This window comes from Patella vulgata, chromosome 5 (genome assembly GCF_932274485.2).
Source record: "Patella vulgata chromosome 5, xgPatVulg1.2, whole genome shotgun sequence".
Classification (NCBI taxonomy): Eukaryota; Metazoa; Mollusca; class Gastropoda; family Patellidae; genus Patella; species Patella vulgata.
Window position 1 is genome coordinate 24,516,733 of NC_065883.2, and position 121,874 is coordinate 24,638,606.

At 36.0% G+C, this 121,874-nt stretch overlaps 4 protein-coding genes across 10 annotated transcripts; 3 read left to right on the plus strand and 1 right to left on the minus strand.

The window, feature by feature from the left end:
* Nucleotides 1–549: 549 nt before the first annotated feature.
* Nucleotides 550–30,006, plus strand: LOC126821054 (2'-5'-oligoadenylate synthase 1A). Of its 7 annotated transcripts, none has more exons than XM_050549361.2 (6): nt 550–634; nt 20,074–20,240; nt 24,207–24,498; nt 24,912–25,084; nt 28,276–28,463; nt 28,868–30,006. In XM_050549361.2, exons 2-6 carry the CDS (start codon nt 20,082–20,084, stop codon nt 29,001–29,003), a joined length of 948 nt encoding a protein of 315 aa, XP_050405318.1. In that variant the 5' UTR covers nt 550–634; nt 20,074–20,081; the 3' UTR covers nt 29,004–30,006. The 7 variants fall into 7 exon arrangements, 6 of the variants coding, with proteins under 6 accessions (XP_050405318.1, XP_050405316.1, XP_050405317.1 ...); XM_050549359.1 differs by lacking the exon at nt 550–634 and adding an exon at nt 6,403–6,530; XM_050549360.2 differs by lacking the exon at nt 550–634 and adding an exon at nt 6,527–6,547.
* A 27,306-nt stretch (nt 30,007–57,312) lies between these two features.
* Nucleotides 57,313–65,948, minus strand: LOC126821537 (nose resistant to fluoxetine protein 6). The gene is made up of 13 exons (XM_050549984.2): nt 65,735–65,948; nt 65,251–65,438; nt 64,851–64,941; nt 64,242–64,332; nt 63,395–63,660; nt 63,034–63,207; nt 62,741–62,834; nt 62,487–62,585; nt 62,010–62,175; nt 60,648–60,730; nt 59,906–60,007; nt 59,531–59,654; nt 57,313–57,321 (listed from the first exon to the last, which is right to left on the minus strand). The coding sequence occupies exons 1-13, from the start codon at nt 65,919–65,921 to the stop codon at nt 57,313–57,315; spliced, it is 1,674 nt and encodes a 557-aa protein (XP_050405941.2). The 5' UTR covers nt 65,922–65,948.
* A 23,582-nt stretch (nt 65,949–89,530) lies between these two features.
* On the plus strand, nt 89,531–111,968 carry LOC126821744 (zinc transporter ZIP12). The gene is made up of 16 exons (XM_050550232.2): nt 89,531–89,807; nt 97,053–97,391; nt 100,044–100,152; nt 100,565–100,669; nt 101,627–101,817; nt 102,716–102,884; nt 103,466–103,635; nt 104,113–104,212; nt 104,550–104,608; nt 105,126–105,170; nt 105,735–105,773; nt 106,390–106,417; nt 106,996–107,148; nt 108,558–108,745; nt 109,496–109,616; nt 110,225–111,968. Exons 1-16 carry the CDS (start codon nt 89,565–89,567, stop codon nt 110,227–110,229), a joined length of 2,064 nt encoding a protein of 687 aa, XP_050406189.1. The 5' UTR covers nt 89,531–89,564; the 3' UTR covers nt 110,230–111,968.
* A 353-nt stretch (nt 111,969–112,321) lies between these two features.
* On the plus strand, nt 112,322–117,315 carry LOC126820908 (mannan endo-1,4-beta-mannosidase). The gene is made up of 7 exons (XM_050549083.2): nt 112,322–112,358; nt 112,994–113,055; nt 113,955–114,179; nt 115,045–115,462; nt 115,622–115,775; nt 116,734–116,802; nt 117,043–117,315. Exons 2-7 carry the CDS (start codon nt 113,010–113,012, stop codon nt 117,277–117,279), a joined length of 1,149 nt encoding a protein of 382 aa, XP_050405040.1. The 5' UTR covers nt 112,322–112,358; nt 112,994–113,009; the 3' UTR covers nt 117,280–117,315.
* Nucleotides 117,316–121,874: the final 4,559 nt, after the last annotated feature.

The following is a 121,874-nucleotide window of genomic DNA, read 5'->3' on the forward strand; positions in this document are numbered from 1 at the left end:
TTTGTTCAGTGCCTGCGCTCAGTTGACTTTCTTGATTAAAGTAATTTTAAATACAATTTTTTTATAGGCTCTTTTTAACACTTTATCTAAATAATGATTTATTAAATCAGCTTATATGTAAACTTTTTATGTTTATTTCCCCTTCAACCGTCCATTTGATCGAAAAACCCAATAATATTTCTTGGAAAAAATCATAATTTTGCCCTCTCTATTTGCTGCTATATGAACTGGTTCAGGGGTTTAGGGATGTGAAGGCCGGTGATTTGCTATCTCAGCCTCCATGGAGGCTAGTCCTTAAATATTCAAGTGTTGCCCCCGGGCATAACCCCCCCCCCCCCCGAGCCTTCCACTATGTGAGGGCTCTGAAGTCTTTAAACATTTTAATGTTTAAATGTATGACGAAAATAAAATCCATTGCTGAATAGAAATATGAGCCAAAGCTCGGGTCGACAACAAAGTGAAAGTAAAAGTACTTCTGGGAATTATATGGACTGACGTATGGTTTTTACACCTATAATAAGTTACACAATAGAAAGGTAAAAGATTCGTGGAACAATAAGACGTGGAGTAGACGTAGCCTCAGTATCAGTTCTTCGTTTGATTGATCTATAAAGAAGTTGATAAACTGTACAAGGTAGGGTGTATTTTAGGGTGTATTTTAGGGTGCGTTTGGTGTTTGTTTTTTCTAACCATTTTTAGGATAAAGGACCAACCGCATAGTCGACTAAGTTAAGTGTAATTTGTTAGACGTTACATTACAGTTACAGGGTATATATAATATCGTACTAATTTATAATTATGCAACATTATTTTGGAAATTCTGGGAGTTTAAGTTTCGTTGTTTAAAAGACTTTCAAATAACACCCATTTTTACCAAGCCATTATAGTTTCGTTAATAAATGTAAACAGACATTGTAGCCAACTAATACTAGTCCAGGAGCTAATGACAAAATAATATGTTCATCAGTTACAAAAAATTTGTAGCAGGTGTCGGTACGAGTAAAAATCAATTGGTCAGATCGGGCACTGGTGGGGCGTATAGCCGCAGCAGCACCTTAAAGAAACTCCCAGGGGGCCTAAAATTAAGTCATAAGTTACATGGCTGAAACTTTCTAGGGACAATGGTATCCATACTTTTTAGAAGCAGGTATCCTTAGCTGGAGTAAATATTTCACAAATCGAACCAAAATTTTCGGGGCTATCCCCAAGTCAGACCACACCCAATATCGCCCCACAGGGCTTTTTATATGGCCATAAGTTACATGGCTGAAACTTACGAGAAACAAAGATCCACACTTGTTAAAAACAATTTTCAAAAATCTAACCAAAAATTTGGGGTCTTTTCCCAAGTCAGATCGCTCTAAAGTATGTCCGACCACACCCTAAAAATATGGCTTTTTATATGGCCATAAGTTACATGGCTGAAACTTACGAGAAACAAACATCCACACTTGTTAAATACAATTTTCAAAAATCTAACCAAAAATTTGGGAACTTTCCCCACGTCAGATCGCTCTAAAGTATGTCCGACCGCACCCTAAAAATGGGGCTTTTTATATGGTCATAAGTTACATGGCTGAAACTTACCAGAAACAAAGATACACACTTGGTAAATACAATTTTCAGAAATCTAACCAAAAGTTTGGGGGCTTTTCCCAAGTCAGATCGCTCTAAAGTATGTCCGACCACACCCTAAAAACGGGGCTTTTTATATGGTCATCAGTTTCATGGCTGACACTTACTGGAAACAGAGATCCATACTTGGAAAACTTATTTTCAAAAATCTAACCAAAAATGTTGAGACTTTCCTCTAGTCAGATCGTCCTAATGCCCACCTGGCCACACCCTAAAAGTGGGACTTTTAATATGGTCATCAGTTACATGGCTGCAGAGAGAGAGAGAGAGAGAGAGAGAGAGAGAGAGAGAGAAATGGGATTTAACGTCCATTCGACACAAACTAGGTCATTTCGGGACTAACATACGGTTCAATGTTTTATTTCAATAATTCGCTTGCACGTAGGGGTCTTTTAGCAGTGGAAGAAAACCGGAGGACACGAGGTTGGACAGTCGACCCCACTCCTTGTCACGTACAACCGGGGATTCGAAACCACGCCAGTTGACTTAATGACAGGCCTTATGATACAGCGCGCACGTGCTAACCATTCGGCCATCCAATCCCACTACATGTCTACAACTTACCAGAAATATTGTTCCGTGCATGAAAAATGTATTTTTCGAAGATCTAAGCATAAATTTGGGGCTTTCCCCAAGTCAAAAGGGCCTTAAAATTGCAGCCCCACCCCCTCTATATAAATCATCTAAACATATTTACATTTTAAAAAGTTTGAAATTAAATAACAGTGTTGTAGTATGTTTTATAACTTGGGTCTGGCAGTTTCCATGGTGATCATTAGAACAGTTTATCTCAGCGCCACCAACAATGAACGTTTTTATCTCATAATATAAATATTTTAAAATTTGTACAATATAATATTCTATAGGTGTACATGTATTGTATATAATTGTTCAGTTACAGTGTCTTATAGAGTACAATTATTTTGTTTTCTTCCACACAACAAGAATGTAATTTTTACAGTCGGAACAAATTTCATTCATTTTGCCAGTTGAAGCTTAAGAACTCATTAAAAAATGGAAATTGAATAAGACGATTGTAAAATCAATCCAATTGGTAATATAACTGAAATTTCAAAATATTCTGAATTAAGGCATGAAGTCAAGCAGTAATATATATATAAGCATGTATATAGATTAGAGAAGATCCAGTACAAATAAAAAAAAAATTATGTCCATGTTTACGGTAGATAAATACATCCGTCCGTCCGTCGCCCATAATTTCTTGTGAACACTCTACAGACTACATTTATTATTTAATCAGTTTGAAGTTATATATCTATAAACATTTTATGTTTATTTCCTCTTTAACCGTCCATTTGATCGAAAAACCCAATAATATATCTTGAAAAAATCATAATTCTGCCCTCTCTATTTGCTGAATTATGAACTGGTTCACAGATTTAGGGACGCGAAGGCCTGTGATTTGCTATCTCAGCCTCTAAGGAGGCTAGTCCATAAACATTCAAGTGTCTCCCCCGGGCATAACCCCCCCCCCCCGAGCCTTAATCCACTATGTGAGGGCTTTGAAGCCTTCAAATATTTTAATGTTTAAATGTATGCCCCCGGGCATATGCCCCACTTAGCCTTCCCCTATGTGTGGGCTTTGAAGCCTTCAAATATTTTAATGTTTAAATGTATGACGAAAATAAAATCCAATGCAAAATAGAAATATGAGCCTAAGCTCAGATCGACAACAAAGTGAAAGTGAAAGTAAAAGTACTTTTGGGAATTATATGGACTGACGGATGGTTTTTATACGCCCACATGGAAATGTGGTCGTATATTGTCGTTGCCCCCGTCCGTCCATCGTCCAAAATTTCTTGTGAACACTCTACAGACTACATTTATCATCTGATTGTTTTGAAATTGATATATGTTGTTTTCATTAGTGAGATGAAGAAGCCTATTTAATTTCAGCAATTTCCGTTAATTTCATTTAGAGTTATGGCCCTTGTTTCACTTTGTTGAATGTTGTGAATGCTCTAAATGACAACGGCTATCACCCCATCTGTTTGAAATTGATATGCATCATTTAAATTAGTGAAACGAAGAAGCCTATTAATTACGCCGTGAGTTATGGCCCTTGTTTCACTTTGTTGTCCCTTGTGAATGACAAAAGTTATTATCCGATCTGTATGAAATTTATATGCATCATTTAAATTAGTAAAACGAAGACGCCTATTGAATTTCAGCAATTTCTGTTAATTACATCTAGAGGTATGACCATTGTTTCACTTTGTTGAATCTTGTGAACGCTTGAACGCTTAATCTGTATGAAATTCATATGCATCATTTAAATTAGTGAAATGAAGAAGTCTATTGAATGTCAGCAATTTCCGTCAATTAATTCTAGAGTTATGGCCCTTGTTTTACTTTTTTGAACCTTGTGAACGTTCGAAGGACAAAAGTTATCATCCGATCTGTATGAAATTTATATGCATTATTTGAATTAGTAAAATGAAAAAGCCTGTCGAATTTCAACAATTTCTGTGGATTACTTCCAGAGTTACGGCCCTTGTTTTAGTTTTTAGAACCTTGTGAACCCTCAAACCTAGCTTTAAACCTATTATAATTATGTTACACAATAGAAACTGTAACTGATTTGTTCAGTGCCTGCGCTCAGTTGACTTTCTTGATTAAAGTAATTTTAAATACAATTTTTTTATAGGCTCTTTTTAACACTTTATCTAAATAATGATTTATTAAATCAGCTTATATGTAAACTTTTTATGTTTATTTCCCCTTCAACCGTCCATTTGATCGAAAAACCCAATAATATTTCTTGGAAAAAATCATAATTTTGCCCTCTCTATTTGCTGCTATATGAACTGGGATGCGTTTGGTGTTTTTTCTAACCATTTTTAGGGGAAAGGGCCCACTTCATGGTCGACTAAAAGTGCAATTTGTTACATGTTACATTACAGTTGCAATAAACATACCAGCCTTTAATCATACTAATTTATAACAACTCAAATTTGTATCATCTTACATTGAAGTTGAAATAAGCTATACTCATTTCTAGATATGCATATTAATTGAGAAAGTTTGTATGGTAAATTCCTACCCACAGGCGAATTATTGAAATAATATTAGTCCTGAATGACATAGCTTTTAAAATATTTTATATATTTTAATGTTTTAAAATATGACGAAAATAAAATCCAATGCAGCTTCAGAATTATAAATAAAAATACAAGCGTCAGCTTAGGTCGACATCAAAGTGAAAGTAAAACTAATTCTCGGAATATCATGGACTGACGTACACAGAAAATAATTCGTTGCGCAATAAGACGCAGGGTAGACGTATATCATCAATACCATTACATCAGCTGACAAAGCTTTATCAGGTAGGGTTGTTTTTTTGGGGGGAGGGGGGGTGAGGGGGGTGGGGATGGGGGTGGGCAAAGTCAAATTTTGTGTAGGAAGATGTGTGTTTAACATCTTAGATTAAAACTTAAGTTGCGATAAAGTCATACCCATTTAAATGTGAATATTAATTTGGAAAGTCTGACAGTTTAAGCTTCGTATAAAAGACTTTCAAATAACATCCATTTTTTACCCACCCATATTGTCGTTAAATGTAAACAGACGTTATGTTGGTAGCCAACTAAAGTCAGAAGTTTTGATACGCCCACATTATTATGTTGAACTCAGACCGTGGATATTTTAATAATCCCTAAAGTACTATCTTAGATATCGTAGTCTCCTGTATTTATCCCTTGTAGTTTGCTGTATTCGATATATAAACAGAGTAACAACATAAACGATGTGCCCGAGTCAGTTAATTGATGATCGAAATAATTGATTCCACAACGAAGAAAGCCCTAGACGAAAGCGTCACGTCCATAATGTCACAGCTAATTGATGATCGAAATAATTGATTCCACAACGAAGAAAGACCTAGACGAAAGTGTCACGTCCATAATGTCACAGCTAATTCCTTTTTGTTGCCGAGACACAGGATAGTGTCACATCCATACTCGTGCGTTTCCACTTGTCTTCCGATTTCATCCCGCTGGGCACAAGCAAATTATTGAAATAAAAAAAGTACCATGTAAGTCCAAAAATTTCCTAGTTTGCGACGAGTGGACATCTTCCACACACAACCAACATATTAGCCACACGAACGAAGAATACAATTGACAAATTAAAACAATTTAGATAAAAATCCAGAGCATTCCAGGGCCCTCACAAACCTAAGTGGCGCCCAGGGCAAGCATTTCAGTGCCTCCCCCCCACCCCCGTCTGGAACTGTAACTGATTTGTTCAGTGCCTGCGCTCAGTTGACTTTCTTGATTAAAGTAATTTTAAATACATTTTTTTTATAGGCTCTTTTTAACACTTTATCTAAATAATGATTTATTAAATCAGCTTATATGTAAACTTTTTATGTTTATTTCCCCTTCAACCGTCCATTTGATCGAAAAACCCAATAATATTTCTTGGAAAAAATCATAATTTTGCCCTCTCTATTTGCTGCTATATGAACTGGTTCAGGGGTTTAGGTGTGTGAATCCCGGTGATTTGCTATCTCAGCCTCCATGGAGGCTAGTCCATAAATATTCAAGTGTTGCCCCCGGGCATAAGCCCCCCCCCCCCCGAGCCTTCCACTATGTGAGGGCTCTGAAGTCTTTAAACATTTTAATGTTTAAATGTATGACGAAAATAAAATCCATTGCTGAATAGAAATATGAGCCAAAGCTCGGGTCGACAACAAAGTGAAAGTAAAAGTACTTCTGGGAATTATATGGACTGACGTATGGTTTTTACAATTATAATAAGTTACACAATAGAAAGGTAAAAGATTCGTGGAACAATAAGACGTGGAGTAGACGTAGCCTCTGTATCAGTTCTTCGTTTGATTGATCTATAAAGAAGTTGATAAATTGTACAAGGTAGAGTGTATTTTAGGGTGCGTTTGGTGTTTGTTTTTTCTAACCATTTTTAGGATAAAGGACCAACCGCATAGTCGACTAAGTTAAGTGTAATTTATTAGACGTTACATTACAGTTACAGGGTATATAAAATCGTACTAATTTATAATTATGCAACATTATTTTGGAAATTCTGGGAGGTTAAATTTCGTTGTTTAAAAGACTTTCAAATAACACCCATTTTTACCAAGCCATTATAGTTTCGTTAATAAATGTAAACAAACATTGTAGCCAACTAATACTAGTCCAGGAGCTAATGACAAAATAATATGTTCATCAGTTACAAAAAATTTGTAGCAGGTGTCGGTACGAGTAAAAATCAATTGGTCAGATCGGGCACTGGTGGGGCGTATAGCCGCAGCAGCACCTTAAAGAAACTCCCAGGGGGCCTAAAATTAAGTCATAAGTTACATGGCTGAAACTTTCTAGGGACAATGGTATCCATACTTTCTAGAAGCAGGTATCCTTAGCTGGAGTAAATATTTCACAAATCGAACCAAAATTTTCGGGGCTTTCCCCAAGTCAGACCACACCCAATATCGCCCCACAGGGCTAATAATATGGTCATCAGTTACATGGCTGAAACTTACCAGAAACAAAGATCCACACTTGGTAAATAGAATTTTCAAAAATCTAACCAAAAATTTGAGGTCTTTTTCCAAGTCAGATCGCTCTAAAGTATGTCCGACCACACCCTAAAAATATGGTTTTTTATATGGCCATAAGTTACATGGCTGAAAGTTACGAGAAACAAAGATCCACACTTGTTAAAAACAATTTTCAAAAATCTAACCAAAAATTTGGGAACTTTCCCCACGTCAGATCGCTCTAAAGTATGTCCGACTACACCCTAAACATGGGGCTTTTTATATGGCCAGAAGTTACATGGCTGAAACTTACCAGAAACAAAGATACACACTTGTTAAATACAATTTTCAGAAATCTAACCAAAAGTTTGGGGGCTTTTCCTAAGTCAGATCGCTCTAAAGTATGTCCGACCACACCCTAAAAACGGGGCTTTTTATATGGTCATCAGTTTCATGGCTGACACTTACTGGAAACAGAGATCCATACTTGGAAAACTTATTTTTCAAAAATCTAACCAAAAATGTTGGGACTTTCCTCTAGCCAGATCGTCCTAATGCCCACCTGGCCACACCCTAAAAGTGGGACTTTTAATATGGTCATCAGTTACATGGCTGCAGAGAGAGAGAGAGAGAGAGAAAGAGAGAGAGAGAGAGAAATGGGATTTAACGTCCATTCGACACAAACTAGGTCATTTCGGGACTAACATACGGTTCAATGTTTTATTTCAATAATTCGCTTGCACGTAGGGGTCTTTTAGCAGTGGAAGAAAACCGGAGGACACGAGGTTGGACAGTCCACCCCACTCCTTGTGAACTTTGTTGCACCTTGTGAACGCTCTAACGACAAAAGTTATCAACCGATCTGCGTGAAATTTATATGCATCATTTAAATGAGTAAAACAAAGAAGCTTGTTGAATTTCAGCAATTTCCGTTAATTTCATTTAGAGTTATGGCCTTTGTTTCACTTTGTTGAATGTTGTGAATGCTCTAATGACAACGGCTATCACCCCATCTGTTTGAAATTGATATGCATCATTTAAATTAGTGAAACGAAGAAGCCTATTGAATTTCAGCAATTTCCATTAATTACGCCGTGAGTTATGGCCCTTGTTTCACTTTGTTGTACCTTGTGAATGTCCTAACGACAAAAGTTATTATCCGATCTGTATGAAATTTATATGCATCATTTAAATTAGTAAAACGAAGAAGCCTATTGAATTTCAGCAATTTCTGTTAATTACATCACTTTGTTGAATCTTGTGAACGCTTGAACGACAAAAGTTATCACTTAATCTGTATGAAATTCATATGCATCATTTAAATTAGTGAAATGAAGAAGCCTATTGAATGTCAGCAATTTTCGTCAATTAATTCTAGAGTTATGGCCCTTGTTTTACTTTTTTGAACCTTGTGAACGTTCGAAGGACAAAAGTTATCATCCGATCTGTATGAAATTTATATGCATTATTTGAATTAGTAAAATGAAAAAGCCTGTCGAATTTCAACAATTTCTGTAGATTACTTCCAGAGTTACGGCCCTTGTTTTAGTTTTTAGAACCTTGTGAACCCTCAAACCTAGCTTTAAACCTATTATATGTTACACAATAGAAAGGTAAAGATTCGTGGAACAATAAGACGTGGAGTAGACGTAGCCTCAGTATCAGTTCTTCGTTTGATTGATCTATATAGAACTTGATAAATTGTACAAGGTAGAGTGTATTTTAGGGTGTGTCAGGGGCTAAGTGAGAGGGACGCAATGACGAGGTTTGCATCATGGTTTTGAGTTTTTGCGCCCCCTTGGGTTTTTGTGCCCCTCGCAAATGGCAAACAGTTACAATGCGGTTTTCAACATTATAATCATAATGATAATGGAGTTGGGCAGATATGCTTCAAATCGACTCTAATATGTTCCACACAGCTTAATATTACCCGGCGGCACTGGGATCTCCGGCCTCCTCCCCCCGGTCACCCCCCCCACTCACATATATTGTTGGGGGTGGGGCGGTGGCGGACGGGATCTTGTTCCTCATGCAAAATCATGGGTCACCACGCCCCTGGGATGCGTTTGGTGTTTTTTCTAACCATTTTTAGGAGAAAGGGCCCACTTCATGGTCGACTAAAAGTGCAATTTGTTACATGTTACATTACAGTCGCAATAAACATACCAGCCTTTAATCATACTAATTTATAACAACTCAAATTTGTATCATCTTACATTGAAGTTGAAATAAGCTTATACTCATTTCTAGATATGCATATTAATTTAGAAAGTTTGTATGGTAAATTCCTACCCACAGGCGAATTATTGAAATAATATTAGTCCTGAATGACATCGCTTTTAAAATATTTTATATATTTTAATGTTTAAAAATATGACGAAAATAAAATCCAATGCAGCTTCAGAATTATAAATAAAAATACAAGCGTCAGCTTAGGTCGACATCAAAGTGAAAGTAAAACTAATTCTCGGAATATCATGGACTGACGTACACAGAAAATAATTCGTTGCGCAATAAGACGCAGGGTAGACGTATATCATCAATACCATTACATCAGCTGACAAAGCTTTATCAGGTAGGGTTTTTTTTTTTTGGGTGGGGGGGCAAAGTCAAATTTTGTGTAGGAAGATGTGTGTTTAACATCTTAGATTAACATCTCTCTCTCTCTCTCTTACGATAAAGCTATGTGCAGTGAGTCACGTACGCCATACGCTGCAGGAAGCTATGTCTTTTTACAAGTCGATACGGATCGGCAAGCTTTCATTCTATCATATTACGAAAACACGTAATTTTATAGAAATATCACTGACATAAATTTGAATACCACAATTAAATATGAAATTTAGGTGTTCCCATTTTTATTACACATAGATTTGAATATTTTGGTGACATTTTTTAAAGAAGAAATCGCTTCTTATTCAGATTCACAGCCATCAATTGTTATATTGGCTAATTATGATGTAATTATGATGTGATTGGTCACTCATGCCAAATATGAAATGGTAACATTCCGATCACGTGTATTTAGACACAGAATCTATCCTTGGCTTTGGACCCCTTTTCCTGTTATTCTCACAATATTTCCTAAACAATTTAATACCATTAAACTCATACCATAGCTAATGTACTGGCAATGGAGAATACAAATAAAACATTATGTATTTATCAACGATAGCTCATGTCTTCTGGTGCACTTATGTTCGTCTAATACAATTTCACATAAATTATCAAGTAGTACTAAATTGTCTTTTAATCTAACTGATTGATTGATTGCCTGCAAATTAGCACTAATCATTGATTACAATATACATCTTTTCAGAAATCCACTTTTTAGGTGACATGTCTAAAAAAAAGGGTCGTAAAAAAAAAAGTAATAATAATGCCTTCTTAGTTTTATTATAATTTGTTAAAACTGATTTAAATCTTTATTTTATAAATTATAATGAATTGGATTTGTGTCAGATACACTTAATTTACTTCTTTAGTGCTATTAAATTTGAGGCTTTTTATATTGGAAATATTTATATGTGCTATAAAATGTAATTGAAAAGTAATTAACCATTACATGATTTTTGGAATGAAATTAATTACATTTTCATTACTCATTACTTTTGAAATCTTCCATTTAATAAAAAATCAAAGAAAATACTTTGAAAGTTTTTTTTTCTTATTTTTAATAGTCATCAGGATACTTAAATCCTGTGTAAGTTTCAGAACTGGAAGGAAAAGTTTCACGAATTTTATTTACAACACAGGATGGAATGACCTTTCTGTTCTTTTTACCAAGGATATGCCATATCCATCTTGTAAACCTTCTGTAGGCTATATATCTATAGACCCTGAAATAAATAAATTGGGTACCATTAACTAAAAGCATTGTATGTGAGCAGTTCAATAATCAATTGTGTATGTTGTTAAATTATTGAAATGTTTAAAGGAGCTAAATCGCTAACATTTGGGACCTAGAAATTGACACAAGTGGGTCGCAACTCGTATAATACTGTAATATGAATGTATATAAACTGATATACATTCAATGGTTTCCGTTTTTATTCCGCGGAATAAGCCAGCAGTCTCAATCGAATGCAAATTTCTAGCGCCTGGTTATTCCAGTTTACATACGCCGTTTGGTTTGGTGCAATATGTCTAGCCTCGTTCCTCGAGTCTCTTGCTATTTAAATTAGTGAAACGAAGAAGCCTATTGAATTTCAGCAATTTCCATTAATTACGCCGTGAGTTATGGCCCTTGTTTCACTTTGTTGTACCTTGTGAATGTCCTAACGACAAAAGTTATTATCCGATCTGTATGAAATTTATATGCATCATTTAAATTAGTAAAACGAAGAAGCCTATTGAATTTCAGCAATTTCTGTTAATTACATCTAGAGGTATGGCCATTGTTTCACTTTGTTGAATCTTGTGAACGCTTGAACGACAAAAGTTATCACTTAATCTGTATGAAATTCATATGCATCATTTAAATTAGTGAAATGAAGAAGCCTATTGAATGTCAGCAATTTTCGTCAATTAATTCTAGAGTTATGGCCCTTGTTTTACTTTTTTGAACCTTGTGAACGTTCGAAGGACAAAAGTTATCATCCGATCTGTATGAAATTTATATGCATTATTTGAATTAGTAAAATGAAAAAGCCTGTCGAATTTCAACAATTTCTGTAGATTACTTCCAGAGTTACGGCCCTTGTTTTAGTTTTTAGAACCTTGTGAACCCTCAAACCTAGCTTTAAACCTATTATATGTTACACAATAGAAAGGTAAAGATTCGTGGAACAATAAGACGTGGAGTAGACGTAGCCTCAGTATCAGTTCTTCGTTTGATTGATCTATATAGAACTTGATAAATTGTACAAGGTAGAGTGTATTTTAGGGTGTGTCAGGGGCTAAGTGAGAGGGACGCAATGACGAGGTTTGCATCATGGTTTTGAGTTTTTGCGCCCCCTTGGGTTTTTGTGCCCCTCGCAAATGGCAAACAGTTACAATGCGGTTTTCAACATTATAATCATAATGATAATGGAGTTGGGCAGATATGCTTCAAATCGACTCTAATATGTTCCACACAGCTTAATATTACCCGGCGGCACTGGGATCTCCGGCCTCCTCCCCCCGGTCACCCCCCCCACTCACATATATTGTTGGGGGCGGGGCGGTGGCGGACGGGATCTTGTTCCTCATGCAAAATCATGGGTCACCACGCCCCTGGGATGCGTTTGGTGTTTTTTCTAACCATTTTTAGGAGAAAGGGCCCACTTCATGGTCGACTAAAAGTGCAATTTGTTACATGTTACATTACAGTCGCAATAAACATACCAGCCTTTAATCATACTAATTTATAACAACTCAAATTTGTATCATCTTACATTGAAGTTGAAATAAGCTTATACTCATTTCTAGATATGCATATTAATTTAGAAAGTTTGTATGGTAAATTCCTACCCACAGGCGAATTATTGAAATAATATTAGTCCTGAATGACATAGCTTTTAAAATATTTTATATATTTTAATGTTTAAAAATATGACGAAAATAAAATCCAATGCAGCTTCAGAATTATAAATAAAAATACAAGCGTCAGCTTAGGTCGACATCAAAGTGAAAGTAAAACTAATTCTCGGAATATCATGGACTGACGTACACAGAAAATAATTCGTTGCGCAATAAGACGCAGGGTAGACGTATATCATCAATACCATTACATCAGCTGACAAAGCTTTATCAGGTAGGGTTTGTTTTTTTTTGGGTGGGGGGGGGCAAAGTCAAATTTTGTGTAGGAAGATGTGTGTTTAACATCTTAGATTAACATCTCTCTCTCTTACGATAAAGCTATGTGCAGTGAGTCACGTACGCCATACGCTGCAGGAAGCTATGTCTTTTTACAAGTCGATACGGATCGGCAAGCTTTCATTCTATCATATTACGAAAACACGTAATTTTATAGAAATATCACTGACATAAATTTGAATACCACAATTAAATATGAAATATAGGTGTTCCCATTTTTATTACACATAGATTTGAATATTTTGGTGACATTTTTTAAAGAAGAAATCGCTTCTTATTCAGATTCACAGCCATCAATTGTTATATTGGCTAATTATGATGTAATTATGATGTGATTGGTCACTCATGCCAAATATGAAATGGTAACATTCCGATCACGTGTATTTAGACACAGAATCTATCCTTGGCTTTGGACCCCTTTTCCTGTTATTCTCACAATATTTCCTAAACAATTTAATACCATTAAACTCATACCATAGCTAATGTACTGGCAATGGAGAATACAAATAAAACATTATGTATTTATCAACGATAGCTCATGTCTTCTGGTGCACTTATGTTCGTCTAATACAATTTCACATAAATTATCAAGTAGTACTAAATTGTCTTTTAATCTAACTGATTGATTGATTGCCTGCAAATTAGCACTAATCATTGATTACAATATACATCTTTTCAGAAATCCACTTTTTAGGTGACATGTCTAAAAAAAAGGGTCGTAAAAAAAAAGTAATAATAATGCCTTCTTAGTTTTATTATAATTTGTTAAAACTGATTTAAATCTTTATTTTATAAATTATAATGAATTGGATTTGTGTCAGATACACTTAATTTACTTCTTTAGTGCTATTAAATTTGAGGCTTTTTATATTGGAAATATTTATATGTGCTATAAAATGTAATTGAAAAGTAATTAACCATTACATGATTTTTGGAATGAAATTAATTACATTTTCATTACTCATTACTTTTGAAATCTTCCATTTAATAAAAAATCAAAGAAAATACTTTGAAAGTTTTTTTTTCTTATTTTTAATAGTCATCAGGATACTTAAATCCTGTGTAAGTTTCAGAACTGGAAGGAAAAGTTTCACGAATTTTATTTACAACACAGGATGGAATGACCTTTCTGTTCTTTTTACCAAGGATATGCCATATCCATCTTGTAAACCTTCTGTAGGCTATATATCTATAGACCCTGAAATAAATAAATTGGGTACCATTAACTAAAAGCATTGTATGTGAGCAGTTCAATAATCAATTGTGTATGTTGTTAAATTATTGAAATGTTTAAAGGAGCTAAATCGCTAACATTTGGGACCTAGAAATTGACACAAGTGGGTCGCAACTCGTATAATACTGTAATATGAATGTATATAAACTGATATACATTCAATGGTTTCCGTTTTTACTCTAATTTCAAATCAGTTATGTTCCGCGGAATAAGCCAGCAGTCTCAATCGAATGCAAATTTCTAGCGCCTGGTTATTCCAGTTTACATACGCCGTTTGGTTTGGTGCAATATGTCTAGCCTCGTTCCTCGAGTCTCTTGCTAGAACTGGGGCTGAAACGCATTTGTCTTAAATATTGGATATCAGAAGCCTATCTTTTTCTGGTAAGATCACAGCATCAATGTTGATTTAAATTGACAAATAATTTGTGTTTTCAATTTTGAAGATTTTGGATGATATTGAGTTAGAGACATAGCTACTTTAAGCAAGATATTTTTATGCTAGTAATAAAGTACTCCCATGTGTGTGGCAGTGTATTTACTGAATATTTGTGTATTGCAATCCTACTGGGATAATAAGATGTAGCAATAGTTAAATTGACTCATTTAGAGTCTAAATGGAGAAATTGACCCCAAATGGCCAAAACCTGAAATGACTGAATATGAATATGTTTAAAAAAAACAACCAAAACATACTCATGTATAGGTTCATCATCACCAACTGGCCCTTGCTGTTCAATGTACTCATAAAAAGAGACCTCTAGTACATGGGGATTTAAACAGTTTGCAAGAAAACCTTCATGTTGACAGAGGCAACTACGTTGCCCCATTTTCTCGACACACTGCAGACAATCTTTACAACACTTCCTGTCACGTGGAACTTGCATTTTTAGGCAATGTCCACAACTGCACCTGGACAAAAGTTTAAAAAAAATATTTTTAGTAATTAGTACTGTAGTAGGCCCTGGGCTTTTCTATATTATATAGATCATTAGATGTTGTAATCTACGTGATCAGCACTATTAACATTGTTCCTTGATTACAATGTACATGTAATCAATAGATCATTTTGTAAAGCTAAATTATATTCTGACAACGGTACTAATTTGAATCATACAGATCCTACATTAAATAGGCCCTTGGCCTTGGGCATAACACCTTTAAAAAAAACGACCGATAGGCACTACTGGTATTGGCGGTAGCTCTCCTATATATATATAGCCTAGGCCTTCAAATTGTTTGCCAATCGTTCGACTATCGTCTGGACGATACATCGACGAAGCATGTTTATTTGGGTGTATGTATTTCAAATGAATATGATAAATTATTAATATAGATTCTAAGAGCCTAATATAATAGTGATAGTGATAATAAAAAAGTAGAATGGTACTAGTACTAACCAATACGTTACATCGTGCAGTTGACCTTCCGCTTCAGAGGCATCGCTACTGCTGGACGAATCGTTCTCGCTTGAATCATTGTTGTTAAATTGATCACGTCTCGCGGGTCTTGTTAATCTTTTCTGGTTTCACACCCATTGAGTTTTAATCTCACCGATAATTGGATGCTTCACACACCCACCGTTTGAAGTACGGATTATACTGTGTCGATTCAATGGAAATTATGTGACGGGACGGCTGATTGATTTCGGAATCCAAAACATACAGAATTCGGATTTACCAGCGATTTTTTGGCTGAAGTAATAAGGCAATAAATCGGGACATGAAAATCATACCGGATGTCACAGCAATCCGGAGTGATCGGAGATCGGATGTGACAGAGTCCACTGTATTAATTTAGAAAATCTGACAGTTTAAGCTACGTATTAAAGACTTTCAACTAACATCCATTTTGTACGGGGGGGGGGGGGGGGGCTGAATGGTTAGCACGTGCGCGCTGTATCATCAAGTTTTTCTCCCCCCAGAATATTTTGAAAGTTTTAAGTCAATTGCCTTACATCTTCCAGACAAAATGGCTGTTTCTCGTACGCCAGGTTGTGGACACTCTAGAGGTCGTATATTGTCGTCGCCCCCGTCCGTCCGTCCGTCCATCGGTCCGTCCGTCAATCCGACGTCCACAATTGCTTGTGGACGCTCTCGAGGCTAGTGTTAATATCCGGTTGACTTTTAATTTATATACAGTGTTTAAGGCCATGCGACGAAGAAGCCTATTGATTTCCAGCGAATCTCGATAATTACTGCCAGAGTTATGACCCTTAATCACTTAAAAAAATCTTGTTGACGCTCTAGAGGCTAAAGTTAATATCCGATTGACTTTAAATTTATATACAGTGTTAAAGGTCGTGTGATGCAGACGCCTGTTGATTTTCAGTGATTTCCGATAATTACTGCCAAAGTTATGACCCTTGATCACTTTGAAAAATCTTGTGGACGCCCTAGAGGCTAAAGTTAATATCTGATTGACTTCAAATTTATACACAGTGTTTTTAAGGTCATGAGACGAAGAAGTCTTTTCATTTTCAGCGATTTTCGATAATTACTGCCAGAGTTATGGACCTTGATCACTTCAAAAAATCTTGTGAATGCTCTAGAGGCTAAAGTGAATATCCCACAGTGTTTGAGGTCATGAGACGTAGAATCCTGTTGATTTTCAGAGATTTTCAATAATTACTGCCAAAGTTATGACCCTTGATCACTTTGAAAAATCTTTTGACAGTCTAGAGGCTAAAGTTAACATCCGATTGACTTCAAATTGATACACAGAGTTTAAGATCTTGAGACAAACAAGTATATTGAATTTCAATTAATTTTTATGACTTGAACAGCTAAATCCATGATATTAAAAGTTTCGTATACTAAACGTTAGCATGGGGCAGAACTTAATAAAAACCAAACACATTCTAATGATTTTCTGATAATTACTTCATGAGTTGTTACTCTTAATCAGATTTAAGTGTATTATAAATGTTTCATTGCCGAAAAAAGTAAAAGTAAAAATGCGACAACTCTTGTTGACTGGCCGGACAATTTAGCTGCTGTGGGCGTATGTTTCGTTGCCTGGCAACCTAGCTTTGATAAAACTTAAACATATGTTTATAGCCACAAGATGTTGGTTCCATTCGAAATTCGCTCATTTCGTAAATTCCTGGGTTATGGCCCCAGATCCCATCTTGATGAAACTTAATATATATGTTATATCCCAAAGATCTGGATTACTCTATAATTGCCATAATATATCATGTTTAACAGAGAGATAGGAAAAAAATGGGTTTAACGTCCACTTGACACACAGTTATTTCGGGACTAACATATAGGTTCAATTTTATTTTTTTAATGAAGATGTTTAACTCAATATCATCCAAAATTTTCAACATTGAAAACACGATTTATTTGTCAAATTAAATCAACATTCATGTTGTGATCTTACCGGGAAAATATGGGCTTTTGATATCCAATATTTAAGACAAAATAAACATTTTACCATTGGTACACGAATCGTGTACCATAATGCGCTTCAGCCCCAGTTGCATCAAGAGACTCAAGGGACAAGGCTAGACACATTGCACCAAATCAAAAGGCGTATGTAGACTGGAATAACCAGACGCTAGAAATTTGCGCTCGCTTGAGACTGCTGGCTTATTTCGCCGAAGATAACTGATTTGAAATTCTAGTAAAAACGGAAACGATTGAATGTAAATCAGTTTATATACATTCATATTACAGTATTATATGCGTTGCGACCCACTTTTGTCAATTTCTAGGTCCCAAATGTTAGTGATTTAGCTCCTTTAAGTAGTATAGTGTTTGGTATCAATATAATATATGTTTTCGGGGTCGAAAATTCAATTTCTGACATTTACAACATTGTAAATTGAACACATGTTCACATAATTAGCATATTTCCAACATGACAGCCTTAGTAGTGTTTTGTGTCAATAAACATGTTTTCGGGGCCGTAGATTCCAATTCTGACATGTACAACCTTGTAAATTGATCACATCTTCAAATACTTAGCATATTTCAAAGATGGCCAATTTAGCACGGCGGAACGTTTTCTAAACACATTATGGTCATATATTTACTTGTCGTTGTTATTTACAGGTTTCTGAGCCCAATTCTGCTACGTAGGCTATTTAGCTTGTAGCACAATCCCGAAAGCCGGTACTATGTCGTATCCATCGATGAGACTTACTGATCGTTCTCTGAAAGAAAAGTCTATTCACTCGGTCTTCTGCCATGCAGGCAGAGATAGCGTAACGGTATCGTGTGGCTTTCAACAATAAGCGTGGCAAGAAATTGACTCGCGCCCATCACGCTCCTGCCAAGACCGCACCAAGCACTTACTACGTCCAGAACTCGCTGTTAACAATCAGACCAGGATTTGTTCTCACCACACTCCGGTGACGAACTTATCCGGTGGAAGCCGCTTTTTCGCCAAGCCTATAGAGAATGTGCCAGACTCACCTCGTCATTATTCACTTTCAAAGCACAGAACAACCAAACGTCATGCAATCAAGATCAATTTTTAGTTTCTTGATGTTTCCTCTTTGGATGCTAACTAGAGATGGTGGACGAGGCCCAGTCCCTTTCCTATATATAAAAAAAGGTAGCAAGCATGTGGTTAGGTGTTTCGTTCCAGCCTGGCGGCAACGTGGTGTGCATGTGGCTGATCAAGTAAATGCCCTATTTTCTTGGTCAACTCAGTGGTCAACTCGAATGAGGACTTTTCATCATTGGATAATATACCTAATGGGTAAAACACGGTACTGGCTTCCAGGAACACGCTACAAGCTTATACATAGGAGAATTGGATTCAGAAACCGTTGCAGTAATGAGTTTACAAAACGCCCTGTCACAAACGGCGGCTATCTTAGAAATATGCTGAATGAGCGAACAAACCATCATTTCAAAACACGACTACTTATTCAAAATCAGCACATCGTCCCATTTTCCCGCCACAAATGGCAGCCATATCAGAAATATGCTAAATATGTGATCTTATAAACGACAGAAATGGAATCTGCGCCCCAAAAACAAATATATTGACACAAAACTCTACCACTTAATCAAAGTATGCACATCGTCCAATTTAAACAGTTGTAACTGGCAGAAATGGAATCTGTGCACCTGAAATGATATATATTGACACCAAACACAAGTACTTAATCAAAATCAGCACATCGTCCAATTTTCCCGACAAAAAGGTCACCATCTTAGAAATATCTTCATTAGGTGATGGAAAAAAGTATGAAATGTAGTCACGACCCCTGTCAATATTAATGCGTTGCCAAATCACAGTTGATATGACGATAACATTGTAAATAAGTTGAAGACTCCATTTATTATTTGATCAGTTTGAAATTATCATTAGAGAGACGAAGAAGCTATAATCCTATTGAATTTCAACAATTTCCGTTAATTACGTCTCGAGTTGGTACTTGTTTCACTTTATTTAACCTTGTGAACACTTTAACGACTAAAGATATCATCCTATTTGTGTTAAATTTATATGTGTTATTTAAACTAGTAAAACGAAGAAGCCTTTTGAATTTCAGCAATTTCCTTCTCTGGCACTTTCCGAGTATGGACCTTGTTTCTCTTTGTGAACGCTCTAAGGATTTAATTTATCAGACGATCTGTATTAAATTTACATGCATTATTTAAATTAGTGAAACAAGCAAAATAATGATTTGTTTACAACTCGAAGATATTTTAAAGATATTTACCGTTTGAACAGATATCGGCAACTCCATTATCGACAAAATGGCCGAGTATCGACCGATACCGATCGATTTTTACTGATGATGAATTACCGATGATGAAAGCGATTGTAAAGTAGGCATCAGGGTCAGATGTATAAAAGACATCATGATTGCCGTAAGGTGATTATGTTAGCTATTTTATTTCTTGATGTATTTTGCTTTTGTTAGATTTAAAAATGAGTTTACCCGGATATAATGGAGGAAGTTTGGAGAAGTTTATTGATGATGTTGTTAGACCCCCTAGTGGGTTTTTAGCTGATTTGCACGGGGCTGTTGATATAATTGTCAGAACACTACACCAACTACTAGGGTATGATGTACAAGAGATAGTGCAGGTAAATAATAAATTATTTAGACATGAGTAGAGTAAGCTTACTCTTCCGGACACCTGGTTTTTTGATGGGGCATTTACGGATCATCGAGCCCGTACGCCTATGCTTATCACTATTAGTTTTGACAAGATATGTGCATTGATTGTTTATTATCTTAATCGAGGTGCTTGTTAGTGGTTATTGGACGCTTAGCCTCGCTTCTCCACATTTATACGTCCACATTCATAATATCAACGTATATTGCGTCGCCCCTCTGTGGGTGTGTGGGTGATCGTCTTGAAACTTAACATACTTATATCGTATACCCTAAGGATGATCCCTATAATTTTTGATGAATGCCCGACCCCTAGGGGCCGAATCCCACCCATATCTTGTATTTGTTTGTCGTCTACAGGCCGCATTTCTTAACGTACCATCTTGAAACTTTGAATACTTATTCTTTGTACCCTAAGGAACATCCCTATCTTTTAAGGTGCATGGCCCAACCCCTAGCGGCAGAGCCACATCTATTTTCTTTTTGACTGACTGTGTGTCACCTACAGGCCACAATTCTTAATCGATCGTCTAGAATTTTTTTTATATGAATAGGATGATCTCTATTGTTTTTTTCTATCATAAGGAACATCCCTATTGTTTGTGGTGACTGCCCAACCCCCAGGGGTAGAGCCACGTCCATTTTTATTTTTGTGTGTCTGTGTGTCACTTACAGCCCGGAATTCTTAATTAATCGTCTTGAAAACATTTTTATATTTATTCCTTATACCCCAAGGCTGACCTCCATTATTTTTGGTGCATGACGGACCCCCTGGGACAGAGTCACGCCCAATGTTTGTGTGTCTTGTGTTTCGCCTATAGGCCGCAATTCTTAACAGATCCTTTTGAAACTTTGCATACCTATTCCTTATAACCCAAGGATGATCACATAAGCGTTTTAAATAGACGGCATTCAGGGCAGTGATGTATTCTCGAGGTACGAAGTAGATGCATCGCGGCGTGCAGTATGGCACCCCTATAACTGATACTGTAACACTATTAGTGATAACAGTAGATCAGTTTCGTACATATAAGGTTTATTTACATCGGAACAGAAGATAACGCATCTACATAAATACAACAACAATACAGGAACTTAAACTATACAGGAAGTAGACTACGACAGGAACACATCAGGACGGTACATAACTATATTAAATCCACCATTCCGCCCCTCTGCCAAGGCAGCGGCTGAACTCGGGTGAGTCCATGCATTCGTCCAAGCCTCTCTTCTCATCCCGCTCGTCTGTGGTCGTCTGTCTAACTGTCAGCAAACTCTTGGTTATATACCCCAATTGCACTGCCTATTTCCATTGAAGTCATTATCAGGTCATAATATGATGCACTGACCACTGCATTCCCGTTGAAGTAATGCCGAGTGTTGTACACAGATCATGTGTAGCTTGTAAAGGACATATTGAATTAATTACATGTTTAATTACAACACAGACAGTCGTGACTTCAGAGAAGTACATACAGGGTTGAAAGGTCAATATATTATGAAAAACCATGGCCTGGTTCCTGGAAAATTCTTAAAGTAAGCGCAAAGTCATGCTTCACTTTTTTTCTTACGTAAGAAACTTTATAAAATATCGTCTCTAGAAAATAATCAAGACAATTCTTACATAAGCACAAGTCAAGCATGCGTCTAAGCACATTGTGACTGGTAAACTGAGACTACGAAGCTCTGTAACGTCATAAAATCAATTTTGGTATGCGAATTACGTCATAAATCGGTCGACTCATAGAAATGTCTATATTTCTATGGGTCGACTGCTTCCCGGCAAATGGTCGATTTAGATGCATTTGACATGTCCCCTATACCCATATAAAATGTGCCACAAGCTAAAAAAAAAAACCCCAAAACGAAAGCCCATGAATAATTGTTAGAGCGCCTGATCTTAAAGTAGCCCGTGTGTTTGTGTTGTTTACTAATGTCTCTTTGATATCAAAAGATGTAGGAAATGCCGTCGAATAACTCTACGGTCAGCCATCTTGTTTGAAGCAGAAACAAACTTAAGGTTGCTAAGCAAGCCGTATACCTGGCTTGGGGCTTGTGCTTAGATTGACAATGTTTAAGAACAAAGGTGTGCTTAAACATACATTATGCAAGAGCTAAATCTGATTATTGCAAGTCTTTATTTAGGCTTCAGATGTCATAGAAATTATAAATTATATCTTTATTTACACAACAAGCACAAAATCAACTCTGTAGACCCACGGATGGCTTGGATTCGGCTTGGATTTAAACAGGATTTCGTTGATTGATTAAATTTTGAAATCGCGTCGTAAGCGGAGATTAACCGTTACGTTGACGTCATACTCCCGGAAATAATTTTAGATCGAGGCTAAATGATAGATTGTACGAAGCGAGGCCCCTGTTGAGCGAGGCCGCATGTCAGTCAATTTGATTGAAAGTTCGATATACATGTATACGGCCTTGATATTATGTTTAGTTGTGGTTAAAATGAGAGTTTGGATGTCGATATTATAGGCTACGCTCTTTTGTCACTTGCGTTTATAGAAACATTATAGAAATTGATAAACATTGCAGCTCCATTGGATCACTGTTCGGGAGTTACGCAGGCCTACCAGTTACAGTACAAGACTACACGCAGGCTAACAAGAAGTAGGCTATAATTATGCCTCATTGATTTGGTCCATTCCTTTTCAACTTTCGCTTCTTATCTATATATTAAAAGTCTTATTCTTAATTTGTAGTAAAAATAAATGTGATACGAATTGAATTGCAACCCCGTCTCAAACCACAGCCATTGAAAACGTTACTTGATAATCGAGATTATGTAGGTGGAGTTAACGCCTGTCAATCAAACGTTCGTCTATTCTCGGAGACGGTCAAGAGAGAGTTGACTCCCATTTCTAGTCAAAAATTACAATAGTGTTAACTTTGTTCAGAATAAAGTAATTTGACTGAAATTGTCAATATATTCTTCTTTCACCATCTATTTTTGAACTGTTATAGCAAGAATGGCCAACTCTCTATTAAAATCTCCCATAATGTATTTTTAAGTTTTTTCTTGGAACACATAATAACGTGTTTGTGCTTAACCTGAAGTCTACTTAAAATATAAGCACAAGAACATTCTTAAGAATTATCTGGGAACACAAAATAAGAATCAGATAAGTTTACTTAAATGCAAAGTCTACTTAAAATCTAAGCACAAGAATTTCCTAGGGTGGGGCGGATGAGGGGTGGGGTATTTTATGTTGTGCATTTCTGTTAAAAATGCTCATATATTGAAGTGAAATGAAATACAATATTGTAAATTGACTGTAATTTCGAATAAACTGTGTTTTAATACGATTTCTAATATTGCTTTAAATGGTTATTGTTATTATTAGCCCACTGTATCATAGGATAAAAATTGAAAATCAAGGTCATGGTCATCCGATCCTAAATTTTACGCCGGGATATTTTTTTACCTTCAATAATCAAAACTATCATAATTTTCCAAAGAGCGGTTCATGGTGTGGGCATACAGAGTTCACATACATACATCGACAATTTAAATAAAATCAAAGAGTATTATGTGTGTATGTTTGCCCATCATGCTTTTTATTTTCTACTTTCTACTGCAGATCGCATTTTGAACCTGATACCCCGCCATACATATGTGGCATCAAATTAACCCTGTGAATGTTTTAGGCCATTGCATTTGGGCCCCGGACAAATCGGGTCCGAGACCCGGGCGAATCACGCTTCGTCTCCACATTAATGTGGTATCAAATTAATCACCATGACCCCGTAAATGGTTTAGGCCATCGAATTTAGGTCCCTGACAATTTGGGGCTCCTGGCGAATTAGACCCCGGGCGAATTTAGAACCTCTGGCGAATTGGGCCTCGGGCAAAGCCGGGTATTCTGCTAGTGTACTATATATGCATATCATTTATTTGGCTTTATACGTTTTATTAGACTGGTTCTCTTGGTAAAGGCACCGCCATTCAACAAAGTTGCGATGCAGATCTGGTACTGTTTTTGAATGGTTACGACAGCATGGAGGCGTTCATTGAGAAAAGACAAAGAATATTGGCTGATATCGAGAAATGGTTAGACCGACGAATGGATAATATTAGGATGACAATTAAGAAGAGAAGCATGTATGGTCTAACTTACAACTGTGAGGTAACTTACAGTGGAAAGACTGTAAAACTGGAGATGGATTTACTTCCTGCTATTGACGTCTTCGGGATTAAAACTGTTGGGGGTGTGTATTTTAAGCACTCTTTTTACCGTAATCAGAATACACATAATTCTTTTTAACAGGATAAGGATGAATAAACTGATTGCGTCAAATAGCACCATCTCAACGCCACCTAGGCCCTTATTATGATTGGCTCCTGTAACACCTTTAAAATATAGGACGGAGGGGCTGTCTAGTCGTTCGGATGGGACGAAAAACCGAGGTCCCGTGTACACATTGGCGTGCACGTAAAAGATCCCTTGGCAGTTGGAATTCGATATAAGAGTAGGCCGTAGTGCCGCTGTCCGGGCAAAATTTCCCTCATAGCACACTGTATGGCGTATGCCCGTCTTCATTAGCCGAGGTTAGGAGCAGAACAGTAGGACGTTAAACTCCATTTCATTTCATTTCATTTAAAATATGTATTATTTTTTTAGAACGAACAATTCGACAAGTTTATGAAGAAATGAAGTCTAAGCCCGAGAAAGTCAGATCGAACTATTCTCTCAGTTTCTGTAAAAAGCAAAAAGCGATTTTTAGACCTGAAAACGCTAAAGTCAAAGATCTTATCCGTCTCCTGAAATACTGGAAAAAAACAAACAGCAGATCCGTTAAGTAATTTTCTTTATATTTATGTAATCAACTTGGTATTCGTCCCTCTGGCACCAATGCCATAGACCGGAAAAGCATGGATCCAATCAAGCTGCAAGGGGGAGTATTTGAAGGTGCACTCCCTCTGTTAGTAAACCATGTATAAGGTTATATTGAGCGTCTGAAGGGGGCAGGAAGCATTAAATTCAGCTTAAATTTGTCGCTCTTCGTCTTCTATTAGTGTTTAACGTCCGCTTCCACATGCAAGGTGAATTCCTGTTGGAGAAAATCGGAGTACCCGGAGTAAACCTACTAGGTTCAGAGGGTGCCCCTATCTCAAAGCCACATACGCTTACACCAGGGATCGAAACGACGACCGCAAGGCAGGGGTGACCGGTCAGCTATTGTTAGAAGCGCGACACTCTAGACCACTAGGCCAGCTCAAAGTCCGTATTGGTCACTCACCAGTTTCGGCCTTAAATGCAATAGATACAGCACCGTTTTAGGGCTGGGTTGACGTAGAATGCCAAAATGAAACTATCGACGACCGCAAGCCAGGGGTGACCGGCCTGCTAGAGTTAGAAACGCGACACTCTAGACCACTAGGCCAGCCCAAAGCCCGTATTGGTCACTCACCAGTTTCGGCCTTAAATACAATAGATACAGCACCGTGTTAGGGCTGGGTTGACGTAGAATACCAAAAGGAAAATATCGATACTTACGTGTATATTTTACCCTAGGCTTTAGAAACAAGGGGTCGTGAAAAATATCAACGTATAAATCTGGGTATATCAACGTTTCATCCAAAAAAGTTAAATATGTGCTAATATAACTGTTTAGAGTTGGCATGGGTTAAAAAAATCTTTGAGAAAATACCCAAAGTGAACTAAAAAGTGCAAATTGTTACATTCTACATTAAAACAGTTTGAAACATCCTTATTTCCGCTTTACGTTATATTATGGGTAGCGTAATTTTAATTAATTATATATATATATATATTATGTGAAAAAACCTTATCATTCAGGGAAAAACGAAAAACCTCGAGCGGAGCCAGTCAAATAAATTTATTATTGATCTTTAAAGCTTGATATATACAAGTATTTTTATACGTTTTTATACGCCCACATTGAAATTTGGACGTATATTGTCGTCTCCCCCGTCCATCCGTCCGTCGGTCCGGCGTCCACAATTGGTAAAGTTAATATCCGATTGACTTTAAATTTATACACAGTGTTTATGATCATGCGACGAAGAAGCCTTTTGATTTTCAGCGATTAAATTTATACACAGTGTTTAAGGTCATAAGACAAAGAAGCCTATTGATTTTCAGCAATTTCCGATAATTACTTCCAGAGTTATGGCCCTTGATCACTTTGAAAAATCTTGTGGGCGCTCTAGAGGCTAAAGTTAATATCCGATTGACTTTAAATTTAAACACAGTGTTTAAATGAAATGTGGTTTTATGGCACGTCAGCTCCAACCGGGCTATATTGCGCCAAACATATGGTGAAAATTACGAGACAGGCTAAATTATATCACAGAGAACCATTATATGCATAAATAAAAACAATATCACAGTTAATAAAATTAAAAATAAAATACAACTTTTATGCATATAAATATTAAATACAAAAATGACATGATATATATATATATATACAATTAAAATTTATTATAAAAACCTGTCTCCTTTAAAAAGTCTAACACTTTACCATATAAACCCGGTTGGGCAAACATGTGATGTAGTGACTGACAACGGTAAAATTGCGATCTTATATCTTTGAGATGCTTGCACTCAATCAAAATGTGCTTAACTGTCAAAGGAACATGACAGTGTTCACATTCTGGTTGAGGCTCTCGCTTTAAAATGAAAATATGAGTTAAAAAAGAATGACCAAAACAACTTCATCCCTCCTGTTGGTTCTATAGGAGCTTGGCCAGTCTCCTAAGAGAGGCTTAATGTGATGAAGTTTATTTGTGCCAGCAAGATCCCAAGACCGTTGCCAGCGGTCATAAATAAAAAAGTTAATAGAAGATTTAAAATCTGTGAAAGGTAAAAGAAATTGTGATATGGGAAGATCTAAAGCACAGTGTTTAAAGTCATAAGACGTAGACGTCTATTCATTTTCAGCGATTTTCAATAATTACTGCCAGAGTTATGGCCCGTGAACACTTAAAAAAATCTTGTGGACGCTCTAGAGGCTAAAGTTAATATCCGATTGACTTTAAATTTATACACAGTGTTTAAAGTCATGAGATAAAGAAGCCTATTGATTTTCAGCGATTTCCGATTATTACTGCCAGAGTTATAGTCCTTGATCACTTCAAAAAATCTTGTGGACGCTCTAGAGGTCAAAGTTAATATCCGATTGACTTTGAATTTATACACAGTGTTTAAGGTCATGAGACAAAGAAGCCTATTGATTGTCAGCAATTTCCGATAATTACTGCCAGAGTTATGGCCCTTGATCACTTTGAAAAATCTTGTGGACGCTCTAGAGGCTAAAGTTAATATCCGATTGACTTTAAATTTAAACACAGTGTTTAAAGTCATAAGACGTAGAAGTCTATTCATTTTCAGCGATTTTAGATAATTACTGTCAGAGTTAAGGCCCTTGATCACTTCAAAAAACTTGTAAATGCTCTAGAGGCTAAAGTTAATATCCCATTGACTTTAAATGTATGCACAGTGTTTGAGGTCATGAAACGTAGAATCCTGTTGATTTTCAGCGATTTTCGATAATTAATGCCAAAGTTATGGCCCTTGATCACCTTGAAAACTATTGTGGACGCTCTAGAGGCTAAAGTTATCATCCGATTGACTTCAGATTAATACACAGAGTTTAAGGTCTTGAGACGAACAAGTAACAGCTAAATCCATGATATTAAATGTTTCGTATATTAACGTTAGCATGGGACAGAACTTTATAAAACCTAAACAAATTCTAATGGTTTTCTGATAATTACTTAATGATTTGTAACTCTTAATCAGATTTTAATGTATTATAAATGTTTCATTAACTCTTGTTGACTGGCCGGACGATTTAGCTGCCGTGGGCGTATGTTTCTTTGCCTGGCAACATATCTTTATCTAATAAAGGATGTTTATTGTGCCTTTTGAATTTTGTAACATTTCATAAGATATATTGGCAAATCAGTAGTAAGTTAATAGTATATTTTTTTTTGTTTTCTCCATTTTGATATGTCAGGGCAAGGATTGGACGCTGTCCTCCTATTGTTGTGAGGTAATCGGTGTGTATGTATATTGTGAAAGACTGAACAAAAAAACAGATTTTAAGATGATTGATGGATTCCGGTTTGCACTTGAGATTTTGAGTGAATTCAAAATTAAACGACTGACTGTTTCGCACTATTACGACCCTAATGAAACCGAATGGTAAGATTTAAAACAACGTTCTTTCGTCACTATCGGTATTAAGATGCTGTAATTTTGTTATTGATCCCGTTTGTGAAAGTTTTTGCATGAATACCACATGCAGTTTATAAGTTTTTTGATGATTCCGTGACCCAACAGTCTATTATTATTCAAAGTGCAAAATCAATTGTGTATGTTAAATATTGTTCAAAATTTATTTTTACGCATTTTACACTGAATAACCGTAAAATCAACATTAAATTGATCAACTTTGCACTTTTAACGCATGAAATGTCAAGAATTATACATGTACGTCTTTAGTTCTGAATATTATATTGCTCTTGTAATATATTTGATTATGTGTTTTGTGAACAACCTTGGTTTACAGACAATGCTTTGTTTATGTTGTTTGTGATCTATTACAGGATGAACTTATTTCCAATGAGTGTAACCTGTATTTTGGACCCAGCAAACCCTTTCTCAAATACTGGACCCAAAGAGAATGAGATTAAAAAAATAAAACGTTGTGCAGCTGAAACTTTGACTTTATTGCCACATTAAGATATATGTAATACACGTGTTACGTTATAGCCTAGCTTTATAGGTATTGCAGAGTGAATATTGGAGAGCATATGCACAAATATTTTATTTAGATATTTAAATCTTCTGTATTTTAAGAATATATATTTTATGGATTACATAGTCCAATATTATTAAGATGTATACATGTTTATTATTAGAAACGGCGAGGGAATAATCCATTAAAAAGCATAAATGAACCTCACGCTTTTGGAAGATGAAATCTTATCAAATTATAGCAGGTATGGTCAGCTCTTATCCAAATCTTACACTAATGTTTATTTAATAAATTACTAGAAAGGACAATATTGTATCTCTCAATGATAAGCTCTCTACTTTATGATTTGAATGTAAAAACCTTGTTTGAAGTTTATATTTAATTTTTTTTGAACTTGTGATTTGGAATTATTTCCTATTATATCGGAAAAGTACGATTAGTAGAACCGAGTGTTACTTTAATAGATAATTCTAAATCTACGTAAGCATTAAATACTAAATGGAAATGTACGTTTATCGACGAAATACTTGTTTATTTAAATTTATTTCAAGTATAAGTAAAAATGGTTCACGCTTAAATAAACAGAGGAGTACAATTACAAATTTATATGATTTATTACTTGGTTAATTACTAACGAAGACTTCGCAGCGTATTTAATAAGCCGACAAGTAATATACATTTGATAAATTACTTGTTTATTAAAGAAATTGATTATTAAGATTATTCAAACTATTGGTGACTAAAAAGTACGATATATACATTATTATATTATTGTTTAATGCTTGTTGCTAGTTATAGAATAGAGACTTATTAGTATTATATTTAATTCATTCGACATCAGTAACTTGTACCTTTCACAAGCGAGTTTAAATGCACACTATTATTATTTTAAGCTACACCACCCTATATATACATTGTATATTGCTAATAATGCTTGAATTTAAATAATTGAATGGTATAGACAATAAATTACTATATTGGATCGTTCTTATATTTTAAGATAACCGAAAACAACACCTTTACGTATGTTAGTTTGATATCCATGGCATCTCAACGTTGAGAACAGGCACGGGGCTAATTGACCGACATTTTAATTCCGAAATCAAGGATATTAGTCGATAATTTGGAGAAGTATTTATTCTGCTTCCATTTAAGAAAAAAAATGAAAAAGTTTATTTAGTTTCTATGTATATGGGAGATGTAAAACGGATTAGACCCACATTACAAAATAGTACACTAATGTTTATACGCCCATGTTGTCGTCTATTGTAGTCGCTCCCGTCCGTCGGTCCGGTGTCCACAATTCGTAAGATCTAACATATATTCAGAATGGTTACCGCTGAAAAGCCTGTGTTATACATTGTACTGCAGTGGGTTTTGTTACACTTTTAGGTCTTTATGTCAGGTTCTTGATGACAACACTGGTTTAACTTCATGTGCTACATTTATTGGTCTCCAAACATATCATGTACAAAACTCAAGACTCCGTAATTAGCTTGTGTTGAGGGATCAAGGTCCTAGCTTGGCTTGACACCCTTGAGTGCCAACTCCTAACTAATTTACATGGCTTCTGTCGGGTCTTAACTCAGAGGCTCTCGCCTTGACAGAATAATTTCAGTTTGATTCCTGCTTATAATCCCTTCCGCATGGCCGTTGGTTGTATCAAGCCAGGGCTAATGTCGGCCATCTGTGGGTCATAAATCGATTTCATGTATGGAAGGTGTTAAGTGAGTTATTAGAATCACATAGAATACAAAATCCTTTTCTCTTTTTTTCACCTCGCGAGTTATTGAAATCACATAAATAACACAAAATATTCCAATGTTCACACACGCGAGTTAATAAAATTACATATAACATAAGTTCTTCTACTGGCCATGATACACGCGTTTGAAGACGTCTTCTTTTATTCACATCCACGTTTTGGTCAATTGCAGGGAGGGTACAAAGTATTTCTTCCTTCATATTTTCCGTCCTTCTCTTCTTTAAGATTGGCAGCTATTATTTTTGTCGGGTAGTCTTACCGTCTGGCCAAACAGGTTTTTTATGACATGTGCTATGGAAAATATTATCACTGCCATCCGTGTCCAAGTTTTATCATCTGCTTATTATATTATGGGGTGAACTCAACAAATAGTTAATCAAAGTGGAACAGACTTTAGATAACGATTAACGATCTATTTTAGAATATTTACATTAGGATTTACATAAACCAAATTGAACATAGGATGTCATATTGTTTTACCTCAAAAAAAAACAAACAATGAATGATCTGAACACATTTCACCAATCTTAAATAAGATATTTTTCAAAAGACTTATCAAAATTAATAACGGTTTATCTCTCTAATTCTTAAACAAAACACAAAACAAAACATCACAGTCGCTCCTAATCTGAGCGGAGGGTATATAACCACTCAATTCCTCTTGATAAAAACAAATAAAATTTCTCCCGAAATTTCGGGGCATCCATAATATTTGGGGTACTATAATGATAATGATTTATTTTTAATATAGCGATTTACATAAAAGCATCTCAAACCGCTTTACATCAATATAGTAATTACCTAGTGTATAATTCAATGATAGACAGTACATAAAATCATTCTAAAAATAACATTACAAGTAATTAAAAGAAATATCAACAATAACTAGACATCTTAACCTAATACTATAAAACTCTCGAGTATGTTATATAATTTCTAGTTGCATATTTACAATGTATGGCATATTTCATAATCTTGCGGCCTCAACAATAAAATTTTCTAAAAACGTGTGTTTTCAGTGCGGTTTTGAAGGAGGCGAACAAATCTATATCACGGAGAGAGGCTGGCAGGCTATTCCACAGATGTGGTGCATAGATGCAAAAAGCGCGGTCACCGTATGCTCGTGGCGGTTTTGGTCGCATATTGTGATTCACCAGTTTCCACTTTCGCAACTTTTAGTGCGGATTTTAGGGACATGAATTTCACTCAGTTCAGTCAGGTAGAACGGTGCCGACCCACCATGATGGATCAGTTTGAATAGGATGCATAGATTTTTGAATTCTACGCGCGCTTTCACTGGTAGCCAGTGAAGTTCACGTAGAATTGTTGTCATGTCAATATGACGTTCTAATTTTCGTCTGATTACCAGTCTAGCGGCAGAATTTTGTATGTGTTGCAGTTTTTTTATTTGGTAATCATACAGGCCGTAAAACAAACTGTTACAGTAAACTGTACGACGCCGTTCTACATACCTTAGCGATATGCGCCTCCATGGTTCCACTCGAGTCCATCATCACTGACATCACCAATCCTGACCTCCGTTGAGGTAGGCAGGGCTTCAGCTTTCTTGAAGCGAGAAGAAAACCACACAATTTCGGTTTTCGAATCATTGAGTGCGAGAAGATTTTCTCTCATCCACCCTCTGATCTCATCAACGCAGGCTTCGATTCGGCAGGCCACGGAATAGTCAGTCTTAGCGTCGCACGCGATGTAGAGCTGAGTATCATCTGCGAAAATTACCGTGTCTAAGCCGTGGCGAGTGACGATGTCCTCAAGTGGAACCATGTACAGAGCAAAAAGGACTGGTCCGAGTACCGAGCCCTGGGGTACACCATAACGTAATGGATGCTCCTTCGACACAATCGATCCGATCGACACTTTCTGCATGAGTTCTGCCATGCAAGTGTGACCCCAGCCAATCCAGTACTGGATCCCCAACCCGAACCTCAAGCGCAGACGTCTCAGAAGTATCTCATGATCGATGGTGTCGAAGGCCGCAGACAGGTCAAGCAATACAAGAATGAGGTCCCGCTGCCCATTGAGAGCGAACATGACGTCATTTTGCACTCTGAGGAGTGCAGTTTCCGTACTGTGGCCCCCTCGGTAGGCAGACTGGAACTTGCCATACAACGAATTTGACTGAAGATACAGGTGAAGTTGACTGGGAGCAGCTTTCTCCAAGAACTTGTCTAAAAATGGGCAATTGGAAAGTGGGCGGTAATTTTTCATGACCTCCTTATCAAGTCCAGCTTTTTTGAGGAGGGGACGAATGACTGCTTGTTTATAGATATCTGGAAATACACCAGTAGAAAACGAAGAATTTACGATACTAAGAAGATGTGGAGCTAGTACATCAATACATGATTTGACAAGATTAGTTGGCATGGGATCAAGCGAACATGATTTATCAGGCATGGCACAGACTATCTTACGAACACCATCAATGTTTAGCAAACCAAAGGATTCCAGTCTGGCGTCACGTTCATAAACACTACCAGCTGATCCTGATTGAGTCACGTTTACGCTCAATGCACTGTCCTCATACTGAGACATTACCTCACTCGGGGTCATTAGGTCCGATCGAATGACCTCAATCTTCTGGGAGAAAATATCTGCAAATATGTCCGGTAGAGTTGAATGGCCTTGGTCAGGCAAGACCGATGCTAGAGCTCTCTTGTTTCCAGATAAATTGTCCACAATTGCAAACAATTCCTTAGTGCTCGCTTCCCCGATTCTCGTTCGATGGAAGCAAGATTTGACGTCATTCAGTTGTCGCGAGTAAGCGGATCGTGTGTCAATTAATTTTCTGACGGTGAATCTCAAGTTTTGAGCGAAGCCACTGGCGTTCCGTGCGTCTCAATTCCTGACGTCCCTCAATGAGTTCATTATTAAACCAGTCAGAACGTGGCTTATCAACCAAAACCTTCGTCCTACACGGTGCATGCTTGTCTAGAGCAGATCTTAAAGATGTATTGTACAGGGTCGCGAGATCATTGACATCATCAGATGACCTATTGACTGCCATCGAATTACGTATAGTGTCCCTAAATGAGTCAATGTTAGTTAGAACACGATGTTGTTTAGTGACCTTAGTGGTCGGTGGGAGTTGAGTAGATGACTACATCAAAACACAATATAAAATCACTCCGGTAAATATCGGGCCACCCCTTAACAATCGGGGCAAAAATATATTTAGTCGAAACGCACAAAAAATACAAGAGATAAACCTTTTAATACTTTGTGAATGTTTATGAGTTAATTTCCAAATTACGATACTGTTAACCCAATTCCGGTTAAACAATCACAAAACATTTTACTTCGCCTTATAAACCTGTTAATACTTGGTTAACACTAATTTTAAAAGCCAAAATTTGTGTCCAAAAACAAACAATTCTAATTTATAATCTTTTTAAAAACAACACGATGTATCCGAAAACGAAACGTACAGATAATTCTTTTTTCTTTTTAGTCACGTCTCTACAAATAGTTACGTACTGTTCCACTACAAGCCTTATACGTAACATATATAATTTTTGAGTTAGGGACAGCAGTTGAAAGATCCCATTTCTTAATAAATTTGATTCAATTAGTAAAAAAAACCCCCCAATTTCAGGGTTTCTAGGAAATGGTTGAGAAATTTGAGTAACTACACCATGATATTTAAGCGTTGATGATAAACTGCTGACCTCCTCAGTTAATTTGTTAAACATAGCCCTTTTGTCAGGATTTACCGTGGTTATGGTTAGGATTTAGAAAAAGACTCACCTCCTTTTAATATAATGCTTAGACCTTCTAGTGGTTAGGACTTCAAACGTTGCTCTGGTACACGCCGCCAATTGATATGTTACACTTTTAGGTCTTTATGCCAGGTTCTTGATGACAACACTGGTTTAACTTCATATGATACTTTTATTGTTCTTCAAACATATGTACAAAACTTAAGACATCGGATTTAGCTTGGGTTGAGGGATCCATGGTCCTAGCTTGGCTTGACACCCTTGGGTGCCAACTCCCAACTAATTTACATAGCCTCTGTCCGGTCTCGCCTTGACTAAATAATCTCACTTTGATTCCTGCTTATAATCCGTCGAAGGATCGTCGAAGAGATAATGCAGCTGACTATATTACATCATGCGTTCAGTACAGATTGCTTTACAGACAAAGGACGTTACATAACTCAGGTCAGCTGTGATGATTAATGACTTCACTAACGCCGTAACGGCTTCCGCGTGGCCGTTGATCGTGTCAAGCCAGTGCCAATGTAATGTCGACCATCTGTGGGTCATAAATCTGATAAGGATCGAGTTCATGCATGGAAGGTGTTCAGTGACATTTTCCTGAATAATGTCAATTGTGTAACGGTTTATGATTAGATCAGAGGAGGTAGTCTTCGAGCATATGATTATATATCTACATATCTAATCTGGAAAGGATTATAATGGATGCCAGTTCTTTTTGGTAAAATTGCGCCATAGCTCGCATCTAATTCTTAGTATGGATAGCGAATTTCAAATTTGTCTTTCCCATTGCGTTTCCTGTCCCCATAACAGCAAGTAGTCCGATCGTTAATGTAAATCCGTCGGCTTTTCGGGCAGAAATCGTGGAATAAGCTTTATTTTGTAGGTTTTGATGTTTGATTACAAAAAAACAATGTTGACATTTTTTTTGAGTAGGTCTTCACAGTATGGGAGGCCATTATTTGAGGGTAGCCATTTTGCGATAATATTCCAAATTATTTTTTATTTTCACCTTATTTATAATATTATCGACATATCAACTGTGATCTGGCAATGTATTAATATTGGCGGCATTCATGACTATATCTCAGATTGTTTTCCATCATTTCATGATGATATTTCCAAGATGGCTACCATTTTTGGCGGGAAAATCGGTCGATGTGCTGATTTCGATTAAGTAGTAGTGTTTGGTGTCAAAATATATGTTTTCGGGGTCACAAATTCCATTCCTGACATTTACGATGTTGTAAAATGATCACATGTTAATATCCTTAGCATATTACCAAGATGGCGTGCATTTTTGGCGGGAAAATGAGGCGATGTGCAGATTTTGATTAAGTGGTAGTGTTTGGTGTCAATATATATGTTTACGGGGGCGCAGAATCAATTTCTGACATTTACAACCTTGTAAAATGATCACATGTTCACATATTTAGTATATTTCCAATATTGCTGCCACTTGTGGCGGGAAAATCGGACGATGGGTTGATTTCGATTAAGTAGTTGTCTTTAGTGACAATATATATGTTTTCGGGGAGGCAGATTCGATTTCTGTCATATACTATTCAAAAAAAGTAGGGGATATTTGATTTTGGGGGCATAATACTAAAATATGCAAATGACTACGAAAAAAGTCACTATAGAACCTAACAGAAGAAACATTTCCAGTTACATGTGACGCCCAAACGCACCAATAGCTACCGCATGGAATGCAGGTGATGCTTGGGATCATCATGGGGGTCCAACCCAAGATTTGCACGACTCTGACTTTGAATGTTACAGTCATTGTGGCATTGAATTCCAGGGTGGAAACATCAGTTTAATTGTTTTAGTGACCAGAAAACAAATTTTGATATGCGTCGGCTTACCCAAAATGAAAGGTTACGTGCCCTTGGCATGCTACAGATCGGCACAACACAGGCGGTTGTGGCGCGGACGATGAATGTTTCTCAGTCTGTCATAAGCAGGCTATGGTCCAGATACCGTGATACACAATCTGTACAGGACAGACCACGCTCAGGTCGACCAAGGGCGACAACTCAAGCCCAGGATCGATTTATCCGTACCTTGGCCTTGAGAAATCGTGTCATCACAGCAAATCAGATCAGCGCTCGTCTTCAAACAGACACTGGTGTGAGAGTGAGTGGCCAGACGATTCGGAATCGACTGCATAGGGGTCACCTTCGCGCCCGACGTCCTCGCGTGATCCCTTGTTTGAGAGATCATCACATTCAGGCAAGACGTCGTTGGTGTAGGGATCGTCAACACTGGGATAATCGACGCTGGAGCAATGTGATGTTTTCAGATGAGTCAAGGTTCACTGTTGATTTTTTGGACAGACGTAGGAGGGTGTGGCGTCGTCGAAACGAGCGCTTCCAAGACGTTAACGTCATCAGACATGATCGATTTGGGGGTGGTTCTGTTATGGTGTGGGGAGGCATCACTGTTGCTGGAAGAACGGCTTTACATGTTGTTGCAGGGCGTGTTACAGGCCAGTACTACCGGGACAACATCTTGGCAGTCCATGTTGTGCCGTTCGCACGACGTCATGGCCGCCGTTTCATCTTCCAGGATGACAACGCAAGATGTCACAGGGCCAGGATCGTTACAGGTTACCTCCAACAACAGAACATCACCACATTACCTTGGCCAGCACTGAGTCCCGACCTCTCCCCCATCGAGCATGTCTGGGACATGCTTGGACAGAGGTCACGTCAACGTCAACAACGTCCTGCCAATGTCCAAGAACTTGCTGCTGCGTTGCAACAGGAATGGGACAATCTGGACCAAAATGACCTTAGACGTCTCATTAGGAGTATGCCACGTCGGATCAATGCTTGTTTGGCAAACAGAGGAGGATTTACCCGTTACTGACTTGGTTGTGATGCTGTGGTAACTTTGCTGTTTGACCCCGGGCATCATTTTACCCTTATAATGGTCAGTCTGTGCCTTACTTAGTCTAACGATCATTTGGAATAAATCGATGAATGTGAACTTCATTTCATTTTGTCATTTGTTTCTTCGTCAGTTTCATTAGGTGACTTTAATAACACTTAAAAATCAAATATCCCCTACTTTGTTTTTTTAGACTTTTATTATTCCGTCCATTATTCAAGATTTTACACCTGCATAGTATGTACTACGATGTGCGTTCACAATTTTCGGATTTTCACAGGGTTTATTCTTTATTCCTTTTAACAGTATAACACTAAAACCTATTTATGAGAGAGAGAGAGAGAGAGAGAAAGAGGGAGAGAGAGAGAGAGAGAGAGATGGGTTTAACGTCCACTCGACACAAATTAGGTCATTTCGGGACTAATATGTGGTTTAATTTTATTTCAATAATACGCTTGCGCGTAGGGGTCTTTAGCAGTGGGATGAAACTGGAGGATCCGTAGAAAACCAACGAGGCTTGACAGGCGACCCTACTCCTTGTCACGTACAACCGGGGATTCGAAACCACGCCAGTTGACTCAATGACAGGCCTTATGATATAGCACGCACGTGCTAACCATTTTGAATTTCAGCCTATTTTGACTTTTTTATAGAAATATATTAATTGTTTTTCTGTTAGTTATGATCTGAAAATAAATATGATATAATATTACATTCATCCAAACCAGAATTCTTGATTGTTGGCATCCTGCTATTATATGAAATAATATGTTTTCCATATTTAAAGCGAGAATTTCAAATTTTCTAAGAAAGTCAAAACGTAATTATTTCTATGTCTTTTGCTCAATAGGTTGTCAACTCACAATTATACGATCATAGGTGTCATTCTCACACTTAAAACTCATTTACACAGGAAATAATAACACAATTACCTCCCAATTACCTTCCTTGTTTTCTATTCACCACCATGGAGTAGCTTTTTTCAAACGTTTGAAAATGATGAGGAAAATGATATTTTTGCCAATTTCTCAGCTGGCAATAGTGAATTATGGGATTATTCTTTAACAAGGTAGGAATGTTTATGGATACCATCTATTTTCAGGCTTTATTTTAATAAATTTTAAAAATATAACTTAAAAATTTGCAATTTCCGCTTTAAATCTAAAATAAATCAATCCTAAAATTACACATGTGTGATTACAGGAAATGTCAGGCAATCTTCAAAAAATGAATTTCACGCATAAACAGAAATTACATGTATTTAATTTACAGTACAGCATTATATGCAAATAGGTCTTAAATCGTATCATAATCAAAAGGCTGTATAGTTCATGTATATATGTCTGCCTCAAATTTTGATAACAAAGTAATTTAAACATCCCTGTTTTCCAGGTCCTATGGTATTTTATTATGGGAAATCTTTTCGTTAGGTCATATGCCTTATCCCGGTTGCTCAAATGAAGAAGTCATGCAGTCGGTTACATTGGGTGGTCGATTGACGCCCCCAGACGGATGTCCTGCTGCTATGTGAGTAAATACTTAGATAGTATCCACATCGCTACGGTGACTATAATTTTATTATGTATAAATTGTTGTTAGATTGACACCCTCGGACAATAGTTATGCTGCTGTGTAAGTAACTATATAGTATTAACAATGTTATGGTAACACTAATCCTCTTTTATCACCCAATAATACATTCTACAGTAGATATCGCTTGTGTGATATATTTCATAATATACATGAATTTGATTGGTCAGTTGAAAAGGAACTACTTTTTTTATTTTCAAAGAACAGTTCATTTCTTATTAAAAGTATTTTTTTTTATTAAAGGCTCAATACCACTCTTGTTGTAACTGAATAATATGTCCCAATCTTTATTCTGGTCAACAAATTGTACTATTTTAGAATATTTCAATTAATTGATGATACAAATTTCATCTTAACACACCTTATTTACAAATTTTGAAAAATTCAACATAATGGTTTGAAACGTCTAACGTAAACCTTTTCAAATGAAACTTCGATTTAAAAATATTTTCGAACCCTCTGGACAAGTAAAATAGGATGTAATGGATAATTTACACAACAGGTAGGTCACTTAAACATCTAGTACTTAGATAGCGATATTATTAATTTTCTGGAGCTTTCAAGCCAGCAAGAGTGTTATTGTCCCTTTAAAATGAACTATTGTTATTCAATTGACCTTGATGGAAACACTGGGTCAATATAAAGGACTTTGCAATGGTTGAATTGCTGTCAAAAAATGATGTATCACTACGCCGTAATGTTCAGTAAAAGTGAAATCTACAGCAAAGAATTATATTTATCTATTTGTGCATTTAAGAAGGGATTGGGTGATAAATAAAATCTCCCACTCGTCTTTTTTTATATCAAAAAATATCAACACTCGTTGATAAAGTAAAAAAAAAACTCGGCAGAGACTCGTTTTTTGTTACTTTATCAACTTGTGTTGATATTTTTTGATATCAAAAAAGACTGGTAGGAGATTCTCTATATATAAATGGGTGTTAGTTTGACTCCCCAGAAGATTGCCCTGTTGCTGCTTTGTAAATGTGATAACTGAAATCTTATTGTATAATGGGTGATTGATTGACGCTCCCAGGCGATCATCCTCCTGCAACTTAACTGATTGTACAGGGTTGGTAATGTAAATGGTAACCGCAATCTTAAATAAATAATTTAAATGGGTGTTAGATTGTGTTCACGGGTGGGTGGCCTGCTGTTGTGTAAGTAGTTGTATAAGGCTTGTAATGTTATGGTAACCGCAATCTTATTGTATAGATTATGTAAATGGGTGTTACAATGAGGCCACAGAGGATTGTTCTGCTGCTGTGTAAGTAAACATAATGTTAGGGTAACCGCAATCTTATTGTATAAATTTTATAAATGGGTGTTAGATTGGCGCCACACAGGGCCTTTTTTCTGCTGCTGTGTAAGTATACATCATGTTAGGGTAACTGCGATCTTAATGTTTAAATGGGTGGTTGATTGACGCCATCAGAATGTCTTGTAGTTCTACGTAATGCTTTGGTTTTACGTAATAAAATAACTACCAAAATGCTGGATATATAGTACCAGAATATATGTTAGATACCATTTACCAGTTTCTCACAGTAAACAACTGTGGTCTGTGGATTGTACGTGTGATCGAAGTCCAATTTAAGGAGTGCACTGAAATTTGTGAGATCGGTTGTCTAGATATTTACATCCATTCACCATGTGTTGTATGTTTTCTTTTCTTTTGTTTTTTATTTGTTTTGTTTTACCAAATCAATAGATGTAGGTCGAAAGAGAACACTTAATGTGTATCTGTTATAAACTCCTTATAGCTTTCTCAATGATTTTGTATACAAATTGATAGCTATTTTAGTTCATAGGGCCTATGTTTCTTGCAAGGACTTTTCTTTAGACATTGGGAATTGTGTATTGGTTATCTTGTTAACAGTATTGTTAATATTTATCTTGATTTACAGATATGAAATTATGAACTATTGTTGGAGTGGTTTAGCTGAAGAAAGACCAACATTTTCAACTTTAGTTTCTAGCGTAGAGAAGTGTCTTGAGGTATTGATTAATTCATTTAAAAAGTATTTGTTTGGTCTACTTTTCTCTTTTTTAAAAGATATATTTTAAACAGTACACTAGATATTACGAACAATATTGCATTAAATCCATAATCTTAACAATGAGTTGTCATTTAGCGCAGAGAGAGAGAGGACTGTCTGTTCAATATCCAACACTCTCTGCGGATGAAACCTTGTCGTCGGTAGAAAGGTTTGCGTGCAACTGTGATCCCCTGAGCCAAGCCGTCGGAAATCTAGTACCCCTGGTAGGGCGGAAAGTGGACCCGGTTAAGCGTTTTTTTCTTGTCCAAACTGTCAAGACTCCGACAAAATCCTGCACCCAGAATCATCTCCAGCCGTCTCGACCATGTCTTGCCAGTGGATCCAGGTGATCATGGACGAGAGAGTGTGAACGATGCTGCGCAAGTTCTCTACACTTTAGCGCATGTCATGGCTTCATACTCACAGTTTAAAGTTTAAACTGTAAAGCCCTGTGGCGATGGGGACGCGACGACGTAAAAGGTGAGGATACACTGGCAACTACAGCCGCAAACCTGCACACAGGCGGCTCGGGCCATTAGTCGTATTCCAATAAACGAAGCAGAAGAGAAACCCAGCAACATTCTGAGTCCTCTTCAGGACCTGCACTGCTCACCTCCTAGAATGGGGAAGGGGCTAGAAAAGTTGCCCTAAACATTGCCTGCTTCAACCTTCCCAGACCAGCATACCCCGGCTGGCAGGGCTCTCATTTAGCGGTCGAAACAATAAAAACAAAAAGAAAGGTGATCAGGCTGACCATAGGTACGTACACTTCTATACAATGCAAAAGCGAACTAGCTCGCTACAAGGTGTATGTTGCTGCTCTATCTGAGACCAACTCACTGAGATAGGTGCTGGCTATGCATTCTTCTGGAGTGGACGAAATCAACAAGACGTCCAGCCTAGCTGAGAGAGGGAGAGAGAGGGAGAGAGAGAGAGTTCTTCAGCAGTGGGAGGAAACCGGGTGATCCGGAGAAACCTACTCATTGTCACGTACAACCAGGGATTCGAAACCACGCTAGTTGACTCAATGGCAGACCTTATGACACAGCGCGCACGTGCTAACCCTTCGCCCCCCCCCCCCTTCGCCTAGCTAAGAACCTTGAACGACTGCCTAAAGGTTACAATGACAGACTCATGGTGATTGACTGACACACTGACTACAATCAACTGCTGGAAGCCATGGTCATTATCGACGACGACATTATTTTTGGTGCCCTTGCCTTTCTTAATATGCACTGTTTTGCTGAATTTTGTTCTTTGTTCATCAAAATATATTTATTACAGGATGATGACGTTGCTAGTCGAGGACTACCAGCCTTCTATCAACCTGCTGTTCCGGGTACTCAGGGTCTTCGTTTACTTAGCAATCCAATGTCTACATCGATATCAACTCATGTGAGGGAGTGCCTTGATGCATCATCAAATTACATTGAACCTCTGATCCCTACATCTTCACTATCATCAAATCAAATGAATAATTTGGATTGGTCGTTTGAGTCGTCACCAAATGCATCGGACAATTCTTGAACAATTCAGTGGGCTCTGGGATAGAATCTAAGATACTTTCCGTCTCTTCTGGCACAATAACGTAAAGTGAAAAGTCACGCGAATTTAATTTTCATAATTACACATATGTAAGTGTAATCCTTCTATAAGATCTGATAAATGTTATCGGGTTAGCTTACTTTGTAACAATCGGATGTTAGATTCGATCTTAATACCTAAGTGAAACTGGCTGGTGACTACCAAATATATAACAACGATCTTAATAATGGATCCATATGATCAATCATAGATACATAATTTACTTAAATGAACTGTTCCATGTACATAGTGTGTGTGTGTCTAATTATACAGTGTAAATGCTTGGTAACGCTTAATTGTTAAACTATTTGGGGGGAATTATCATAGACGATATTATGATTTTGACCGCTTCTTAATTGGATTATATCACAACATACGGCGCCAAACTCACCTCCATTTATAGGGTGCCTGTTGGTAGTGATTGCACATAAATTTACCGTCATATTCATGGATATTGGTTTTTTTATGTTAAATATGAAGCAAAATGTAATTTAATCCTTATAAGACATATAGAGGTAGATTTCACAAATTAAAAACACTTATATGGATAAACTACTTCTGAATTTATTAACATGCTACGTTTCGATACACATACAGATATCGTTATCAAGCAAATAATGATATATAACAAAATAATATATAATATATAACAAAAATGTGGTGCAATATATAGTTAACAATTGGAAACCATGTAACAGATTAATCATTAATTTTAATTAATGGTCTTTCATCTTGTTAATCCTTTGTAATTGTTTATCCATATTATTACTTCTCTCATCTTGTATTGTGTATCCATATTATTACTTCTCTTATCTTGTTTATTCTTAAATTACAAAGGATTAACAAGATGAAAGACTGTAATGTATTGATAACAACTAGAAATATTAGCAGATCAAACTAATAATTATAAGAGATTAACTATATGAGAGATAGGAATATATAGATAACAATTAATACATACACTAATTAGCAGGTGAAACCATAACTACAAGATGAAAGGGGGTTAACCGCACAGGCAAGAAATCGAAAACTAGGGGAAGGAAACCATAATGTATTGATAACAATTAGAAATTAGCAGATAAAACTAATAATTTATACGAGATTATTGGGATAACAGATAGCAATATATAAATACATGCAACAAATAAAGATAAGCTAACTAAAGAGGAAACCAGTGCAATCAAAGAACTAAAGGAAATGAGAAATGAAATGGGGTTTAACGTCCTACTGTTTTGCTCCGAACTGGGCTAATGAAGACGGGAAAGAACTAAAGGAAAATAAAGAGATATCAATAGTTGCAGCTGATAAAGGTAAAGCCACTGTACTAATAGATACTTGTGACCTGAATGAACTAGTAAACAACACCTTATCAGACAGTTCAACCTACAAAGAACTAAAAAAGGACCCTACAGCTAAACTTGATAGACAACTTAAATCCACATTAAAATCCTCGCGACAATAATGAAATAGATAAACAACTTTATGAGAAACTAAACATAACCCATCCGACGCCAACTTATGCTAGAGTACAGGTTAAAATTCACAAAGGCCCAATCAAAATTAGACTGTTAAAATGTTCTCGTGGATCAGTATACTACAACACGGCACAGTATATTTCTAAACTGTTATCACCCATTGCAACTAGTGCTAATTCCTATATTAAAAATTCAGCAGAATTCTGCCACAGACTTATACAAAATAATATAATGGCCAGTTAGTTATGATGTTGTTGATTTGTTTACGAATATACCTCGGGATGAAGCAGTACAAGTGTTAAAGAAAAATATTGAATCCATTTACCAAGAACTAACCACAAACCTCAAAATCGACAGTATCATTCAACTAATAGAGCAATGCATCAATTCTTCATATTTCTCATGGCAATCCGGTCTTTATGAACAGGTGCATGGTTTACCCATGGGATCCCCCATAAGTCCTCTCATAACAGAAGTGTATATGACCCATTTTGAAGAATCTGTCCTAAAGTCTACACCTATCCCACCTATAACATGGATTAGGAAAGTTGATGATGTATTTGCCATTTTGGAACCAGGTCAGAATCCACATCACCTTCTCGAACACCTCAATAGCGTCCACCCTTGAATGAAATTTACTGTAGAACTAGAAAAAGACAACCAATTACCTTTCCTAGACGTATTAGTAATCAACTCCGCAGATAGCCTAAAAACCACTGTTTACCGCAAGCCAACCCACACGGACCAATATATACATAATAGTTCTAACCATCCAACCAAAGTCAAAACAGGAATCATAAGTACCTTAACAAGACGCGCAAAATTAGTATGTCATGATAATCTACTCGACGCTAACTACAGCACATCAACCACGTCCTTACAGAATATAACAACTACCCTGTCAACACAGTTAAAACAACCATGAAGAAAACTCTGACGCATACTTGCAAACCACCCGATGCCATTACAAAAAGTCGTCCGATATTTATCACCATCCCATTTATAGGACCAGCTAGCCACCATATTAAAAGAATTTTAACAGAGCAAATCGGCGCAGAGGTAGTATTCAGCAGCGGAACCACACTCAAGACTATGTTATAATAAAAGCTGATGGTAGGATACTAAAACCAAGAGATGATCCAAAGAGTGTCGTATATAAAATAAATTGTGAGTGCGATTTGGCGTACATTGGAGAAACATCCCGACCGATTTTAGTGAGAACAAAGGAGCATCACACGGCAGTTAAAAAACAAGAATATAATAAATCAGCAATAGCAGAACACATCTACCAAAATCCAAAGCATAAAATCAAATGGGAGAATACAGAAATACTAGCTAGAAATTTATCAACATGGAAAAATAGAATTCTACGAGAAGCGCTAGAAATTCAAAAACATAAGCCTAAATTAAATAGGGACTCGGGACATTTTCTCCCAAATCTTTGGGTGGATTTATTTAATCCCTATTAAAGTTTTCAATTTCTTGCCTGTGCGGTTAACCATTTACATCTTGTAGTTATGGTTTCACCTGCTATATTAGTTTTTATTTGTTGCATGTATCTATATATTGCTATCTGTTATCCCAATAATCTCGTATAATTATTAGTTTTATCTGCTAATTTCTAATTGTTATCAATACATTATGGTTTCCTTCCCCTAGTTTTCGATTTCTTGTCTGTGCGGTTAACCCCCTTTCATCTTGTAGTTATGGTTTTCACCTGCTAATTAGTGTATTAATTGTTATCTATATATTCCTATCTCTCATATAGTTAATCTCTTATAATTATTAGTTTGATCTGCTAATATTTCTAATTGTTATCAATACATTACAGTCTTTCATCTTGTGAATCCTTTGTAATTGTTTGTCCATATTATTACTTCTCTCATCTTGTTTATTCTTAATGATTAATCTGTTACATGGTTTCCAATTGTTAACTATATATTGCACCACGTTTTTGTTATATATCATTATTTGCTTGATAACGATATCTGTATTTGTATCGAAACGTACCATATAAGTGTTTTTAAAATGTAATTTATTAATATTTTGTTATTTACGTTTTGTTTTGAATTGAAACATAATGGTTTTATTTTTGACATTGTAATGACTGAATTCATTTTTAGTTGGTAACATAGCTTATCATAAGGTACGGTTCAATAGTTCGTACACATCGACTATAGACTTAGTTTAACGTGGCAAAATCCCTCAATATCTCTAATATGGTTAGAATATTGTATCTGTTTTACTTACTCCCGTCTCATGTTAAAGGACAATATTGGGGTCAGTCATTATCACATATGTGCAAGAAGTGGTTAAACACATCCCCAATTTTAACACAGAGATCGTTGGTACGATAGATGCGTTATGGAGATTTCAAGAAAGCGAACCGACGAACGCAAAAGGAAAATACGAGTTATCCTTCTGTATAACTGACTGAAGTGACGAGTGATAACAGATACACGGGCGAATTTCTGCTCACTAATAATTCCTTCGAAGACCAAAAGCTGTTACATGAGACTGTGGAAGAATAGCTGACAATTCAAAAAAGTAATTGACTGTCACTAGACAAGAGAAAATAGAAAAAGTCCGTGCTTTACCATGCTTTATAAAGTATAAAAACAAGTTAATATACTACATGTATAAACTTTTAATGAAATGGTGTTTAACGTCCTACTGTCCTGCTCCGAACTGGGCTAATGAAAACGTGCGTACGCCATACCGTGTGCTATATCGAATTCAAACTGTCAAGGGATCTTTAACGTGCACGCCCATGTGTACACGGTATCTTGGGTTTTCGTACCATCCGAGCGACTAGACAGCTGGTTTTGTCAGGCCCTCCGTCCTGAATCACTGACAAGGGGGGGGGGGGCACGTCGGAAAATCTGGATGAATTTTCTCGGCCAATGCAGGGATCGAACACCCAACTCCCAGGCTAGCGAGCCAGCGTTTTACCCACTTAGCCACCTTGACCCCAAATATCAACTTTTAAAACAAAATGAAAACTGGTATTTATTGATGAAGCGATTAAATTTGTAATTTTACTCAAGCACTCCTTTAATGGCGGAGTTCTTTATAGTCAGATGGGGTAATTTTCGTATGAGAACTGAACTTTCGACTAGAATGTTCCAGAATCAATACCGGCGAGGACCGAGAAAAACCTCAGCGGTTTTTCACGCTCCGTTCCCTCCTGTCAAAGTAATACTTTTAAGCTTACTGTGATTTCTATAGAATATCTCCATGTCAGTTACCATTTTTAGAAGTTTTATAGCTTAGAATGTTTGTTTTTGTTTGTATTTAAATAACTGTTATTTTGTTCATCTTGAATTGTTTGCCATACCAGTGTTTGTCATAAGATTTTGCAGTGAATAAACCCATTGTTTGTTTCTGTCTTTCATTTGATTTTGTATATACTGCTTTTTTCTGTTTTAAACATTTAAACCAATTTTAATGACTTTGACAGGATTTGGCAATTCCTTTGAGGGATTATCGCTTTGGCGGTCTTGGCCAGTTGTAAATGAAATATGGTTTAACGTCCCAATATTCAGCACCTATCCATCTAATGAAGAAAGGCAGGCACCGTGTAAAGTTGGATGCCCGCCTATTCTGCTTCGAATTCCAATGTTCAGGGCTTCTTTTAAGATTAGGTTCCTTTTCATTAGTGCCTGACACGTCGTCCAGAGCTGTCTTCAAACTATAACAAGACAATTCCACCTGAATTAATACATCTATGATATGTGGAACATCATTAGACATCTGAGTGAGAAATAAGATTAGAAAGTTATTTTATCTGTAAATATCACAATGCTTACAGATGAGATTTGATTTCTGTTGCAGTGAATTCATCTAAACTACAACCCACAATTTCGCCCACAATCACACGCCCTAACGCTATTTACATCTCGCGACCATGGCGAAATCTACAGGTGGCCTGGCAAGGGAGAACAAATTGTATTGTATGACACGCAGTAGGTAAATGAATCTATATAGAAATCAGCAGGCCCTAAATGTCTATATAAGTTTTACTTCTAAACATCCAATATATATATACATGTATATGACACTTATATCTAGCGTCAAATAATATTACAAATTATTTTAAAGTATATACAGCAATCTCACATTATGATTTACAATTAGCGTGCTTTGATCATTTTAAATAAACAATGATAGCATAAAACTGTACACATACATTGAACATAACATAAACATGACAACACAAGATCGCAAAATTATTATGAACAAATTTACTGATCAGAACGATTTTTAACAGCACCAGGACATTGTAAAAGCTAAATCGCCCTAATGCAGATCTTTATTTTGACTTCAAATGTTATATAAATGATTAATTAGACATCTATTGCCATAAGCTTGTAATCATCTCTCCTGACCACCAGTTGGTCGTGATTTGTAATGGATTGAAACACGATCGTCATTTAATAATTTAATTTAAAAATAGATAAGCGAGACTTTGTTTATTATCGTAACAATGGTAACAATGAAATAGGGACTACCTTGTTCTTCATAACATCATTCAGAATAAAGTAATTTGAGTGAAGTTTCCAATATATATATTTAAACTAATATAGCGAGAACTGTCAGCTCTTTATCTCAATCTTACATAATGTATCTTTGATGTTTTACACAAAGTGTCGCAACCAGTAATGTACGAATCATTTACTCTCCATTTTCGCTACTGTAGAAAGGGCGAATAGTAAACCGGAGCAATTTAAACTGCTTTGGATTCTTCGCTATATCTAACATTGATTTTAAATGTTACTTCCGCGAAATCAATGAAACCCACACAGTGATTAGACACATTACTTTGATGACAGGAAAGCTCACAATTCGCATAGTTGCTGTCTCGTGGGTTATCTCTCACCTAGATATTATTAACCAATCTGAATCTTTGATGGTTCCTTTCTTTATTCGTGTAAGAGCGCAAGGAACCGTGGCTACTAATTTGTTAAATATGGAAAATCTCCAATGATTGAATTTCTTTTATACATTTTAATGTTTTGACTTATTCGTAACGCATATAGGAAAACCCTAAGATTAAAAGTTGAAATTTGGAAAAAATACATATTTCTTGTAATAGATATAAGACTTCACTGCCATGGGGTAAAAATATACTTAGTTCTTAATTCACATACACAGGAAACGAAAGTCTTTTTGTATTAAACATCAATAGAAACAATAATAAAATATGAAAAGCCGTAACAAGCAGAAATAGCAGAATAATGGCTGATTTACTCCCTTTTTTTCATAAGTCCATTTGTCTTGCTGTTTTTACAAACCTCTCCAAGATGCACTTTTGGTATAAAACATCATCAAATTCTCGTCGTAAAAATCTGTGATTGTGTAAAGTGGTTATTTCTTTTTTTTAAACATAATCTTTTCCAAGGCCATAAAAGGTGCTTCGGCCAATAAAGAAAAGATGAAGGATGCGGCGAAGGAGAAGGCAAATATTCCAATAAATTCAAACGCCTGAAATAAAGCATATATATATATATATATATATATATATATAAACACCTTAGGCTTAAAATACGAATTGATCGACTAAATAGTATTGCATCATAGGAACGTGGCCTTTAAATTGAACCGATATTATACATCTTAAACAGATAATAGCACACTGATAACCTATGACATAAAAAGTCTCTTAACTCTTAAATTGATCTACTAAATAGTATTACGTCCTGGGAACGAGACCTTCAGATATGCCGAAATAAAATTACGAATAAAAAAAATTATGACTGTTTTGGGGTCAATGGGGTTGTTTTTTTTTCTTGTTTTGATCAAACCAAATGGTAATAAAATTCCTATATATGAATATTAATGTTTAAATTCTACGGCTATCCATTAGTCACAATCTTAAATGTCTAAATGTTATCGATATAGACAGATTGCAAGTGTGCCACGCCCTCTACGGCGCTATTGCACTTTCGTACCTCTACCAGTTCCCGTGAACTTGATATTATTAGAGGATGTTAAGGGGGACTAGCAATGACCACACACCAAATTTCAGCCGAATCGATCAATAACTTTTTATTTTACTGACCTTTTAATTTCTAACGAGAGAGAACTTCATCTGTTTGACGCCATTTGCTTTGTTTACTATTTAGACTCGAATAACAAGACACTAAGACGGAAACCGACACACTGCACTAGCTGCTTATCTCTGCAGTTCATAAAAATTAATATAATTTTCGTATACTTTAATTTTTGCGCGAAGCCACCATGTTCTATAAAATACTATTTGGTGTTGATCAGTGGATTGGCCTTTAGGTGTAAATATTGCCGTGACCTTGATTTTGACCTTGAGTCTTAACTTCCCATCCATATCAGGGCCTTTGCGTTTATGATTGCCGTGGCCTTATTTCGTACTGTATTTTCAAAGTTAATGTTCAAGGTGAAAGCAGAGACGACGTCCTTCAGAAAAGATAATTGGGTCAAAGTCGTAGGTCAAGGTCATAATACAGAAAACTAAACTCAAACTTTTCAAAGTCATTTTTTGAACATTTGACCTTGACTTACGACCTTGACCCCGTAACCGTTTTCGAAGGCTATCATCTTGGCTTGAACCATCGACGTTTACTTTGGTCCTGTCGCACACTGTTCGGTCAGAAAAGGGTCAAACGCAAAGGGCCCGTGTCCGAAAGGAAGTCAATGGGCGTGGTCAATGTGAAAGGTCGTGGTGACCTCCACTAGTCACCTTTAATCATCCGTGACCTTGACTTTGACCTTGAGTCCAAACTTCCCATCAATCTCGGGCCCTTTTCGTTTATGCTTGCCGTGACCCTATTTCTTACTGTATTATCAAAGTTAATGCTTGAGGTGAAAGCAGAGACAACGTCCTTCAGAAAAGATAAATGGGTCAAAGTCGTAGGTCAAGGTCATGTTACAGAAAACTGAACTCAAACTTTTCAAGGTCAGTTTTGGGACATTTGACCTTGACTTACGAGCTTGACCCGTAACCATTTTCAAAGCCCATCATCTTGGCTTGAACCATCGACGTTTACCCTTGCCCTGTCCCAAAAATGACTTTGAAAAGTTTGAGTTTAGTTTTCTGTAACATGACCTTGACCTACGACTTTGACCCAATTATCTTTTCTGAATGACGCCGTCTCTGCTTTCACCTCAAGCATTAACTTTGATAATACAGTAAGAAATAGGGTCACGGCAAGCATAAACGAAAAGGGCCCGAGATTGATGGGAAGTTTGGACTCAAGGTGATAGCCTTCGAAAATGGTTACGAGGTCAAGGTCGTAAGTCAAGGTCAAATGTCCCAAAACTGACTTTGAAAGTCCGAGTTTAGTTTTCTGTAAGATGACCTTGACCTACGACTTTGACCCAAGTATCTTTTCTGAAGGACGTCGTCTCTGCTTTCACCTCGAACATTAACTTTGATAATACAGTTAGAAATAAGGCCACGGCAAGCATAAACGCAAAGGGCCCGAGATGGATGGGACGTTTGGACTCAAGGTCAGAGTCAAGGTTACGGATGGTTAACGGTCACTAGTGGAGGTCACCACGACCTTTCACATTGACCACGCCCATTGACTTCCTTTCGGACACGGACCCTCTGCGTTTGACTGTTTTCTGACCGAGCAGTGTGCGACAGGACCAAGTTAAACGTTCATGATTCAAGCCAATGTGATAACCTTCGAAAATGGTTACGGGGTCAAGGTCAAATGTCCCAAAAATGACTTTGAAAAGTTTGAGTTTAGTTTTCTGTAACATGACCTTGACCTACGACTTTGACCCAATTATCTTTTCTGAAGGACGTCATCTCTGCTTTCACCTCGAACATTAACTTTGATAATACAGTAAGAAATAAGGCCACGGCAAGCATAAACGCAAAGGCCCCGATATGGATGGGAAGTTTGGCCTCAAGGTCAAAATCAAGGTCACGGCAATATTTACACCTAAAGGCCAATCCACTGATCAACACCAAATAGTATTTTATAGAAAATGGTGGCTTCGCGCAAAAATTAAAGTATACGAAAATTATATTAATTTTTATGAACTGCAGTGTTAGGCAGCTAGTGCAGTGTGTCGGTTTCCGTCTAAGTGTCTTGTTATTCGAGTCGGTTTCCGTCTTAGTGTCTTGTTATTCAAGTCTAATTAGTAAACAAAGCAAATGGCGTCAAACGGATGAAGTTCTCTCTCGTTAGAAATTAAAAGGTCGGTAAAATAAAAAGTTATTGATCGATTTGGCTGAAATTTGGTGTGTGGTCATTGCTAGCCCCCCTTAACATCCTCTGGTAGAGGGAACTGGTAGAGGTACGAAAGTGCAATAGCGCCGCCCTCTACTTCTCCGTTGATGCCACAACACACACTATTTAACATAATGAACCAAGGGATTATGTATAAAATGTAACCTTTCCCTCCCTCAAACACTTTAGTATTAATATAAGGAAAAAAATTGTTTGTGTTCTGCATAATTTCGTAAACCCCATGGTCCTCCCATTTACTTGCTTGTATGATAATATTATTTTTATCATTTACACGTTATTTATCTAAGATAAATAATTATTTTCCGACATGTCTAATAAGTTAATACTGATAAAACACCCATGAGACGGGGTTAACATGGGCTAAGCCTGTTCAAAAAATCCCATTCAGATATCCTGAATAAATATATAGTTAAAAAAAATAGATAAAAACTCGGATGAAAAATTACCCCCAAAAATGGATATTGAATATATATTTACTATGTGGCGTGACATTCTGTTTACGAAAGTAGATAAAGCCAACCTTTGTTGTGCTTTACTGTTGACACAATGATCCAAATAATAATCTAAAATTAGTAAACTAGTCGACGTATGTTTAATCTTTCGAAAAAAAAAACAACCCAAAAAAGAAACAACAATGGTATAGAGAGAGAGAGAGAGAGAGAGAGAGAGAGAGAGAGAGAGAGAGAGAGAGAGAAAAAATGGGGTTTAACGTCCACTCGACACAAACTAGGTCATTTCGGGACTAACATATGGTTTTAATTTTATTTAAATAATTCGCTTGCGCGTAGGGGTCTTTTAGCAGTGGGGGGGGGGGCGGAGGACCCGGAGAAAACCCACGAGGTTGGACAGGCGACCCTACTCCTTGCCACGTACAACCGGGGATTCGAAGCCACGCCAGTCGACTCAATGACAGACTTTATGATACAGCGCGGCACGCTAACCATTCAGCCCCCCCCCCCCATGTTATAGAATATGTCCCATTTCTCGTTCCCAGGATGTAACACTATTTGGTAATAAATTCATCGATACGAGGTTTTTATGACATAGGTTATCAACTTGTTATTATCTAATATCGGTTAAATTTGAAGGCCACGTTTCCATGATGCAACACAGATTTAGTAAATCAATTCATCGTGAAGAGGTTTTTTTTCTTTTTTTTCTTTTTTTTTGTGTAGCACAGATTTATCAATGTGTTATTATCGGTTTGTAAAATGTGTAACATCAGCTCAATTTGAAGGCTTCATTCCCATGATGCAACGTGTTGGTAGCATCAGTTCAATTTGAAGATCTTGTTCCCATGATGCAACACTATTTAGTATTTTATCTTTTATAGTTTATTTGTGGAAGCAGACTTTAAACACCAATCAGCCAGTCATTAACAATTCAATACTTTTTGGGGCCATGATGTCGTAGTAAGTAAAGAGGGGATATTAATAGTGCATTCATGTACATATTTTGCGTTAGCAGTCTGATTGTTTATTTTGGAAGGTTCTATACGACACGGATTAACTATACACTGGTGAATTACTATCGTAAATGAATTAATAATCATTAAAATGGAATAAACAAGTGACACAAAATTCAAGCGATTATGTCTGTCTTAAACACATTGCAATCTTTTTAACTAAGCCGTCGCCACTGCACATCTAAACATTTCAAAACTTTAGGTCATTGTTGTGGACATACCAAGTCTCTACTGTATACATACATGCAATTCCATCAAGATTTCGGTCAAAAATACCCAATATTTCGATTCGGGCTATGCACCTTTACTCCGTTTACCTAGATACATGCATTTGAACTCTCACTTAAAAATTGCTCGGACGTTGTTAATGCACGCTCGTGAAATGAAACTTAAGCTTATTCTAAGTTTGTGTCAGTTCTTGGATCTTTGATAATTACAAAAACATACCATCTGAAAACGGGACGCCAAATTTATAGTCAACGGTTTTGGCTCAAGTCTAGTATGCAAGGATACCCAAAACCTAGATATATTTGAAGATCTATCAACTCCCAGAACCTTCTGTTTGAGTCCTATCGCAACCTTTAAGAACCACTTCAGAAGAAATGAAATGAAATGACATGGGGTTTAACGTCCTACTGTTCTGCTCCTATACAGGGCTAATGAAGACGGGCATACGCCATACGGTGTATCTATGAGAGAAATTTTGCCCGAGAAGCGGCACTATTGCCTACCCTTATATCGAATTCCAACTGCCAAGGGATCTTTTACGTGCATTCCAATGTCTCATACGAAGGACTAGACAGCTGTCCTTGTCGGGGTCTCCGTTCTGCACCACTGACAATGGGAAACCACGTCGGAAAATTAAGATGAACTTTCTCGGCCAATGCAGGGATCGAACACCCGACCTCCAGGCTAGCGAGCCAGCGTCTTAACCACCTAGCCACCGTGGCTCCCCACTTCAGAAGATGTCTAACAAGGCGGTGTTTAAAATATATAATATTGTAATACTTACCACATAAATTATATTTAAATAACCGGCAGCACGTTTGTTGGAATCTACTATATTATCTATAATCATCAAATGTAACAAGTAAGCACCATAGACTAATCTAGAGAGTGGTATCCAAAAATTCCATGATAATATCGTATTGATGAAACCTACAAACAAAATAGATATCTATTGTCTTAAAAGAGTCAATAATGGCGTTTATGGCGTCTCCTACTCCGGTTCAAATCTTATCTGTCTACAACATGTGTAGCATATTAAACATAATCCCTTTTGGAAAATGTTTTATTTGGATGCAAATTGCGAAATAAGTATCATTTTAGATAAAATGTATCCTCACTCATCGATATAGGACGGATAATAAATATTAAATACATTTAAATACTACATGCCTCCCACAATTCCTACCACCTATTAACACACTGTCTTGACTGTAACACCATATTACTGCGTAGCAGAGTAGGGTCTTGCTAGGGCAGTTGTTTAGACAAAAGTAATAAAGGAAAAGAAATGGGGTTTAACGTTCAACTTTCCTGCACCAACTGGACTAATGTCGACGAGCATACGACATGGTGCGACAAGGGATATTTTGCAACCTTGTCAGTGATGCAGGATGGAGGGCCTGACAAGGACAGCTGTCTAGTCATTCGGATGAGACGAAAAACCGAGGTTCCGTGTACACATTGGCGTGCACGTAAAAGATCCCTTGACAGTTGGAATTCGATATAACCGTAGTGCCGCTGTCCGGGCAAAATTTCCCCTCATAGCACACTGTATGGCGTATGCCCGTCTTCATTCGTCCAATTCGGAGCAGAACAGTAGGACGTTAAACCCCATTTCATTTCATTTCAAGGGTCATATTACATGGATACCAACGTATATGCTGGACCTCGTTTTTTTACACAATCCGAAGAACTAGAGGCACGGTTCATTATGAGGACCTCTGAGGTAATTACTGAGATCGGGGTTGACGTAGGCAGACGTAGACGAAAAGAAGGTAACAAAGGTCTACCATGTAATACGGACATTTTCAAATTGCAACGCGTTTTAACACCATATCCTTCTTCGTGAAATGACAATGAATTGTTTATTGGGTAAAACGGAAACATATTTTTTGTGTGTTTTGTAGCTGTAAAATAATATCTGAATTGTCATTTTATATAGCGTATTTCTACTTATGATTAACGTAATCAAGTAATGAAGAAATATGCAGCACGTTTTAACATCCTATCTTCCCCCTCAATTTTCAGGGAAGGGCTGAAAAGGAGTAAGGTATATTTTGTGTGTTTTGGAGCTGTAAAATAATATACAAATTATCATTTTATTTGGCGTATTTCTACATATGATGAAAGTAATCAAGTACTGCAGAAATTTATAACGCGTTTTAACATCTTTCCCCTCCATTGTCAGGGATGGGCTTAAAAGGATAATAGTAATTTCAGAGGTCCCGAAACTAGTTAAACATACATTATGCAAGAGCAAAATCTGATTATTGCAAGTCCTAATTTAGGCTTCAGATGTTATAGAAATTATAAATTAGATCTTTATTTAAACAACAAGTCCAAAATCAACCCTGTAGACCCACGGATGACTCGGCTACAGCTCGGATTTAAATAGGATTTCACTTATCAATTAATTCGAATATGGCGCATCCTGATGAGAATACGTCAGTTAGATCGAGGCTAAATGATAGAGTGTACTTAGCGAGGCCGCTGTAGAGCGTTTCCGCATGCCATTGAAAACTTTACTTGATAATCGAGATATGTAGGTGGAGTTAACGCCTGTCAATCAAACGATCAGCCACGGTGAAGGCACATTTCACTACCATTTCTAGCCAAATATTACAACGATGATAACTATGTTCAGAATAAAGTAATTTGACTGAAATTTTCAAAATATTCTTCTTTCATCATCTACTTTTGAACTGTTATAGCAAGAATGGCCAATTCTCTGTAAAAATCTCCCATAATGTATCTTTAATGTTTTTGCTTAGTTTGGAGTCCCATTTTAGTCATCAGTTGGCGTCGTTTTCAATGAATTGCTAAGGTTGCCGTACGTTAAATTTGTGCTTAGCTAGAAACACCAAGATATACTCTATAAAGCATTATTTGCAGGCTGTTTTTCTACAAAAAATTGTGCCTGTTCAGAGAGAACCCCATCTGGCCCCCACCTTCATACAGTGGGAAACCCCCACGGAGACCCTGGGGTATCATTAGGACCAACAGTAACCACAGGTTCATTTCTGCTTGTTCTTTTTTGTCTATTGTCCATTGCTGATGAAAAACAGTAGTGTTCTGGCAATCATAAGAATTTCAGAAATGAACATACAGAAAAACTGATGTTTCTATGGTATGTCGTGGTGTTTCAGCTTATGCACTAATTTTATATTTGACAGTCCTATATTGAATTCTGTAACTTTTAAAACTTTATTTATTTAGCGATATCCACAAGAACAAAAGTCCCCATATTGGATTCTATTTTCATTGTCGTTTTAAATTTACCCCATCTGGGATATTCATATAAGACATAGTACAAGTCATATCTAACGTTAGCCCAGTTTGGGGCAGAACAGTAGGACGTTAAACCCCAACTCATTTCATTTCCTATCTAACGAAGGTAAAAGTTTTAATGACGATTAATTAAAATTTCGCCGTTTGGGATTTCATTGGGTTGGCGATTTTGCATTTCTGCCATTATGGATTCTCGAATTTTATTTTTGGAGGTCAGAACTGAACCCAGTGACACCAAAAACCAAAAATGACAAGTTACAAGTCATATTCAACAGGATAAAATGACGATTAACTTAAAAGCCGACAGCATAGCAAAAGGTTATATCTTACGAGATCCTCGCTGTTTATATTGAGGAAATTCCATTTTATTACTAAATTTGGAAGCCATTTTGAAAGAAATAGCTGGCTGGCACCATGTGAAAAATACATTTTTTGAAGTTTGTTTTGGTCCAATTCGTTTGTTCATCACAGTTCGCCCCCTATCACTATAATTTGTGTTTGACGAATTTTAAGAAAATGTTATTCTCCCACCTATAAAACACAATTCGTTTTTTTCAGCGCAGTTCGCCCCCTATCACCATTTGTGTTTGAAGAAATTTAAAAAAATGTTATTCTCCCACCACTAAAACACAATTCGCTTTTTTCAGCACAGTTCGCCCCCTATCACCATTACGTGTTTGAAGAATTTAAAAAAAAAACCACTTGTTCAAGACCACTATCCCGATTTGAACAGAATCCCAAAAATAAAAGCCCGAGTAAGTATGAAAGTTAAGCGCCAAAACATGGAGGAATGGTGTATTTACCTTGTCTCAAAATTTCAGCTCAAAGTTTTGAGTTGTTTGGATGTGAACGTCAAAACACTTTATAGATTTCGAGTCATTTTTTCGTTGGGTGACCTGATAATCCGATATCGATTCCCGTTCCTTGAGAGGTCTATACACTGATTGACCCATGTGCCGTACTTGATAACGAAAGGTAAATTTCACCTACACATTAATTTTATTAAAGAAAGGTCTGGTTTTATCCAGACACCACATAATACAACTTGGAACACCGGTCTCCATTTCCAGATGAAAACTGACGTTTTAAGTTGTTTGAAAACGTATCACAAATATTGAGTTATTTGCTCGATCGTTTGGCAGAGGATTTTAAAGGATTTTAACACAAAATCAAGCAGTTTTATTCTCCAAAAAATTACCGGGATTGGCCGAATTTGAGTATGATGTTGTCAGACATACCTATCATTGAACCAAACTGTATTGGTTTCTTTTGCAATTTGTTTGGAGTTAAATAAATAAATTTACATTAATTATACAAAAAATAGTCGACCATGATAGAGATCTATGAGCAGAGCAATGCAAATATTTGACATTAATTTTTATCATTTAATCCACGAGTTTACATGTAGGCTGTTTATTTAACCTTATCTTATCTTTAGGTACAAATTATTTATATAGGTATATAGAACAAATCAGTATTGCTTAATAACAAGTTAAAAAAAAAACCGGTGAATTATTGAGCTATTGAAAAATCAGTGCATAAATTTTGCCTTAATTCATACATATTTCATATGTATTTATACATATTATGGACTATACGATACACGTGAAATGAGGTTAAACGTTTGACTTTTCTAGACCAATCACCACGTATTATGTTATGAGGGAAAGTATCTCTTAACGACGACGCTATCGTCTGCTCGATAATCGATTTTTAGTGGTGTACAAGGGGCGAACGATTAGACGATTTTCCCTACCAGCCTACATGTCCTGCACCATCGACAAGGGACGGCTAGGTGGGAAAACCTAACAGAGGTCAGACAGAATATAAGTGTTTCCAAGAATTTTGTTAAAGAACACAATTACCTCCTTGTCCATTGACGCATGTAAATATAACCCATGCTACACATAAAGCCCATGCTGGTCTGAAAACTGTTTCGTGAGCTATCCTGGCTTCTATGGGCCAATCTTTATCATCTTTGTGTGCCATATAAGTAACATAATTGATCGTTATTCCAACAGCGAAGCATAAAAACCAACCGAACAATAAACCACACTGCAAAACGATAAATAAGAGACTTTAAATTGACAGAAAATATTAATTCACAATGTTTAAAAAGCAACGATTCCACAGAATTAAGGATCAAAATAAACATGAACTTCAAATTGAAATATTACGGATTAAGGTCACACTAAACAAACATACCTTTTTAAATCGATATTTAGCTTTTGTTTTTAAAAGTATATACCCCAATGCCAAGCCAACAGCATAAACACCTATTCTGCTCCATGGGTTCAGATAAACTTTGTCCATATATTCTTGATTGTGCCTGCAAAATGAATTTGAAATTGTGCAATTATGACATTTATTTTAAAATTCTAGGAACCTTCAACAGCTCAATAAAATTTTCATCACAATCCAACCAAGGAAAAATGGAATTTGGGAGATCATCAAACTTTTTAAAATCGGCCCTTAATTGTACCCTTATCAAATATTCAAGAATTGTGCACCCCTGTCCCGATAGCTATGTGAAACAATTTTACAATCATCAGACATATTAAAGAATTTATTAAAACGTACCACAGTTGTGAACCACTGTCTATAACCCATTCAAAATAACCATATGTAACAATATGTGTAACCATCATCAAAACTATTATTAAAAATCCAAATACTGTAAATCTGTTGAGGAAAACGAAAAAAAAAAGATTATAACAGAATAGGTTTATAATACATGATATGGTTATTAGAAATGATAGGGTAATAATAACATAGTAGCTTTATTATAAATGATAGGGTAACAATAACAGAGTATGTTTATTATGAATCATAAGGTAATATAAATGATAGGGTATAATTATAAATGAAATGGTTATGATATGGTTATATGGTTATTATATATATGATATGGTTATATGGTTATTATACATGATAGGGTTATTATAAATAACTAGGTTATAATAAATGATAAGGTTATAATAAATGATATGATTATCATAAATGATAGGGTAAATATAAATGATAGGGTAAATATAAACGAGAGAGTTATAAATGATAAATTAAGGGTTATCATAAATGATATAATAGGGTTATTATGATATAATAGGACTATTTTAGATGATATAATAGGGTTATTATAAAATGATAGGGTAATTATTAATCAAAGGCTTATTATAAATGATGGGGTAATTGTAAAGGATGGGGCTATGAATGATAGGGTTATTATGAATGGTATGGTAATTATAAATAAATGGGTTATAACTGATAGCGTTATTATAAATGATATATTAATATGAATGATAGGGTAATTAAGTAATCTTACCCGAGTGCGAGAGGTATAATGGCTAAAGGTGCAACAACATAAAATATCATATCATCAGATAAATACCACGACCATAACATACACTGAAATATTAATACAAAATATTGTAGTATCAGATAAATACCACGACCATAATATACATTGAAATATAATCCAAAATATCAGACAAATAACACAACATTTCTTTTCGTTTTTATACGCCCACATGGAAATGTGGTCGTATATTGCTGTCACCCCCGTCCGTCCGATCAGTATGAAATTTAAATGGACCATTTAATTAGTGAAACGAAGAAGCCTATTGAATTTCAACAACTTCTGTTAATTACGACGCCTTTGTTTCCGTTTGTCGAACCATGTAAACGCTTCAACGACAAAAGTTATCCGATCAGTATGAAATTTTCAAATTGGTGAAAAAAACCTATTGAATTTCAGCCATTTCCGTTCACTACTTCTAGAGTTATGGTCCTTGTTTCACTTTCTTGAACCTTGTGAACATTCGAACGACAAAATTTATTTGGTCTGTATGAAATTCATCTGCATCATTTACCTTACCAAGAAGCCTACTGAATTTCAGCAATTTCCATCAATTAGTTCTAAAGTTATGGCCCTTTTTTCACTTTGTTGAACATATTGAACGCTCTAACGACAAAAATTATATGCGTAATTTATATTAGTGAAATGAAGAAGCTTATTAAAGTTTATGTGTATGAAGTTTATATTTATTATTTAAATTAGTAAAACGAAAAGTCAAATCTCGAAAATTTCTGTAAATTACTTCCAGATTTAAGTCCCTTGTTTCAGTTTGTAGAACCTTTTGAACCCTCAAACGACGATCATAATAATCTGATCTGTATGAAATGATCTTGTAAATAACCCCAAATTACGTACAGAAGAATAAATATGCGGCAACCCTTGTCGAAAGCCGACTTAGCTGCTGTTTGCGTATGTTTCGTTGTCTGACAACCTATATTTCATACTTTCGATAGCCTCCACTACATAATGATCTGAGGTCTTGGGAAGTCGCGTCAGCTATCATACGAGCGGCTATCGACCCTATGCCGTCAATCATTCGATTAACCAACCAGTGCGGTATTTCCAGTGACTATTCGGAAATACAACTTTTGCATTTATTTGTGTTCTACCCCAACGAGGGTTATTTAACAACTCTTCCAGGTCCTGTATAATGTAATGAAGACATGTAAAACGAAATTTTGAACTGTAAAAAACGAAACGAAATAGGGTATGTGTTTTCAGCCTATAAAACAGGTATTTATTTTTTAAATAATTTATATCATGTAGTCACTTCAGTGGGCCATAGTCCAGTGTATAATACATTCGGTGCAAGTAATAAAAGAAACTTACAATTTCTCTTTCTGGGAAGAGTACATTTATATAGAGTATGTTTCTCCACCAATATGTTTTACAGTTATCTCTATATAGTACATCAGGTTTATCAAAGGGACCACTGGCTATATATCGACTTAAAAATCCAAAGAACAGCAACACCAACATATAAAGGGGTGTCAACCTATAAATATGGATATATCAATGGTGAATGCCATACGGGATAAACGTTTGTATCTATTCAATATAAATTGGGTATCTTGAAAACGATTAATTATTGAAAATCGGTAGAGCAACCCCTTCCCTCGCCAATACAGTCTTTGCAATACAGATTAAGACTCCGCAGAATACTTTAAGATACAACATAGGTATGGTATGAAATTGATATTAAAATCTACTGAGATATACATTAAATATGCAAAGCGTGAAATTGGTAGCAGTTTGAATAGAGTAATAATAAGAATATCTTGCGTGATTATAAACATAATGGCTTACCTCCAAAATCGATGGAAATAGTACATGAACATCTGCATGCATCGAATTCTTTTAGTTTTGCTAATTTCTTTAATAAATAAATATGAAACCAGCAAACCACTATAAAGATAAATAAAATATAGTTACCTTCTATCTAAAAACTGAATGATATTTAAGCTAACAACATACCGTTTGGTGAATATAACGCCCCCACCCGCCACTGTTGGAATGCTGTTGTATAAAACGGTTATCCGGATAAAAAAAAGTAATACTACCTGAGAACAAAGAAAGTGTCAACTGCAAGGGGTGCATTTAACATAGGTTGAAAGGAAAACGTCTTTATAACATCTAAAGCTTCTGTAGGGTTTTCTGAAAAAAATTAAACCACGAATGATATTTAATTGTATTGATTCTTCGTCATGGATACAGTTATTTTTAAAACACCCCTTAAAAATATTAAAGAAAATACATATAAAATTCACTTTATATGATTACATTTGTTTGTAATATGTTGTTTAATAATGATAACACTTCTACAATATAGGAACAATATACACTAGTATCTTACCTAATGTATCACTATAAGTTGTTAGTACATGTCCAAGAATAATCCATGCCATACTTATAACTCGGATTCCGTTTAGACACGTTAAACTTCCCTTTGGAGGAGTAGCGTTTAATATTTTTCTCCCGTTTTCTCTAATTGAAAATGCCATTAAAAAGCTGTTACCCGGTGCAAGTTCTGAAATAAAATAAACCATATTTGTGATTTTACAATCTTACACAATGCACAATATAACATATAAAGGATGAGTTTTTTTTAATAAAAAATGCAAATGATATAAATTTCAATTGGCAAAATTAAATTATACTAAATAAAACCAATTTTAAAAGGGGATTTGTCAAACGAGAAGAATTCAACAAAATACCTGCTTGTTTTGTTGGTATGTTTTCGATGTGGTGTGCATTATTTTTTTCAATATCTTCATGTATATCTTTGCCAATATCCCCATTTATATCTTTTTCCACACCATTTTCGGCAAACTTTGTCAAAGCTATTACTGGTCCAACATGTCCGTTTTTTTCACTGGGCGTCAATTCATAGGCTTCACCATCTGTATCTTTCCTCAATTGCCGAACTATGTCATATAGTGTACCAATAACGAGCAGGAATATTAAAATTGCAAATATTACTCTGGAAAAGTACACATATTTCATTTATTCAATCAAATAATACATGATTTTAAGATTTAATTATGGAAAATGTATTCAAAATCGACTGTAGCTCGCTACAATTAGAAATAAACATTCTTATTAAAATCATTAGTTATAGTCTTCATTAATCAACATAGAAATTTAGCATCCTAAAATAAGCACTAAGTTATCATTGATTATCAATATCACAGAAAAATCATTGATTAAAATTAAAATTAAAATTCTTAAGAAATCAGCACTAAGTTATCATTCATTTTCGATATCAAAGAAAAGGTAAGCTAACCCTAGTAGTTAGTTATCATTGATTAACACAGAACATCAATATATTTTATCAAAATTAACCGTCTTGTTAAAATCAGTGGTTAGTTATCATTAATTACAATAGAAAATTCTCATGTAAAAAAAATCTAAATTATTATTATTAATATCCCCAGTTAGTTATCATGCATTAAAAACGAAATCAACATCCTTATTACAATCAATATCAACACACTTAATTCTTCCTAAATCTAGCATTTATTTCCCCAATGACACGGTAGCGGACAACCAGAAGCAACTTACATAGCTACGTAGGCCCCGGTGTCACCCTCCATTGATTTGTCTTCGACGCACCGTAATTTTGACAGACCAACTTTAAATAAACTGACTAAAGCTGAAAAATAAAAGTTTACTTTCACAGTGTGTATCACGCCATTGGCATATAAATAATGGCGGGGGTCATGTACTAGGTATTCTTCACGTGTATTTAGTAAAGTCAGATAGCAAACAACGTATTTTAATACTAAGTCAGTTATACAAATTAACTAATGACTCTGATGGTTGCCACGCCACATTGCTCAACTTCTAAATATGTGAAGTATGCTCAGAGTTCGAAGTCAACATTAAACTTAATCAAGTCATATATGGCAAATTGTTGATTCCATAAACTTCCAATACATCCATCGGACCCCTGATACGACATTTTGCCCAGCAGCGAAGTAGATATAGATAACATTTACAGGTTGCACTTCTTTAGTATGTGGAGATAATTTCCAGGGTTCAACTCCAGTCGATTCGTGTACTAGAGTATAAGACTCTTCAAATCAATATTTGAATCTCGGGACGATTGTGTTGATTGTGGGTTGTCATTGATAATAGAAATTCTTTATATTTTTAAACTATTGATCTTACTTGTATTAACAACGGCATTTATCTTTTCTGCTGAACACGATTTTGGCAAACACAGATCCAATCTTAAATCATGCGACACACCCTCTATATGCTGAAAACAACAGTTAGAAAATTTACCCTTTGATTTTTTTGATGCTTTTGATTTATGATAACTGTCCCGGTTCAACCTGATTAAAACACAGATCTATTTCGTGTCGTCTTTTAATGCTTTCGAAGTAAAACGAAATTTAGAACTATGAATAAACTAAACGAAAATATTTTTGTCTTTTAATATTTCTTTTATTACTCAACCAATTGTTTCAGTTTTGTATGATAATTAATATTAGATGTTTATCTAGAATTTGGGTTACGTGTGTTGCCTTATTTCCCGAATAAAAGTGGCTATGTTCAAATTACTTACATTAGCACCACCCGCTACTTGATTAAAGAGTTGTGCGGGTATTTCTACAGAAAACTCACAATAACCACCTTCAATACGATGATCACCAGCCACAAGATGATCAATCTCTGTACACTCGTCATAGTTGCCCATAAACACCAGATTACCCTTCAATATACCTCGCTGTGGTTTACCACTAGCATCAATAACTACAATTTAAAGGACCCATTGATTACTGTCCAATTTCAGAATTTATAAAATCTATTTTAATCAATTTATTCAAAACTTATTACAAATTTAGAATTCCTTAAGGTAAATAGAGCAAGGTATGTTTACTCTGTCGATGCTGTTGCCATAGGTGTCAAGATATTTCCCTACAAAAGATATGCAATTTCCATTAACTTAAATGGGTAGAAGATTCAGTGTTCCAGAATAACCTAATGCTAATAGGTATACACGTATTAACAAAACTTTACATAGTCTAATATTAAAAAGAAAGACTTACATTTCAGTGCCCATTCCTCTAAGCCCATTAAACCTTTCGCAGCGACAATTGCATCTAAAGTACAGGTGTCTGCCGCTGCTATAGAAGGGGCAACTTGACTAAATAATTTCTGGGCGACATTTTGAATATCGCCAGCATGCGATACCAAACCTTTAATTGTTGACAAAAACTCGCCGAAAGTCTTCATTTTTCCCGAATGTAAATCATCCAAATATCCACCCACAGCCGTTCCTTTGAACAAATCCAATATTGCTGATGGAATGAATAATGCTGGTAGCTGTACAGAGTTATTTTGTCCAAGAATAAACTTGACCAAATTAGTCACAGTGGGTAGATTACTGCCAAGCAATTGTCCTAAAAATGTCTGTCCCAAAGCTGAATTTTGTACAACAAAAGCAGCTAGTTGAATTACCAAATCTGGCTGGCTCAGTATTTTGGTAGTTACTCCATTAGCAAACATAGGATGCTGTAGAGCTAAACCAATAACCTCTTCGGCCAACATGGGTTCTTTGGCCAAAACGCCTACAACACTTTTCAGCATATCTGCACTACTTAATAACAATTTCTGAGCACTATCAGTAAAATTTTGATCTTCTAGTGCAAGACTAAATATATAATTTGGTAAGATCGGCGAGCGGAGCACAACTTCCAACGTGGGTAGAACATTGTTCAGATTAGACATCAATGCCAGCATAACGTTATCAGAAGATACGGATAAATTTGCAAATAGCGCCAATCCAGTATCCACCACCGACATATCCTTTCCAATAATCTGATTTATAAACATATCAACAGTTTGTGGATTAAGTAAAATCTCCTTTACTAATGTTGAAAATAAGACAGGCGATTTCTGAAGAGATAGCTTAAGACCATCAATAGCCGCAGCAGCAATGTTCTGATTTTTTGATAACAAATTAAAGAGTTTGCGGGTAATTTCTGCTGATCGAAGCGTTTTGCCAAGGCATAATGTTACTGATTCAGGTGTAGAGAACGCCGGTACCAAAAGCGATTTCGCAAGAGCAGGATATGTGAAAAGCTCATCCATCATCAGGGAAGCATAGTCAGGGTGATCTAAAACCTTTTCCAGCAGCCTTACCGGAGTTCTTGGGTCTATGGTTAAAATGGTCGGTAACAGTTTATAATAGATATTGTTCTTGTCGCCCGTTATATTCACTAGATAGGACAGAGAATCATTAGTGAGACTCCCGTTGCTTGTTAGTTGATCAATAACACCATAAATATCTACGGGTTTTTCAGGTTTGCTTGTAACTGTAGTGTTCATTGGACTTTTAGTCGGTGGTGGGGTGTTGATAATTGCCATAGACTGTATGGCTAGTGGTGGTGAAGTGCTATGGACATCTGCTTTAGGGTTTGTTGATTTTGTGGTAACGATCGACGATGTACTAGTTAAGATTACTGTTGTTGAAACATCTGCAGCTGTTGATCCTCCCAGTGATGGTGTGGGTATAGACGTAGTCGGATCTGCAGCTAGAGTGGCATGCAGACCAAACAATACACTCACCACAAGCAGGGACGTAGTTTTCTTTTCACCCATTTTTATAATTGGGTAAAAGAAAACAGACTCTGTATAAAAAAAAGAATAAATAGATTTTAGAGGTTATTTAAAAGATAAGGCATTGCTCTTTATGCATAAAAGTTCTAGTATCAAAGACACGATAACATAAATTACTATTATGGGGGAAGGGTTAAATTTTAATATATTGTACAAACACATCAGGACAATGCTAATAATTTGTGAGTAAAATGGTAGAGACACAATCAAAGCTTCCAAGGTAAGAACAGTAATTGTGTTATATTTAAGGAATATGTATGGCCTATATAATGAGTATGCATAGGCTAATTATTCGTGTAGGTATGTGGTTATGGTATGTACTTTTTGCACTGTGGCAGATGCAGTACAAGGACTAAGTGCAATGGTTAGGAAACCCCCACAATAAATCATAGACACAGAGTTTTGTAGTACGCATAAATAAGAAATCCAATGGGGTTTAACGTCCTACTGTTTTACACCGACTGGTCTAAATGACGACAGACATAGCAATGTGCTATGAGGGAAATTTTACCCGGACAGCGGTGATACGGCATACTCTTATTTCGAATTCAAACTGTCAATGGTTCGTTCAATTCGAACTCCATTTAATTGTTATTGATTTTTTTTATCATGCTACGCCTCATTTTTCGAATCCGAGTTCATAAATTCATAATCTATTTGTATGTACATGCTTTTGAATTTTAAATTCTGCGCAAACAGAATTCTTGAGCAAAATGCAAGACAAGTCGGCTAGAAAAAGTTCAGCAAACCTTCAGGCAAATGACTCTGTAATTCAAGAAAGCCATTGTTTAGGTGTTTTTTGGCGATTCAAATAATCTGAAGTTATTTTATTGTATAGAACTAATTACATTTATTTTCTCGTTGAATGTCTGCTGAAGACTTTTAGATACGATCGTCTGAATATCTATGTCTTAGACTCCATAAGAATTTAAATTTTATAGATCATTATAATACTTTGGTCCTTAAGACAATTTTGGTTCTTTGAAAAATTGTTATTCGCCCAAATCACACGTACTTAATGAACGTGAATATATAGTTATACATAAAAAAAACAGTGATATTTTGGTAAAATTATAACCATAGTCAAGATATCCATCAAATTCTGGCTGTTAATTGACCTATGGTTGGTAGACCAAATAAGGTAATGTCTCCTCCTTTAGTCGTGTGAAATAAAGAGGTTTATTCCATATTTGGGATGGATATTAACTTCAAGGTTATCCAAGACTTGCAGAAATTAGGGGGTATAAATTAGGGTGTAGAGCGAGATGGATCAGAGCTCATTCAGATATTCTAAGCAGTCATTATTATTGAGAACGATGAACCTTCAAAGCCATTACAGCTTAACAATAAAGTTGTAAACCCATTGATGCTGTAGTGTTATTACGATCACGAAGAAACAAGCATAACAAGAAAAGAAGTCCGATAGTACCACATCATTTCAAATAAGGATTTACCTGTTATTGTTATAAATCCAGGAGAAGCTAGGCTGTACCGCCGATCCTACTAAAGTTAAGACAGAAACAAGTTTGATCAGCCCATGTCTTATCACCTCATGATGATTTTATAAAAATTGTTATCTTGGAGTATTTCACGTTATCACTCATCATACGTGAACATATTACAACTTGTTGATGGCCTTGTCTTTTTAAGTAGATTTGTATACGCTACTTACCCCAACAATTGTAAAATGTACCGATGTGGTGTGACCGTCCATACGGCTGGCGGGGTTATTTTATAGCACTTTGATCCGCTAGAAATTGATATGTCATCGTGAAAGTCCCCTTCTCGACAGTTACAATTTCACTACAAATCTGTAAGTATCGGCATCACACTTGATAAATGTCAGACAATGACTTCTTTTAAAAATGTCCCGATTTTCTGTCTTTCAATATTAGTAGTGGGTATTGTCTTCCCCGAGTGCATTTCTAAACTTTTTATAAAAAAATAGGGGGTACGTGCCAAGGGAACTACTTGATCTGGTAAAGTTTAATTACCTTTACACTGATTTGTAGGATGTAATTGAGAGTGGCTTGGTGTCTTGTTTGCAATATGTACAGGTTATTGTACTTGTGGTAGGTGCCGTACACGAGGCAAACATGCCTACTCTCTTAGAATACGTGATACGCATGGGAACTACTTTTAATTTCTTCAATTGTATCTATACGAAGTTTGAGTTTGATTTCCGTTCAGGATCGAAGGTACATTATTTAATTGGTACCACCTTAAATTGTGAATGCATTGTTGTTTCTTTGATTAGGGAACGACCCCAAGAACATGATCAAGATTTCAATGACAAATTCCTTACCTCAACACAGACTTGAACGAAAGCGAAAACGTTTGCAATTATTTTACATACTGCTGTTGTAGCCAATATTTAAATATCCCGGATGAATTTAGCTCCACTACAGGGAAATAATTTTCACGATAGGTTTCCTTTTGTTGAATCTCACCAGTTTATTCAAGGCTACGCAGGCGTGAAATGCAAGACGTAGAACTCAAACAGTGTGGATTACGAGCAGTGTACGACATGACGATTATGCACGATTGCTTGTATATATAAAAAATTGTCGAGGTTTGCGCAAGATGGAAGAGCACTCTTGCACACTTGTTCTCGTTTTATGTATAATATTGCTTTACGAGCATCCAACCGCGTGAGTTTTCTCCGGGTCCTCCGGTTTCCTCCCACAGCTAAAGACCCCTACGCGCAAGCAGATTATTGAAATAAAATTGAACAATATATGAAAGTTCCGAAATGACCTAGTTTGTGTCGAGTGGACGTTAAACCCTCTCTCTCTCTCTCTCTCTCTCTCGCCCTCTCTCTCTCTCTCGCTCTCTCTCTCTCTCGCTTTAAAAGCATCATGCACCATATTTTAAGATAGCTACAAACTCGTTTTGTTAGAGATATCGCAGGTGTCAAAGGTGTGTGTCAACAGCTTTCGCTCCTTGTCTTTTAGATAATTAAAACTGATAAACTATTATTATTCACCTTCAGTACACTATTCATGAAGATTGTATCAACATAAACAAGTTTCTTGAGTTGATGATAAAACTTATTTGTAAATACCTGTGTAGTGTGATAATAACAACCATTTCCAAACAGGAAATTTGTCGCCTCAACCAACGACAAGCGTCGCATTCGGCTTCTGACATCTAGATTCAAACTACCAAACCAGTAAGCAATATGTTGTAGCAGGAGTGGTGTACAGCGCAAACAGCTAAATGATATGTTATTCGTAATGCAAACATTTCGATATAGACAAGTTTGAATTCTTTTTTTAATTCCATATTAAGAAATCTTACATTATTTAAATTATTCTTAAGTATTATCTAAATATATTCTCTAATGAAGAAGATCAGAAACAGATCTAAATATTCTCATAGATATTGTTAGAAATTCAAATACAGATTATCCGTCTTATTTAACAAAGATATACGAAAGCCCAGAAGGCTCATTCCAAATTCCAAATGCGAAATTCCAAATTCCAAATTCATGTCTTACCAATGAAATGAATAAAATAGCAAATTGGCAGCCCGCCCCCCCTCAATTAAACAAATTAGAATTTAAATAAATTGTAATTTTACACAACTAATTAGTGCTAGTTTACCTATCTGATGCATGGGCCCTACGAAAGCCCAGAAGACTCATTCCCAATTCCAAATTCCAAATGCGAATTTCCAAATTCTGACTGGGATCGTATAATGTGGTCGTATATTGTCGTCGCCCCCGTCCGTCCGCACGTCCCGCGTCCCAAATTGCTTGTGTACGCTCTAGAGGCTAAAGTTAATATCCGATTGACTTTAAATTTATACACAGTGTTTAAGGTCATGAGACGAAGAAGCCTATTGATTTTCAGCGATTTCCAATGATTACTGCCAGAGTTATGGCCCTTGATCACTTTAAAAAATCTTGTGGACGCTCTAGAGGCTAAAGTTAATATCCAATTGACTTTAAATGTATGCACAGTGTTTAAGGCCATGAGACGAAGACTCCTATTGATTTTCAGCGATTTACAATAATTACTGCCAGAGTTATGGCCCTTGATCACTTCAAAAAATCTTGTGAACGCTCTAGAGGCTAAAGTTAATATCTGATTGATTTTAATTTTATACACAGTGTTTAAGGTCTTGTTGACTGCCAGGACGATTTAGCTGCTGTGGGCGTATTATCTTCTCTTAAGCAGCCATGATGATTGTAATGTCAAGTGATTATGTCGAATTTGGAATTTGCAATTTCGCATTTGGAATTTGCAATTTCACTTTTGGAATTTGCAATTTCACTTTTGGAATTTGCAATTTCAAATCTAATAATTTGGAACGGGTGTTTATCCGGCCCAGGCATCAGATAGGTAAACTAGCACTAATTAGTTGTGTAAAATTACAATTTATTTAAATTCTAAATTGTTTAATTGAGGGGGGCTGCCAATTTGCTATTTTATTCATTTGATGCGTAAGACATGAATTTTAAATTTGGAATTTCGCATTTGGAATTTCGCATTTGGAATTTGAAATTTGGAATTTCGCATTTGGAATTTGAAATTTGGAATTTCGCATTTGGAATTTGGAATGAACCTTCTGGGCTTTCGTAAAGATATGAACTGTTAAAGTTCAAGTACCCGAAACACGAATATAAAAACTTGTATGACGTTCAGGCGTGTAAAGTAGAAAAACGACTGGCTGACCTTGGACATCTGATGTCCTTGGACATCTGAAATGATCGGCTTATAGTAGGATATATTTGAGTGCGTGATTTATAACCACTAACGATGGCTTGAAACCACATGTTGCTAAAATATCTCCAGCTGAACGGCATTAAAGAGATACTTTTCTTTTCTTTTTTTCGGTGGTGGGGGGAGTGGTCTGTTAAAAAGACCCCTTCGCAGAAACAATGGTTGTCCTCATTTACTATTGTGATGATAACCCTACGTGTAACCATACAATTTATGTGTATCATGCATATTTCCAAATGTATTTTCATAGGGTATGTTGCTTCCATTGAATACAACGAATTCCATTCCTCATCATTCATATTAATGAAAGTAAACACACCTGATTAAACAGGCTCATCCAGAAATTTAGCGGAAAAAAAATAAGATTAGTCTTTGTCGAAAAAAGACCCCTTTACATAAGAACTATTTGTCTGCTATTAAATGGTCTTCTCTCTTTCCCCTGAATTTTATATTAATTTCATAAAAGCCGTTTTTAAATACATCTTTCATTTCTTACTCACTTTATAAAGAAAAATAAACCTATGATTTTACATGATTATGTTTATTCCAACATCAAAATAAAGCAAAACTACTACCCTTTCTATATGTCCCTCATAATACCCCAATTTTGTGGTAAATCGACATTCGACGGATTCATTTACTATATTGTATTTTATGAATTTGGAGAGCAAACGTCACACTCACTGAGCCCCCGTTGCGCCCACTTCATTTCTATTTCAGACATGGGGCCTTGTTTTTTTATATCCCACCCGAACGACTATACGTTGTCTCTTACCAGGCTTTCCGCCCTACACCACTGACAAGGGGGAACCACGCTTGACAAATCCCGAGGAAGTTTAGTGAAGTAAGGCAGCAAACGTCCTACTCACTGAACCACCGTAGCTCCTACTTCATTTTGATTTCGGACACGGGACCTTGGTTACATTTATCCCATCCGAACGACTATACGTTGTCCCTTGCCAGGCCCCCGTCTTACACCACTGGCAAGTGGAACAACGCATGAAAATTCCCGACGATTGACGACAAAAATCGAGTACAGAATAAAATACTATCTGTGCAAGTATAGAGATTAAAAATGGTTAGGAGTATTAAACTTTCTAGAATCCCAAAAGTTTCCGTCTATTTAATCCATGTCCAAATATGAATGGCGATACGGTAGTTAGTGGACATGCGCATACATTGAACTTCCGAGGCGAGAGTGTGGAGGGAGCGAGAAGTCGAGATTGTGACGAAGCGAGAGTGCTAGAACACGAGAACGCGAGATATACCCAAAGGCAAGAACGCGAGGGAGCGAGAATTCGAGGATTTTCAAAGAAAACAGGGGAGCGAGAAGTCGAGGGCGAGAGTGCGAGACCACGAGGATTTTCAAAGGCGAGAACACGAGGAAGCGAGAAGTCGAGGGACGAGGGAGCGAGATCCTCGTATTCTCGACCTGTTTCCTCGCGTTCTCGTGTTCTCGTCCTCGTCTTCTCGCTATCTCCTGTTCTCACCCTCGGCAGTCGAGATTATGAAATGGCCGCAATAGGCTTCCATAAATATTACATGTACTATCTATTTGTTTGGAATAATTTGCAAATTATTTAAGCAGAATGTTATGTTTGAGAATAATATACCCGATGGGATTGATTTTGTTGCCCTACAGCTAATAGAAAATGACTGTAGAGTCAATTAATCTACACAAAAATGAGCCATTGAGTTCGAGGGTAATCTTTACGGACAGTGACCCACTGACCTACATGATAAGTTCTAAAAAATGTACCGTTATGTTCGGTCAATGTTTATTTAAAATCCAGTTTTAAATCTATAATTTAAGATAGCGCTAAATTGCCTTCGAGGAACATAATATATACACTACAGTTTAAGTTTCAAGAAACGAAAGAATGAGTTAATGTTGTTAATTGTTATGTTTTACAGAATGGTAAAAGGGAATTATCGACTTAGATTATATTTATCCAAAACGAATTATGACACTGAATTCAAATCGTACTCGAATGCCTTTAGCTGTCTTTTGAGATCATTTCTCTGGACTAGTCATACATATTTTTTGTATAACGTTTATTTTACCTTGTAGTATACACAATTACATTTACTTCAAATACTTTTTAAGGCCCAATACCACTCTTGTTGTAACTGAATAATATGCCCCAATCTTTATTCTGGTCAACAAATTGTACTATTTTACAATATTCCAGTTAATTGATGATACAAATTTCATCTTAACACACCTTATTTAAAAAAATTGGAAAAATTCAACTAAATGATTTGAAAAGCCTGACGTAAAGCTTTTCAAATGTGACTTGGATTAAAAGATATGTTTGAACCCTCTGGACAAGTAAAATATGATTTAATGGATAATTTACACTAACACATCTAGTACTTAGAATAAGGCTATTTTTTATTTTCTGGAGCTGTCAACCCAGCAAGAGTGTTATTTTCCCTTTAAACTAGAACATAATTTTCTTAATGATAGTTTGGAAATATCCCATAGAAAAAATGTGCATATTTATTCAAACACGTATTTTCACACCGAGAAATGAATTCATTAGTTTGAGATTTCGGATAATTTTTTTCAGGTGTACTTACGGAAATAAAAAGAATTCTCTTACAACCAAACTTGCATTTTACAGTCCGTAGTTTGAAAGTAAGGAGCTGGAAAGTAAGGAGTTGAGTCACTAACCATAATATCCGGGGTTCGCTCCCCGTGTTGTCCGAGAAAGTTTCTCGGGATTTTCTAAGAACTGCCAACGACAAAGATTATTTGTTCGAGTGGCAAAATTTCCCTGATAGCACACTGTATAGCCCAGTCCTGTCTTTATTAGCCCAGTCTGCAGGACGTTAAACCCTATTCCATTTGCTCATACATACTTTTTGCACCAGAGGTTGCCACATATTGTTCCATCTGTGGTAGAAAGCGTTCAACCCATAACAATCTTGGGAAAAGTAAGTGCCGGTTAAAGAGATAAGAATTGATATTAGAGTAAATGGGGAAATTAATTGTATACTGTGTCCGTATTGTATAAAGTCTCATAGCATTATACTTTATTTCACTCAAGTGAATCCACAGCTTAATCTGTTTTGAATCCAGTATTATGTTCTACCAGATTGAATATTGTCAGAATCGACAATAGAATTTTGCATATAATAAAAGGCTTTGAATACAGTTTATTTAGCATTTACCAAAACCACAGTGAGCATGGTATTTTCGAGAATTTCTTAGGTATGAATTAATGAAAGATCAATGATACTCCATACAATAGTCTGCTTCCGGCGTGGTTCAGGGTGCAGGAAAGAGCGTATGGCCTTTCGGAAAGGACGAAAACCGAGATCCCGTGTACACGTAAAAGGCCCTTTGGCAGTCGGAATTCGATTTTAGAGTAGACCATAACGCCGGGCAAAATTTCCTTCATAGCATACATGGCATATGCCCGTCTTCATTAGCACAGTCGGAGCAAAACAGTGGGAAGTTAAACCCCATTTCATTTCATTTTATTATCAAGGGAGACAACTACACTTAAGTACAATTTGATTTACAAACATATCAACAGTTTGTGTGTTAGCTAAAATCTCCTTTACCAAGGCTGAAAATAAGACAGGCGATTTTTGAAGAGATTGCTTAAGACCTGCAAGAGCCACAGCGCCAATTTCCGGATTTGCTAACAACAAATTAAAGAGTTTTTGGGTCATTTCTGCCGACCGAAGCGTTTTGCCAAGGCATAATGTTACTGATTCGGGTCTAGAGAACACCGGTACCAAAAGCGATTTCGCAAGAGCAGGATATGTGAAAAGTTCGTCCATCATCAGGGAAGCATAGTCCGGGTGATCTAAAACCTTTTCCAGCAGCCTTACCGGAGTTCTTGGGTCTATGGTTAAAATGGTCGGTAACAGTTTATAATAGATATTGTTCTTGTCGCCCGTTATATTCACTAGATAGGACAGAGAATCATTAGTAAGACTCCCGTTGCTTGTTAGTTGATCAATAACACTATAAATATCTACGGGTTTTTCAGGTTTGCTTGTAATTGTAGTGTGCATTGGACTTTTAGTCGGTGGTGAAATGAATAATGCTGAGTTATTTTGTCCAAGAATGAACATGACCAAATTAGTCACAGAGGGTAGATTACTGGCAAGCCATTTCCCTACAAATGTTTTCCCTAAAGGTGAATTTTGTACAATAAAGGCTACTAGTTGAATTACCATTTCTGGCTGGCTCAATATTTTGGTAGTTACTCCGTTAGCAAACATAGGATGTTGAAGAGCTAGACCGATAACCTCTTCAGCCAACATGGGTTCTTTGGCCAAAACGCCTATAACACTTTTCAGCATATCTGCACTACTTAATAACAGTTTCTTGGCACTCTCAGTAAGATTTTGATCTTTAAGTGCAAGACTAAATATATAATTTGGTAATATCGGGGAGCGAAGCACAACTTCCAACGTGAGTAGAACATTGTTCAGATTAGACATCAATGCCAGCATAACGTTATCAGAAGATACGGATAAATTTGCAAAGAGCGCCAATCCAGTATCCACCACCGACATATCCTTTCCAATAATCTGATTTATAAACATATCAACAGTTTGTGGATTAGCTAAAATCTCCTTTACTAATGTTGAAAATAAGATAGGCGATTTCTGAAGAGATAGCTTAAGACCATCAATAGCCGCAGCAGCAATGTTTTGATTTTTTGATAATAAATTAAAGAGTTTGCGGGTAATTTCTTCTGATCGAAGCGTTTTGCCAAGGCATAATGTTACTGATTCAGGTGTAGAGAACGCCGGTACCAAAAGCGATTTCGCAAGAGCAGGATATGTGCTAAGCTCATCCATCATCAAGGAAGCATAGTCAGGGTGATCTAAAACTTGTTCCATCAGCCTTATCGGAGTTCTTGGGTCTATGGTTAAAATGGTCGGTAACAGTTTATAATAGATATTGTTCTTGTCGCCCGTTATATTCACTAGATAGGACAGAGAATCATTAGTAAGACTCTCGTTGCCTGTTAGTTGATCAATGACACTATAAATATCTACGGGTATTTCAGGTTTGCTTTTAATTGTAGTGTGCATTGGACTTTTAGTCGATGGTTGAGTGTTGATAATTGCCATAGACTGTATGGATAGTGGTGGTGGGGTGCCGTGGACATCTGCTTTAGGATTTGTTGATTCTGTGACAACGGTCGACGGTGTAATAGTTAAGGTTGCTGGTAGAATTGTTGGTCCTGCTGTTGGATGCTCCATGTGATGGCGTTGTATTTGGATCGGCTGCTAGAGTGACATGCAGATCAAACAATAAACACACCACAAGCAGGAATGTATTTTTGTTTTCACGTGTCTTCATAACTGAGTAAAAGAAAACAGCATATGTATATAAAAACAAATTGAAGGTATTGGACTTAACTAAAGGTATTTGACATCATTGCTATGTATATTTAGTAATGCCTGTATCAAAGACACGGCGCCATAAGTTACTATAAGTTAAAATCTATTCCCTTTCCAAATTTTACGTACATCATATTATATACAGCTAATAGTTAGATATAATTCGTAAGTTCGATGGCCTTAATATGAACAAACATGAGGGTTTGGATGTAATTATAAAGAAAATGTGTGATTATACATTACATGAGTAATATATACGATGATAACTTGAAAAGTGAGTGCACGAATTAGTGGAAACTCTATTAAAGATATTGCAATAATGTACTTCCTACTTAATTTGTGATATCCAACTCTATAAGACATTAATAAAAGTGTAGTACTTGGGCTATTACATCAATATAATGTGGAAACATGTCAGAATAGAAATGAAATAACGCGTCTTGCGACGACAATAGAAATTAAAATATTCTGTAACTAAATAAATTCTAGTCCATCATTATTGAACCCCATTTGCGGCCATCTGAAGTTTATACTAGTTTCAGTTAGTTTTCTAAAACCACATTTATGCATCTAAGACCATTTAATCTATTTGTTCGTGCTTAATTGTATTTTAATAAAAAATAATCATTTAATTGAATTACCACACTATGAATTTTAAATTCTTGACAACCAGGAATATTGTCCATATCATGACGATTTCATAAAAAAAAACCCTGATATACACTACAGGTTAAGTCTCTAGGCACGAAAAAATGAGTTGTAAATTTATTTGTTTTACAGAATCGTAAGAAAGTGTTATCGACCTAGATTACGTGTATCCATAAAGAATAGGGACACTGTTACGATATCTCTGAACTCGAATCCTACTGTAATGTCCTTACCTGTCTCTAGAGGTCATTTCTCTAGACAAATGATGCTGATTGTTCATGTGCATAGGCATACGAGCCAGGGGAAGGGATGCTTGTGGGCAATCCGACTTTTCGGACAGACGGGTAAAGTGGGAAAAAATATTATGATATAATTTAGTTGGCAAAATAAAGTGATTTTACTGTGTATTGAATACCTTGAATTTCAACTCAATTGGCGAAATATCACCAATTATGTGCCCGAAATCTAATTAAACACTAATTTTACTTTTCTTTTACATTTTGTCTGGAGCCACAGTGTTTTGTGCGACATTTTTCCGGCATTGATTATTATTTGTGAATGCAGCTCCAGCAGTCTGATTGGAAGATTGGAATTTAGAACGGCATAGAGTGAGATTTCGCACAACTTTAAAGTTGTTTGACTCCATTTGCGTCAGTTAAATTGTCCGGAGAAAAACTACGAGGTGTAGCAAGATTGTTAGAATGTTTGCTCTTTAGATTAATAATAGCATTATACTATTTTATCTTGAAATAATTATTGGCTTAGCATACATGTATTGAAGGGAATTCAGATACCATGCACTAAAATGAATGATACGTTGACATATAAAAATGAGTTATAATTTGATAAACATTCAATTCTAGGTTGATAACAGATATCACATGTGAAAGTTCTGGTGTAAGTTTCCACTATCCATATAAGGGTCGTTTGCGACGTCATTAGGCTAATTAACCAATCGTTATAATTAATTACATCATATTTGACCAATTAGATAATTGAACATCCAAACCCAAAAATACAGGACCATCATATTTCTGAGCATTCTTCAGATAGCTGTTTGATTCCACAAGGAGAGGGTGTAGCAATTTCTATCAGCTGACTCCCCCCAGCGAGTCTGCCTGGAATGGGATTGTGAAAATAGCGTTATTGTGCTATGCTTGTATCTATGTATCCAGCTATGATATAAAACTGTAGAAACCGTACTTTTGTTCCTGCCATCGTGTTTGTTACTCATACGATATTTTGAGACTTACAACGTAGAATGTCAGAGTGGCATTTAAAGACACGTCCTAACTAATTAAAGAATTACAAATACAACCAGAGACAAGAGACAATATTAGACGATCAAGGGCTGTTCTAAAATATGTAGCAGAAGAGAGTATGCGTCACACGTTGGATGTGGGGAGTTTTCCCGTGTATTTTCTAGCCAGCGACTGCATAGCACTAGCCATAGTGTTACAGCGGTAGGACAGCCGATCCTACTCCTTATCACGTACATGGGAGGAATCGACATCACGCCACCATTCGGCCACCGAACCCGAGAGAGATGGGTTTAACGTCCACTCGACACAAACTAGGTAATTTCGGGATTAACACATGGTTCAATTTTATTTCAATAATTCGCTTGCGCATAGGATAGAACCCATAGGCCGCGCAGAAGACAAATATGTGAAGGTATCCCTAAAAGGCAGCCTGTTCCCTCTAGAGACGTAAGGGGCACATCTTATGAGTTGATCATATGGCTAACGGTTGTGAGAACATTGAGAACATTAAACGTACAGCAGAGTTGACAGAGAATAATCCATTATTTGTCAAACATTACCAAACAAATTGTTTACAGATATTTATGATGTATTCAAACGAATTCTGTGATCTTTCATTGATAATTCGTTCGTACAAGTCAAGTTGATTTAATAATATTTCCGTTGATGGTTGTTTTAAATTATAAATTGATTTGACCAATAATTTGATCGAATCTATCCAATCTAATTTTACCGACAGTTTTCACTATTTCTTACAATGTTTCGTTTTATTCATGAATATGGACGAATTCTGTGCGCCACCAGCATACTTTCAATGCTGTAGTTGTTTCCCTTTAATAACCGCCGAAAATGGCACAATCGTCTTTTTTAGCTTGCATGCGATATGAAGGGCCTGAAAAGACTGGCTAACCAGATCTGTTAGTTGGACCTCGTCAATGGTGTAGGATCTAGCAATGAACCCCGTCTAGTCGTTTAGGTGGGACGAAAACCAAGGTTACGTTGTTGTGCATGCAAGCAAACTCTTAATAGTTAGAATTCAGAGTAGTATAGGCTGTAGCGCACTGTCCGGCCAATATTTCCCTCATAGTACACCTTGTTAGACAGTCCGTGCCTTATTCACTATGCCGTCGCGGCCGCTTATCCATTAAGCAATAAATATAAATGAATATATATAAATAAATATAAATATATCTACACGGTTTTTGCCAAAATTTGTACAAAGTATATATTGTATATACAAGATGTATATATTGTCGTGTTATGTTTTCATATTTTTTTATTGCTTGATAATCACTAGAGAAGACTAGTCGAAACGTCCCTCAGTAATCAACAGTAATTATATTCCATAGAATTGTGACCTGTATATTCCAGTTTAATTACTAAATGCCATTGAAACTTTGTTTGTGCAAGGTGTCCATTCATATCCAAAAATCAACTTAAATTTCTGTTGTGCCTTTCCATATAAGACTATAGAAAGTACACTGTACACATGACCAACATGACGGCAAACAATCACCCATTCTTGTTCACCTTAGCGATCGTCATTGACATAAGGTCAAGGTGGATACAGACATCTTTATTGAGGGGGTGTTAACACTGTATTTAAGACAAGTTTTGCTTGTAAAGAACAGTTATTTGGATTAGTCCACGTTAACACACAAGTTAGAATTACGTTTACGTGACCTTATGGTGGGCTATTATAATCATTATTATTGAAAGACAAAGAAGCCTTGGTAGTTCAACAATTAGCTAATCTTCCAATTAGTATTATTATTTAGTTGTCTTCGAAATCTTCTTTACATCTTTACAGATAATATTCTTTAAAAAAATAATAAACGAAACGCCTATTAAGTAATGTTAGCTATTGAGAAACTTATATATGATATAATATAACAATTCCCTTGCGCGTATGGGTCTTTAGCAGTGGGAGGACTCCGGAGTAGGCTACCCGGAGAAAACATACAGACATTCACAAACCATGGGATTTCTGGACTAACATAAATATGGTACAATTGTTTTTTCAATAGTTTGCTTGCGCGTAGGGTTCTTTAGTAGTGGGGGAAACGGGGGTATCCGAGGAAAACTCACGAAGTTGGACAGGCCACCTTACTCCTTACCACGCCACTTGACTCACTGAAGAGACCTTATGATCTTAAGCGCACGAGTTAGACAACCCGACCACCTAATCCTCCTTGAAAATAATGAAACCAATCTAAATTGACATGTCTTGTTTTATTGCAGTGATATAAATCTCTTTTTGTCATTTTTTAAATTTGTTTTAACATGAACTGATGATATATTTGGACTAAAAATTCAAACTAATTTATCTATAGATCTATTTTAAGCGACCTTATTTGCCATGTGATTTGATTCAGGGAGGGTCTATTTACATCTTATATGTGTCGTTACTCGCTGTCCATTTGCCATACATATTGAAGTCTAAGTAACATTCTTGGATTATTCTCTGCAATTTTTCCACCGTTTTATCGCATCGCCTGTTGTACCTTTAAGTCTCTCACTGTTCTCACAACCGCTAATCACTCAATCAAGAAATACAGGCTCTACCAACGTCAGTCTGGCAGACAACAAGCCATAGAGTTGCCAGTTCGTGATACCCTTACATTTTGCCCCTATGACTGTTTCTCAGGGAATCCCGTATTTTAATAATATTGGGTGTATTAACCGTCTATATATAGCAAATTTGCCATACCTTTACTATACATAACTACCCTATATATAAATACTTTTGTGGGAATGCATCTTTAAGATTAATATCAGTGGCTCGGTGAGAAAGACGTTGGCTCGCTAACCTGGAGGTCCAGTGCTCGATCCCGACGATGGCCAGAAAGTTGATTGGGATTTTCCGGCGTGGTTCTCCCTTTTCAGTGATTCAGGACAGAGAGCCTAGCAAGGGACCGCGTACACATTGACTAGTACGCATAGGAACATTTGGTAGTTGGAATTTGGCCGTAGCGCCGCTGTATAGCACAGTGTATGGCGTACATGCCCGCCTTCTTTACCCCAGTTCAAGCAAAACAGCAGGACGTTATGAAGTCCCATTACATTTCTTTTCTAATCTTATTAATCTTCATGTTGAATATATTTATCCCACCGGTAAAATAGGAGCGTTTTCGACTTGGCCTAGCAGCGGGTAGACATCCGCAATGAGAGAAAACAACAGAGCAAAAGTTGTATTTCAGAATACCCAATTGAAACACGGGTTGGCTAATCGAATGACTAACGTTAGAGGGTAAAAGGAGGATCATAAGACCCCTGAAACGGGCCATATTACAGCCGGGAAAATCATCATGTTGTTTATTTTGATCAGTTTAGCTCAAAAAGCCCCCTTCCTTTGCCTACAGCGGTTGAGTAGGTATAATTTTCTGTTAATCAAAATATGAACAACATATATTTCAGTAGAGTGCCAATCTTAAATGTGTACAAAGATTTAGCGCTAGCACAGGCCCGTCTCTAAAGTACGCAATGCATAAAAGACTACAAATGATTTCATGACTAAATAAAAGTTTAAGGGTATTATAGTAATACTCGTTTGTCTTAACACGCGTGCTTGCAGAATAGAAAAACTGTAACTAGCAGAGTTAACCCACAATGGGCTTCCGTGAACATCAGTTATAAAAGTTTTATTGAGAATTTGGCGAAGTTAATAGAAATTTAAACGCTTGATAGGCGCATTTTTTTTGTGGGCATTATATACCACGTGCATTTTTATTTAGGGGGCATATTTGCCGGATAGTCCGAATTGACGTCTGAGTGTCTGCCCTTTGATCATTCGCGAATTTGTCATTCTGAGGTCAACACTGATTCATAGATTGACCTGTTAATAGCGCATTTATTATGTGTAGGATAAAGCACGAGACTGAGGTTATGCTCCATGGGGAAAGAAAGATTGAAGAAAATAACCCGAGAAAAAGAAAAACCGAGGCCGGTAGGCAGAGGTTTTTCTGTCGAGGGTTTTTTCTGAAGTCTTTCTTCCCCAGCATAACCGAAGTCGAGGACTTTATCTTGCTTATAAACCGTCTGTTTCATTGTACGCAAGATGAGAATGTCCCAGAATTCCCGCAAGAAAAACCTTATATCATGTTTTCTTATGGAAAAAAACCTACCCTGGAAGAATAACCTGTTACAGGTTAAAAGAAAAACTTTCAGAAGAATAACCCCAAATTTCCCTGTATATATCCAAAACCTCCCCTGACTTTCAGACCGCAAGTTATTCTGGGCATATAATATACCCCAAAAATCAAAGAGATTTACCGTTACAGGTTTATAAGAGAACGTAAAACACCTTACAGACAGCATCGATGTTATCTTAGCCTGATTAACCCTGAAGTGTTTATTTTCCAACTTAGTCGATTGTAAGTTAAAGTAGACAACATAACATAAATCTGCCACTGTCCAACTATGCTCGATGCATGAAATGACATTAATACCTTCACTAAAACAATGGACTAATTGTATTAAAGCAGTTCGTATATGATTCATGAAAATCATATGAATCTTTCTAAACACACCTTTGTGAAATATGGCACAATAGTGGTTGGATAATGACCTCAAGGGTTCAAATAGTTCATATTTAGGATTTAAATGTGCTTCGGTTAATTTTTGGGCATTAACAAATATATCAGATAAACGTGAATATATGTTGGGGCGTGAATAAAGCGTCAACTCGGCACAAACTAAATCATTTCGGGACTAACATATGGTTCAATTTCATTTCTTTAGCTATGAAAGAAACCCGTAGACCTGGAGAAACCCCACGAGGTTAGACAGGAGACCATACTCCTTGTCAAGCACAAGCGGGGAATCGAAACCACAACACTTGACTTAATACCAGACCTTACGATCTAATACAAACGCGTTAAACCATCCCGCAACCCTCCTCAAGCGTATGACCCGAGACCAACCTTCACCTTACATTCTAGCAATGTAGGACATACGGAACTATTATTGTTTACCGAACAACGTTTTAAGCAATGCTGAAACTGTATCATTCCGAAACTCCGGTCGATTTAACTGACATCGATACAACTGCAAAGTACTACTAATTCTACCACCACTGCTGTTGAAGATTATTTCAATATTTAGTTTGTATTAGCTCCCTTTCAAAAATGTTCCATTTCTCATCTTTAGAATCCAGACAACACCAAGAAATGAAATTCCGATATAAAGTTATGTTAAAATGGTGTTCCATTTATCTGAACATAGTTTCATTCATGAAGCAGAATCAGTCAGGTGTATTAGCTAGATCTACATATTGTCGTGCACAAAGCAGTATATGAAATGGGTTCTTGTCCTGCTGATACGACTTCTTGTTGTTTGGGGAAGTTCACAGATATAACAATTTCTATTGCATTTGTGTATTGGTTATGCTAGATACACATACAGCTGTGCACAAAGCAGTACATGAATTATTTTTTTGTTGTTTGAGGAAAATCACTAATATAATAATGTCTGTTGCATTTGTCGTTTAACGGCTGCTTCTATAATAGAGTTATCGCAGAATATGTTATACATTAGCTTAAATTGGCCTGTCAAAGAAATTCCATAATGCCACGTCAGATTAGAATTGACCCTGTAGCTTTTCTTTGTAATTAAGACAATAGCGAAGACAAGATGACTAAACTCGAGTGTTCGCTATATATTTCGATGGGCTTAGAAATATGTACCGCCATAGTTTAAATTTATATAAGCCTCAAACTTACGCGACACTGACAAGAAGACAAGGATTAACCCTTTCATTACTAACAAACTCTTATGTGTCTGTGTTCTCCTACACGGTGATAAGGCAAGGCTACAGATAATGAGTCCTCAATGGGAATAGAAGATTGCTTATTATATTGTCAGTGTAAAACAGTAAGGATTAGGCTTACACCAGTTAAGAAGTTTAAGGTAATACTAAATCAGTTTTTACATTTAGTAATTGGGACAGTGACATTTTTTTTCTAAAAACCCTTTTTTTTTTACTTTCGGTTGAAAAATATGCACTTTCAATTTACTAATGTGCTTCTTAATTAACAAACCTTAAAAAATCAGCCTCTAAAGAAATAAAAGACAGAAATTAAACAAATTTCTTTGTCAACAGTTATGTTTCAGTTATTTTTATGTATTTAAGCGAAGGGTCATGAATATTAGCACTTGGACAACTTTGTGTATGTGGTGCTCTCGCACCTCCTCTCACACGAATAGACATTCAAATAATTTTCGGGTTTCTCTCTCTAATTATCTGCCACCAAATATTTTCATTAATAAAGGGAAAAACTTCCCACTTAAACAGACATTATGCATGTGCCAAATCTGCATATTTCAGGTTATAAAAATTATTAATTAGATATTAATTAACTTACCAAGACTAAAATTTTCAATAGATTTAAACACGATTTGCGGTTGTCGATATAACGTAAAAGTGGATAATCGAGACTTTGTTTATTATCGTAACAGCGGTAGCAATGACAATGGAGACTGCACTGTAATTGTATCGGCGATAACTCAGCTCAGAGTGAAGTAATTTGACTGACATTTTCAACATATTCCCTTTACAATGTCTTTTTTTAAAACTATTAGAGAGAGAGAGAGAGAGAGACAGAGAGACAGACAGACAGACAGACAGAGCGAGAGAGAGATGAAATGGGTTTAACGTCCTGCTGTTCTCCTCCGAACTGGGCTAATGAAGACGGGCATACGCCATACAGTGTGCTATGAGGGTAATTTTGCCCTGACAGCGGCACTACGACCTACTCTTATATCGAATTCCAACAGTCAAGAGATCTTTTACGTGCAAGCTAATGTGTACACGAGACCTCGGTTTTTCGTACAATCCAAACCACTAGACAGCTGTCATTATCAGGCCCCCCGTCCTGCATCACTGACAAGGGGGAACCATTCCGGAGAGAGGGGTTTAACGTCCACGCGACACAAACTAGGTCATTTCAGGACTAACATATGGTTCAATTTTATTCCAATAATTCGCTTGCGTGTAGGGGTCTTTAGCAGTGGGAGGAAACCAGAGAACCCGGAGAAAATCCGCGAGGTTGGACAGCCGACGAAACTCCTTGTCACCTTCAAGGATTGGTGTTACATATATTATTTAAAAGAGACGACATTAAAAGAAACACAGCAATATACTTCAATCAAGATTGATATTACATTAAACTTCAAAATATACCACTTAACATTGCTGACGGTACCATTTCAAATTGTATGGTAGTTATTTCCCATAAAAGTATGGACATTTTGGTAAATAAATATGGGAATAGAAAATAAATCTTACTAAAAAAATACTGGTTTCTCTGGGAAAAGAAAGCAAAAAGGGTGTTATTAACTGGCAGGCTGTAGACTTCGTTCGTCTGTTCGATTGACGTCGTGCGCGCAGGCAGCATTTGTTATGTTACATGATTATAGCAAAATGCCTACCGGTTGCGAGAACAGAGAGTGGTTTAAAGGTATTGCAGACTCTGCAATTAACGACGAAAGCAGAAATTACTTAGGGATCTATATGGTAAATGGACAGCGAATGAAGACAAATACAAGATAATATGATTATTTCCGTTACAGTCGAGTCACAAGATAAACATGGCTGCTTAAAATATCTCTTTGCGGCTTGTGGTAGTTCCTTCAATTTTAAACTGTTTTAAGAGAACTTTGAGGCAAAACGTTTGATGGATAAACATATCAAATCACACAGTATCTTTTTACGTAACTTCAACGTACCTTGATAAATGTCTCAATTAAAATATTTATTATTCTCAAATCTTTTGTTGGTATCTAAACATGGGTAGATTATACATAAGGTTACATAAGACAACATGAATTATACATGTCACGAATTTCTTTTACTGTAACATTTGTCTAAGCCCTTGAAATATATCACTCAACATGACACGCGTGTTTTAAATAATGACATTTCTTGCGTCCGAGGGGGGTCTGGGGTGGTTCTCCCCCCAGTAAAATTTTGAAAATTTACAATCGCAAACCCATTTTCCAAGCAATTCAGACCAAAGCAGAAGAAGGCAAATTTTTGATTTCCTGATACAATAAGATAACAGAATGACCCAAGAGAATTATCATTAGATGAATTTGAGAATTCTCTTCGGTGTCAAAAACAAAAACCTTTTATTCTCCGTGATGAAAATAATGCAAATTATAATATACATACAGTACACGTATTTGACAGTTTAGTTGACACACATCACAGAATATAGCGAGAATCTTCGATTATTTCGGCGATAATGACTTATGAAGAACTAAGTAGAGGTTAAAAGATGAATTACGCGGTTCTCTGTATAATGAGGTCAAAATCATAAAGTTCTTTCCTTGTAGTACACTTCTTTTTTTGTGTTGTTTGTCAGTCTTTTCTTTCTCCTGTCCTGTGTCCTGTCCTCTCCTTCCTTCATTCTTTTCTTTCTCTTTCTCTCCTTTCTTTCTCTTTTCTTTTTTTCTTTTTTCTTTTTAATTTGTTCTTTTTTCTGTATAGGCTTAGGCTGTATAGGCTGTCACGGACAGGTGGACAGGTGGGCCCAGTCCGGCACTGTTGTCAGTGGTTCAGGGTAGATGGCCTGGCAAGTGACAACGTATAGTCCTGTGTACACATTGGCATGCAGGTAATGAATCCCTTGACAGTTGGAATTCGGTATAAGAGTAGGCCTTAGTGCCTCTGTCCGGGCAGAATTTCCGTTATAGCAGGACGTTCAACCCCATTTCATTTCCTTCCACAGCTAAAGACCATAGTTCAGAAATCACCTAGTTTGTGTCGAGTGGACGTTAAACCCCATTTTTCTCTATATATATTCCTAAACAGTGAGACAGGAAATTCCCGTGGAGCCTTGTCTGTCAAAACCAAGATGAAATTGAGACTATTTTGTTAGTAAGCCAGTACGATACTCACTCAGACCCCCCCCCTTCTCCTCCACCCCCCCCCCCCCCCACACACACACATGAATAATGAAAAGCTACATTGAAATATAATTATTGAATAATTAGTGTTAGAAAAGAAAAAGAAATTACAATAATTAAGTTTACTGAAAAGTTAGCATTTCTTTTTTTACACGACTTTAAAAATATGATGGCACAGTGTCTATATAAATAACCTAGTTCATACCATAATAGGTAGTGAAGAGTTATATTTCTTCACATATAGATTTCGTTAATATATGGTTATTGACCAAATCCTAAAATATATTTTGGCATTTATCCTGTAGTTTATTTAGTTTTTTGTATTGCAATTGCAATGACAGTTTTATTTATTTACAATTGAGGGTAAAATATAGCCAATATACATGAACTTTAAAAGGTACAGCTTTACTTGTAATGATACCCAATCTGCTATTCTCGTGCCCCCCCCCCTCCGAAACAAACACACACACAGCTATAGACTACTACTCCCAAACGGATTACTGAATTACAATTGGCCCATGACAATGACCTAGGTTGTGTCGAGTGGGCATTAAATCTAATTTCTTTCCCGTAAAACAATAAACATTAAATCAAACGAAAACTTGTTTGGTTTAATTAGTTTCATTCTATTACTTATTTGCTGTCTGTCGAATCGAAAAACAATACCCCGCCCATTAAGATCCAAACGCAAAGTACGGTTCTGTAGTCTTCTGTCACATAATGTTGGTCCTGAAAAACGTTTTGTAATGGCCATTTTCTACAAGTAATATTCATTCAAATACCGAAGCGATATGAATTATCATAAGGTCTTTAATGCGTTTTCATCAGTCTTTACAATCTAATATTATATTATTTACCACCCCTGCTCAAACTGGCGATGACACGCTTCTTTCCTGCAAAAATAATAGCGATTCCAAAAGTTGGACATAAATATGATCTTCTGGGTGTCGAAAAAAATGCTAGTTTACTAAAATTTGAATATCCAGTTACCTGGATAAAAGAAAGTTAATCCTTTGCTCAAAATAAGAAGGCTTATTATATCATTATCCAAGCCTCGGCCTACTAGGGCCGATCGACAAAATGACCCGATTTCTTGGTATGTGAAGGGGTTTTATTGTCCTCTTGACTTTGAATTCAATGTGAATGCTCAACCATAAAATGTCACGTGATCACAAGTCTTCACATTGCAAGCCGGAGCAGCCATTTTAATATGTGAGACCTGGTACGTGATATTTTGCACACGACACTATTCAAAACTTGGTTGACCGGGAAACTTACTTTCCTTTCCTATCTAGACATATACCTTATTAGTAATTCAGTTAAACATTGTACCGTGAATGATGAGGATGCTACGAACTGTTCCGTTAATTTTTGTTATTTTCACTGTTCTTCATTGTGTATCGGCTTCGGGCCATGACGACCACGGTCATGGCGGAATTGATGTTTTTGATGAACTGAAGAAAAAGTTAAATATAACGGGAAATTATTTACCTGCATCGGGATTAAAAGGAATTATGGACACCATATTCCACAGCTTTTCATGTTCTACGAAAACCCCTACAACTTGTAAGGAATCTATTGTAAGTATTTTATATTTCATTTATTATATATTTTTTTTTATTAAATTAATACTCACCTCCTTCCTTTGAAAAACGGCATGCAAATATCTGGGTCGGCAATGAGCCTTTCAGTCTATTACGATGACGATAAGTGGAAACCATGTTCAAAAAGAATCAATTGTTTCCTTTTTTTATCAATAAAAAATTAATTTTATGTAATATTGATTTTTAGCAACATATTATTTTTGTTCGAGGTTTGACCAAATTATAACCGTTTTGATCAAAATGAATTTTGGCCGTTACGGTGTATGGCCGTTCTGATCACAGCTTGACAACTCCAAGCATCAATATAACGGAAGAAATTGTATAATTAACTTTAGGTGTAATCTGTTATGCAGTCCAGTATGCGGGAAATTTTGCCCTTACTTTTGTCCGAGAAACTTCATGGGGTTTTTCCGACTTAGTTTCCCCTTGTCAGTGTTGTAGGACGGAGGGTCTGAAAGGACAGTTGTCTAGTCGTTCGGGCGGGACGAAAAACCGAGGTCCCATGTACACATTGGTGTGCACATAAAGGATCCCTTAGCAGTTGGAATTCGATATAAGAGTATATAGGACTTAGCGCCGCTGTTCGGGCAAAATTTCCCGTCTTTCCGGAAGCAGAGCAGTGGGATGTTAAACCCCATTTCATTTCATTTCAAGTTTTGCCCTTACATAGGCACTGTTTACTGTGCTACCAGTTGTGTACACGGGCTGCGACTGTTTGCCCTGTCCAAAAGTCGATACGCTTTTCGTTTCCTTGACTCTCCGTCCTCTTCCACTGAGTTTATAATCCCAAGAAACATTCTCAGTCAAATCTTGCTTACTGAACTAGCGGTATTTTAATGCTATGATAAGCATTACATAAATTAATTTGTCATATTTCTGGATGGTCTTTCACAAATATATTGAACTGATAAGACTAACAAAAAATTTATACTTCCGATGGCCTCCACTACATCCAAATGGGTAGGGGTAATATTAAGTTTAAGACTGCCGAATCATTTTCGACAATCATGATTTGCAACGTAGTTCGTGTACATAAGAGTCATAATATGGCTGAAGGTTTCCGAATGGATAGGCCTACAGATAATTAATTCATCACTGTCAATTGTTCACGCCCCTTTGTTTCTCGTATGAAACCCGTTTGCCTCATCAAACTGAGTCAAATAAGTCAAGTCATCAATCATTTTGACAGTTCTATATATACATACTTATATAGATATGTACATCCTTGTTTTAAGTCAGGATACCCACTGTACGATCTGTTTCATGACGTCAGTAGGCATTTCGATATATTATTTCCTTTAAGTGGCATGTGTGAAATATGTATAAAGAACGATCGCATGTATTTTTGTATCAGTTTGAATCCATAAAAAATACAAAAATTTAAATTATATTATTGTAAGATCACCCATACAAAAGTACCAGTATTATATAGACGCAATCAAGCGTAAAACCGTTGAACATATACCGTCATATTATCTTGTATGAAAATGCAATTTAGATATATATAAAGAGAGAGAAATGGGGTTTAACGTCCACTCGACACAAACTAGGTCATTTCGGGACTAACATATGGTTTTAATTTTATAGCAATAATTTGCTTGCGCGTAGTGGTCTTTAGCAATGGGAGGAAACCGGAGGACCCGGAGAAAACGCACAAGGTTGGACAGGCGACCAATTTAGATATACGATTACAATAGAAAATAGAGTCGTAATCATACAATTAATTTGTCGTCAACTAAATGGATCCCTTAATATCAATTAGGGAACACGTTAAAAGTCCTGTGTCCCGATTATGTATTTTCACGGCTTAATGCGCGAAAGATTATACTCGGACTGATGTTTTAACATCTAATAAAGAAAACCAAACCAAAATGTCAACGGTAGATAATCTCTGGGCTGGGATTCAATCGGATTAAATTGAGGCCCGTCAAAAGATTTTACTCAAAACTTATAGCTGACGCTGCCCATATTTTTTACTCCAGAGCCTGTGGAATCTTACGAAATTTTCCATTTATCAGATCTTTGTAAATACCAAACGAAATTGAACCATTCTATAGGTGATATTTCTTTAAGAGACATAACTTTCACCTTATTTTAGTTTGCATGGATTTCAAAAATCCGCCGATGACGATCAGGGATTAATAATTCCACTCATGACGATCAACTGCTTTAAGATAATAGTGTACAATAGTAATAATTGACTACAAATATTTCATGATGAAATTAAAGTGTATGAATTGTATTCTATCACCGTATACACCCCAGTCTTTTGTTGCCTGTCCATCACGACCCGTTTACCGACAGTAAATCACGGTTTAACACAACAAACGTCATGTATATGTCCCACAAGAGACAAACGCACATTTTCGTAGTAGAACCATTATAAACCAGAAGAGAAATGATACTATTTCTGAATTACATATTGTCGGTTGGGAGTCAAAGAGTAGTATTATAAAATTTTCTGTTTTACTTCTTCAGAATTGTATATTTTTTTGATTATTTGTTTATCTAGTTGTCAGCTTTGTCATCATTGTCTTGACTTATGGCATTTATATATAACGACATTTTGATGCGACCTTTTGAAACATCGTGATTCTTAGCTTAATTTGTTTTGGTCCTACTGCACGTGAGAACAAAACAAAACAAAACAAGTATGGCCCTTTTTTGACTTCGTAAAGACAATCACGGTAAACATCACACAGCTTTATTATGTCTGTCATTTGAACGCGCCACAGTTTGACATAAACATTCATTACTGTGGACTATTTAATTGAATTGGAATTGGAATTCTTAAAATATCTATCCGGATAGGAATATTCAGGAAATATAATCTCTAAGAAACGTGAAACCGTGTCTGTTTTTGGTTTGTTTTGTTTTCATTTGTTAAACCCGGATCATGCCATAAGAAACAGCCAGTATATGGACACGGTATATACTGGCCAATATTGTACGTTTAAGGAATTATCTATGTACCACCTAAAAGACCTAGACGCGATCATATTATTGAAGACATACCTATCGCGACAATATGCCTAAGGGTGTTTAGACACGACTCTACAGGTAATTTATCACCTGTATACAGATATTTTAACGCCCAAAGCAGTACATATGTCATCCCATGAGATTTGTTTACATGTACATTTATGTATTATATACTCTTCCAAAAAAGTCGGGGATAATGAAATGCAAATACCTATGCAGGTTGTGATATGATAAATATTCATGGACGCTTGACATGCTTCGAGAGTATGTTCACAGATGAAGAACTTATCGCTCCAACAGAACCACCGAGCTGCACATGCGACACACAACAACGCCATACACGTGGGAGGGGTTCATTGTCAAATTTGACACTTCAAGGAAGGGTTGATGAAAACAGAGATTTTAAGCCAAAAAAAGGACAATGGAACGCGAACCTCAACCGTGCCTCTGCTATAATACAACAGTGTCCCAAATTTCAATCAAATATCTAAAAGTTGAATTTAAAATAATTTCGGAAAACAAAATTGATAGACGGATGGAGAGAAACAACTAGGAATGGACATATATCAATTAATTGTACCCATGTGCTTCAATACATCCTGGAAAATATGAAAGATGAATGAAAAAAGATAAAGAAGCGGAAATCTATTGCTGGGTTTTCCGTTATACGTTTCCGCTATATGAGGTAGACGTCTGTAGCTTCAGTTTTTGTGGAAAAGTTTCATAGGTTGACGTTTAGGACTTATAACTCTTTTCTGATTAATGGTGATTGATGCCCTTCTGGATATAGATGGTCTTTAGGTAAACACACATTAGTCATAAAGGGTCGAATCCCGGGATTTCGTCTGTACGTAATGGTCAAATCCTAATAGCTATGTATTAGTCACACATAGACGATTTTGGGAATGTCCCGAAGCTTAGTCTGGAGGTCGCGGGTTCGCTCCCGCTGTTGGCCGAGAAAGTACATCCGGATTTTCCGGCATGGTTTCCCTTTGTCAATGATGCGGGGCGTAGGGCCTGACAAGGGCAGCTGTCTAGTCGTTCGGATGGTATGAAAGATACCTTGACAGTTATAATCTGATATAAGAGTAGGCCGTACAGCGCCGCTGTCTGGGCAAAATTGCCCTCATAGCACATTGTATGGCGTATGCTCGTCTTTATTGATCAGTCGGAGCAGAACAGTGGGACGTTCAACCCCATTTCATTTCATTTACAGTTGGTGTTGTTGTACCACCCGAGTGGTCAAGCTAATTACTCATCTTATTCCCCGTAAAGCACCAATTAGTGATTAAATACGCGGTTATGGCTTTCTTATTCTTAAATTAAGTTTGTTTATGCTCGTTATAATTTTTCAGCGGACAATGTCCATCCTTTAACCCTTAGTGTTGTTTGTAGTGCTTGGTGTTTAAAGATACATTCCCGCATACAAACTGGGTGATTTAATGTTATATATGGACTAAAAACATATTCACACTAATTAATTTGTCATAATTTTGCTTCAAATCCTCAAACATTGTAATTGCGAAGGAATGCCCTGCTATAAAAATTCGATCAAACCAGGTCATGTTTACGCCACGTGAATTACCTCTCTTGGAAGTCAGAGGAGAATTCATTGCATACATAAGACGATGTTGTCTTTAATCGCTTACTATTTATTACAAATATCGAAACTTAATTCAAAACTTAATAAAAGATTTTTACCTAAAGACAGAAGAAAAGTTTTGGATATATTTTAACGATACCACCGATTCTTCTTAAGTCTTCCAAGAATCATACAATAAACATAAAATAATTGTAGGTAAACCGAAAAAATTTTTAGAATTAACATAACTGTCAAGAATAAGATAAGAATAATATTATGGTTGTCAATTAATTTTAAAATTGAAAGATTTATACTATGGTTGACAAATAGTTATGAATGAAATGAAATAGGTATAACGTTGTACTGTTTTGCTCCGACTGGTATAATGAAGACGGGCATAGACCATACAGTGTGTTATGAGGGAATTTTTGTCCAGGCAGCGGCTCTACGGCCTACTATTATATCGAATTCCAACTGCCAAGCGATCTTTTACGTGCACGGGACCTCGATTTTTCGTCCCATCGGAATGATTAGATAGCTGGTCCTGTCAGGCCATCCGCCCTGCACCACTAATGCAGGGATCGAACACCTTACCTTCGGGCTAACGAGCCAGTAGCGAGCCAGCGTCTTACCCACTTAGTCTCCATGCCTCCAAATAGTTACAAAATTAGAGATAATAATATTATGACTGAAAAATAAACGTAAGATTGGAAATGCATGTAATGATATGGCTGACAAATATAAGATTATAAATACTAATATTAGGGTTGACAACGTCTTGGTTGACAAATATAAATATTAGAAATGATAATATTATGGTTGACAAATATTTGTAAGATAAGATATAATAATATTATGACTGATACATAGTTATCAGATTATAAATAATATTAGTGTTGACAAGTTGTCATAACAAAAAAGAAATGAACTTGTTTAGAATTATAAAGGTACAAAAGGACACAAATATTTTAAAAGTAACAACGTTTTCTCTCAATCTATCAATAACTCATAGTCTCATCACGAATATACTGATTCATTACATCTGTGACGACAATATAGGGAAGAATGATATATGGTACTTGACACAATCAAGATGATATAAGAACAGGACTGTTTAAAAGTAAACCATCTTTTTCTCCGAAGTCTCTTACTTATTTTCGTTGACATGATCAAGTAGGCCTATGTCATACTTCCGTCAGCTGTTGAAATTTACATGTTCGGCTAAGTGTCCCATCCCCCTACTAGCAGTCGATTTAAAGCCACGTTGCCTTGGTGGTGCGTATTACGCCCTGGTAAGAGTGGGTTGTGTAGCTTAATTTACGAATGTTTTAGAAGCTCTGGATAAATCTATACTTTAAAGTTACAATTTCATATTTTTAAGTTATATTTTTAAAATGTATTAAAATAAAGCCCTAAAATAGATGGTATCTATAAACAGACCTACCCTGTTAAAGAAAAATCCTATTAATCCTATAATTCACTATTGCCAGTTGAGAAATTGGCAAAAACATCATTTTCAACTTCAAATTCAAACGTTTGAAGATAGCTATTCCATTGTGGGGAATGGGAAAACAAGGAAGGTAATTGGGAGGTAATTGTTATTATTTCCGGTGTGAAGATTTTTAAGTGTGAGAAAGATAACCTATGATCGTATAATAGTGAGTTGACAACCTATTGAGCAAAAGACATAGAAATATTTATGTTTTGACTTTCTTAGAAAATATGAAATTGTAACTTTAAAGGGACAATAACACTCTTGCTGGCTTGACAGCTCCAGAAAATAAAAAATAGCCTTATTCTAAGTACTAGATGTGTTAGTGTCCTACCTGTTGTGTAAATTTTCCATTAAATCCTATTTTACTTGTCCAAAGGGTTCAAACATTTTTAAATCCAAGTCAATTTTAAAAGCTTTACGTCAGGCTTTTCAAATCATTTAGTTGGATATTTCCAATTTTTTAAATTAGGTGTGTTAAGATGAAATTTGTATCATCAATTAATTTGGATATTGTAAAATAGTACAATTTGTTGACCAGAATAAAGATTTGAACATATTATTCAGTTACAACAAGAGTGGTATTGAGCCTTTAAACGATCTATACATTAGGGTTATTGTGTCTGGGATCTGGTTATGTTTCATTAAATTATTATTCCATGTTATAAAATGAAAGTTTTATCAATTAATCGCATTTTATAAATGGCTGACATACGGAGCAGCTTCACAAGCATATTCCCCATCTAATACATCAAGATTTTAATATCTATATCAAGGCATCGTCATCATTTAATATTTTCTGTGCATGCTTCTTTATAATTGACGAATAAATTTACTTATGAATTAGGTAATGAATAATCGTTTGCTATAGATTAAAGGACAGAAAACATTGGTCTAAAAAGAAGGACATAAATTTATAGAGTATCTTGTGATATGTCAATGTACTGGAGACAAGTGTACAGCAATTAAATAGGCTATAGGAATAAACACATAATTCTGCCGACAATATTAATGTGAATTTAAGCTAAAATGACGAAACTGGTACACAATAGTGTGCATGATAGTCATCATATTTTACAACTCACTGCATTATGAAGACGTTTATATATGCTTCTTTTTGAAAACCAATTTTAAACTTTAATGTTGTATTTATTTATGTTTTCAGTGTATCTTACCATCCAGTTTAATCCAAGTGGTAGGTGGATCTCAGAGTCTTGGAATCAACGAGGAACAGTTCGAAGATGTTGCTATAGTATTATTATACCATCTGAAAAACCTTAACGATTTCTGCAAACAGACAATCAATGCCTCCATCTCCACGTTAGAAACCTACCAAGACGGTTTTGTTCTATCTATTATAGCACCGGGTGTAGGCAACGTTACTAACGAATACCATCTAGACCAAGCCCTTGAACTTTTGAACAAAAGTTGGGAACCACATACTCATGAAGATGATGACCACGAAGAAGAACATCACGATGAAGTTCATATCTTTGATGACAAAGTAAGTTCTTTGGCACCAGATATTATCTTGGTGATTTGAATTTCTATTAATTTATCACCCCATTTTTTGATCCATGACCCATAAACATGACTAATAATAAGCTTCTACTGAAGTTATATTGACATGTACATAATTGCTAAATGTCGATATAAAGGGTGTCAAAAGTTATATTTCTCCAATCTAATTATATCGCATGTCTTGTTTTCCAACACAAATATAGCTCGCCTGAACGACCTGTTCGGTGTCATATTATAATTGGTGTAGCACTATGGGTGCTGTCAATTGTTGGCTAGATGTGGAAAGTACAAAGCAAGAAAAAATCCTCACATCCAGCTTGTGACTCATACTCTTATCTGCCACATATTTTAATAGGATTGTGATGGCCTAGCATTTGTAATTCTCTTCTTTTGGCATGGGACTCACGTTGTGTATATTCTTCTCACTATCGCAGTAGTTAAGACGTTTGTCTTACCAGGAATAACAATGCAACAGTTCGGTTCTATATTTTATGCCAAGCTGGAAACATATGGTTACAATACATAATAGAATACATTTGCATACTTAAAATTAACATCTTTTTTCTCAACCCCAACCCCTATAGAAGTCTAAACAGCATAGCTAGACTCAGGAAACCGCTAGATCATATGGTCATCTAAAGAACCAAGGCGATGTCTACGCTCTCTGAGAACTCAGTGGCAGTCTCTAGGAACTCAGATGGTCATCTCTATGGTAGGGTGACCCACCATAAATAAATATCTCCAAATATCTCGACAATTACATCACAATATTTATATATTTGCCATGCCTTAAATCGGTTTCGCACATTTATAGTCGTCACTAAATAAACGGTCAAATGTAATAATATTGCTAGAATTTTTGCTCTTGAAATTAATGGTGGCAGTATATTTCATTAATTAATATCTTTGGTGGCAAGTTATTAAATTCACATATATGTAGAATTGTACTAAAATCAATTTAGCGAGTAAGTGACAGTTGACACATAAAAAGAGTTATATAGTCAAAACATGTGTCTGTAAAATACCACGAGATATCACGTGCATGGAAATTTACCATTGCATCATTTGGCTTAATTTAACCAATCATATCGTTAATTGCACAGGTTCAGGGCCATAATCACACTTGATTGTGCATGATATCATAGTAAACTTTTAAGTCAGACTCCCATTAGATTCCAGAGAGGTTCCATCTGAGATCCTAGACAGCAGCTTGGTTCTAGAAGGGAAAAGATGTAGAAGTTTGTATTCAGCAGACTCGCCCAAATCGAGTCTGGCTGAATGAGGTTTGAGAGAATGACTTTATTATTGTAATCTATATTATGCTTATCCATTTATCCAGCTGATATATAAAATGTAAAAACGAACTGTTGCATTGTTATAACTACTGAGAAGACAAACGTCTTAAGAAAACAGTAAGAAGTAAATACACAACGTGAAGCAGAAGCAAAGACAGATAGAGACAAATTCTAGACGATCACAAGGCTACAGAAATATGTAGTAAGAAAAGATGGATGGGTCGTATGTAAGATGTGGCGACCGGTCTGACATTACCCCGCTCTCCATGTCAGAACGTAATTTCTAAAGCTGCTGCAATGACCAAAAAGCTAAATTTTACTGCTATTCAGAATCGTCAGTATTAGATTTTTTACGGCTGTAATAGTTGATAGATGTGTAGAGAATTTCACGCGCGATGGCTTTTTATAGTCTCATAAACTGCGTGGTTAAACAGAAATCACTTCGAGACAAGCCTCTGAAGCGTGCACGTTCGCCGTGTCGAGCTCAACTTTCTGCAGAGAAAATTTTCACTCTACGGGTCACGCTATCTACGGAACTTGCATGGTATCTGTTCGGAACCCAATGATATCTGATCTTAAAGGCCTGTCAGAGTCTATTTTATAGGACCCACATTGACATTGGCCTTAAGTATATCACGCTCAGATCTGCGCATTACTGATATGATTGGATGGTTACAGTGTATGATGCAATTAGTAAATTTCCAATCACATGGATTTTACTCAATAAATTATTATCCTTGACTCCATAAACTTTACATCAGTTATTTCCCCAATTATGTTTTGGTTTTATAAATCTTTTATGTGTCAACAATTCACTCATTCATTTGAGTACGTGTGATATGACTTCTTAACAATACATGTATATTGACACAATAATTAGTTAAACATATAATACAATGCTATTATTAATTTAAAAAGCAAAAATTGTACAATAGTCATACAATGGCCAACACACGCTTTAAAACCCATCAACTAAAAACGATATTAACTTGCGCCATAAATGATTATATCTATAAACAAGTGTGGGTGACAACCACTACTAAGCATAATCATAACGTTTATTCAATCAGAAAAATAGTTAGAAAATAAGACATGGTTATATAGAAAATAAAACATGTTTATAAATGAGTGTAGATTTGTCAAATGAAGCTGTGAAGAGTGTTTATTTGCTTGGTTTGATCTCATATAACATGTTTTCATTGATGGGCTAACTTTTGTTTTGATTAGTAGTGCTCAAGGTTTGGTATGTATGTCTTTGTGTTCTGTGACCGAATGAGAAATACCCTTCTAATACAACACGGTGGTTGGCTTTGTTGATATTAATTTTTATATTATTGCAGTGTTTGTCAGCTGACATCATATTGCACCATTTGAGCAATGAGACAGATATAATCGAAAGAGAGCATTTTGGTGATGTGGCAACTTTGATGGTTTACCACTTGTTTATCCGTAAGTTCATAATCCAATGGAATAGCTTTCTTTAAAATCAACCTTTCGGATATAAAGAGCGCGAAAGTGGCCATTCTTAATTCTCATTAAATGAGATTTATTTACATTTTAAAGTACTTTGTGAGCATACTTCTGAGATTAAACAATAGTAGGATAATGAGTACACTGGCATTTAAACTGCAGTAAAATGTAAGGAAGTGTGGGTTTAAACGGTAGTGAAATGTGATGAAATGCGTTGTGGGTTTCAACAGTAGTGAAATGTAATGAAGTGTGATGTGGGTTTAAACCGTAGTTAAATGTAATGAATCGAAGTGTATTTTAACTTTAAACAGTAGTGAATGTGTAGTGTATTGAAATCCCGATTTTATTAACCGTTTACAAGATTTTCAATATTTTAATTTTTTTTTTTCAGAATCTCCGATTAAACATACCTGTCGTCTATTGCCAGTTAAGACATACTTTATAGATGAACTATTTGAAGAGTTTCATGCTGTCAACGACACTATCGTTGAAAAGGGTAAGAAATAAAATAAAAGAAGTATTAGAAATATTAGAGAAATTTGATATAGCAGTAGTGAATGTAGCAAAATTACACATAACCCCAATACAGCAATGTACACCCCTGACACCCCCACCTCTCCCGCCAACTGCTTAGGTCTGGAATCGAAAATTATTTAGAAATAAGGAGCAAAAAAACCAAAAACGATTGATTTCCCTAAACTTCGTCATTATAAGTAAAATGGAATAACTATGACTGATCTGGTGAGCTATTGTAATTAATGATAGGACAAGATATATGCTTTGTTTACTCATTTAGTTCCATTTTTGGTTATTGAACACGTAATCTGTAATGTCTCACCATTTGCTCTATCCGTTGAACTAAAATTTCAAAATGTTCATATACAATACATTATGAAATCGGCAATTACCCAAATGATAATAATAATCCTTTTCTATAGCGCTGAACATTTAGTCAGTCTGACTGCTCTGTGACATTTTAAGATATGATATATTATATAGACCTTTCCCTTGGACATGCATTGCTTTGAAAAATATAAATGGTTCCGGACGATGTGCGAGTAAATATTAGAGAGGGAGAGAGAGAGAGAGAGAGAGATGAGGTTTAACGTCCACTCGACACAAACTGGGTCATTTTGGAACTAACATATGGTTCAATTTTATTTCAATAATTCGCTTGCGTGTAGGGGTCTTTAGCAGTGAGAGGAAACCGGAGGACCCGGAGAAAACCAACGAGGTTGGACAGGCGACTCTACTCCTTGTCACGTACAACCGGCGAATCGAAACCACGCCAGTTGACTCAATGACATACATTAGTAAATATTAAAACACGTTGGAAATTAGCATAATTTTGTAAGGGAACCTGATTGTATGGCTGTTGGAATTAAATTCTAAACTAAAAAAAACCTGTCTTTGCATGCCTAATTCTATCTTTTGCCACTATTTCTTTTTTCAGAATTTAATGAACTGCTTACAAAGTTACAAATTGCACCAACTGAACACCACGAGGAAGAGGAAGGCGGGCACGGGCACGATCATATACATGCCGCGAGAAAACGAAGAAGCGTTGCCCCTGACAGTTTATCAAGATCGAAACGGGCATCGCACGATGGCCATGATCATGGCCATGAATCCGACCATTCTACGGTAATTGTTGAATGAAACTTAATTAGAAATGAAAGGAAATGAGGTTTAACGTCTTACTTTTCTGTTCCGACTGGATCGATGAAGACGGGCGTACGCCATACAGTGTGCTATGAGGGATATTTTGTCCGGACGGCGAAGCTACGGCCTACTTTTATTTCAAATTCCAAATGTCAAATAAATAGACACTGTCCTTGCCAGGTTCTCCGTCCTGTACCACTGACAACGGAAAACCACACCGGGAGTCCAAATGAACTGTCTCGGTCAACACCGGCAGCGAACGGGAGAGCTATAATTTAGCGAGCCAAGGCGGCTTCTTACTTAATAAGACTGACAAACGGAAGGCTGTTTGGCCGTTCGAATGGTCTAACTTGTGCGATTTAGATCATAAGGTATTTCATTGAGTGGAGTGGGGTGGTTTCTAATCCACACTTGAGGGACATCGCCTGCCTAACCTCGTGAGTTTTCTCCAGGTTTCGTCCCTCTTCTAAAGACCTCTACGCGCAATCAAATTATTAAAGACCACATAAGATTAAAAATCTTAATTGAATGTACTTATAACCAATGGTTACTATATCCATTTTACGGCAAGTTCAAACCAATCTGATTCAAATTAATTCAGCTATTGAGGTTTAAGTATCCGAAAGCCAAAAACGGTTTTCAAATTTTCAATTACAACCTTAATCCGGTTGATTGGCTGGTGACGTCACGGGCACTACACATACTATATACATTGTCTATACAATACACACCACCAGTTGATAAGTGTGTCAATATGATTGTACTATGTGTTTGTCACGAAATGACTTAATTTGCGTCGAGTTGACGTTGCACCTTATTTCTGTTTATATTTGTTTAGAGAACAACGTTCATGGTCATGTCATGTATTTTATTTTTATAGCCGAAGACCTGTTACAGTGCTAAGCAATTGCTTACAATATTTGAATCACCAGCACCAGTATCTAAAGATGCTTTCACCCAACTCTGCCCAGCTCTGATTTATCAACAAATATCTGGCTCATGTAAAGGTGTTGTCGAAAATCAAAACCATATGCCAACTGCAGCGGAACGTAAGTAGTAACGTTAATGTAGTAAGTTGTAATAGCACAAGGAATAAGAAATGCAGTGATGGCTACCTACATGTAATTACAATCCGCCAGTAGTTATGCCATACTCATTTTATTAAGCAGCAGTAGGCCTATGCGACGTATGGTCGGCGGAGGGTAAAATTTCAATTAACTGGAACCTGTTCAAATAGGTCATCAGTCATCTGTCTTTTCGAATAGTGGTGCCGAATGAGCAAAATGGTTCCCTAAATTTCTCGGGAGAGCTGGCTTTTGAATGAAAATTACAGTGGCAGTAGAATGCATTTACAGAGGCTAAAACTTCTAAGTTTCAAAATGAAACTTCCACAATGAAATTTAACCATTGGCATACTGAAACACACATTTAAAACTAAAAATAAATAATTAATGAGTGTAGTATATATAATAATATTGTAAATTTTATTTTAATGCTGGTTGTTATAATCGTTCTTTCATTATCTGACATGCCATATTCACAGAGACCTCACAAATGAACAAGAACAGCCAAACGGAGGGAGGGGTGCTTATCCCCTAATTTAAACAATTTTATTATTCGTTTATTTCAGGATATGGATACGGAACAGCGGCTAATGTTATAATCACTCTATGTTCTGTTTTTGGAGCAATTTTGTTTCCATGCACTAAAGATAGGTGTTATGCATATTTTATGGCGACCTTTATGGGGTTAGCTGTAGGAACATTAGCCAGTGATGCCATTCTACATCTTATACCAGAGGTAAGTTCTAAAGACGGTGGACCTGTTTTTGTTTATTAACTGGATTACGTCTGTTGGAATCTATACTCCAGTGTATTTATAATACCAAACGAAGCTAAACAATTGCTAATACAAAAAAAATACCAAAACAATTTGGAAATTGTTAATAATAAATATCTGTAGTTTGTAAAACATACCAGAATATTAAAATGGCAACTGCGCAAATATACCTTGGATGCAAATTTCAAATGGACAGAATATTAATAGCTTGTACTGGATATCCATTTTAAGATTTTACAATTAAGAAATTATTTAGTACTTGTGAATCCAAGCACGGTACATGCCAATACAAATATGATGTGTACATTAGATTTACTATGCTATCTCATTAAATTTTATTATAGTGATATTAGGTGCGTAAATTTGGTCGGTGAAATTGATTAATGTATTTCTGTGGAACTATGCTGTTATATACATGCATTTAACAAAACTTTACAGGCGTTTGGAATCCATAAGCACGACGACCATGACCATGATCACGGTTCTGATGAAATTGTTGTTGAGCCCTTTGTTTGGTATGGTTTTGCAATGATAGGAGGTAAGTTTCTTTGGATTAAAAAAAAAAACCTTTTTAGACAAATGTAAGAATACAGAAATTTGATAGTACCTCTTGTGAAACATTTCTGTAAATCGTAGTTATTTATTTAATGGTTTATATGTAAGTAAACAATATGATAATCATTGATTTGTGCTTAGACATTAAGTGAGAGGAATATTATACTTTTTCCATTAAGGCTACGCTGAAATCAATAGGATATATACATTATTTTTTATCTTCAATTTGGTGGTCCTTCACATGATGAAGATAGTCTTATTTACAAATTTATATATTTTTTTATCAATAATAGGCATTTATATATTTTTTTTCAATTTAGGTATATATTTATTTTATCTGTTGGAGTCTGTATTCACTATGTTGGCACCTGGGCATTCGGTAAGTCAAAATCTTAAAATATTTTAAATATTCCTGATATAAGCTTTGTTTTTGTTCTATCATTCGAGTGCAATTTGTTTTAAGATCTCTTCAGCCATAAGCTGCGGTTCAGTACCAGTTTCCTTTCCTGTGATTTCGGTTGTCGGATTTTGCAGAATTAGAACTTGTATTTTGACTGATGTGCAGGAGAAGTATTCTTCTATTCAATGAGATGTCAAGGGATTGTGGTGTTGAGGCAATGGCAACACTTACCATGCCTAATTATTCATTTTCCCATGACAAAGGACAATCAGGATTTAGTTGTAATCAGTTTTGACCCAACCAAAGGAATACCTCTACAATATTTCGGAAATATCTCTAGATATTACCGCATAGTCTTTAACGGTTTAAATTTTGTGGCATTCTTATGAATACGAAAAAGTAAGAATTCTATGGAAGTATCTAAACTAAATAGTGCTAGTGCTACAACAGAAAACTATACTGGATGACTCACTAAAATTTTGATTTCTAATTACAGCATGCGTTACACAAACACACGTTTAACGGCAGCTATCCACAAAAGGTAGAGTACTTTTTTCGATAAACATATTTACCATTATCATATTTTAGATGTATTATAACTGTACAGTAACACGCATGGAGCTATAAAAAAATTGTTTTAATCCTGCGCAAAAAAAACAGCATCTGGACTATAGGTTGACGTAAAGATAAATAAGACAACCGACACTCACAGGATAAAATTATAGTATACACTTTTATATATTCCACTCATCTTCTTTGAGTGGCATTTAGCTATTGACACACGTAATAAACACAAAAACAGTTACTATTTTAATTAAAGCGACGTTTCGTTGAGGGTTGTCTCCGTTTTCAAGCATAATAAACTACCCATTGGCCATAAAAATAGGGGATAGGGGTATCGAAATGGAAGGTTATTGATTCGAAATGTCAAAATTATCGAAACTTATAGATTGTCTGAAATTAATGGGTTGATTTGTATGTAGTTCACAAATACATTGGATGTTAACAAGATTTTCCTTAAAAGATTGTTGCATATTTTATTTAACATCTTGATTTATTAATTCCTCTTTCTCAGAATTGTAAAATCAAACTTTTCTATTTTAAGCCTGTTGGTATGGAATTACAAGACAAAGACATACACGCTGTAAGTTTAATAAAGTTTCTAGACTATTTTGTTTGTATTGTATTTTTTTTAAAAGGAATTTGGGTATGATTATTCTTTGAGATAAACAGTTAAATATTTTATTATATAATGTTCACATTTAAAGACACCATATGGAAGAGTCGGAAACAGCTCTTAACATAGCCTATGATGGACTTTTCAAAAAAGGTCGTAACACAAATTAGCATGATTGAAATATACACTAGACAAGCATGTGAATTATTCAAAAAAGGTTGTAATATACAAGACATAGCATATTAATTATTCAAAACAGGTCGTTATAAACGAGGCATCGCGTATGACTTCCTCAAAACAGAACGTAATATGCAATATATAGCACAGAGAATATTCAGTGTACGAGACATAGCATATGAATTATTGAAAACATGTCGTGATATACAAGAAATGGCATATGTTTTATTCATAAAAAAATAATAGAAAAGATCAACAAAATGTTTGTGATGTCCACTTTGCAAATACAAAAGAAGATATAAGAAGGACTTAAACCCCATACTATATTTCGTTACAAAAACAGAACGTGAATAGCGCGAAATTTAATAATATTATAATGATATTTATTACACATTATTATTTACAGATTGCAGGCACAAGTGAACCTGAGAAAAGTAAGTTGAATTGACACGTCATTTAAGATGATTTATTGGTTTCACAGTACATCAGCTTGAAAGTTAAAATATTATATATCAGTTTCTTATAATTTAATATAAATGTTAGGGCATTCTATTAATAACATATTCACCAGCCGAGTGGATTATAATATGCTACACAGCTTTCTCAGTAAAATGATTCAATTTAGACACACTGTATTGGTCCTTGTGGTCATTCTATCACGTATGGTGATTAGAATATGATTGATAGACTCTTCTGATATAACAGTTTACTGTAATATACATTCACCCTTTGACCTGTGCTGATCTACAATTAATCAGTTTTAATGAGAAGCATATATATCAATGACATTTCATATTCTTTTACTTTTGAATGGTGATTTTTCAAAGAATTTTACTGATTTGTTTCATGGTTAAAACCTTAGAATGTTGAGTTTTTCTCCAGAGAATGAGACAAAATACTATCGAATCAGATGCATATTAGAAATAATGACAACCCCATTGCTGTTCCCTACGATTTTCCAGTCAAAATTTGCATGAAAAAGACAAAAGTTTATTAATCTATTTTTTTTTAGAATTACATCATCTAGCTCTGATGATTATTATTGGGGATGCTATTCATAATTTTGCTGATGGTCTTGCAATAGCTGCTGGATTTACACAAGGTGTAACAGAAGGTGTCAGTGTTAGTTTAGCTGTATTTTGTCATGAATTACCACATGAATTAGGTAGGTAAACCGGTAATAATGAGTATATAAACACGTTCTACAAAATAAAACTCTCCTCTTTGTGTGCTGAGGGAGGACGGGTATAGATATACAAGTACTTCTGTTTATCTACAAATCAAAATCCTCCTATGTGTGTGTGTGTGTTTTGGAGAGGGGGTGTATACAAAACCAACACAGCCAAATGGGTGTGTGTTGTGGAGAGGGGTGTAAACAAATACGTTCTACAAAATAAAACTCTCCACTTTGTGTGTTGGGGAGGGCGTGATTAGGTGTATAAATAAAAATACGGTCTGTTTGTATACCAAAAAAAAATTCTCCTGCGTGTGTGTATTGCGGAGAAGGGTTGTATACAAAAACAGCAAAGCCATTGGGTGCTCTTCTAATAAGGCAAGATCGTCTTTATGTGTTACATTTTTAAATGGAAGCGATTCGAGTTCTACTATGGATCGTGGGGGGGGGGGGGGTATATGTATTAACAGTACAAATATAGAAGTTCAAACTTCCCTTTATACCCAAACCTGTTTATGGAAACCATAGCTGCTACAAAATATATTTACTTAAAAAATCTGTCAACGAGAAGGGCAATTGTTGTTTTGAGTAGTTTAGCTAGCAGAGCCTGGAACACTATGCCGTGTTGAAATCTCCACCAAATTCTATGATGTTCTCTTAAGACTAATGTAATTAGTCCCGTAAGCATGTCCCCGTTTGTATGTCCTCAATAAATAGAACATCGATATACAAAACAAAGCAGCTGTGATCGTAACGCGAGCACCTTTGAGTAGAGAGACAGTAATACCCATGTACGTAAGTCACTGACTTCAAATTGATGTGTCTTCCATGCGTGTACTGTGTAGTCGCATCTTATCTGGGAGAACTTGTGGTACCTTACATGCCATCGAAAAATCTAAGGATCAAGTACTATAAAAATAACCTTGTTGTCCCAAAATATAAACCCAGCTCTTTTGGAGCTCATCCATTTGTGAAATTCGCTACCTGGAAATGTTAGATCCAGCCTGCCATTGGACTTCTGTAAATCCAGATTGAAAACTTACTTTTTCGAGAAATGTTTTGCAAGAGTGATTTGGTTTTTTTTGTAGCACTATGAGTACGATTATATGTGGACTTGGTGCTATATAAATGAGAAGGATAGCACATGTATTCTTAGAATTGATCGAATTAGATAAATTTGAACCAGAAATGTTTTTAATCGATTGTAAATAATCTCACGATATATTGTGTAACCTTTATTCCGGAATACATGTAGTATATTTTAAATTGGTCAACAAAAGTTGTAAAACGCCTAAAACAGACCCCTCCTATCCCATGACTGCTTGTTGATTTACAACCTTCAAAAACAAATGCAATTCACTAAAATCATTTTATAATATTTATTTTACTATCTATTACAGGTGATTTTGCTGTATTATTAAAAACTGGCATGAAATTTAAAAATGCCATTTTCTGGAATGTGCTGTCGTCGCTGACGGCTTTTATCGGTCTATATGTTGGTTTATCGGTAGCCGAAGATGACATAGCTAGACAATGGATATTTGCTATTACAGCTGGCATGTTTTTGTACATAGCTCTAGTAGATATTGTAAGTTATTTATTATAGTTCTCCTTAAATTGTTTATACACGTACGCCATTAAAAAGTCATTATGTAAGTCTTGGATAAAGAGCTGACAATCCGCGAGATAAAAGTTTTAAAAGTAGATAATGAAAACTGCACATACAATATTAAAAATACTTAATTCTGACCGAAATTATCAGTGTTTCAGGATGTTTATTATCGTAGCAACGGTACTTGACAACCGATGCTATGTCTCGATTATCTATTTTATCGTTAAATTTTTAAATCACTCGGGTATTCTAATCCATTTAAATCTCGACCATTGGATGCTCTAGAGAGTTGATTATAGGTGTGTCATGTAAACATATAATAGCTTATAAAACATTTGAATCCAAATTAAAGACCTGCAACAGGCAGATTTAACTCTACTTAATTCATCTTTAAACGAAATACAGTCGGTTTGACATAGCATATTGAACCTCGGTACATTTGGAAGGGGTGGAAAGAAACAATGAATGATTGTAAATAAAAACCTAAGAACAAAATAATCACCTGTGACTTTTCATTTCTTTTATAATTGTTATATATGTATATTATATACATGTATTTCTTATAATGGTATATTACTCTCTTGATGAACATGGAAGAGTTATTTCGATTAAATCTATTGAAATCCTGTAATAGTACCTTACTGTACTCTTCCTGCAGTACTTCGCAGAGAATCTGGAGTTATTATTATTTCACATCTAAATGAAATAAATATATTTAATTTGTAGTTACCACAGCTAGCACATCCTCCGTCGATTGGAATATTTGCAATGACCAATGTGGGAATATTAATAGGAGTGGCTATCATGTTATTGATAGGAATATTTGAAAATCAACTAAGAGTTAAAGGTATGTACTTTAGTTGTCATATATATCATCCGTTGCTACGTTCTATAGTTAATAGTGAACTTTACGTTGGTTCTTTACAGTCATTTAAAGTAGCTAAGTCTCTAACCCAATCTCACCCTAAGTCTTCTACATTGAAAACACGAATTATTTGTCAATTGAAATCAACATTGATGTTGTGATCTTACCGGGAAAAGATGGGCCTCTGATATCCAATATTTAAAATAAAATAAACATTTTACCATTGGTGCACGAATCCTGTACCATAACGCGTTCAGTCCCATTTGTAACAAGGGACTCGAGGAACGAGGCTAGACATATTCCAGAAGTCATTGAGACTTCTGGTGTGTTTCGTCGAACATAACTGATTTGAAATTAGGGTAAAAACGGAAATGATTGAATGAAAATCAGTTTATACATTCACATTACATTATTATATGCCTTGCGACCCACTTGTGTCAATTTCTAGGTCCCAAATATTAGCGATTTAGATCCTATAAAAGCAGAAAGTCAGACTTGGTGGTTGATCATCTCTGGTGAACAGCTTAATTCACGTTTGCCAGTAACAAGGGCCGTCAAGTAATATCTTGTTATTTTTTGTTCTATTACAGGATAAAAAGTTAGAGATGAAGTTAAATGTAATATAAGAGATTTAATTGTGATGCGGTATATAATATTCGTGATATACTTGTGATATATATGGTGTAATAAACATGCATTAGTTATCTCATATTGTCAGTACTTACATAACTGTGTTTAAACAATCTTTTGATTGTTTTCATTATTGAAATTCATATCTGAGAAAATGATGTATTTAATTAAAATAAGTTTAAACTGAAAATTACAACCATATACATTTAGCAAATACGCAGTGTATCCATATAGTCTGTCAATCAAAACTACATTGTTTATTTTAGGCATACAATTGTATATATTATATGCATAAATATTTCATTAATATATACCTAGAGGCAATTAACATGACATATAAGTAATATTAATATTATCTACATAAGATTTTAAAAACATTTATGTTTTCATAATGTTTTTTATGTTTTTATAATGCTATCTTATGTTGATGAAATTTAAATGTATTATATCCCGAATGCTTCATCATTGTTAGATTATGCATTCTTCTTCTTAGATACCTAATATTAAGACGGAGAGGACCACACCACAAATAAACAAAACCCATAAGACAAACCCCGCACAAAAGAGGCTTGAAATTGGCCCCATGCACTCTCGCCCTAAAATTGCATCTACCGTTATTTTGATTGTTTTGGGCCAATCTTCTAACCAATGAATAATGTGGGTGCTATCAATATTGTTAAAGGTAAATCTCTAAAAGGAATAACAGTATACGAAAATGGTCAAATTCCGTCAAGTATTTCCACAGTTCGACATCCTCTTGGGATGATACAAGCCAACGTTAGATAATAGGTATTAGAAATAATCCAAATGTATCCAAGTCTACCGATGATATTTTGGATTTGTTGTCTTCGTTAGTTGTTCGATGTTAATTACCTGTCAATTTAAATTGCGAAAATCAGATTTTATCCGGAAAACGACAATAAAGATCTGTGGCTTTAATTATGAATTGGATAATTTTTATGCCCTTTGAAATAATGATTAACAGTATATTTCTCGAATTTCTTGCTTTTCTTTTCTTTATTTTTGTTTGTTTTGATATGATATATATTGTCCATTTTACAAAATCCAGAAAATAATGAGTCAGTCCACAACTTCTTTTTTTGTTTAAATATAACCTTGGACAGATCATATTAACCAGATTCAATTAACACCCGGAGCTTTTAAAACATACAAATATTCAAATTTACTCTGGAATTTATGAAATTGTCTGAAAAGCCCAACTACAAGTTGTTTTCGCATACATTGTATATAGCTCAAACAAATCCACGATCTCAAAGATTGTGGGTTTTTTTAAACTGAAATATCATATTGTAATAATGAAATTCTGGACAGATTATTCTTTTGGTCTGAATATTTGTAACGGGACTTTGATTGAATACATAACTTTTATTACCTTGCTTCATTTATATATATATAGTGCTATAGACGGACAACAAAAATGAAATATATACGGAAATCAGGTTATAGTTTGATTTTATATTGTATTATATGTGAAAATTGCTAGAATAATTTAGTCATTTATGAAGAAATATATGTACTAGTAAACAAGGATTGCAAACCGTTTCTGAAAAAAAGCAACCTTGGAAGTATGTAAATAAAGGAGAATGGATGTAAATGTTTTATATAATCTATTAATTATGTAAATTTAATATAACTTTAAGTATTCAAATACATGAAATGTTTATTAAACTTTTATATAAAATATACGTTGTTGTAGTATGATGTTTTTAACATATTATTCATTCCGAAAGATATAATTCTAGCTGTTTCGTCCTGGCATTGTGCTGGATACATGTTTGAGACCGAAGACTTTCAGGATTCCCTTCCCCTACTCCGCTGTCGAACTTCAAAGTGTTTGGATCCAATTGTTTAATGTTCACGCAGATTATCAAAGCATTAATAAACCGCTGATTTCAAATCTGATAAAAAAAAATACCAAATACACTTGGTATATAATTATGTAAATATACCATCTGTTGTTCTATTCTTTATATCTATCTCTTATCTTCTTAAGGTTGATCATTTAGTTTCATTTCCAGTGTTTAAGTTAACGTACATTATATCGTAGCATACCGTGCATTCAACAAACTTTATGTAGGTGAATTCTCTAATAAACGTGTCTGGATTTCTGGTGAAACACAGTTCGGTGATCTACAACGTTTCTTCCATACAGCCAGTTTTATTTTTAATTAGATTGTGGTGTTCATTTGTGTTGTAAAATGTGCTCACAGTTTACTTTTCTCAAGTTATTTTGCTTGTACGAGAAGTTGACCCAGCCAATATCTATCTTGGAAATTGCACTAACGTCTACAGAAATGAAATGGGGATTAACGGGCTAATGAAGACGGGCATACGGTATGTGTGCTATGGGGGAATTTTTGCCCGGGCAGCGGCACTATCGCCTACTCTTATATCGAATTCCAACTGCCAAGGGATCTTTTACGTGCATTTCAATGTATACACGGGACCTCGGTTTTTCGTTTCATGAACTTTCTCGGCCAATGCAGGGATCGAACACCAGACCTCCAGGCCACCTAGCCACCGTGGCTCCTTACGTCTACAGAGTTGGGGTATTATTTAAGCAATGTCACGGAAAATTGTTGATCCGATTTATAAGTGATAAAGTCCAAAGTAAATTCCAAATAGAACTGTTGGTAATCCTAGATAATATTACAATAGTTATAACAGTATTGTCCGTAATGTCGTATTATGTTGATATTATATTTCAGTGAGTGCTAGACGACGATGTTGATTTGGTGGGTTGCTGTACTGACCGCGGTCTGTACCATTGGTAAGGCTATTATTTATTATACATGTATAATGAGAGTTGAGAGATATTTATATCTAATGAAATGACGACGGATTGGACAGGTATGGGTTTGCTTACTTTTCGTACGAATGTGAAGGTTTACAGGATCTTTTAGGTGCACAAAATAGCCAGACCAACAAAATTTATAATTCCAGCGATATTAATGATTTATAATCAATATGTTACGCCGTGAATTAGCCACGGTACTTTTGAAACATACGGAGGATGGCCGTGTCTGTTTTTAACACAGGGGTTTAATGGTCGAATGGTTAGTGCCTGCGCGTTGCATCATAAGGTCTGTCATTGAGTCAATTGGCGTGATTTCGATTCGCCGGTTGTACGTGACAAGGAGTAGGGTCGCCAGTCCAACATCGTGGGTTTTCTCCGGGTCCTCCGGTTTCCTCCCATTGCTAAAGACCCCTACCCGCAAGCGAATATTCAAATAAAATTGAACCATATGTTAGTCTCGAAATGTCCTAGTTTGTGTCGAGTGGACATTAAACCCTATTTCTCTCTCTTTATGTTTTTAACACGTATGTGGTGTAAAATTAGATACAACAATAGCCTTATTGGATCAGATTAATTGTCGAGCACTTATTGTCATATAGCCCTGAACATTAGTTCACCCAAGGGATCAAGGATAAATACTGTTGGGTGTGAGTCGTGCACAGACCTCCAAGTGTTACTAGGTTCCGCTATGTTGTACTATATTTATTAGCCATTTAAACTCCTTCAGTTAGAAATGGTATCAGGTGGTCTGAAAAAAAGTAATCACATTTTCATGTCATAGATTCAGTAAATTTAGGTTTGTCGCAAGCTCAAGTGACTTTCTAGTAAGGTTTCAATTTGTTTTATATGAAATTTGCATTATATAAATTTAGTGGAGAGCGGTAGGCTGATGGTGATGAAAGCTAATTCAGGAGGAATGCAAATGGCCAGTAATCATAGTCATTTTATGAAAGATGGTAAAATGGTATTTTTATCGGGAGTAAACCTAGCTTGGATTCACTACGCCTATGATTTTGGTAATGGCCAGTTTAAAAACTCAAGGGCTGACATGGAACGATATATGAAAGAACTCCATGAAGCTGGTGGAAATTCGATGAGTAGGTACTTATTATACAGATTCTGGTAATAAACTATCTCAGAATCGATACACGGAAACCCCTTTGAAATTTGAATTGTCTAAACAAGCTTTACCCAACATCATACAAACGATGGATACTTCAGTACTAGTAGATGTTTAGTCCAGTAACTGTTCCCCAAGCGCTACCCATGCTGGTGTTGTTTTTTGGCTGCTACGCTCATCGAAAAAAGTCTAGGTTCCGCAGATTCATGTAGGATCGGCATGCAAATCTGGCATGATTGTTTCTTGGATAATTGTGCATCGGTTTCGATTTTGAATTTTGGATATGACTTCAAAATTTTAAGATGGCTACGATGATGCCATAGTCAGTTCCTGTTCCACAGAACGATGGTACTTGCTTATTACAATTTTTACAGAACAAGTAACAAACGATTTGGAGACACCCGTTTAATTGTATTCAATGGTTTGAAAGTAGTATGCGAATTTCGTTAATAATTAAAGGACAATATTGGTGCCAGTCATTATCACATATGTGATAGAACTGGTTAAACACGTTCCAAATATTATTTTATCACAGAGATCATTGCTACGATAGATGCGTAATCAATGCTTCAACAATCGGAAGTGACGAACGCAAAAGGAAAACACGAGTTATCCCTCTATATAACTCCACGTATCTGTTGTCACCCGTCACTTCAGTCAGTTATATAGAGGGATAATTCGTGTTTTCCTTTTCCGTTCGTCACTTCCGATTGTCGAAGCATTGATTACGCATCTATCATAGCAATAATCTCTGTGATAAAATAATATTTGAAACGTGTTAACCAGTTCTATCACATATGTGATAATGACTGGCACCAATATTGTCCTTTAACATTTTGTAGGAGTGTGGATATTTATGCAGGGTGAAAGTTCCCCGGATTTTACTACTGATGGCCACGTCAGAGCTCTCGATCATCAAGGAACCTATATCAGTGATTTCAAAGAAATGGTGGCATTAGCGAAAAAATACAATATACTGCTTTTTCCTTGTCTATGGAATGGTGCTGTGGTTAGTCAAAGTCTTCACAAAATGACAGGCGTTATCAGAGATGACCTTAAACGGCAGAGTTTTATCGACAACGCTTTAATACCTTTAGTTAAAGCAGTGAAAGGAGATCCTACTATAGGAGGTTGGGACTTGATGAACGAACCCGAAGGGTTGGTCAACACTGCGTATCGTAATGCGGAGCCTTGCTTCAGTTCTTTGTCAGATGGAGGCGGATGGGCGGCAAAGATGTTCACCTATAGAGAATTTCTAAAGTAAGAAATAATCTAATATGTATACAATGTTCTTATTTAAAACATACCCGCACGTCAGTGGTATTTGCGACAAGCACCGAACATACTAATTAGGGCCTGCTCATATGGTGCATATATTTCAGCAACATAAATGAATAATATTTCCCTGCATTAATTTAGGTTTTTCAACTGGATGGCAGCAGCTATAAAGTCTGTAGATTCTGGTGCATTAGTAACTGTCGGTGCTAATAATGCCTATGTTGCCACTGATGAGTTTGGAAGAACCAATTTTTACAAAGATGAGTGTCTTATCAAGGCCGGTGGAAAGAAGACGGTAATATATCAGCTGATTTCTCATAAAACTTTTTTTACGTTTTGAATTACCTTCGTTTAACATATTCCATGTGAAATCATGTCCCTCACTATGTCAAAGTATCACGTCCCAGTTTGTTAAACCTTTCGGGCAATGTGGGAACCCCACGGTATTTCGCTTATTTGCAAGCCCGGTCCTCGATCCAGCCTGTGCCCTGTCTCCCCCCTCCCCACCCCAGTAATTTAAAAAAATAAAAAAAATATTTGTTTTATTTTTCGGTAATTAATCATACATTTCCACTTAGTGATAGACTTGCATGTTGTAGAGTCTGAATGATTTCTTGCCAAACCCATCTTGCTGTAAACCTACTATTAACAATCATACATGAACCACATTTACGATCCTCAACGTTTTGGGGTCTAGGTTCAACGCGGCTTGAATTTTATTCTCTTTGATGCACTAACTCCATTTGTTTCACACTTTCCTTTCCGGTTATATAAGCTAGTGATTGGGCGACAGGCGGTATCTGTTCACCTCTATTTATCTCGTCGATGGGTGCCTGAAATACGATCAGATTGCATTTCCAGCAGTCCATTTGTGATTTTCCACTCCAGTCTGATAAACTGGTCAGCTCTATTTATCTTGACGAAGGGTGCCTGAAATACTGCAGTCTAGTTTTCAAAATTTTCTGATGGAGGCTGCCTGTCCCCAGTTGCAGCTCGCGCCTTCGTCTCCACTGACTCGAGGTTCCCTATTGTTAGTTATGCAGGACGAAGGGTCTGACAATGTAAGTGTCTAGTCGGTCGGATGGCACCGAACCGTCACCCCGCACGTAAAACATCCCCTGACAGCTAGAATTCAATTGCCGTCCGCACACAATTTCCTGCATAGCCCACTGCATATATACTAATACCCCCACTTCCATCAACGGATACATTTGAAGCATTTATCAATATGAAAATATTTTTTTATGTTATAGGGTACGTTGGACTTTTACACTATGCATACTTATGCTTGGTCTGGTTGGAGCGATCTATCTCCATTTAAGGTAGGTAATACTATCTTGACCCTTTAAGTGCAATCGATAAGCGATATGTAATGAATACATTAAATTAATTTATTGTTATTGTGAACGCGATATAACACTACTGTAAATTGTTTAAATTTTGTACTGGTTATTGTATTTAGTCAATGACTAGCTAATTGTATGCCAACTAATTAATATGCAAAGCTATGTTCGTCGTTCCTTTCCGGATGTAAATGTAGAACGTCATCTTTATGATTTCAGCATTCTGTTGGCGATTACAAGTTAGATAAACCTCTAATTGTAGCTGAATTTAGCACCAAGAAAAGTAACGGGATGACAGCACCACAATTATACCGTTATGTATATGATCATGGTTATAATGGTGCTTGGACGTGGGCTGCCACTGATAATAGCGCTGGTACCCCCTGGGAGGATGAGAAAAAGGGTGTTGCAGAGATACGAAATGAAAAAGACCCTTTAGTTGCTTTTACAATTTAGATTTAAAAAAATAATATACCGCATGCCATGTTTTTATTCCCATTATGTTACGATACCAAAGGTTTTTTGAACAATCAAAGAAAAATAAAATGAAACAGCCTAATAGGTAATTTACTGATTTTTTTGTTTCTTCCTACCGTATCTCACTTCTTTTTGTATTGTGGAGTTCTTAATGTGGATACTTGTGTTCGAACAAAATCCTTTCACGGTTTTAAGCTACCCTGACACTTGAACGATTTCGTGAACAATCGTAGAAGAATGAAATGACATATTATGAGGTCTTACAAATTATCAAAATTAGCCTAGTAGGTGATGTTCTGACTTTTTGTTTCTTCCTACCTTATCTCGCCTTTTCTGGTATTGTGGATATTCGTGTTCGATACGAAATCCTCTTACGATCTTATTTTACAACTTGTGTAGATGTTACTTCTAATTCAATAGCTGTCTTCCCGTATTTGCGTCATAAAAATATAATTTAAAAATATGAAATTGTAACTTTAAATTCCCTTTTTAAAAGAACGAATTTTGGATAGCAAACTGGCTAATCGGTTTAAAAAAACAAGATTCAGAATCTAGACAACAACGGTTTATTATAGCTTGTTTCTCTGTATCTAAGAAGCTGGTGGAGCAAATAAAAATTTTCAAGTAATGGTTTAGCGTTTGGTGGTCAAGCCAAAACAAGACTTAAGTGTGTTAAATTATGTCATGACCTCGATGTTGATGAACACAAATCAAATACCATTTTGTTCCACAGCATACCAGTCGTACAACATAGCGTTTGGTGGTCAAGCCGACAGAAGGAGATTGAAATAATGACTTGAAATTGTTATTTAGGTAATACTATAGGAGACTGAAACAAGACTTGTGTGTTAAATAATGTCGTGACCTCGATGTTGAGGAACAAATACAACTATGCATCACAGCATACCAGTGGCACAAAGATGGCGGTGTGATATCATTAGAAACAAATTTAAGATTTGAATGGCTATTAGTTTTTTTAGAATTGACTAATTTGAATAAGTTTTGATTATGTTGTCTAGTAAGAGCAAATTTTATTGTTTCTACCCTTAAATCTTTTTTGTTCTTTTCTTAGGTCATTCTACTGCCATACAGAACATATGTGGTATAAAAGTCCCGATGTGCCATTTCAAGCAATAATGAATCCCTTGCAAACTACAATATTATGAAATTTGAATCTCTAATAGGAATATCAGTCAAAAAATGGTTCAATTCCGTTCAGTATTTACGAAGATATGTGGAATAGAATTCCATCGATTGAATCCGAACCGTTTATCTAGCAATTGTATTATGATTTTGTTTTCTTAATTAACTGTTAAATAATCAATCTGAGTACATATTTAGCGTGTATTAAGCCGTGAGAATTTTGATATTTTAGCTTAAATGCAAATGTCGCATCGGGACTTTAATTTTGGATTTGTATTATCACAAAAAATTGCTACAAAGGGTTTCTCAACTGGTTCTAGTAGGGTGTAGTGTACTTTATAACATACTAAATATATTCAATTTCGTAATGATTGAACAGCTCAGTGACATCCAAAGTTTTCTAAATATGTTCCTTGTCCCCAAAAACCTGGGGATAGACATCAAGATCATCAAATTTGAGTCAATAGTTATGGACTTGCGGTCAATTGGAGGTGTTGGCGGCCATTTTTGACATAATAGGAAAAAACATTTTTAATGATCGTAATGAGTTAGTTGCCCCCCAAAACCTAAAATAGACCCCCAAGATCATTAAATTTGAGTTGATAGTTACATCATTATGATCATTAAGACGTTTCGATGGCCATCTTTGACGCCATCTTGAAAAAAAAAACAACACTTTTCCGGGGGTCCTACTTTGGTAAAATTTTAGTATGTTATAAAGTACACTAAACACTGCAAGAATCAGTTGAGAAACGTTTTGTAGCAATTTTTGGGGGGTTAAACAGTATTTTGACCTGACTATAATAATTTTCTTGCCTCTTTAGATCTGTATATATTACAGGTATGAAGCGGTCCTGTTTGATTAGCTGCCTTACATAAGGATTTGTGAAACTGGAACTGGAAACGCCCAAAAAAATCGATAGACATCATATACAATTGGTAAATAATTAAGCTCAAGTTAATGTGAATGGACTGGGGCATTCAAACTAACAAATAACTCAAATGGGAAATGACTTGAGATGTTCTTGCAGCATTGTCCCGTGAACGTCATTCGTATACGTATGTCCGTCTTCATTGGCGCGTGACAGTGGGACGTTAAACATCATTACATTTACTTGTCAACATACAATTACCAGAACCTATAGTAGATAAATTAACGAAGAGTCTGGGTAGTCCGTGGAAATTCACGACAGTTGCTCCGCCCTAGATTCTGTTTGGGACATATTATGTCGTCACCAACAACTGGGCAATAAACCTGACAGATTATAAACAACCTCATCCCACCCTGTCACGTACAAACGTGGAATCGAAACCACACCACCTGACTCAATGACACACCTTTTTATCCATTCGCCCCCCCCCCCCACCACCACCCCTGATTAAGATCGTTCTTGCTTTATAGTTCCAAAATAGATAACGAAAAATGAATATAATGAAAAATTTATTCAAATTACATTATTCTAAGCGAAGCTATGAGTATTGGAAGATGTAGCATAGATTGTTTATTATCGCAGCAATGGTTCTAGACATATGAGACTAAAGTTCCGATTATCCACTTTATCGTTAATTTTTTAAATCTCGCGGGCGTTCTAATCCATTTAAATCTGCCATTCGGTGGCTTAGAGTGCTGATAATGGGCTTGTCATGTTAATAAATGTTTAAATAGCAGATTATGTATCACTTGTGATAACGAAAGTAAAAGCACTTGGTATATATGTAAATATACCATCTGTTGTTTTGTTCTTTACGTGCATCTCTTATCTTCTTAAAGTTTGATATAATTTAATTCCCATTGTGTAAGTTAACTTTTTACGTTATATTTTTAAAGTTTATTAAAATAAAGCCTTAAAATAGATGGTATCTATAAACAGTCATACCTTGTTAAAGAATAATCCTATTAATCCTATAATTCACTATTGCCAGTTGAGAAATTGGCAAAATATCATTTTCCTCTTCAAATTCAAACGTTTGAGTATAGGTACTCCATGGTGGAGAATAGAAAACAAGGGAGGTAATTGGGAGGTAATTGTGTTATTATTTCCGGTGTAAATGAGTTTTAAGTGTGAGAATGACACCTATGATCGTATCATAGTGAGTTGACAACCTATTGAGCAAAAGACATAGAAATAATTATGTTTTGACTTTCTTAGAAAATAGAAAATTGTAACTTTAAGATATAGCACTCTAGAGTAGTTCAGGTAGGTGAATATAAATACTCTAATAAACGTGTCTCTGGATTTCTGATGAAACACAGTTCGGGGACCCACAATGTTTCTTCCATGAAGCCAGTTTTATTTTAATACGTTGTTCTGTTCGTTTTTGTTGTAAAATATGTTCAAAAGTTACTTGTCCCAATTTATTTTGCTTATCAGTGCAAATATGTCACCTGGCCCAGCTCATCTTTTTTTCGTGGGAATTGCACTAACGTCTACAGAGTGTTGTACCTATTTAAAAATGCCAGGAAAATTACTGATCTGATTATTTACGAATGGTAAAGTACTGATCATAATGTCGTATCATGTTGATATGACAGACTGGTACAAAGTCGATGGTTTCCATTTATATTTATACAAAGTCCCTTTCGAGGGCTATACATTTTTACCAAAAATGTTGCAAGGCCTGGATGCTGGAAGGATTTTCTGATATGCCACAGTTGACATGACGTCATCATTACTACTACCGGCTAGTTCCTTTTTCCTTTTTGGAAACAGGTCTCATCCATGGTTACAAATCTGACCAAATATTATCAGGATCTGCTTCAAAGCGGCAGAGAATATATAACGGGACATCAGGAATCTGACACGTTCTGATCCGCAATCAAGAGTTTTGGCACCCATCTTGAAGAATTGTGTTCAACGATTACATGAGAGATGCCCACAACACTGTCAATATGTCGATTGGTCCATCATCGATCAGCCATGACCATGTCATGCACCCGGGTTATGTTTTCGTGAATGGTAACTGTTGATGTCCTTCCAGTACGCGAGTCATCGTCAAGGCTTTCTCTGTCACGCTTAAATGCCACAGCCCACTGTGGAAAAAGAAGAGGCATACTCCCCGAAAGTGGAGACCATGTCGGCATTTATCTGTGTTGGGGTTAGTCCTTTCAATTGCAGGTACTTGATGACTGCAATTGCAGTTCATATGTCTATGATTCATTCAATGATATTGATGGTGGCAAACGTTTGTTTTAATCCAACTGACCTATCCTTTTAGAACTTTTCAGCCAGCCCTCGTATTATATTTCAGTGAGTCTTAAACGACGATGTTGTTTTGGTGGGTTGTTGTACTGACCGCGGTCTATACCACTGGTCAGGTTATTAATTATGTATATTGGAATGTGGTTTAATGTCCTTCTGTTCTGCTCTCACTGGGCTAATGAAGAAGACAGTTATATTTAATAAGGGAGAGAGAGAGAGAGATTTATATGT

What these genes read in the sequence shown, in the direction of transcription:
- LOC126821537 (XM_050549984.2), bottom strand. Translation starts at nt 65,921, where the DNA reads ATGAAGACTTTCGGCGAGTTTTTGTCAACAATTAAAGGTTTGGTATCG. An exon ending in TATTTCCATCGATTTTGGAG is followed by an intron (nt 62,176 to 62,486) that starts GTAAGCCATTAT and finishes CCATATTTATAG; the next exon opens with GTTGACACCCCTTTATATGT. An exon ending in TCTTCCCAGAAAGAGAAATT is followed by an intron (nt 60,731 to 62,009) that starts GTAAGTTTCTTT and finishes TTAATATTTCAG; the next exon opens with TGTATGTTATGGTCGTGGTA.
- LOC126820908 (XM_050549083.2), top strand. Translation starts at nt 113,010, where the DNA reads ATGTTGATTTGGTGGGTTGCTGTACTGACCGCGGTCTGTACCATTG. An exon ending in GACCGCGGTCTGTACCATTG is followed by an intron (nt 113,056 to 113,954) that starts GTAAGGCTATTA and finishes ATATAAATTTAG; the next exon opens with TGGAGAGCGGTAGGCTGATG. An exon ending in AGCTGGTGGAAATTCGATGA is followed by an intron (nt 114,180 to 115,044) that starts GTAGGTACTTAT and finishes AACATTTTGTAG; the next exon opens with GAGTGTGGATATTTATGCAG.
- LOC126821744 (XM_050550232.2), top strand. Translation starts at nt 89,565, where the DNA reads ATGATGAGGATGCTACGAACTGTTCCGTTAATTTTTGTTATTTTCACT. An exon ending in GGTTTACCACTTGTTTATCC is followed by an intron (nt 100,153 to 100,564) that starts GTAAGTTCATAA and finishes TTTTTTTTTCAG; the next exon opens with AATCTCCGATTAAACATACC. An exon ending in TTCTACATCTTATACCAGAG is followed by an intron (nt 103,636 to 104,112) that starts GTAAGTTCTAAA and finishes AAAACTTTACAG; the next exon opens with GCGTTTGGAATCCATAAGCA.
- LOC126821054 (XM_050549361.2), top strand. Translation starts at nt 20,082, where the DNA reads ATGAGTTTACCCGGATATAATGGAGGAAGTTTGGAGAAGTTTATTGAT. An exon ending in ATGTACAAGAGATAGTGCAG is followed by an intron (nt 20,241 to 24,206) that starts GTAAATAATAAA and finishes ACGTTTTATTAG; the next exon opens with ACTGGTTCTCTTGGTAAAGG. An exon ending in CGGGATTAAAACTGTTGGGG is followed by an intron (nt 24,499 to 24,911) that starts GTGTGTATTTTA and finishes TTATTTTTTTAG; the next exon opens with AACGAACAATTCGACAAGTT.